The 134,867-nt window shown below is 42.1% G+C and overlaps 3 protein-coding genes and 1 long non-coding RNA gene across 4 annotated transcripts in view; 2 read left to right on the top strand and 2 right to left on the bottom strand.

The window, feature by feature from the left end:
• ptpmt1 (protein tyrosine phosphatase mitochondrial 1) overlaps positions 1 to 9,365 on the top strand; it is a 14,153-nt gene extending 4,788 nt beyond the window's left edge. The window contains exons 2-4 of the mRNA XM_031744963.2: positions 5,504 to 5,584; positions 5,784 to 5,975; positions 8,761 to 9,365. Of these exons, the coding sequence (XP_031600823.1) occupies positions 5,504 to 5,584; positions 5,784 to 5,975; positions 8,761 to 8,889 (402 nt within the window). The 3' untranslated portion in view covers positions 8,890 to 9,365. The remainder of the gene's footprint in view (positions 1 to 5,503; positions 5,585 to 5,783; positions 5,976 to 8,760) is intronic.
• A 4,172-nt stretch (positions 9,366 to 13,537) lies between these two features.
• Positions 13,538 to 20,551, top strand: ndufs3 (NADH:ubiquinone oxidoreductase core subunit S3). Its single transcript, XM_031744962.2, has 7 exons — positions 13,538 to 13,684; positions 13,906 to 13,971; positions 17,507 to 17,604; positions 17,827 to 17,976; positions 19,849 to 19,974; positions 20,057 to 20,176; positions 20,264 to 20,551. Exons 1-7 carry the CDS (start codon positions 13,630 to 13,632, stop codon positions 20,432 to 20,434), a joined length of 786 nt encoding a protein of 261 aa, XP_031600822.1. The 5' UTR covers positions 13,538 to 13,629; the 3' UTR covers positions 20,435 to 20,551.
• A 3,004-nt stretch (positions 20,552 to 23,555) lies between these two features.
• Positions 23,556 to 90,307, bottom strand: c1qtnf4 (C1q and TNF related 4). The gene is made up of 3 exons (XM_039615973.1): positions 90,196 to 90,307; positions 27,317 to 27,678; positions 23,556 to 26,254 (listed from the first exon to the last, which is right to left on the bottom strand). The coding sequence occupies exons 1-3, from the start codon at positions 90,263 to 90,265 to the stop codon at positions 25,448 to 25,450; spliced, it is 1,239 nt and encodes a 412-aa protein (XP_039471907.1). The 5' UTR covers positions 90,266 to 90,307; the 3' UTR covers positions 23,556 to 25,447.
• Positions 90,308 to 98,932: 8,625 nt separating this feature from the next.
• On the bottom strand, positions 98,933 to 99,345 carry LOC120432776. The gene is made up of 2 exons (XR_005611737.1): positions 99,236 to 99,345; positions 98,933 to 99,102 (listed from the first exon to the last, which is right to left on the bottom strand). It is a non-coding gene; the product is annotated as an uncharacterized LOC120432776 (long non-coding RNA).
• Positions 99,346 to 134,867: the final 35,522 nt, after the last annotated feature.

Genomic DNA, 134,867 nt, shown 5'->3' with positions numbered 1-134,867 from the left:
ATGTCTCAAGGCAGACAGTCCAACGCACACTGCTGGGTTCCACGGATGCAGACCAAGGAAAACGCCACTTCTCCAGATAAGGCACGCAAAAGCTCGTTTGGCCTTTGCAAATGCTCATCTGGACAAAGAAGAAGATTTCTGGTCTTCAGTGTTATGGTCAGATGAAACAAAAATTGAATTATTTGGTCACAATGATGTTGCCTTCATTTGGCATAAAAATGGAGAAGCCTTCAACCCACAGAACACCATCCCCTCTGTCAAACATGGTGGTGGGAACCTAATGCTTTGGGGGTGTTTTTCAGCCAATGGACCAGGGAACCTAATCACAGTAAACAGCACCATGAAAAAAGAGCAATACATGAAGATTCTCAACAACAACATCAGGCAGTCTGCAGAAAAACTTGGCCTTGGGAACCAGTGGACATTTCAGCATGACAATGACCCAAAACATACAGCAAACGTGGTGAAGAAATGGTTAGCAGACAACAACATTAACGCTTTTGCAGTGGCCTAGCCAGAGTCCTGACTTGAATCCAATTGAGAATCTGTGGAGGGAGCTAAAGATCAGGGTGATGGCAAGAAGACCCTCCAACCTGAAAGATTTGGAGCTCATTGCTAAAGATGAATGGGCAAAATGCCTGTGGAGACATGCAAAAGCTGGTCTGCAATTATAGGAAGCGTTTGATTGCTGTAATAGCCAATAAAGGCTTTTCTATTGATTATTGAGAAGGGTATGAATAATTCTGGACATGATACTTTTTGCTAAAATATAAATAAAACCTGAGAAATATTTTTTTCCACAATGATGCCTCTTGTACATCGTCTTATTATCTTTTGGGAGACACCTGTGTCATTTCTGCTCAAAAAAGAACTTGCTTGTTGAACAAAAGTAACTTTAAGTCAAAATTTGTCAGGGGTATGAATAATTATGGGCTTAACTGTATATATACACACACCGCCCGCCGGGGCGAGATGGGTGTTTTTTATATCTCTCTCTCTCTCTCTCTCTCTCTCTCTCTATATATATATATACACAAAAAACTTGAATTTTACACTGTTTATTTATCGGATAAAATAAGTTAAATGTCAGCGTTATTATTGTCCGGCCGGAAACAGCGGGGGTTTCCAAATTCAGAGGTTGTGTCCACCCGAGGACCCGGCCTTCGCGGTCTAAGTGGGCCGGGTCCTCCGAAAGCCGGGTAGACCGGAAGTGAGCAACTGTGAAATTGCACAGTTTAGCCTTCAGAATTACGTCACGAGCTGTCTCGGTGGAGTGAAACTCTTTTTTTTTTTTTTTTTTTTTTTTTTTTTTTTTAACCTGTCCCGCTTTGGTTCTTTTGCCATCAGAATTATTGTCTAAAAGGCGAAGAAAGATGCCCAACGGATTTACTTTACCAAATGGACCATCCCAGCCTTGCCGTAATGGTCCATTTGATTCACCTTTATTGTTTATTTTATTTTCACTTGCTGAATACGGGACAGACTTGACTGGTGGAAAGAAAGGGGAGAAAGAAAGAGGGAAAGAAAAACAGCTGAGAAGAGGGACGGGAAAAAGGGCAAAACCAAAACCAACAGAATAAGCAGACAAAAAATACATATATCAATCACCTGGATCACCTGTTGAGAAAGAAAAAAAGAAAGCAAGCAGAAGAAAACGAGAGTAATAAACAACATCACAATGATATATGGGAATATGACAGTAAATACTAAATATTAAACATTATTGTGCAGCACGTGAGATCGACAGCGCACAGTGTGCTTTGAGGTAGGAGCCAAAAAGGGTGTAGTTTGTGTGTGTGATCACCCGTGTGTGCACCTGTGAGCATGAACGCTTGTTTTTTAAAAAGGTTCCTTCATGTAATGATCTGCTAGAGGAGGGTGTGGGGGCCACTGCCCCGTCCTCCAGGGCATGAAGCAGGTATGGAGGAGATCAAAACTCCAGACATCCAGAGGCCCCAGAACACAAGAGACCAAGGAAGACCAACAGAGGGCAGCCGCGCCACTATCCCAGAAAGAGCTGAGGAGAGTCCCAGATGAGGGGTCACTCAGCAGCCACGGAGCAGAAGCCGGGGTTGCAGTGACGTGCCCGTGAGCTCCGCCGGCAGCCAGCTGTGCCTGAGTGACCGAGCCCGGGCCGAGAGGCCGAGGCACCCCATCCCCGGTGGCCCGAGCGAGCCCCAGGCTCCAGGCCCCGATAAGCAGCCGCCAAGGAGTGACCCGTGGGTACCTGGGCGCCCACCCCGACACAAAGAACCACCAACGCACCGATGTCTGAGGGCGCCTGCCACCGGCAGGGGAAGTGGTGGGGAGATGGGCCTCCAAACCTTGGAGGGCCTGAGATGTCCCCAGAGAGGTGGCGTCTGATACCCAACCTGACATATAGACACAGACAAACAGGCACACACAGATACAAACATCTATTCCCACCATCATGCTCTCATATACAATTACTCAACACTCACCCAACGTGGAGACGGACATAAAGAGACGCTGTACACACAATCACACTCACAATCACACTCCCCAAGCGTACTCTAAGCCCCGGGTCTAGGTACCCCTGCCCCTGGAGGGGGAAACTGCGCCCAGACCCAGGTGATGTTACCCTTTTCCCTGCGGTGGGGAGAAGCAGACTGCCCCGACTCCGCAGCAGCCGTCTGCTAATGTTAATGTTAATACTATGTTTAGCATTAATTCACACATCGCTGTTGCTATTGTTCTGCTCCTCTGTACCTCCGCCCCTTCCTCCCTTCACGATGCCCCATCAATGCATCCTGCCTACAGCCCCTGTGGCCACTCCAGCACCACTCACAGATGCACATTTGGCCACTTATTTGTGTGTTTGATTACTTTGCCCCAAAAAGAGCTTTTGAATGACCTTTTCTTGAGCCAAGGGTTTTTCTTTTATAAAAGTAATTCTGGCCCCAGCAAAGCAGCTTTTGGATAATTGTAGGACTGTGATTTTTTAAATGTGTTTGATTATTAAATGGTAGGCAAACATCCCTTCCTCAGTGTGAGGAATACAGCTTATTAACGTAAAGACCGTTACACACAGAACATGCTGCGTAAAAATGCCATGAAACACACACTGAACGTTGTGTTTTTGTCACATTACACATACTGGATATCACATGTTACATGATTAGAATTAGAATAAGGACCACAGGAATCTTTCTCCTTAGCTCAGGTAAGATGCCTGTTGTTTATGAGTGGCTGATATTAATGAAGTCAATGGCTGTAGCCCCTTTGCTGAACACACATGTACGTTGTGACACTGACACCACCGTCAGTCTGCTCCTTGGCAAACTCTCCAAAGTTTTTGAATCTGCTGTTTTTGACAGTCCTGTGCTCGTGTGTGTTGCTCGTGTACACTGTTCCCTTCTAGTCAACTTTCCATGAATATTTATTTGAGTATGCACACTGTGAACTGCCAGCTTTTGCAGCAGTGACTGTCAGTGGCTTCTGGTGGTTGTTGATTTTTGCCATCTGAACATTTGGTAAGTCAGCAGTCTTCCTCATGGCTGTGGACTCCAGATGAAATATTCTAATAATTTGAGATATCGGATTTCTAATTTTTGTGATCATCAAAATAAAAAAAGTCTTGGAAAAAATGAACTTGTTCACAATATTGCCATTTTCTGAGATGCACCAGTGCTTGTATGCAGAGGTGGAAAGAGTACTAAAATATTTTACTCAAGTAAAAGTACTATTACTTTGCTGAAATTTTACTCAAGTACAAGTAAAATTACCTGTCTAAAAATGTACTCAAGTAAAAGTAAAAAGTAGCTCATTTAAAATGTACCCAGAGTAAAAGTTACATAGTTACTTTTCTGTCAGCAGGAGGACAGCCGCTTCTGAGTAGTGCAAAAAAAGACAGTGAGATATAAATCTCAAAGTAGTTCTTTTTTAATGAAAAGAAAAACTTTACAAATTAAAGTGCAGCGGCCGTTAAACTTCAAGTCTATACATGAAAATGGATAATGGTCACCAAACCAATCAACCAAACTGTGAGGTATCACAGTGTTGTCAATACAAAACCATATCATTCTTTCACATGAGAATGTGTTCTAAACTGTCAAATAAGAGAACAAGTACTGAACGGCAGCTGCTTTAAAAATGTTTTTTAATTTTTTAAACTTGGCCCTGCCCTACTGTACCTCTAGATTAAAGTTCCTTTGTGTCCATCGTAGAGTGTTACTCTCTGAACTTCCTGTTAATTTTGAGGAGCAGTTGATTTTCAAAGTTAGTAGAGTTCATCCTTGCTCACTTTGCAGTGAACAGTAGTCCAGCACAGCTAAAGAGACGCTGGAAGGCAGCTGAGGCAGGCAGGCCAGTGTTAAGTTTGAGAGAAAGTTTTTTGACGTCCCTAATAAGACATCAATGCATTACATAGCTACCACTGGTAAATTATACCAATATACCTCGTGTTTTTTTTATTGGACAGTAACAGGCTAGTTAACGGGAGGTTGCAAGTGCTAATTAACAAGTAACAGAAGTCAGCTGTCTTTGACTAATCTAAGGTAAGTGAGCGCTCTGTTATTCTTTTGCCTGCAGTGTGAACATATGTGGGTTAAGTAAGAAAGTAGCCGCTTCTGTCTTTAATTTAACTATTTTTAAAAAAAAATTATTATTATTATTAACAAACAGGAAAAACGTAGGTAAACACATTTTCTTTTGGCAATTTACCAACCCAGTAAAAAAAATGTAAGTTGCGTGGACAACAACGTGCCCGATTACAGCAAGTTGCTAGTACCAACCAACGTTAGCTGTGTTCTTCACAGATGTCTCAACTTAATGTGATTAATTTGAACACAGCCTTTTTGCTACCATAACGGTACGAGTTGTATTTAACTTACCTCTACATGCTTGCGCAGGTTTGATGTGGAATTTTTAAAAGCTGCTAACTCGGTCTCTCTGGGCAAACACAGCTTACACTGCATAATAAAGCTGTTGCCTTTCTTGCACTTGAAGCCGAAATGGTCCCTTAAATACGCCAGGGGTTCACATCCGCTTTCTTCGAGTTCAGGGTCAGCAGAATTCGACGGGCTTTTTTTTCACTGGATCCATAACACCGATGTCAGACTCCATCTTTAACGTGACCTTAGCGCCAATTTGTTCTACTACCCATCATTCGCTGCAGTATTTCCGAAGCGCAATGGTTTTTTTTATTTTTAATTTACTCAGTAACGGGTGTGATTGAAAACGTAGCGAACTACAATACTTTTTAAAAAATATACTTAAGTAAAAGTAAAATTACAGACTTGAAAAATGACTTTAAAAAGTACAAATACACAAAAAAAAATACTCAATTACAGTAACGCAAGTAAATGTAATTTGTTACTTTCCACCTCTGCTTGTATGAAGAGCAGAGAATGAGACTGGAAATATATTTTGTCAAGACCTCATAAAAAAATGGAATAAAGGAGAGAAAGCGTACTTAGAGCGCTGCTCTCGTGGCAGTTGCAGTTTTCAACTCAGAGCTGATGACCTGTTTTTGCTGTTGCAGCTGGTGGAAACAGAAAATGTTCGAGGGGTGATCACCATGAACGAAGAGTATGAGACCAAATATTTCTGCAACTCAGCTCAGGTGAGTTCCCTTCGTTTGAGTTCCCATTATTAAGTTGAGGTGCAGTTGAATCGTCCTGCTCATATTTGAAATGACCCTGTGCTGTCATGTATATGCAAGATAAGTTAAATACTGATGTATGATAGAAGTTCAAACCCTAACAGTGCCAAAGAGCTGCCCCTCATACACTGTGTCATTTATTGTTGCGGCGCTGATGCAGGAGTGGCAGGCTGCTGGTGTGGAGCAGCTCAGGCTGAGCACTGTGGACCTGACTGGTGTCCCCAGCATGGAGAACCTCCACAGAGGCGTGGAGTTTGCACTGCAGCATAAAGAGCAGGGAACCAGTGTGTACGTGCACTGCAAGGCTGGACGTTCCCGGAGCGCCACATTAGCTGCCGCCTACCTCATACGGGTCAGTATGAAACTGTGAGGAGGTCGCGCTCAAACTGCCACCTGTTGTTTGCAATAGAGATGGCACGATACCACTTTTTTATGTCCGATAACGATATCATAAATTTGGATATCTGCTGATACCGATATGAATCCGATATAGTGTGTTTTTTAATCAATAAAACTTTTTTTAATATCTTGCTGCATTTTGTATAAGTTCATACTCAAGTTTAAATAAACAACAACACTAAAGCTATTCTGTTATACCTGTATGTAAAAAATACACTGCGCCCAAAATATTTCATAGTTCAGCAACACTGATCAATCTAATAAACTTAAACCTACTCCATCCTCCCTATTCTGGTATTTTAAAGAGTACTTTGCAGAAATATTAAGCAACCTAACTAATAGGGTTGCAAACTCCCAAAAAAAAAAAATAGGAACCACCCCCACCCTCCACCTCATGATGCTTAATCGATGTAATCAACTTTCATTTGATGCAGGGTGAAAAAAATGCACAGAAATAAATTATTTTTCAAGAATAATTAAATAGATTCAACATCTTTCTTCAACAGAATTGCAGACTGCACAGATGGTACCTTCCCAAAGGAAAAAGTACTATAGCTTACTAGGGTATATTAGACTTAGCAGTTACTATATACAGTAATGGACTTCTATACATTTTACATCAGATTAAAACTTTGGGTGTAAGATTCAGATAATTATTTATTAAAAGCTAGACATTTTAAATGAGAATAAGAAAGAAAAGTATGTCTTTGTGCCCCCTTTTCCCTGTTCATGCCCTATCGGCCCCCCTGGCTAAACTTTGCTAGATAGACAGAAAAGCCGATCATTGATCAGTTTCACGATTGAAGTAGCGGCAGGAAGGTGAGGGAGGGAGAGGCAGTCGCTCCATATATCGGTTGTTAAGCTTAACGCGGGAATGCTTTACAAACATTCAGAGATGAACTTACACACTTGCTTTACTTCTCTCTGGGATAACTTCCTCGGAGATGAAATGCTGGTTTGGTAGCGAGGCTACAAATACACACAGCCGCTCTATCACATGACGCACACTGCTCCGACGTGCTACGGTTGTGAGCCGAGTTATGCCGTGTTGCAAGTTTTGTGAGGTGCTTTTTTGATATTTAATGGATCGGATTACATTTTTTATTTCTCTCCGATATCCGATCCAGTAATTTAGGTCAGTATCAGACCGATACCGATACGTAATATCGGATCGGTCCATCTCTAGTTTGAACTGCAGACAGCAGTTTGCACAAAAACAGAAAGTGGAGAGAAGAACATCCCACTTTTCATGGTAACGCAAGATAAAGCATAAAGGGCAGATAAAAAATAAAGACATAATTAATAAATAGAATAATAAATTCACATTTGTTATGTTGGATAATTTTGAACAAGTAAGAATAAGGCGGCAACAAATCAGGTTTTTACAGGAAAAATAATTATACTGTCATAAAATCTGAGCAGCACATAAGCACTTTTAAGTACTGTGTAATTTCCTGGTATTTTAGCAGCAAAACAAACAACATTTCCCTGTATTTACGTCATAAATACGTGTTACTTTCTGTGGAGCAGGCAATATTACAGAGTGGACTAAACATGCCTAACCTGCATGTATTTTAGAGGAAAGGAGACACAATTAGTGTATTGAGTATTGCGTAACTTATTTTAAGTCAGGGCCTCAAATTCGCGGCCCGGGGGCCACTTGAAGAAATCTCATGCAGTGTGTCCTTGAAGTTCTTTAAAAAGCTAAAAATGATTGAACATGAAGGCAGCATGAGCAGAGAGCACAAACATGCTGAGGGATGGGCTGTTAGCTCGGTGACAGAGTCACACTTATGTCTGCAGTTTATTTTGTTAAACACAAACACAATGACGGCAGCAGTGCTGCCACGCGTGTGCACAGACCGAGAGGACCAGTGTGTTTGTTTGGTGGTTCGATAAAAATCTGCGTTCATGTTTGCAGTTTTGTCTCGTTATACAATATTTGAAATTAAAAAAACAAACAAAACGTTTTCAGAAATATTTGTGGTGTTTTCTTGTTTGTTTAGTTTTTTATTACTCCTTGAACACAAAGTGGTCCTCCAATGAGACGACATCATTTCAGTTTCAGAGCCTGTTTTAAGTAGTGTGTAATTAGCTGGTAATTTTGCAGAAAAACAATATTTTTGATGCAGTTTTCGTGTTGATGACTGTAAATGTGGAGTGACTTAACCATCCCTTTTTACATCCTTATTTTGTTACACTGTGTACATGATGGATTTTCAGTTATTCAGTTGTTCTTTTTAACTTACAGTGTACTTAAATTACTTACACTGTAAGCTGTGTCTCCTTTCCTCTAAAATACCCGAGTCAATCCATAACACGACTCTGCGTCTCCTCCTGTGTGTTTCTCCTTCCCTGTAAAATACCCAGAAACTGGCTGAGGTTAATCCGCTTCATAATATGCCCCGCTCCCTGAACAGTACAGCATACTGCTAAATTACAATGTAATATATTTCTTTGTTTCCTCAAAAAAACAGACTTTTTACCCTCTTATTCCAGCGTACTTACCTTTAAAGTAGTGGTATGTAAATATAAACACATGGTCATTTAAAAAAAAAAACCACATGCCACATTTCAGCTCAGTTTTTGACACGTTTACCTCCACATGCACTGAACCACAGAGTGTTTAAGTCAATTTTCCAGAGTGGTGATTGTATGAAACATGCTCATGGCTGATGAGTCGCTCGGGTACCAAGCGACAGGTTTGCTGTGTTGACCGTTTGCTTTCCTGCTGACAGTTACACTGCTGGACTCCAGAAGAGGCCTGTCAGAAGCTGGCATCTGTTCGACCGCACATCCTAGTACGCTCTGCTCAGCTGGAGATGCTGAGGAAGTACTACCAGCAGATGTGTGCACAGTCTAGCTGAGAGAGCGGGGCAGTGTGTTCCCGCTGGAGGTGGGAGACGGCGACTCAGAGCCTCCGTCAGAACAACCGTAACAGGAAATGCAACTGTTGCCTTTTCAGCAAGTCCTCTTTGGCATGTGTACAGCTACAGAACAGAAGATGTTATTTATCTGTTTTTTTTACTCTTTAATATAATTTTGTTGAAAGAAATTTTCCTTTTTATAATTTGATTTCCAGCCACGTTATTCTGTTTTAACTAACAAACTAAGACAAATCACTGCAGTGCGATCAACCTTTTTTCTTAAAAAAGAAAACACTCCCGTCAGAGCCGGCTGATGTCAGCTGGAGTTTAGCCAACAAGATGAGAACACTGTAGTGAATAATTCAGTAATGAAGGTGTTTCTGTGTAGACTGGAAAATATTTGCTTTATATTTTTCTGCAGTGCCTCATAATGTAGAAAAATGACCATAAATAAATATTTATGACATAAAGAGTAATGGTGCTTCTTTGTTTTCAGTACTTTGGTCTTATTGGCAAGCACATATTTAAATAAAGTTGGGATGTTCCAATGTGACAGTCATCAAGAAGGTTTAATATGAGGACGGAGTCCCCGAAGCAAACAGACATGAAACATGTTCAAGTGATAATACACTGTTAGATTCTATTTCATGCAAACAAATAGAAAAATTAAATTGAAGTAAAACAAAATAAAACCTAAATCTAACTGTAGCGTGGACAAACATTCGGTCAACTTTTACTCGTGAAGTGTCCAAACGTGTCATCCTAGTAGGGTAGCTGTTTATTGGAAGACCATTTAACTTTAGCATTTAATATTAGTTTCAACTGAAACGCCGTTGGCTAACAGCAGTGACCATTTTATGCCGGACGATCTTCCTGACACAACCTTCCCCTTTAATCCAGACTTGAAAGGCCACTAGGAGTAGTTTGACTTATTGACCGCCACTGCTGTGTCCTATCATGACGCATTGTTATATAAATCGTGGTATTTTAAGCATTTGCATAGTTTGGAGCTAAAAATTACACTTGAGTGCCAAACTCAATTAATTAAATACATCTGTAAATAACTAAATGTAGCACTGATTAATTAAAATTTGAAATAATTTATTCAATAATTACAATTTTAAATATTTAATTATATACCATTTTATTTAAAATATTTAATATTTTTTTAATTAATTCATTTGGCGCTCTCTTAAAATGTGACGTTTGAATATTTCCGTTTCAGTGTACTTTCCAGGGCACCGCGCAGTCATTGGCTGTGTCCCAATTCAGGGTCTGCACGCTTGAAGTACGCATTTCAAGTGCGATTACGTCACCGCCACGCGACGACGGCTGTCCCAATTCAAAGTGTACTTAAAATGCATACTCCAAATGCGCCGTCGATTTCCCCAAATATCAAGCGTGGTCCGGTGCACGCTTCGTGGCCCCATATATCCCACAATCCATAGCGCGGCGGTGGGTGTGGATAATTTTGCCGCAAAATACGGCAGAAGGGAGCGGCGGAAGAGTGAACTGTCAAAAGTAAGTACTGAATATTATGTCACTTATTTATGTGCGAATGTTTAAGAACATTAAAACATTACTGTTGGCCACATGTCGGCAAAGTTATGTGACATTAGCGATGTTTGTACTTTCAGCGGTAACTTGGTTTTAAAGCCTCTACTTCTAAATATATATATAGTCGACCTTAATCTTACAGAGAATGTGATGATTTTATGGATAATTAAAGTCAGTCATATATCCACAAACACAACAAGCTGAAAGTCAGTGATGCTGCTCGGTTTGCAGTCCTGAATATGACGGCACAAGCAGGATTCACTGCACTGTTAATGTTAGCTATGTTATATTGCTGCCTCTGTTCGGTGGTGTCGAGCCAAACGGACTTTAACGTGTGTTTGAACGAGCTGACGGTTCACTCGTTAAGCTGAAAGAAAGATGCTTTAATCACAGGAGTCACACATGTGTCCACTGGACCATCTGGGAACTCTTCTTGTTTAGCACTCGTAATAACACAAACACTAAATCCTCCTTCTCTTGTGCTGTTTTGTAGCAGTGTGTGCACCTGAGACTGTCACCTGTCTGTCTGTCCGTCCTGCACTCTCTCTCTGTTTCTTTCTCTCTGATTGTGGAATAAAAGTATGAACATGTATTTATAAGTTATACTTGTGTTTGAATCCTGCAGCTTATCACACATTTGATTTCCATGTGTGACGACTGCAAGTGTCCAGAGTGAGGACAGACTGAGGGACCCACTGCTGCACATCATCTGTGAGGCTTTGCACCCCTGATGATCCACCAGGACGAACTCAGCAGTGTGTGAGGAAGAGGAGGAGGAAGAGCCAGCAGCAGCTGACAGATGGAGAGAATAGACAGACTGTTCCCTGTTTGTGAAGGACTGCTAGGAAAGTTTAACATAACTAATTGTCTGTCCTGAATCAGTCTTATTAGGTAATGTTCAAATAATGTTATCATCCCAGTGTTTTCAGTGTGGGAGAAAGTACTCAGGGCCTTCAAGTTACACACTATGAAAGGCAGCAACAAGTTTAATATTCAGAAACCTAAAGTATGTATCAGCAGCAGAATGGAGCTAAAAATAAATGTTTGTTTCAGTTCTATGAAGCTTTGAGTATTTTGGATTAGTAGTACTGCTGTGTTTGTTGCATCATATTGCTGTAATTGTTTAGATGCTTTATATATTCTGAGGTAAGTTGATCTATAGTGTTACATCATATTCTATAAGGATGTTATGTGTTTGTTTACTTTCTGCCCAGTTTGACCCATTTAGTAGAAGTCAGCCTGTTTAAGGCTCTGATATCTACTCTGTATGACTTAAAGCAGTTATGACATGGTCTGCTTTTCTCACCCAATAAAGGAATATTTCATATATCAGTCTACTCTTCATCTTATCAGCAACAGTTATCACAGCTCGTACATTTGCTTTTTACACATATATGTAGGCATTGAGCCAAATTTAGTAATGGCAACATATTGAAAGAACAATGTTTGTCTCTTATATATAATACATCTGTATATACACTGTAACAGATACTTGGCTTTGAGTGAAGATTTAAGGTGATAGGAGATATAAATAACTGCAACTTGCATCTTTGACCCAGAGTTCAAGCTCATATATATATATATATATATATATATATATATATATATATATATATGTATCTGACAATACATATAATATTGTCCATATTATATTAACATTACCACAATGAGATGACTTTAGTCTCATGAACAACATTAGCTAATTATTATTTACTAACTAATCTTAAAGTGATTGTTCAGTACAGAAATGAAGCCCAACAATCATGTTTTACAGTCCTGTGATCTCAACTAATCAAAGTGATGTCATGACAAAAATGAAGGACCAACAAAACATTTTTTCTCCTTCATTTCTGTCACACAAAGCTGTATGAAACATTTCTCGCGGTTAGTATCATGGTTGCTAGGCAACCTGAACAGCGCGACGAAGGCTAGACCGTCCCATTTCACAAGCCTCTCACTTCCGCACTTCCCGTACTTGTAGTACGCACCGTACGTAGTATGCGTAGTGTGCGTACTTCAAGCGTGCATACCCTGAATAGAGGTTGACAGACCACGTGACTTTCGCGCATTGCATGCCGGGAGGTGGTGGAAAAACATTCAAAGTACCGCATTAAATGCAAGCATTTGCAGCACCGCAAAACGTTTATTCTCCGGTTCCAGTACCTTCTTGCTTTTTCTTTCCTCACCAAAAAAAGAACGTACAAAACGAAGGAGAACAATGCCGGTCCGTACAGAGACAGACTTGACGAAAAGGCAAAGAAAAGGTACGAGGAAAATATTAAAGGAGTGAAAGGGTCAGACCCTTATCAGCACACAGAGTGGACAAAAGACGTCAGCGTGCTGCCCAACTTTCACCACGCTCAGATTTATAATTATACGGTTCTTGGAGTGAGTGCATACACTCATGACGTTTTTAGTAACTTCAGGTCACTGCAACAAGCCCAGCTACAGTTTACCGACAGATGGGTACAGGACCTTGAAATGCACCGTGTAGAACACAAGACCATCGTACGAACAAAGGTAAGTTTACCAGTCTCACAAATCGTCTTCATAAACGTGGCAATTATTATATATAATATATTATATTATATGCCCAGTCTGGATCGCATTCCAGCATTTCGTAGGCTGGTTTGCCAACAAAATACAGCAAACATTACACACAGCAGCATAGCGCGATGATTTCTGTTCAGCGCCAATTAAGACGTATTAACTACCACAAAACACTTACCTTTGTGGAAATGCTTGGAGCAGACTAACATGTGAGGTGGAGTGTTTTCGAACGTTATATTAGGTCTTCTGATAGCGGCAATCCAGGCCATCCGTCGCCTCTTCGTGACTTCGGAGACATGGCTTGGACAATTTCTCTTCCACGCCGAACCGATAAAACCAATCGCATTTCCCGTCGACTTCACGCGGCTGTCGTTCGCCCGGCTTGTGCAGTTAATAATACAACAGCTTCTTGCCATTTTTTTGTTTCTTTTTATCGCTGTGTAACTGATTTCTATTGAAAGCCTGTGCCCGCTAGTACCTCTTGCCACTACTTACCAGAATCCTTTGCGGTTTTACCCCTGAATGACGTCACATTTTCAATCTCTGAGTGACATTTGTCTTCCCGTCCACGAGGGGGCGACTGGCCGCTAATAGTCAGCTCTCGAACCGAAGAGAAAACTTGAGAGAGCCAAGATGGCGGCGTCGTTGGTACGGTTTGTCCGCGGAGGTCTCGGAAGGAGCTTTAATAGTACGTTAACTATAAATTCATATACAGGCTGTAAATTGCAGTGATTCGTTTTAGCCTACGTCCGTTTGCATGCTACCAATACAGTGTCGTCTTCAGCTGTCAAATGCTCCGTGTTTGACCTTCGAGCTAGCTAATGCTACCTTTAGCCAGCTCTTGTGTAGCAGTGCGGATTCACTCGTCAGTACCTCTGTGATTGATCCTTTCTGTCTGTCCCTCCTCAGTTGCGAGGACGTCGTGTCTCCTGCAGCAGCAGACCAGACTGCAGGGCTCCAGCACCGAGACCAGACGTGAGTACACACTAACTCATCCTGCAGGGTAGTGTCGCTGAACCACCGAGCTGTTTGACTTTAGGACTAATAGCTGTCAAATGTTTGGGGACCCCAGACTTAGATAGGGATTAGGATTTGTTTTTACTCAACTAGTTAACAGGACGTTACTGTGGGAGTATGGAGCAGCAAATCATAGTTTGTACCTACGGACATGGTTGCAGTGACGGGTTGTTTTTGTCCCCGGGACTAAAATTACACAGCAACGTTTTACAGCTTAAAAAAATAAGATGCATTAAAAATATCCAGAGGATCCAAATATAGGTAACAGCACATGGAGTGGGGTCCATAACTAAAGCTGCTGTGTGATGTTATTTTGCTGATAACATTTGTCTGCTGACAGACACACAAAGCTCGACCTGTCAGATAAAGCACTACCTACATCAAATGAAAATTTAGTGTTTTCCCAACAGTAAAAGACTTTCATGACTTTTGTGCCCGTGTCAGATGAATGAGAAAAACCTCTCTGGTACACAAAGTTGGCAACAAAGAGGCGACCCTGTGTGTATGTAGCACAGCTGCTGGCTTAGTGTGCCGCTTCTTGAAGTCTGAGCTTTGGGCTGAAACATCTGTGTTGAATCCTCCTCAGGGAGGGGAGTCCCAGTAATGAAACTGAAACTAGACACCATGGTGACTAATGAAAAGTAGCATGAATCCATGAATCCAAGAGTCCAGACCTCAGAGGAAACTTGCAGGAACAAGTGCTGACCTACTGACATCAATTTTTTCAGTAACCTTGGGAGGCATCTACAGGTTGAGAAAGGCACACGCTCCTGACATCACAAGAAGCTCTATGGGTCATTGTCAGGTCGAACTGGGATAACAGGGTTTATGAAGATCGGCTGAACCGTTGGAGCTAGCTCGTGTGCTGCAGTCAGTAAGCAAAGAGACATTCTGAAATGAATGGACACGGTTCAGATGTTCAACTTTTCACTGAAAGGTTTTCGTTGATGAAATCTTTATTTTATATTCAAAATATTTTATTTGCTTGATTTTATTTAGTAAAGTTAGGAGCACCGTCATTGACCCTGAAGTTGCTGTTATATTAGCACTGATTCCCAAACTGTCCCTCACAGTGACTTTATTATTTCAACACTGGTATCGGATCAGCGATTGGTGTTGGCAGAAATTTAAACCCAGATATTGTAATTAGGGATGCTGACCTAAATTACTGGATCGGACATCGGCGAGAAATAAAAAATGTAATCCGATCCATTAAATATCAAAAAAACACCTCACAAAACTTGCGACACGGTGTAACTCGGCTCATAACCGTAGCAGGTCGGAGCAGTGTGCATCACGTGATAGAGCGGCTGTGTGTATTTGTAGCCTCGCTACCAAACCAGCATTTCATCTCCGAGGAAGTTATCCCAGAGAGAAGTAAAGCAAGGGTGTAAGTTCATCTCTGAATGTTTGTAAAGCATTCCTGCGTTAAGCTTAACCAATATATGGACCGACTGCCTCTCTCTCTCCCTCCCTCTGCTGCTACTTCAATCGTGAAACTGATCAATGATCAGCTGATCGGCTTTTCTGTCGCGAGTCCGTCTCTCTTCTTTGTTTTTGGCCCACTTTGCACCAGAAAGAGGAAACCAGCGGCTGAACAACAGCAGCACGTTTAAGCTTGATAAGCTGTTGTTAGAATTTATTTAATATTACTTTCTACACCAGGATCCTTTTCTATGTAGCTGACAGCTGGTAACTGTGCAGGGGCGGATCTAGCAAAGTTTAGCCAGGGGGGCCGATAGGGCATGAACAGGGAAAAGGGGGCACAAAGACATACTTTTCTTTCTTATTCTCATTTAAAATGTCTCGCTTTTAATAAATGATTATCTGAATCTTACACCCAAAGTTTTAATCTGATGTAAAATGTATAGAAGTCCATTACTGTATATAGTAACTGTTAAGTCTAATATACCCTAGTAAGCTATAGTACTTTTTCCTTTGGGAAGGTACCATCTGTGCAGTCTGCAATTCTGTTGAAGAAAGATGTTGAATCTATTTAATTATTCTTGAAAAATAATTGATTTCTGTGCATTTTTTTTTTTTACACACGCATTAAATTAAAGTTGATTACATCGATTAAGCATCATGAGGTGGAGGGTGGGGGGGTGGTTCCCTTTTTTTTTTTTTTTTGCTGGGAGTTTGCAACCCTATTAGTTAGGTTGCTTAATATTTCTGCTAAGTACTCTTTAAAATACCAGAATAGGGAGGATGGAGCAGGTTTAAGTTTATTAGATTGATCAGTGTTGCTGAACTATGAAATATTTTGGGTGCAGTGTATTTTTTACATACAGGTATAACAGAATAGCTTTAGTGTTGTTGTTTATTTAAACTTGAGTATGAACTTATACAAAATGCAGCAAGATATTAAAAAAACAGTTTTATTGATTAAAAAATTGTAATCAGATTGGAAAATCTGACTCAGTGTTTCCTTAACCCTTTAAAACCGGTCGGAGCGGGCACGCTCCGTTTTGCGTAACTATTTTTAAATCCCAGTAGCTCTGCAACCACGTAAGCTAGAGCAATAATTTTTTTGCATATGAAACCGGAGGAGTTGTACTTACATCTTATGTCATTAGCTTGTCCTAGGTCACGGTTTCCTTCCACATATAGCTTTGCAAAAACTGCATAAAAAGCACTTCCAGCAACAAAAACATAATATTCCAGAAACACGCTTTGCCGATCCGATCAGCTGTTCATAACACTTCCTACGTTGGAATAGACGTCAGCGTGAACTTTCCCATGTCCGCCATTACCTGCCCGAAACCGGAAGTGACGTCATTTTCGTGGAAATGTAGTTTTTTTACTATCAGAGCCTCAAAGCCTATACTGGTGTTTTTAAAAGTTATCTTTGACTTTATGACTTTCTGTGTCGTTTCTGGGATGCTTAGAACTCAAATTGCACTGCTGGAAATAGTTTATTTTGATGCATATGCTGCTTTTTTGCAAATTTGCATTATAATATTTATTTTCGTTTTTCCTGTAGCATATAAAAATTGGTGTATTTCAAAAATAAAACTATGAAGACACTCAAAATAAATTTCCTGTGGTGGGAAACTAGTTTGTGCAACTTTTTTGTATTTACAGTTTTGAGGGATAAGCCTCTTAAATTTCTCTAACTAGAAATATATGTTAAAAAAACAAAAACAATTTTCAATTTTTTTGTAGTTTATTGCACTTTTTTGCAATTTATGTAATTACTATGCACTTAATGCATACATATTATTAAAATTTGGGCTATAATGGTTGTATTGATGTATATCAACTTGAAATGCTCCCAAAATTGGCACTACAGCATATAAAAATATAATATAAGCTCTGGCGGACTTGGTTCTATGGTAGGTCTTAAAGGGTTAATGCTCAGGAGAGTCCTCAGAACATCAGCGAGACAATCGGTTTGGAAAACAAATGCATATTTGCGTCTGTGACTCTGGTCAAATGTTACACAGCCTGAAGCGTCTGTCGTGGTGAATTTTGTCTCCTCTGCTCTTTGTAGCCACTGTCAGGCCCAAGGATGCTGTTGCTCACAACCAGCTGGCAGCGTTTGGGGAGTATGTGGCAGAGATGATGCCCAAATATATTCAGCAGGTCCAGGTCAGTTCATATTCACATCACAGTGTGAGCACGTACACTCTTCTGTTGCAAATCCTGCTGCTGACCGAGACAGCACATTGATGGCTTTTCACAGTTATTGTGAAATCCAAACATAGACTGACTATGTTTGGATTTACTCTAAGGAAGAAGATGGATGGATGGATGTTTAGATTCAGAAACCTGCAGCAGAGCCTAAAAAACTGTTCATGTGTGTACGTGTAGGTGACCTGCTACAACGAGCTGGAGGTGATGATCCATCCTGATGGAGTCATCCCTGTGCTGACCTTCCTGAGGGACCACACCAATGCTCAGTTCAGGAACATGACTGACCTGACAGCTGTCGACATCCCGACACGGCAGAACCGTTTTGAGGTAGCGTCACACCACATGTATCATGATTGCCCCCCCCACACACACACATCTTTTGTTACCTTTTACTGTGTTTTAATTCAAGTAGAATCTTTCATTTTTTTAACTGAAAAAATGTGGAAAGAAAATATTTTTGAGGTGCAGCTTTGAAGATACATTTGTAACTCTGTGGCTTCCAAAGTGATGAAAATTAAATAGGCCAATGCTGACAAAATGGGAACCCAGTCAGACCCCGGGGCATCTTTTAATCACAATAAACTACATTTTTATTATTCCTTATTGATTTAACATCAATGTTTCTCTCTGGGCTGTGACTCTCAGATGAAGTAGAAGAAGTAAAGACTTAAACAGTCCCCATGTTTACGGCATTTTGACAATTAGCAAGTTGTGGACTAGTCAAAGTCTATAATTTTGGGGTTTATGAAAGTTTATTTCCTTAGAACATCAAAGTATTGATGTTTTCTTTGTACAGTGTAAATAAATAATTCAGTCCTGAGGGTGTGTGGGGGTGTGTGGGGGTGTGTGTGTGGGTGTGGGTGTGTGGGGGGGGCTGCTGCTGTTGCTGCTACAGAGATAAACTGGAACTGACTGAGCCGTGAGCTGCCTGAGGTTATTGCTAAGAGAGGCGAGGATTAAAGCAACATATCTGCAGGTGCATGCCTGTGTAGCCATGGTAACAAGAAAGTAGAACCCAGGGTTTACACATCTGCTCCTTAGCAGGTAACTATCAGTGCAGGTGAACAACAACACATAACATGTTAAACTGTGTCATTATTTGTTTAACAAAAATGTAGGCCAAGTCTACAATCAATGCTTTGATAGGAATTATGAGGGAAAGTAGAGCCTGGTGCTGGTAATCAATGCATTTGATTAATTGATCATCAGCATGGCCAGCCAAGGAGGAAGGATGAGCACTGATAAAGAAGCAATTATTTATGCTCATCAGTCCATTATTCGACAGTGAGAAAGAAAGAAGAATTATAAAAAAGTGGAAAGCAGAGACAAATAAGGTCAGAACGCTCCGGGAATCTGAAATAAACCCAAACGCTGCATCTCAACGTGTACAGGGCTCAGTTAGCATGCTCAATGATAAACCTGATGACAGCCTGGAAGCCTCTGTGAGAGGAACGTGGCAGCAGAGCTTCGGTGTGCACCGGTGTGTCTGAGCCAACCAGGAGATTTCTGCAGTGTTGCTCCTCATTTATCAACAGTGTGTCTGCACCAGTCTGTGCTTCCAGACGTTTCACAGCAATGTCTGTGATTTATCAACATTTGTTCCTGAATTAGTTTGTACTTCTTTAACAAATGCAGTAGTGCGTCTGACTGTGCATCCTAGAGCCTGGCTGCATTTGGACATTTTACCATGAGCCTTAAAAAATACTTCTACCACCACTTTCAATAATAATTATATTTATTATTGTTTTTTGGTCATTTTTAACAGTTTTCCAAAGCACCAAAAACCACATATAATAAACTTTTTCAGTTTAATATTAAATGTTCAGGCTCTAACCTTCATCCATCGAACCGTTTTCTTCCACTTATCTGGAGCCGGGTCGCAGGGGCGGCACCAGGAAGGCCTGTTTTGGAGCCACAGAACCTGGGCACCTTGAGTCATTTAGGGGCATCGCATGTATACTGAGGGCGTTCTAGAGTCAAATACGAGGCCATCTGTCTGAGAGCTAAAGTCTGGTTGACATTAGGTCATGTAACAGGATCACAGCACACCAACCACTTTGTAACAGAAGAGCTGAAAAGAATCCTTTCAAAGTCCAGACTCGGTCCAAGAGAAGGGCTGTGGTGGGACGTTAGGTAGTTTAATTTATGCATTGAGTGTGTACTGTAGTACTCTGGCTGACTGTGTGTGCTGGTTTACAGATTGTGTACAACCTGCTGTCGCTGCGCTACAACTCCCGTATCCGCGTCAAGACCTACACCGATGAGTTAACACCGATTGACTCCGCCGTCCCCGTCCACATGGCCGCCAACTGGTACGAGAGGGAGGTGAGTCGCCCGATGCACTTGTGAAACTCAGCAGCGGTTTATACTGACATTACAAACTGAGAGCAAAGCTGTATTACCACAGGTGTGGGACATGTTTGGAGTTTTCTTTGCCAACCATCCTGACCTGAGACGCATCCTGACAGACTATGGCTTCGAGGGTCACCCCTTCAGGAAGGACTTCCCTCTGTCGGGATACGTGGAGGTAAGTTCACTTTGAGTCCACTTTATTCAACTCCAGCAATGTGAGAGACGGGGAAGAATCTGACCCAAAGCATGCCTTCCTCTGCAGGTTCGTTATGACGATGAGTTGAAGCGTGTGGTGGCGGAGCCTGTGGAGCTGGCACAGGAGTTTCGGAAGTTTGATTTAAACACGCCCTGGGAGGTGTTCCCTGCCTACCGAGATCCCAAAGAGGATGCACCCAAGCTGGAGGCTGGCGAAAAGGCCCCTGAGAAGAAGTGACATCCTCTTCTTTAGCCTCCACATCTTCATCACCATGTTCTGTTTTTGTGTTATTCTGGGAGTCCAACCCCCCAACAATCCAGATATTTATGTAAATAAAGATACTAGTAAAACATCTGGAATATTGTGGCTTTTTTTTTCTTCCAGTTGATGCAAAAAGTACTTGAAAGGGTTTGACAGAGGGGTACAGACCTGTCGCTTCACCATAAACTGGGAAAATGTTTCAAAAAGTAAACCCAATGATGCACAAATTAAAAGCCTTATTTAGCTTAATTTTTCAAAATATGTGCTTAAAGAATTTACATTCATGTTGGAATCATGAGCAGAAGAATATCGACCTGGGGGGAACAAAAAGTAGGGGGAAAAAAACTAAGATGTTGGTGGCCAGTTGCTGACCTCAACTTTTGTGTTTTTTCACTGGTTTTGCATTCGATTGGACTCAGTGTCACTACAGGTCGCATGACAGGATAACTGGACCCTGCAGAGGTCGCACAGGCAGTCCAACTCCTACACCCAACGCTGCCTGGTTGCTCTTCAGACTGTTGAGGAGCTCAGCGATGCCCTGGCTCCGGTCTGGGAGGAATCACCCAGGACTCCATCGGTTGTCTCCTTAGGAGCATGTCCCAACATTGTCGGGCATGCATGCAAGCACATGGTGGGCCATACAAACTATTGACACTATTTGAGTTTCAGAATTGTTGTTTTGGCAACTAACCTGCTGTATTTCTTTCCCTTTGATTTTGAGAGTTTTCTTAAATGCCGCCCTGGGTAGGTAGAAAATGTTCACTTCTAACAAATGGCGCAGCATCCTTTTGTTTGTGACGTGTCCCTTACACGAGGGCATCCAGCATCAAATCTGTGCCGAATAAGGGGAAATAAAGGACCAGCCCGAAGTAACTAAACTGGGGGACGCTGTGTATTTCAGTTTTATGGGCCCCAAATAAACTGTGCCTACCGAGGCAGCAGCTTTACCAAGTTGATAAAAGAGAAAACTAACAAACTGTGAGTGAGTGAAAAATTCTGTCAGTTTGGTTAAAGTTGTGTTCAAATGTTTACCGAGGTTATGATGTTCATGTGACTGTGATTATAGTTTTAACCTTGCAGTGTCTGTTACGAACTTCATATAATACCCCCCCCCCCACCACCACCACCACTACATAGAACCGAAAAACTGAAACCAGACGTTTTAAACTATGACTAAAGTGAAAGCCAGTCATGAAACAAACTTTTAATCAGTGACCACTGAACTTTTCAAATGTCAAACGCTAAAATTAGCCTGCAGGTGGCGCTGCAGCACTGAATATAAAGCTGGAAATTCCTTCATCGCAGTCAGAATGACACTCAAACCTTTGTTTCTTTTTTATTTTGTCAAACATCTTCATTGAAGCATTCATTTTACAAATAAGAAATACTCGAAACACTTCAAAGAAAGAGTCAACGTGGGGCAGACTGCTACAGACAGGCTGTGGGTCAAACTGAGCTCTCTTTCCCCATAAGCAGGGTCACACTTTCAGTTTCAATCATACCGAGTTAAATGATGCTGTTCCAGAAAGTGAGCACATTTTGACCCATGTCTGTGCCACATATTTACTAATGCACAGTCTTCCATGGGGATTATCAGAAACAGAGAAGCACAGACCAGAAACATCCAACATATCGTCAGTTACTGTACAGATAAGTCACTAATCAAGAAAAGTACACAGCAGGCATCGACTGGGTCTGTGAAGCTGCTCAGCAATCGTGACAAAGTATCTTTTTCATGTATTTCACTTAAATGCATGCATCACATGAGTTTGGTGCAGGATTTCTGGACACCTTTGCAGACTGGTCATGGTTCTGAAAGCTGAACTGAGGCGTTCCACTTCTGTGCACTCCTCACTGAGGCTGAAACCACCAAGCGTTCGACTGTGACAGAATATATCTGCAATGAGCCATGCTCACAGTGTAATTTCATACTGTTTAAAAAAAGGCATATTATTCTGAATTTCTCAGAAGTGAGTGCGGCCCGTAAAGGACAGGAAATTGTGGATTAGTGAGGCTGTGAGTGTGGAGCCACCTGAAGCCGGAGACCAGCTGGTGCAAAATCATTTCTCCTGTGCCCAAAAGATGTGACAATGAAGCAAACACTTTTCTTTTTACTTTCCACTACTCTAACGCTGTCGGTTGGGAACATTTTCAGGTTTATCTCTTCAGGTTTTCATCATTTTAAAGCACAGCTTTCCACAGCTTGGTCCATTTGATGTGACTTCCTGCGGCTGCACACTCTCATTTCTGTCTCTTCCTTTGCCACGGAGTGTGTGGTTAGAAATTTCTGCACTTAATATTAGCCACTAATCACATTACTGCCAGATGAGGGATAGTCAGAATTCAGGGATACATGAAGGGTTGCATGCTTCTTATAATGCAGCTTGTATTTTTTTCTAATCAGTCCAAATGACTTTGCACCAGCCCACTGTTTATGTTTCTTTCCAATGAATCTTTCACCACTGCGGCGCTCCAAGGGCCGGTAAAACTGGCAGGACTGCAGCGAGTTAACGGGCATCTAGTTTATTAATAGCGTGCCTGTTTGGATTATTTTAGGAGTTACGTGTATTGGCTGCAACATTCACTGCCATTCAGCCTGCCAGCTGAAGCGTGGCTACCCACGCGATGATTACCCCTGCTGTGGTGCTTCAGTCTAAATGCATTACACTGGAGGAAGAGGAAGTGTTTATACACAAGAGTATGATACTGCTTTCCACTAGTTTCTTGAGCTAATTAATTTTTAATAGAGATTTTTCCGTGTGGCTCAGGATCGGCAGTTGTCCGAGATCTCTGATTCACTGGTTATGATGTGGACATCATAGATTGTCTTATTTAAATGTGAACTTCTCCACCCACAGCTTTACAAGCTTTACAAACTGTGTTGTGTTAAATGTCGTTTACTGTGAGAGTGAACTGTTCATTACCACCAAAATACTGATTAATGAAACTAATGTTGATTTGTTATTTTAGTCTTCAGGAAGCAAATTTGCATTTTTTTTAAAACACTGGTGTGTTTAGATCAGGGGTGTCCAACTCCAGGCCTCGAGGGCCACAACTGATTTAAATGGCTAAATGACCTCCTCAGCATGTCCTGAAGTTCTCCAGAGGCCTGGTAACAAACTAGTCATGTGATTCAGGTGTGCTGACCCAGGGTGAGATGTAAATCCTGCAGGACACCGGCCCTCGAGGCCTGGAGTTGGACACCACTGGTTTAGATCATTGGTTATATGAGAATCTCATTCCTGTGAATTTACAGCCAGTTAACTGTAATAAAAATGTAAATGTTCAGTAAAAGTGAAGTATGATTTCACATGTTGCCTTTCCAACACAGAAGGTGATTTCATAAAGTCAAGGTTCATCACAACTTGAACAGCATCATCGTTTCCCCTGTGGCGTGAAATTAAACAGACATGCATATTATAGCAGCCGGGAGAAGCAATTAAATTTTCCCCACAGTGGTTCTGAAGACATGAATTAAGCGCTGCTAGAATTAGAAATCAAATTAAGGTCCAGATCCCCTCAGGCTCAGAGGTGGCATGTGGTCAACAGTCGGATGGATATGGAGTCTGCACATTTCTACAGCTACGTCAGTTTGTTCCTGTCACGCTCTGCTCCTCCTGCGGCCGATATTTGGGCGAGAAACACCAAACTTTAAAAAAAAGACTCATTTTGACACAAAACACACAGATTTCATATCAATTTACATGCCTCTATAGACAAAGAAAGTAAAGACACTTTACAAGCAGAAACACCTTGGACGAGGGTAACAAATGCACTTGGAGGAATATTTTCCTCAAAAAAATGAAAAATTCAGTGATCATCTACCACAACTTTATGGCTCACTGCCTTGTCTACAGCTCAGACTGAAATGTGCATGCAGTCTGAATTTTCATTTTGCTCAATGTAATGGAATTAAGTACATCGCTTTGCAGTTTAATCCTTCCTTTATAATTCTGAAGTAGATTACACAGAACATTTACTGCACATTTATCAAAACATGCTTACAAGTTTCTCTTCAGAGCAAGAGCTTATGTTCAGAATGCTATCAAATATAAAGACTGTACAAGGACGATGTACTGTGGTACGCACTGGCCAACTGTCAACATTGAATAATCATTTTTATAACACTTTAACTAAAGTCGCCTCATTTAATCACTTAATTTTGCACTGTAGTTGGCAAGTAACATATGTGTTTATCTGTCAGCAACTTAAAATCATCAAGCAGCAACGAGCAGCAGCCTCAGCTAAAAAAAGAAGCTAACAAAGCCAAATCTATGAGCCACTTGGGCCTGACAACAGAAACAACTCAGTTTCAGTGCAGCAGAAATACGCAGGTGTAGAGTTGGGTTCAATTTTTTTCTTTGTCATTATAGCGAGTCTTTTGGGGCGTTTTCATTGCCTAAAAAATAACTTGCTGTGTTTATTGCACCGCCTTGGATTCAGTGTTTGTGAGTGACTTTCTAACAGTTGGCATTAATTATCAGGTATCTGTGACTGCACATGCAGCTCGCTAACCTATGTTTGCTGCCTAACTTGCAAGTTAGCTTGCTAGCATTCCACCTTAGCAGTCCACCGTCTTGTCCAAGTATCCATCCAATCATATAATAATTATTAACAGTATATCACAGAGCATTTCTGAATCTCACTCTGAGTGGGTTTGAGCTGTATAAAAGACATGGACGCTAACTGATGAGCTAACACAGGAGTGAGTGGGTGATAACCACTGAACTTTCATTAAAGAGTTAAATATTCGCATCGGCTAAAGTCATATCCTGGGAAGCCACTGGCTGAACATTGATTTTGTTGTAAGCGCTGCACTCAGTCCGAGTCCCTGTGACTTTGTGAAGGAATTCATATGAAGCAGAAAGACAGCCACAAACCAGCATTCATTTGGAGTACGGCTCCCCAGTACCTCCAGTGAAATCTGAGACTTTTCCATCTTGCATGAATTCCTCCAGAAATGTTCGGTGCCTATCCAAGGTGCTGCAGCTAGGGTTTCTTGTCTGCATATGATTGGCTGGTGGCAGTATTGGTGGTGGCGGCAGCAGGAAATTGTGGGTATACCAGGAAGCCGGTAAAAGTGATGTACTTAGCGTGGTTGCTGTAGGCGCCGAATCCATCTCTCTGGTGGGAGTAGAGCCAGACTGTGTCCCCTGGTTTCAGTGACAGCATCAAACTCTGGCTTTGCAGAGCTTTCTCACCTTGGCTATCGTCATAGATCATCGCTTGCACTTCCAGGCGGTTCTTCATCAGTTTGACGGACAGTGTCTTCTGTGGCATCTTGCCCACGTTGAAGGAGAAGTAGTACGCCCCGGGAATGCGGCAGGTGAACACTCCCTCCGTCACGTTGAAGTCTTCCCCTATGTTAACAAATGCAGTGTCGAAGCTCACCGGCTGGTGTTGCGGCATGCCCAGTTGGTTCACGCCCACAATGCTTTGGGTGCGCCCCACCGAGAAAGCAGATCTCTGGTCATCCTCTTCGTCCTCCTCCTCCTCTTCTTCCTCTTTCATTTGCAGCTCCTTCTCCCCATCCGTCATTCCAGGTCTGACATGATCCGTGGCCTGGTTGTCGCTCGGCAGTGGGATGTTGTCTTGCAGTGGCTGCTCGGAGTCGCCGTGCTGCTGGTGGTGAAGGTGGTGCGTTTGGTAGCCGTAGACATCAGGGTACACAAGGTAACCGTTGAAGGTGGTGTAGTGTCCGGTGTTGCTGTACAGCGCGTAGCGAGGGTCGCCATGGAGACGGAGCCAGACAGTGTCCCCAAACTCCAGCTGCAGCATAACACTCTGGCTCTGCACCTGAGGAATGACGCAGACTTTGTTATCCTGGTGTAGTCATACCGAGGCCTGTTTCACATCAACAACAAACACATGATCCTGTCACACAGCCTTTCATTGGACGGAATAATCCGCTCTGATCTGATCTCATTCCCATCCCCACACAAACACACCCTCTGTGAGTGCTCTGATGTGATAAAAGAGCGCTGTAAATATCTCCTTTGGGAGAAAAAATACATATCGAGAGAGATTGTTTCAATCAATAATAAGATGCCTCTATAAAGTACTAGAGCCTGGTTAAAGGTTATTGATGTTCCATATTTTGGGAAATATGTTAACTTGATTAGATTAGAAGCTTTTGCATTTTTTTAATGTGCATGAAATGCAATGATCTGCTGGAAAACCTCTGGGTCCTGACATTCATGTGCATGCCACTGGGATATACCAGAAGGTGTGCATGGCTTCACCCAGTAGGAGAGCGTGCCTTCAGGACATCTGAGGCACATGACACAGAGCTAGAGACCCTGATCCAGTCTTCTTGATTCTGACTGAGCACTAAAAAACACAACAGATTCATGCTGGGGGATCTTAGCCCAGGACACTTTCAGTACAATTCTCAGTGTCCGGAATTTCACTTCACAAAGCAAAGTCCCAGTGCCCGACAGATCAGGATACACTTGGAGCTCCTTTGACCGTGTCCTAGTGGGCCAGCTGTGTGTATAAGCACAATGTAAGGTAGATTATTTAATGTTGTGGCCAAAGTACTAACAATGGAGCTGGAGGTCACTTCCATAAAAACCTGAAGAAGGCTCCAAAGTTAAAAAAAACAGTCACTTTATTATAATAAGCAGAGGTGCATTAGGGCTTGGTGCATTTCTGCTCAGTCATTGACAAGAGAGAGATAAGGGAATAAAAGTTTAGGTCAGTCTCAGCCTCCAAGTGTAGTAATCCTAACCAGTAATTAGTGGACAGAAGTTGATGGACACCTGCTGAACATGTAAAGCAGTACTGGATGATAAGATTTGCCCGCTAGCAGCTTTCTGTACATAAAAACATAAATAAGATTGAAGCTCTGAAGCGTACCTTCCTCTCCTCCCCTGCATTTTCTTCATACACAATGGCCTGCACCTCATTCCTGTTTTTCATCAGCATCACAGACAGGTCCTTATGTGGAAACTTTCCCACGGTGAAGGAAAAGTAGTAGGCTCCGGGGATACGACAGCGGAACAGACCTGACTTGGCATCAAAGTCCCCACCGATGTTGACGTAAACAGAGTCAAAGGTCACCGTCATCTTCGGCCCACCTTCCATGCTGCTGGTGCGAGCGACTGAGAAAGCTGAGCGCAGCTCTACATCATCAAGCAGACGGGCAAAACCCCACGCACTGCCCACGCGATTCAGGCACAGCAGACCAATCAACAGGCCGGCTGGGAGCAGCATCTTATCTGTAGAAAGTAAGAAAGAAGGGACACGTTTACATCACGCACAGGTTTGTAAAGTTTCAGTCACACATCTCAGAGTTTCAGTCCTGGCTGCGGTTTTTGTAGCAGTCTCTCATAGAAAGGTTTCCATGGATGTATAATCAATACGTGACAGGGAAGTTAGGATATGGAATTTCCCTTGCTGCCTTGTCTTACTCCATGATTCTGAGTGGGATTTAATAAATAACCCTGTTGTGTTCAACCTGCTCGAACAGCACATCAGCTCCAGCTGCCTGAAGCCTTGCGTTCATTAATCTTGCTGCTTAGTGGCTGCAACGTTTGTAACGGTTGTTTCATTCATTTCCACAGCGTCGTATTCGTCCCCTTCACATGATTTGATACACCAACGCTCATCGTGAACTAGCACATGGAGATAAACCAGAACCCATTTCTGTGGAGAAGAGTTGGACAAGTTTTTTTTCTGTCGATGGTTTCTTAATCATCACCGTGGCAACACAGTAATGTGGTGGATAACGCCATTGCCTCACACCTGAAAGTGTTTGCCTCCTACCTGTGTGAGTTCTCTCTCCATCACTCATTTCAGAGACACGTAGTTGGTAGGGTTCAGATAATTGTTGATTCTAAACTGCCCAAAGATATGAACACACACACACACACGCACAGACACGCACGCGCGCACACACACACGCACACAGACAGACACACGCGCGCACCCCCCCCCCCTGTAAATGGACGGATGCTGCTTGCGTGCTGTCTCAGCCTTGCTGTGCTGCTGTCACTGCCCTTGAGACAGTCAATGACCTCCTGGATGTATCTGAGCTGCTCTCGCTGAGTCAGTGTTGTCGGCACACTTGAACCAGCAAAAACGTCCTGAAATTCAGCACCAACTCAAAACATCACCTGACAAAAATGTCCATTGTAGAGAATTATGGACAATAATAAATTACTGAGCTCCAACTATTAAGCAAAGGCCATTTACTGCATATGAAAGATAACATTGCTCCATCAAGCTGAGCTTTTTGTCCACTGCCATCTAGATTAGTTTTACGACCAAGCTGGCCTGTCTTGGCCTCTCATCCCTCCTTGGCTTAACTCTGCAGCAAGCGTCGACACCAAGTTGCCAGGTTCCCAGCCACTCATCCCTGCTTTGCAAAATTCTGCAGGAAACATCGGCACCGGGTTGCCAGGCTCTCAGCCACTCATCCCTCCTTCGCAAATTCTGCCGTTAACCTTGTCGCTACTCGATCCGTACCGGAAACCTGATCGGTACCCCGCATGCGCAAATCTTACGTCACTTCCTCTCTTTGCCAGCATTGCGACATTCAATATATTTGAATGGTACAGTTAGCGCCCAGTTAGCTCCTAGCATTTCTCAACAGCTCTGCCTCCTTTTCGACTACCGGGACATTTAAACAATGGATAATCCGTATACAAACAAATTCATGCTTTTCTCCTCAACAGACAGCGTCCCCCGATTGAACAAAAGCTCCGTAAAATAATAAGAATGGCGCCTAATTACAGACTTAATAATACAGACTTTGTAATAGGTCACGTGAAGATTCATCAGCCAGATTAAGTGTTTACTGACAATTGACAGTGATAGCGGACATCATCATCACTATTCCAATCAATCCTCTCCACACAGACAAGCATAAACACACTCGACTATCGCTAAATCAAATTTAACACGCATTTGAAATGACGCTAATTCAGTTTATAACAGGGTTCATTCGCTCCGTCAGCAGGTGGCGGTATCCTCGTACACTGGGGAGTAAACTGCTATTAAACGAACAGAAGAAGAAGAAAACATCTGCACATGCGCGGTACGGATCGGGTAGACCCGATTTGTACTGTCGCTACCCGATCCGTACCGGAAACCCGATCGGTACCCCGCATGCGCAAATCTTACGTCACTTCCTCTCTTTGCCAGCATTGCGGCATTCAATATATTTGAATGATACAGTTAGCGCCCAGTTAGCTCCTAGCATTTCTCAACAGCTCTGCCTCCTTTTCGACTACCGGGACATTTAAACAATGGATAATCCGTATACAAACAAATTCATGCTTTTCTCCTCAACAGACAGCGTCCCCCGATTGAACAAAAGCTCCGTAAAATAATAAGAATGGCGCCTAATTACAGACTTAATAATACAGACTTTGTAATATGTCACGTGAAGATTCATCAGCCAGATTAAGTGTTTACTGACAATTGACAGTGATAGCGGACATCATCATCACTATTCCAATCAATCCTCTCCACACAGACAAGCATAAACACACTTGACTATCGCTAAATCAAATTTAACACGCATTTGAAATGACGCTAATTCAGTTTATAACAGGGTTCATTCGCTCGGGTCAGCAGGTGGCGGTATCCTCGTACACTGGGGAGTAAACTGCCATTAAACGAACAGAAGAAGAAGAAAACATCTGCACATGCGCTGCACGGATCGGGTAGACCCGATTTGTACGGTCGGACTGTGCACATGCGCAGTAAGGATCGGGGAGTCCTGATCCGTAACTATCTTTTTATTTTCGTTTTTTTGTCTACATTGTACTGAAATGCTTCATTATTGCAAACATTTTAAGATATAGTTATTATTCTTAACATCTTAACAGATACTCTGACCCGTAACTATCGTGAAACGCTTCGACCGAAGTAGACACCTTTTGCACATGCGGGTACCGATCGGGTTTCCGTACAGATCGGGTAGTGACATGTACGGTCGGACTGTGCACATGCGCAGTAAGGATCGGGAGTCCTGATCCGTAACTATCTTTTTTTTTTTCGTTTTTGTCTACATTGTACTGAAATGCTTCATTATTGCAAACATTTGAAGATATACTTATTATTCTTAACATCTTAACAGATACTCTGACCCGTAACTATCGTAAAACGCTTCGACCGGAAGTAGACACCTTTCGCGCATGCGGGGTACCGATCGGGTTTCCGGTACAGATCGGGTAGTGACAAACCTCAGCACCGAGTTGCCAGGTCTCCAGCCTCTCATCCCTCCTCTGCTAAACTCTGCAGCAAGCGTCGGCACCAAGTTGACAGGTTTCAGCCACTCATCCCTCCTTCGCAAAATTCTGCAGCAAACATTGGCACCGGTGTTCTGGGAATCCATCCTACCCGACAAAACATCCTACCCAATGTTTCTGCGCAGACGCCGCGCATGCGCACAAAACCAACGCCGAATTAACTTCTTTTTCTCTCACCCATCCGGAATACTTCTTAAGGTTATGGTTATGGTTAGGGTTATGGTTAGGGGTTGGGTTAGGTTTAGTCGCATGTCACCGTCAAATTATAATACGGGTAGGACGTTTTGTCGGAGTAGGATGGTTTCTCAGAACACCGGGTTGCCAGGTTCTCAGCCACTCCTTACTCCTTGAAAAATTTTGCAGCAAACCTAGGCACCGAGTTGCCAGGTTCCTTTATCCCTCATTCGCAAAAGCAGCAGCAGCTTTTTACCATTGGGTTGGCAGTTCCCTGCATAGACAAAAAAAAAGAAAAAAGCACGAGTTGCCAGTTCTCCATCCCTCCGTAGCAACTGCAGCATGCTTCAGCACCGAGTTGCCAGGTTCCCAGCCTCTCATCCCTCTTCGGCTGAACTCTGCAGCAAACCTTGGCACTGGGTTGCCAGGTTCCTTTATCCCTCATTCGCAACATCAACAGCATCAGCAAGCTTTTTTGCCATAGGGTTGCCAGTTCCCAGTGTAGACAAATAAATGCAGCATCTAGCCTCCCTACTACTGTCCTGCCAGTTTCTTTGCATCCATCATGGCAAGAAGCAGCATGAATCCTTCTAGCTCCGATACCAAGTTGTCATTTCTCATTTGCAAAACGGCCAGTTTTTCTACATGGGGGGGGACAAAAAAAAAAAAAAGGCACTGGGTTGCCAGGTTTTTCCTTTATCCCGACAAGCAGTCGCAAGCCTTCTACCCACGCCTTGCCAGTTTCCCTTCCCTCTGTCCATCCTTCGCAAAATTTAGCAACATGCTTTCGTGGCACCAGGATGCTAGGTCCTTCCCCCATATCCATTCGCACCAGCAAGCTTTTCTACAAACGAGTCGCCAGTTTCTCTTTCCCGTTGTTCTGACAAACCATCCTACTTTGGCAAAACGTCCTACCGTAAGTAGTTTATGCACATTTCTGCTGTCACAGAGTAATTCCAGCACTAATTTAAGTAGGTATGACGGTTTGCCACGTAACTTTGCCCATCAGAGTATACTTGTAGCTCATATGCATACAGCCAGGATGGTTTGCCACTTCATTTTACCCGTTAAAGTATGCTTGTAGGTAACATTCACAAAGGTAGCATGGTTTACCACTTAATTTTACCCGTCAGAGTATGTTTGTAGCTCTTATTAACAAAGGTAGGATGATTTGCCACTGAATTTGAGCTGTTAAAGTATGCTTCTAGGTCATATTCACAAAGGTAGGATGGTTCGCCACTTAAATGTAGCTATTAAAGTATGCTTGTAGCTCAGATTAACAAAAGTAGGATGATTTGCCACTAAATTTTAGCAGTTTAAGTATGCTTGTAGGTGACATTCACAAAGGTAGGATGGTTTGGCAGCTAATTTTACCGGTCAGAGTATTTTTCTAGCTAATATTCACAAAGGTAGGACGGGTTGCCACTGAATTTCGTGTTGTGCGCATGCGCAGAAACAACGGGTAGGATGGTTTGCCAGGTAGGATGGATTCCCAGAACACCGTATCCCATATTGGCAAAATGCAGCAGCATGCTTTGGCACCGGGATGCTAGGTTCTCTTCCTCTATCACTCCTATGCTAATACAGTAGCAAGCTAGGTTCTACTAGGCTTCTCTTTCTCCATGCCCCTATGCAATACAGTAGCAAGTGTTGGCACCGGGATGCCAGCCTTTCTTTCTCTATCCCTCCTATGCAAATACAGTAGTGAGCCTTGGCACCGAGTTGCCTGGTTCTTCTTTATCCCTCATTCGCATACTCAGCAGCAAGCTTTCTAATATAGAGTTGCCAGTTTCTCTGAATTTATCACAGCAAAAGCAGCAGTGAATCCTTCTACCGCAGGGACGCCAGCTTCTCCGCATCTAGCCCTCATACGCTAAGCAGCAGATGTTCCTTTCAGCACCAAAACGCCAGGTTCTCTGTCTCTATTCCTTATTTGCAAATGCAGAAAACGTTCTTTGCACTGAGATGCCAGGTTCCGTTCCATAAGCAGCTTACCCTTCCATTACTGGATTGGCAATCAATCACTCGCAAAAAACCCAAAACATTACTTTCACCAGGATGCCAGTTTCTCCATTTCGTCCAGTCTTTCACAAGATGTAGCAGCAAACTGTTCCGGCACTGAGATGCCAGTTTCTCTGCCATCCTTCCTGCCTTCGCAAAGCACTGACATACCTTCGTGGCACTGGGATGCCAGATTCTGTCCTCTATCACTCCTTTTAAGACATCCAAACTGCACCATGTGCATAATTCTCCATGGCATCCATTCACTTCTCACGTGCTTTCACGAGCAATATCTAGCATCCACCCTCGACACAATCATTCGAGACCGCTCTCTGAGCCGACTTACGGTTCCGACTACGTCTAAACAGCTCATCATCTCCCACGAAGTTCAGTGGACTCGCCCTCTGCTCTCTGACGATTTTGGGGGGTTATTATTATAGAAGACGACTTTCCTCTAATCAGTCTTTCCATTTATCAACCCTTCCCAAGCTGCCACCGTCACTTCTGTTCATTGCAGATATAAGCACATTAGTTATCACTACCTTATCTGAAGTAATTAACCAGCTAAGCAGCCCTTCTCCATCTTCTACTCAAAGACAAGCTCACGCAAGCCTTACGAACCTTGAAGCCTCACCTCAAATCTCAAAATCCATCATACTTCTCTGTCAGCGCTTCAGTTCAAAGTCGAGCCATGTCACTACCCGATTGAGGGTTCCCCTCATTCACCTATTAAGAATTCAGTTGTTCTCAATTTCCTTTGACCTCTTCTCCTGCCATTCCTTCCTAATTGTCCGAGCTGATCCACTCCACTCCATGGACTCCTCGACTACCTTAACGAGAGCTGTTCAGCTTCGCTAGTCTGCCACCAGTCATTTGACATCATCGTAGGGTCTCGAGGCATCTGTCACCGTGGTTCGGTGCCATATAAATAAGTTGAATAGAAAATCAAATTATTCTCACTGAGGTCGTTGACCCCACCATTTTCAGGGGATGCCTTCTTTGGGGATCTGCCAGGCCCGGGAGCCGTCGCCAGTCCCCTTCGAGGCCTTCCCCAAACCGCAGCTCAATTCATGTCAAAGCATTCACTTTTTCCTACTAAAACGTTGTCAAAGATAAATGAAGACGTGGGTCCAGCTAGTGAAATACAAAATAAATATCATCTCGCCTTCAGTTACACTGTTACTGTAATAAGTGGACAAACCTGCAGAAGCCAAAGCATCACTTTCTTGTTGATTTCATTACAATCAGGTTTTCTTCTGCTGTCAGAGAAGCTGCCCTTTCCTGGTCATTACAGACCGTGCAGCCATTTCAGCCACATCTCTTTTCCACGGTCCACAGTGGAAGCACATATTTGTGTTAACATTAGAACCACAGTGGACAAACCCGACCTCCATACAGTGGAGCAACTATACATTTGCACATCAAAAATGACAACAAAAAAGCTTTTCAATGAAAGAATAACACGCAGTCCCAGAGCAGGGTTTGAATCACTCAAGCAGTTCACGCTCAGTAAAGAAGGTATTATGTTCTTTATTAGCAACGACAAGCGCTTTCATTGTCTCATTGTCCTCCCCCAGTGAACCAACAGGAAGTAGACACACACACACACACACAGGTGGAGCTGCAGGGCTCTGAAAGCTTGTCAGAACAAAAGGACAAGGTTTAACATGTAAGGAGTAGAGACTCGGGGGAGTGGTCTCCATGTTCAGCTGATGCTGCAGTTTTCATTTTAGATTTGATGTCATTTATGACAAACATGAGACACTATAGAGGCGCAGCTGCTCATTAGTCTTAAAACTAGAGCAGCTTGGCAGGTATGCACTAATGCACAGCGAATATATGTTCACCACCTTAGTTTTACATTTGGGCTTATATATAACAACCATCCACTTACAAGGTTCAAGGTTCTTTATTTGGTACATGCATAGTTATACAAGTATAACACACAAAAAAAAAGGGGTAGAGGAAGAGCATTATATATATATATACAGTGTTGGGAAGGTTACTTTTAAAATGTATTCCATTACAGAATACTGAATACATGCCCCAAAATGTATTCTGTAACGTATTCCGTTACGTTACTCAATGACAGTAACGTATTCTGAATACTTTGGATTACTTAATATATTATCGTGCTGTTTACAACTACGTGAATGTACTATTGCTGTGATTTATTACTGATACTGAAGGTCCGCGGCTCCGAAACGTAGTAAAGGGACCTCTGGCTAATACGGTGGGTTCCGTGTCGGGCTGGTAGCCGAAAACTAGCTTTACTTTGTTGTCTGGGTCAACTTTGCTTGCCAGAGACAGAGAGAGGCGTTGAAAGGCTGCTCCAACGGAACTTATTTATACGAACACAGTGTACAGTTCAGTCTTAATAGCTTACTTACAAATGGGCTCGTCAGGCACTCTTCTTGGCTGCAGTGGTTATTATTATATTTACATGCTTCCAGCTCCCGTTTTTGCTCCGTGACAGCTCGGACTTTTCCTTTCTCTCCCTCCCTCGCTCACAGACACATAACGTGTATGGTAGTCCATTCTCCTGCAGCACGGACTACACTGCCCATGAGGCTACATTCTTTAGGGCCATGCCTGTAGCATTCTGCCTTTTAGCTTACAACAACAACAACAACAACAAAAAGCGCTCTCTCACCCAGGAAACACGCAGAGAGAGCGCGTCACCCTGTAACCATGGCAACCATAACGCTGCCGCCTGGAACAACATTAAGTAGCTGTCAAACAAACCCAAACAGTCCTGACCCGCGACAATATGAAACAGGGAAGTACCGCCGTGTAATCCATTTATTTCAACAAAGTAACTGTATTCTGAATACCACCTTTTAAACGGTAACTGTAACGGAATACAGTTACTCATATTTTGTATTCTAAATACGTAACGGCGGTACATGTATTACGTTACTCCCCAACACTGTATATATATATATATATATATATATAGAGATGGCACGATACCACTTTTTTATGTCTGATACCGATACCGATATCATAAATTTGGATATCTGCCGATACCGATATGAATCCGATATAGTGTGTTTTTAATCAATAAAACTGTTTTTTAATATCTTGCTGCATTTTGTATAAGTTCATACTCAAGTTTAAATAAACAACAACACTAAAGCTATTCTCTTATACCTGTATGTAAAAATACACACTGCGCCCAAAATATTTCATAGTTCAGCAACACTGATCAATCTAATAAACTTAAACCTGCTCCATCCTCCCTATTCTGGTATTTTAAAGAGTACTTAGCAGAAATATTAAGCAACCTAACTAATAGGGTTGCAAATTCCCAACAAAAAAAAAAATAGGAACCACCCCCACCCCCACCCTCCACCTCATGATGCTTAATCAATGTAATCAACTTTAATTTGATGCAGGGTGAAAAAAAATGAACAAAAATAAATTATTTTTCAAGAATAATTAAATAGATTCAACATCTTTCTTCAACAGAATTGCAGACTGCACAGATGGTACCTTCCCAAAGGAAAAAGTACTATAGCTTACTAGGGTATATTAGACTTAACAGTTACTATATACAGTAATGGACTTCTATACATTTTACATCAGATTAAAACTTTGGGTGTAAGATTCAGATAATCATTTATTAAAAGCTAGACATTTTAAATGAGAATAAGAAAGAAAAGTATGTCTTTGTGCCCCCTTTTCCCTGTTCATGCCCTATCAGCCCCCCTGGCTAAACTTTGCTAGATCCGCCCCTGCACAGTTACCAGCCGTCAGCTACGTAGAAAAGGATCCTGGTGTAGAAAGTAATATTAAATAAATTCTAACAACAGCTTATCAAGCTTAAACGTGCTGCTGTTGTTCAGCCGCTGGTTTCCTCTTTCTGGTGCAAAGTGGGCCAAAAACAAAGAAGAGAGACGGACTCGCGACAGAAAAGCCGATCAGCTGATCATTGATCAGTTTCACGATTGAAGTAGCAGCAGAGGGAGGGAGAGAGAGAGGCAGTCCATATATCGGTTGTTAAGCTTAACGTGGGAACGCTTTACAAACACTCAGAGATGAACTTACACACTTGCTTTACTTCTCTCTGGGATAACTTCCTCGGAGATGAAATGCTGGATTGCTAGCGAGGCTACAAATACACACAGCCGCTTGTGAGCACATACTGCTCTGACGTGCTACGGTTATGAGCCGAGTTACGCCGTGTTGCAAGTTTTGTGAGGTGTTTTTTTTTATATTTAATGGATCGGATTACATTTTTTATTTCTCGCTGATATCCGATCCAGTAAATTAGGTCAGTATCGGACCGATACCGATACGTGATATCAGATCGGTCCATCTCTAATATATATATAGTATATATTATACATATATATATGTATAATATATACTATATATATACATTAGGTGAATGCAAAACAAATGATGCAGAACCTTAGAGAATATTAAGAAAATTACATGCAGTTATGTCAACAATATGCTTCAGTATTTCACACAATCAGAAGAATTTGAACTCTAATTCAAATTGTGAGCAGGTGGAGTTTGATGACAAGTGACAATGACATATCAAAAGGTTTATATATTCAGAGACCCTGTCACACACTCCCCCCCCAAAATCAATACTTGAGTCACCTGATGCTGTTACTGGCTCTCTGTGCTGTAGCTGTGAACAGTGATGGGAATAACAGCGTTACAAGTAACGGCGTTACTAATGGCGTTACTTTTTTCAGTAACGAGTAATCTAACTAATTACTATTTCTATCGTTACAACGCCGTTACCATTACTAACAAGAAAATGCGGTGCGGTCGCGTTACTATTTTTCAACAAACAGACGGTTGAAGCTGTGTTCAGCTTACCGCACAAAATTAATTTGGGTGCTACAGCTTTAAGCAGCTGCGCGCGCTCCCGCGGATGGCAGACGATCACTTTTTGGCACAACACCTGGAGCTAAGGGGGCAAAACAATCGCATGAGTGCTGCTGTTTGGCTGAGGAAGAATAAAGTAGTCGTGGTAAGCCAATCACTTGAGCACTTCAAGATGGCAAAGCAACAAGGTGATATATACCAGTTTTTAATTGTGTTGATAGGACACGTAAAACCAGAGTCATGATAAACAATATATACGCGTGTTTTTCCTCAGTAGTTTCATCACGTTTAACGTCTAAGGACAGCGCTAACAAGCACTCTCTGTTTATGACCAAAAAATAAAAAAACTAAACAAAAAACAGCCCGTTCGTGTTGGTGGAAAAATGCACCATGTCGACCAATCAAAAAATGATATGGCAACATGACATTTGGTTGTTTAGGAAGAGGGGGAAGTTTTAGGAGTGACGGCGAGAGAGAGAGCGAGTTTTGAGATGTGAGAGATTTGTGACGTTTAGCGTGTTTGGAGTGTGTAGTTAATGTGTTGTCTTGTGTAGTTAGTGTGTAGTGTTGTGGATAGTTTTGTGTTGTGTGTCAGAAACAATGAGGCAACTGCTGAATGAAAACAGAATGGACAGAAATATTTGGAGTGGCACAAATAATTTGTGTGGCATCTTATTGAATGCAGAACAGCTGATTGTCCTGTGAATATCCAAAAGTTGAATCTGTTCATCTGGACGTAGCGTTTTGTGGGAGAAACGTTTCGTCACTCATCCAAGTGACTTCTTCAGTCTCAGCTGACTGCAGGTTTCCCCAAACCTTATAAACAGTACATTTGCATAATGACTGAAACCAGAGTCAATGGTACTCATGGCCATTGATCAGTGTTCTTTGATCAGTGGGTTTTGGTCAGTGATTGTTGATCAATGGTCATGGGAATTTGCATAATTATGATTAAGGAACTGACCTCACAGCCCATTGTTCCTTCAGTGGGCTGGTTTCAGTCATTATGCAAATGTACTGTTTATAAGGTTTGGGGAAACCTGCAGTCAGCTGAGACTGAAGAAGTCACTTGATGAGTGACGAAACGTTTCTCCCACAAAACGCTACGTCCAGATGAACAGATTCAACTTTTGGAGATTTACTTACCTGGATGATTGAGAATGCATCAAGACGATGTCCTGTGAATAGTTTGAAATGGTTATAAAAAAGGGTAAAACGTAAATGGCTGTAAATAACTTTGTTGTTTGCAAAACTTGTGCATATGATTTTAAAATTGACAGTTTATATTTGCATTTAAAGTTATGAAATATGATTCAAAAAACATGTTTGTGGTCCTTACAGTAATAAATATAACTTTTTCTACTCGGATTTTATGTTTTTTGTCTGATTTTAGATCAATTGTGTTAATACTGTATGTGAAAATGAAAACATAACTTTACATTCAGACACGTGAGGTTATGCTGAAAAGGATGATACCAAACACGGCAAAGTAAATAATTTTTAAAGGTGAAATGTAGCAGAAAAATCAAAAGTAGTTAAAAATGGCCAATTATACCCTGGGCCCCAGAGGGTTAAATATTTTTTTTAAAGTAACGCAATAGTTACTTTTCAAGTAATTAATTACTTTTAGAATCTTGTAACTCAGTTACTAACTCAGTTACTTTTTTGAAGAAGTAACTAGTAACTATAATTAATTACTTTTTCAAAGTAACTTGCCCAACACTGGCTTTGAATGCTTTTATAGCGAAGGTGCTGCTTTACTCTTATGGTTCTGGTGTTGTACTCCCTCACAGGCCCTTACGTAGGTGCTATTCATTTATTTTAAACACTATAGCTGATAAAAAAAATAAAAATAAAACTGATTAAATTAAATGAAACATTTTGTTAAATCCACATTTTCTTACTGTAAAGATTCATGTACTGTACACATTTGAATTAGCAGTTCTGCAGCAGTAGTCCATTTCATGACTGACCAATTGTGACAGTCGGTTGGAGCTTGGACGTTGGGGAGATCTATATTACAGACAGCTTGTGTTTGTTGTACAGTTACGTATATCTTGTGTTAGCTTAGGCTAAACATGATGCTACAGGGCTTTCTACTCGCCAGGTCAGCTGGGCACAGAGAAGGGCAGAATGTTGCATCACAGACATGAGTCGTCGTCTTTGGTATTTAAAAACCTCACATGCCACAGGAAATGAGGTACCAGCCCCCAGTGTCCTCCCAGCTGTGGTTATTAAGTGAGTAAATGTCAGATCCAAAATAATAACGGCCACCAGGTTCACATTCATGTGATGCAGCCTGGTGTCCTTCCTGATGGTGTCATAGACGTGCTCCCTCATCATCATCATCATCATCATCATCGTTTATTTAAATAGCACTTTAAAAACACACCTGGTAGACCAAAGTGCGGTACAATAAAAATATAAACATAGGAATAAAATGGCAAAAACTAGACATAGCAATAAAATTAATAAAAATGTCAGTTACCCACAGAGTTAAAAGCTAGGGAATAAAAATAGGTTTTTAATCTGGACTTAAAAACACTGATGTAGCCTGTCTAATATGGAGAGGAAGGCTATTCCAAAGCATCGGAGCCGCAACAGAGAACGCTTGGTCTCCTCTAAGTTTCAGCCGTGACTTAGGGACAGAAAGCAACAGTTGCTCAGCTCACCGAAGCGCACGAATGGGGACATGGGGCTTCAACAAATCAGACAAATAAACAGGTGCCAGACCATTTGGAGATTTAAAAACCAATAAAAGAACTTTAAAACGGATCCTAAATTCAATTGGAAGCCAATGTAGAGAGGCCAAAACCGGAGTCATGTCGTCTAATTTCCTTCTGCCAGTTAAAAATCGTGCCGCGGCATTTTGCACTAGTTGCAAGCGTGACAAAGTGCCCTGCCCAACCCCTATTAAAAGAGAATTGCAATAATCCAAACGTGAAGTAATAAAGGCGTGAAAACACTTTCCAGGTCACGCTTGGAAAGAAACGTCTGAGGTGATAGAATGCTGATTTTACCGCCCCGTTTACATGGTCATCAAAGGTAAGTGCAGAATCAATTTTTACTCCAAGATTTGTGATCGAACTCTTTAAATGGGGAGTCAGAGCGGCAAGATCAACATCTGGAGCGTCAGAAAAACGATTTGGGCCAAATAAGATCGCTTCCGTCTTACAATCATTAAAATTTAAAAAGTTTTTTGTCATCCATGCTTTAACATCACTAAGGCAGTCAAGCAGAGGTCGACTTGGGAGACTATCAGAATGACTAAAAGGTAAATAAAGCTGGCAGTCATCTGCATATAGATGGAATGACACTTTATGTTTTCGAAATATCGCGCCAAGAGCCAGAAGGTACAGTGAAAACAATAATGGCCCAAGAATAGATCCCTGTGGCACACCCCAAAGCAGAGGGGCCACAGAGGATGAAGCCGACCCCAATTTAACACAAAAAGTCCTGTTTGAGAGATAGGATTTTAGCCACAAAAGTGCCAAACCAGAAATTCCCACACAGTGCTGTAAGCGGGAGATCAGCAAATCGTGATCCGTGTCGAATGCAGCAGTCATGTCCAACAAGACCAGCACTGTATATTTACCACGGTCTGTGGCTATCAGGATGTCATTCATAACTTTTACAAGGGCTGTCTCCGTACTGTGAAATGGCTTAAAGCCGGACTGAAAGATTTCCGACAATTGAGAGTCATTCAAATAGTCCATCAACTGAGTGTAAACAATCCTTTCCGGAATCTTACTAAGAAAGGGAAGCTTAGAGATGGGTCTAAAATTTGACATGACTGAACTGTCTAAGCCTGGTTTCTTAAGTAAAGGGTGTATGACTGCATGCTTAAACTCCTTAGGTACTTGACCAGACAAAAGACTAGTATTAATAATGTTCAGAAAGTGTCGTCCGATGGTAGGAAATACCTTTTTGAGAAAACGGGGAGGAACAACCTCATTTAAAGTCACACGGTTTAGCATTCAACACAAGTTTCTCTAAATCAGGTAAAACAATTGGTAGAAAAGCAGAGAACAAACTTGAGCAAGAACCATGCATGGCTGGGTCAGCAGTAGGTAGAGTCGGAGATCTCAAACTAGCAAAATTGTCCACAAAATAATTAAGAAACTTATTGCACATAACCGCAGAACAGTGCAAAAGAACATACCCTTCTGTATTAAGTACAGAATTTATAGTGTTATATAGAACACGAGGATTATGCGAGCTGGCAGCAATAAGTTGAGAAAAATAGGAGTGCTTGGCGCCCTTTACTGCTCTCTGATAGACTTTCCAGCTAGTCTTAAGTGCTTCCAGGGAGACATACAACCTATCCTTTTTCCACCATCTTTCACATCTTCTACATTCTTTTCTAGCAGCTCTGGTAAAATCAGTTTGCCAAGGACTAGCCTTGGGCTTGCATTGTCTGAATCTTAAAGGAGCAACAACGTCGAGGACAGATTTACAAGCAGAATCCAAAAAAGAAAATAATCCATCTGAGGTGGACAACTCAGGAGGATAAGAAATAAGTTGGTCAAACAATATGGAAAACCGCTCAGCAGTATCTGAGTCAAAAGCACGATAACATCGAGCAGGTACAGCCTGTTTAACAACAGGATTAAAAAGAACAATGTCACATAACATAGGCATATGGTCAGAGAACACCGCATCCTCGACGAATACGTTACAGACAGATAAACCATGTGATAAAACCAAGTCCAGTGTGTGACCACATTCTTGAGTGGAACCTTTAACAGACTGAACAAAATTAAAAGAGTTCACTAAATCCAGAAAGTCCTTGGCCAGGGGCTTTCCCGGGCAGCAGACATGTATATTAAAATCACCAAGTGGAAGGATCTGGTCATACCATGATGCACAGTCAGCAAGAAACTCTGAGAACTCGGATAAAAACTCCTTATTATATTTCGGGGGCCGATAAACAATCGCACATAACAGCGAAGACGAGTGGCCCAGTTTGCACAGAGTTCAAAAATGGTGTGGCTTGTCGATGGGGATAGCTGGTTAAAGTCAAGATGTGCCTTAAAAACAACAGCTAGCCCCCCTCCATGGCCAGAAACTCTTGGAACACTAAAGAAGGCACAGCCAGCCGGCAATAATTCAGAAAAGGCACTTAACTCACCGGATGGAATCCAAGTTTCAGTCAAACAAAGAAAATCCAGCGCATGGGAAGAGAAAAATTCCTTCAAAATGAAGGTCTTATTTGCCAGCAATCTGGCATTAATTAAACCTAACCTGAGAGGAATTGGGTCAGGAACTTCCGAGGCAGTAACAACCAGATCCACCGGTCGGATGTTTGTTCGGTCCACTCCACGCCAACGCAGATGTCGGAGCGAAGGGGATTTTGCAGAACCCTTCTCAAGAGATCCCACAACAGGAACCAAACAGGAGGGTACGTCCAGGTAAAGAAAGTGTTTCTAAAAGGTCCAAATTTCACAAACACACTGAAAATAATTTAAAATAATAATTTGATCGTTAAAGGCACAGTAGGTGTATTTTATTCAAACAGTGCTTTACTGTTAAGTTTAGTGTGTAATGACTTCACTCTCCCAGATGGGAAGGAGTGGTGAAAGGAAGATGACCCGTTTTCAAAGTTGAGGGGCTGCTCAGTGACATATGGTAACCTGGACGAGGTTCAGAGCTAAGTGGTTAATTCATACTGTCAGATTCATTTTTTGCACTGTGACATATCTCAGTTATTGTTTTATTTTGCAAACGTTGACAGATTATATACGTGCAGGATATGGAGCTGGTTAGTTTGCAACATTGTTGTAAAGTTTCCTCTAGATTTGGCTGTGGTTTCCATGGTAACTGTTAGGTTAGGTCAAGGTCAGTTTGAACTGGAGTGACTGACGGTCCTGCTCCATGAAGAAATTGAGTGCAGTGTATCTTACAAGACAAATTAAAAGTGAATAACAATTCCTGACCACACTGCAGGGTTCTCCCGTCTCACAGGTTATTTTTGCAGAGGGAAGAAGGCACTCTGATACTCTTATGACTTCTGGCTAGACTTGTAGTCAAGACCGCCTAATCCGAGACCAAGACAAGACCAAGACCAGAGGGTATCAAGACCAAGACAAGACCAAGTCGAGACGAGACCAAGACCAAGGCCGAGACAAAAAAGTCTTTAAACTGCAGCCAGATGCTGCTTCGTTTACGGGTGTCAGGCATATTTATGTGTTTTTGCTTTCGCACAGCCCTCCTCACAGCTGTCTACTGTCTCACTCACTTACTGAGAGGACAGACGGATGCTCCACTTGACTGTTGCGTCTCTCACCCTCTCTGTTTTTCACATAATGATATTATCCTATATCCTCGCATGTGATTGGCCACAATATGGAGGGATTGGAGCATAGCTGAGCCACTGTGTGAGAGCTGAGCAGCGAAAGGAAATTAAATGAGGGTAGAAATGACTGAAAGATTAATAGGCTCTGTTTTGAATTTTGTTCAAAAAAAAATGACTTCATATAGGAAAAAAATATATATCACTTATGCAGGACACCTTAAACTACTTTTTTAATTAAGCAGCAAGGCAGAACAAAGTCGGGCTGTATCAAAACACGAGGACTAAACCCCAATTCAACCAGACCCAGAACTGATCCAGAATTAAAACAGGACAGTTCAAAATCAGGACTACTTAGGACTTAACCAAGACAGAACCAGAATCAAAACTAGATGATAGTAGCACTAAAAATCATCATAGACCTGCACTACACTTATTTTTTAATTCTACCAAAGTACACTATTTAGATTCAGAAAAGTTTATATAATTATTTAGCCTTGTTGTTCAAACAAGCCTGCATAACTTAATAAATATAGAATTTGAAAAGTAACAAATAGTATCTAAAAAGTTACACTAGGCACTAGATACATCTTCTGATGAGTTTTGGCAAACAACCATTTGACTAACATGTGTGTCTCACCTGCTCTGGTTCCCTCTCTGCTCCTCTCTCTCCCTCTCTGTTCTGTCCTCATTCTCCCTCTCTCTCTCCCTCTCTCTCCCTCTCTGCTCCTCTCTCTCCCTCTCTGCTCCTCGCTCTCCCTCTCTGCTCCTCGCTCTCCCTCTCTGTTCCTCTCTCTCCCTCTCTGCTCCTCTCTCTCCCTCTCTGCTCCTCTCTCTCCCTCTCTGTTCCTCTCTCTCCCTCTCTGCTTCTTCCCCCTCGCTCACAGGCGTAAGTGCTGTGCTCAGTCACCCAGTGCCTGAGCTCGGACCATACCAAAATTAGGGGGAATTTACGACGGTGCGCTCTGTGCTTCGTGTGTTGTTTTTGTTTTATACAGTTGTCAGTCAGGCATCTAACTAACAAATTACACTCCAAAAGACCCCATGCTTCTGAAAAAATGACCCGGGCTTAAGCCCAGTAAGCCACCCCCCCGCTCCGCTGATGGTTGACTCCAAATCTCCCGAACACTACGTCGATTTGAGAACGCAAGACTGAGACCAAGACCGAGACCAAATGTCTACATATTTTTATATTCAATTCAATTTTATTTATATAGCGCCAAATCACAACAAAAGTCGCCTCAAGGCGCTTCATAGGTACAAAGAAAAGCCCAACAGTCATATGACCCCCTATGAGCAAGCACTTTGGCGACAGTGGGAAGGAAAAACTCCCTTTTAACAGGAAGAAACCTCCGGCAGAACCAGGCTCAGGGAGGGGCGGGGCCATCTGCTGCGACCGGTTGGGTGAGAGAAGGAAAACAGGATAAAGACATGCTGTGGAAGAGAGACAGAAGCTGTGTCCCAAAATGTCGGCTGCATCCTCCGGAGGCCGCATTTGAAGGCCGATTACGTCACAGCCAGGCGACGAAGGCTGTCCCAAGTCGTCGACTCCTTCAAATGCGGCCGACAAATGCGTCCTTCATTTCCCCGAATTTGAAGGATGGGTCGGGTGTGTCCTTCGTGGCCCACCATATCCCAGAATTCATAGCGCGGCCCAGCCAAATTTCAGCTGCCAACAATGGCGGCCGCTACTAAGTTTTAAAATTACTCTTATTAATCTTTCTGGGTCACAAAATAAACTTCTAACATATTTTCAAGCGAGAATGTAGCTGTGTAAATTACAAATATCTGCTTGGTTTATCAAGACATCGATATTTGCAAAAGTGCGCCCGACGCTTTTTCGGAGACGCCTGTTACCCACCTGCTCGATAGCAAGCCGGGGGGTTCAATGGTCACTCCAGCCGGCGAGAGCAGCGGACTCCCGGCTTCATCGTTTTCAGACCCCCGCTCTTTCGCTAGTCAGGTTAAACATGATATACAAGTCACTCGGATAACTTAAAAATGTAATTGTTTGGCTTTTTTCGGTGTTTTATTTGTTCTGGAGTAAATCGGGTTGGCTGAGATCAAAGTTATTAGATTATTAGATTAAATAAAACTTTATTAATCCATCGGGTGGGTTTCTCCGGGATTTTCACACAGCTGAATAAACGTCAAACAGAAAACTGATTAAACAGAAGTGTGAGACGGTCGAGAATTTACGCCAGTGTCCTGTTATATTTTAGATAGCAAGGAGCAAACAGCCGAGTTTATTAAACTCCACAGACACAGCGGTGACACAAATCTGAAGGCTAGACCGTCCCATTTCACAGCCTCGCACTTCCGGCCTTCTTGGTCTTCGAAGGACCCGGCCCACGTAGACCGCGAAGGCCGGGTCCTCCGAAGGATGCAGCCGACGTTTTGGGACACAGCTAGAGATTAATAACAGATATGATTCGATGCAGAGAGGTCTATTAACACATAGTGAGTGAGAAAGGTGACTGGAAAGGAAAAACTCAATGCATCATGGGAATCCCCGGCAGCCTACGTCTATTGCAGCATAACTAAGGGAGGATTCAGGGTCACCTGGTCCAGCCCTAACTATATGCTTTAGCAAAAAGGAAAGTTTGAAGCCTAATCTTTATCATACTTTATGGTGGATCTTTTAATGGTGACCTGACAAAGACATGGCTAATCCGCCTACCAACCCAGAGGACAGCATATGTTCACCATCACAACTGCAGAAAACTGGCATGCTGTGGAAAATACAAATAGAGAAAATATGCCATTTCAGTTGGAAAATAGGTGCTTTTGATTTTGTTGACAGCAACACATCTGAAGTTGGGCCATGTTTACGAACGTGTAGCATCCCTTCTTCTACTGACGACACTCCGTAACCATCTGGGAAAATCAGGGATACTGCTTTTGGTTGACTCGTTCTTTTCTGATTCTTGTCTGGATCTTCTTTGTCGTGTCTTTCATTTCATAATGCTCCAAATATTTTGTACTGGTGAACGGTCTGGGCTGCAGGCAGCTCAGTTACCCCGCCATGCTGTTGTAAAAATTGCAGTGTGCAGTTTTGGTCTTTGTCCTGCTGAAATAGACAAGGCTGAATGTATCTTTAGCATTGATGCTGCCTCTCCAGATCCAGTTCCACAGGCACTAACATACCCCATTATCATCACAGATGAAGGCTGCTGAACTGAGTGCTGATTCTAAGCGGTCCATCTCCTCTTCAGTCCAGATAACACAAAAGAATTTAAAAAAAAAATGTGTGACCACAGAACAGTTTTCCACTTTGCTTCAGTCAGCTTACAGTTTGGCACAGAGATGACAGCAGTGTTTCAGCAGTGTTCACACATGCATGATGCAGATTTGTGGGCAAACATAGACAGTGATTTCTAGAAGTGTTCCTGAGCCCATGCAGAGATTTCCATGACAGAATCCCTTTAGTACAGTTCCACCTGAGGGCCAGACTATCGTTCTTAGAGTCTCACACTCTTTTGGTAGGGGGGACAGGCATGTTATGGTTTAGGGCCCGGATGGCTTGGGGATAGAAGCTCCTCTTGAGTCTCTCTGTCCTTGCCCGGATGATGCGGAACCTTCTGCCAGATTGCAGAAGCTCGAACAGTTTGTTGACAGGATGGGACGGGTCCTTCAGTATCACTTCAGTATCTAGTCCGGCATCTCCTGGTGTAGATGTCCTGAAGCGGGGGGAGAGCAATCCTGCAGCAGTGTTCTGCTGTACGGATCACTCTCTGAAGAGCTTTTTGGGTCCTTCACACAGCTGTTTCCAAACCAGGATGTGATGTTCTGTGTGAGGATGCTCTCCACAGCGCCTGTATAAAAGTCCTGAGGATCACCAGAGAGACCCTGAACTTCCTCAGTTGATGAAGGTGGTACAGGCGCTGCCTAGCCTTTTTGGACTGGACCTGAATGTGGGCAGATCATGTCAGGTCTGAGGAGATGTGGACACCGAGATACTTGAAGGACTGCACCCTCTCCACTGGAGCTCCATTGATGATAATGGGCTTGTAGTCTCTGTGCTGACTCCTTCTGTAGTCCACCACCAGCTCCTTGGTCTTGCTGACGTTCAGCTGGAGATGGTTATCCTGGCACCGTGATGCTAGACTCTTCACTTCATTCATTCATCGTTGTTGGAGATGGCGCCCAACACCAGTGTCGTCAGCAAACTTCACAATGGTGTTGGAGCCGTGGGTGGCCACATAGTCTGAAGTGTAGAGGGAGTAGAGCAGTGGCGAGAGGACACACCCCTGTGGTGCTCCTGTGTTGATGGTGATGCTGTTAGAGACACATCTACCCACCCTCACCACCTGAGTTCTGCCAGTGAGGAAGTCCAACACCCACGCACACAGACGGCTGTTGAGTCCCAGATCCCTCAGCTTTGTGAACAGTCTGCTGGGCACTATTGTGTTAAATGCTGAACTGTAATCAACAAACAGCAGTCTCACATAGTTACCCTTGTGAGTGAAGTTATTTAAGTGTGTCAGGGTTGGCTGTGTGGCAGGCAGGCAGGAGTGGGGGACCCAAAATGCAGGACTCAACACGGAAGTCAAACTTAAAACGCAGCTTTATTGCTGGGAAAAACCTCTTACTTAACTAAACTCACCAAAAGACAAACAAAAACACTGGAACATAAATACTAAACTGGAGCAGGAGACTAAACACTGGAAACATGGAGGCGAAACATGAGGCAAAACACACAGCTTGTGAAGGGTACAACACGACAGAGAGCACAGGAAAACACAGGGTTATATACACAGGGAAGTAATCAGGGAATGAGAAACAGGAGGGAGACACAGCTGGGAGGGTTTGGGCTAACGAGACACGGGGAGCAAAGCTAGACACACTGACATGAGGCACAACCTTTCACAATAAAACAGGAAACAATTCACAAAGACGTAGACAAAGAAACACAGACTTTACGCGAGCAGAACTAAACCAGAATGAGCTAAAACCTGCTAAATAATCATCATCATCATCATACAATAGATCAAGAAAATACCCAAAAATACAAAATCAAACAAAAACGTGAGAACTGAAAATACTGGGTCAAACTGACCTAGAACCGTGACAAAGTGAGTTAGTGAAGACATGCGAAGTTATTCACTTCACATGTCGTGGTCATAATGTTATGGCTGATCGGTGTATATAACTTATATGAAGCAGGAAGTAGGTCCGTATATTTTGTTCTGTTGGGATTTTTACTGGCAGTTATTGATTAGAATTTGTTCAAACTGGCATTGTGGCGTCTTACCTCATCTAATGTGTAAAGTGTGGTATATTATTTTGTTCTTCCAGTTAAAGTGTATCTATCAGAATGAATCTACAGAATTCACCTGCTTGCTGCATACATGCTACTACTGGACATTCACCTAATGTATATATTGTGGAGGTATATAAAGATGACAGGAGAGGTCTCAGTGTCTCACTCCAACTTTATTAATGGATTCACCAGAACTCCACATACAAAAAGCACCAAAATCTCCACCCCAACACTTCCCTTAAACTCGAGTGTGAGTGGAGCTACCTGGTGGTCCACCACAATATTATATATAATGTTCTTTTCCCCCCCTCCCCCTTTTGCAAAAGTCGAGGAGCATGTCAGGGTACATTTCACTATGCGTTATACTTGTATAACTATGCATGTGACAAATAAAGAACCTTGAACCTTGAACCTTGAACTTGTAAACTTTGAAAGTTATTTACTGGTGAAACTAAATGTTCGTCTTGTATGGTTATACTAAATCGACCTCTGTAAATGGAAACTAATTATAGTGGTTAATTGTGCTTAGGGCACCGAGGCACAACTGATCGTTTCTGTGTGATTACTCGTCCTGTTGCAGCAGAGAGAGAAATCCTTTCTGAGAGAGCAAATAGTGCTCCAGTCGCAGCTTGCTGCAGATATCATAATTTTCCTTTATGAATCATAACGGTCTTAAAAAAGCAGATGATGCAGTAGTTAGTCTTGTTCACATAATGGCACCTTACATTAAAAAATGGTGTTTGTCTATGTAATGGCAGCAGTTTTAACTAGTCATGTAGATTCTCCACAGAGAGACGCTTCAGGTTCAAACAGTAATAAAAGAATAGATCAAACAAACTTCCTCCATAATGAGCACCCGTGGGAGTGAAGCACAGAGCAAAGCAACAGAACGGGATGGAGCTGAGTAAGTCCATTCAAGAATAAAGAGTACATGGTGATACGTTTTCAAAAAATGTAACTAATGAGCATCTTTCTAGTGTCCCGCATAGTTCTATAGTTAAAGTCAAGTGCATATTTCTCTTTGGCTGACGTTCTTAAGTTTAGTGTTAACTAAACTTCAGTTCTAAGGTCAACATTGAAGTTTACCAGAAGCCCCCACACACAGACCAGTACCTCCTCTTTGACTCCCACCACCCTCTGGAACACAAACTTGGAGTAATCAGGACCCTACACCACCGGGCAGAAAATGTTCCCTCTAAGCCTGAAGGGAAAAAGAAGGAACACACACACGTAAAGGAAGCACTTAAAACATGCGGTTATCCTAACTGGGCGTTTATCAAGTCAGCAAAGAGTCACAGAAAAGAAGATCAGACACCAGCGAGGGAGGATAAGAAAGACAGACGCAACAACATTGTCATCCAACATGTAGCCGGTGTATCAGAGAAACTCAGGAGAGTTTTCTCCAAGCACGACATCCCAGTTTACCTTAGACCCAGCAACGCACTCAGACACAAACTGGTTCATTCCAAAGACAAAACTCCAAAACACAGACTTAACAATGTGGTGTATGCTGTACATTGTAGTGAGGAATGCCCAGACCTCTACACTGGAGAGACCAAACAGCTGCCATGAAGAGTCCATGTAGCTGCCGTCATAGGCAACTCTCGCATTTAAGTTCATTTTATTGGATTTGATGTTGAAACAATTAGTAGTTGAAATATTAAGAAATAATAAATAAATAGTAATTCATGTTTGTTGATTAGATTTATATGTTTAAATGTGTTATTTGTGCTAACTGTGCAATTAGATAGGAACCTTTTCTATAGTTCCGTTTGTTGTTGCTAAGAGGGTATTTTTTGGCTGTCACACTCAGCAAGCTAATTAAGAGACGAGCCACGAGGTTTGCACGTCTACAGTAAGATAAATAAAAGAGTGCCTTTTTTGGACTACCCCACGATGTAAGGATTAAAGTTTTTATTCCCTTTGAGTGAGGCCAATGAGGTAAATGTTTTCTTTTGTTTATTATCGTTGTATGTAAATACGCTAGTATTGCGTGATATTCTAGTGCAATTACCGCAGTGTGAAGTGTAATGTGTATTTTATTGATCCTGTTGTTAGAATGTTTCGTCATATATAATGCTTAAGGACTTTATTAAGAATATTCATTTAAGTTTGTATTTCTTTTTAGTTCTGACGGCATTGTATCGGCTGTGGTTGGACATCATTACATGTTAAGGCATGTCGAAGAATACAGGTCCCATACAGAGACTGAGGGAAGCCATCAGACTAACATCAGCTCTGACAGATAAAATATGAAGAAATGTTAAAAAAACAAACAAAAAAAACAAACAAACAACCTTTATTTGTCACATACACAATTATACAGAGTACAACACGTAGTGAAATTCTTGTGTCCAAGCTACAGACATAGCTGCACCATTCCAGGTCTTGGTTTTAGTATGGGGGGGTCTAGCCAGGACCCTTACTGGACACCGGGTGGGAATCGAACTTGTGACTCCCACTCCAAAGTTGTGTAGTCTTACCACTATATCCACTTGCCAAATGTGTCAGCTAATGAATTTGACTACTGCCATGCATTGTATTTACTATTTCTTTTTACTAATTACTTATCTCTAAATGTCTGTTCATATATCGATTTCTCTGTTTAACTGGGCTGAAGCTACAATTCCCTTTTTGAACAGCTTACGAGTCCAGCAGCTTCTTCTGAGGGGAATACTGAGTAGTCCGAGCAGACTGGGAGATCCCATTATGGTCCCAGTGAGTCCTGGATATGTTCCTTTTAACAAAGGAAGTCTGTTCTTCCACGTGCCAGAGGATTTACCATGAACTGGAGTAAAACATCTCTCTCCTATCCTCGTTCCCCTTAAATACTGTTTGTGTTTTCTGGCTTTTTGTCTCAGGGTAACAACAGAAGTAGGCCAGAGCTGTGTTTCCATGCACTGTAGAATCAGGTGGAACTGAATGTATGAAAAACAAATTACAATAAGCAAACAAACATATGAATGCTGCCATCAAACGGCCTCTTTTGTCTTGCCTTCTGACTGCTTGGTAGTTTATCTGTAGTTGTCCAGATATTCAGTGAGTTCTTAAACTCCATGGTATGCAAATATCCATGTCAGTACTAGCTGTTTCAAAGTGCCAGGAAACATGTTCTGGGAAAATCCACGGGGGACTGATTCATTACTCAGTTCGCCAACCAACCGGATGTACGAGTTGGCGCTGCCGTGCTACACCTAATCCACCGTGCCTACATCCATCTGGGCAGGACAGGAGGGGCTGTCCAAATGATGCTCTTTGATTTCTCCAGTGCCTTCAGCAATTTCACAATGTCCTGAATGACTGTCCTGCACACTGATGCACCTCTTAATCCTTTCAGAGTGTTGTTTTGAAGACCTCCAGAATAGTTTTCTTATATGTATCAAAATAAAACCAGAAACTTGGATTATTAATAGAGATGCAGAACATGAAACACTTATAGCTGAGATATTTCATCACTGGTCAGAACAGAAAACGGGGATTACTGTACGCTAGCAAATTCACATTTAAAACTGTGTGTCAGACACACAAGTTTGGAGTGCCACGAGAAGGAACTATGTCTTATTTCCTTTTCGCTCTTTCCCTTGCACACTTAGGCAGTGGCGGTCTTACCCAAAGTCTTATATTCAGAACTTCTTGACAGGATCTGCAGCTACCGCATACTTCGACGGATGAGCTTTCAGAATACCAGAGAGTGGCAGACTAGTGTGTGTTCAACTATTTGCAACTGAACATCAACACACCAAATGTGCTGGAGGTACAGGATTACCTCTCCTCTTCTTTCCGTTACGGTAAACACAATACAGATGGTACAGGAAGGGTCAAAGTTCATTTTGCAGCTGTGGAGGCTCCAGCTGTATTTTGTACAGTGTACGACAAAAGACTCTATAAACGTAATAAGAAGATTTTTTGAAACGTCTTTTCCTAATGAATGTTTTCCTTCTAATTGGCATTTGGTTAACTACAAAAGCAAGTTGTGTAATTAATGTTTTTGCCATAAAATACACGGAGTATGAATCATGAGCTTTTCCACCTTTGCACTCTTGTCTTCTGCCAGTTTAACTCTATGCCCTTCACCTTGCTGGAAATTCAACATTATCACATAAGATGAAAGGTTGCATGCCTCAGTGACAGTCGCAGCAATCTTATCAAAAGACCTCTGATCCTAGAGGGGATCAATCACTGTCTGTACGGGACTCCCCACCGCTCAGCTGAGCGATGCTTGAAGCAGCAGCAGCACAGAGCTAGTTCTGTGTCTGTTCACTGTATACACCGCATGAGTGTTAGAGAGCTGCTGTATATTCTGATGGCTAAAACATGAAACACAAGGCAGCCTGCAATTGAAGAGGCATCCTTCCTCTCAAGAGATTCAGAGATTTGTGCATTAGCCAAGAAAACCACAGATAAAAGAAGGTTTTTTTACCTTTATCTGCAGTAATTTGTTTTTGCCAATATGTGCATACATGGAGCGAGAGGTGGAGAAGAAAAACCCCAAGATCCCCAAACTGATAGTAGGCATCAGTGAAAACTGATAAAATCAAGTCAGTTTAAGTCGTCAAAGAAGGAGATGGGTTAAGGTGGGTTGCAAAGCGGCTTGTTGGTGTAAGCAACTATAGGCAGAGCATTTAGAAAAAGAATGAGCTGAGCTTGATTTCATGGCCCTTCCTGAACAAATTGTTTCCCCAAATCTAAGTAGCTTTACTCAAAAAGTCTTTTTGGATAAATATCTGAATTTGCTGTTGCCTTGCACATTAATCCAAACTGACGTGTTACAGAATTTGAAAAGTCACAGATGTGATGGACTCAAAGGGGTTTTAAAGAGGTAAAGGGGTTTTGTAGAGGTAAAGCCATAAGGTATCATACTCAGCTGAATAGCAGGTTTTTCACCATGTGATTTCTAATATCTACACTCACTGTGATCCACAGATTAAGCAGAGACACTGAGGAACACAGCCCAATATCTGTGTGTTTTTCAGACAGCAGAAACATGTGAGCCAAACTCCTCTTTGTCTCCAAAGGTCAGCCTGTGGGGGATTTCAAAACCAGCCTTATTCTTAGATTGACCTTCATGCATTTTTGAGTTTGTAGAGATCCTTTTAAAAGAGTCTCATAGAGATTTTCTCTTGTAGAAGTTAGTTAAAATACTACAAATGTATATCAGTGTCGTGTCACAGACTGCACCCCAGTGAACCAAATATCATCAGAGACAGCCTATCGCTGGCAGGTTCATTGCTTTACAAGCTTGGTCTTTATTCTTTTCTAATATCAGATTAAGCACCACATTGCATTGTCAGTAGAGTCGGTGCTTCTAGTCCATCTTTCTCTCGTGTTGTGGTTCTCCCCGAGATACGTCCTGCGTCTAAAAATAGAGGGAGGAGAATGGCCGATTTCTCCTCCCTGGAGACAGATCAATAACCGACGATTGAGATGGGAAAGAAAAGGAGGACATGAGGAGGGAGAGTAAATGGAGGAAAGGTGGAGAAAGAGAAGAACGATGAACAAATCTGGCAGAATTTCTTGGAGCGGATCGAGCTGTTGAGTGGTTACTGGGGATTTAAAATACAGTAATAGTGTGTGTGTTTGTGCGTGCATGCTCATGTGGCCTATATAACTTTGTCATGTGGGTGGTGGTGTGCGTTTTTGTGTAGTCTCTGCTGCGTGGGTTGCTGGTGGTGTGTATCAGAAGAAATGTGTGACTGCGAGTGTGAATTTATGTGTGTGTGCTGATTAAAGTTATATTTTTGTGCACATGTGGGTTCACACATCTGAATCATGCTTGTTTCTGCCCTATAATGTGGTTAAGGTTGTATGAACAGTGGGGAACTAATCCTTTCCTGCCCTGAATAGTAAGTTTGCTCACTTACAAGGAAGAGAACAGCCTGTAATCTTTATGGTTGTTTGATTTTAATGGAGAGAGGCAGAATATCAACCACAAGGCCCAGGAAAAATTACTGTATTTTCTGCACTATAAGGCACACCTAAAATCCTTGAACTCTCTCAAAAATTGTCAGGGCGCCTTATAATCCAGTGCGCCTTAATTGTGAATTCTGGTTGTGCTTACTGACCTCGAACCAATTTTATGTGGTACACGGCGCTCAAAAATCTATCAAAAAACATTTTAGTACGACTTTGCTAAGCTACGAAGCCGCACCACTTGATGGATTGTTGGAGCATTACAGCTACCGTAGTCAGGAATCTGGGTCCTAAACTCCATCTGCTTCAGGTCCCAAAGTCAAACGAACACTGCGGCATCACTGAGAGTTACAAACTGTCTAAAGTCTTTCATCTGTAATAAAATGATCAGCGTTGCTGCTTTACCAGGTGTAACAATTAAGTTTAACATCCAGGCATCCATGAAAACAGGATTTATTACATTTAACAGAGTTAGAAGTTCAATAAAAGCGGTTCGTGCTGAAGAACCCTGCGTGTTATTGCCTCCTATCATGACACGGTGTCAGAACTGAGGACTTCACGCCGAGTTACACGAAGAAATGGCTAAATTTGAGCAGCGGGCATAGTGGCCAAAATGGCGGCAGAGATTCTCCCGTTTTTGAGTGGCGTCCAAGCTAGGGGTGGAGAGCGGCGAAGTGCAGGTGAACTCGCTTCTTTACTCCATGGGGAGAGATGCTCAACCAATATATGGTTCATTTGTGTTTCCTGCTGCTACGGAGGCCAGACCAAGTCTGCAGTTTGAGTATAATCTGGTTATACAAAAGTTTGATGAGCACTTTGTCCCAAAGAGAAACGTTATCCACGATCGCGCCTGTTTTCACAAATGGAGCCAGAGGGCCGGGGAGACGGTCGAGGCTTTCTTGCGGAGCCTGTACGAGCTCGCACAGCACTGCGGTGGCAGTAAAGACGAGTAGATCCGGGACCGTATCGTCATTGGATTAATTGACAAAGATGTCTCACAAAAACTCAAGCTCGAGGCGGACTTAACTCTAGATAGAGCCATTCAACTAGCACTCCAGAGTGAACAAGTCAAACAGCAAAGTGCAGAGCGATTGGAAAGCACTGTGAATGAGGTGAAACAGATGCATTATAACAGCACAATAAGGAGTTACTACCAACCTCGTCAGGTACGTGAGCAACAACATGGTGAGAGTAACCCAAAATGCCAAAGTTGCAACAGGGTGCATGACAAAAGAGAAAACTGCCCAGCCCGCAATAAAAGATGCAGAAAGTGCAATAAGTTGGGACACTCTGAAGTTGTATGCAAAACCAAAATGCTAAAAGAGGTCAGGGCTGAGTCTGTAGAGGATTCAGATGAGGATTCATTCTTCATAGGGGAGCTTTTCCTGGGAGCAGTAACTGAGCCAAAAACAGCAGTGATTGAGGAGTCAGGCTCAGATGCCAACTGGGACATTGAGCTACTGGTGAATGGCAGTCCAGTTGATTTCAAAATTGATACAGGCGCAGACACCTCTGTAATGACAGAAATGACCTTGAATAAGCTGCAGCAGAGACCCAAACTTATCCAGTGTAAGCCAACTGTGTACAGCCCTGGTGGAAAAGTCAGGTGCATGGGTAAATTCCTTGCTACTACAGCGTACAAAGGCCAAAAGTACCAGTACTGGATTACAGTTATAAAAGGGCAATATGTAAGTAACCTACTGGGGAAGACAGTGGCAAAGCGCATGGGACTAGTCGCTAGAGTTAACGAAATCAGTAGTGACTTAACAGTACAGTGTAACCACCCCACTCCGGGTGCCTTTTCCTCTCCTCCCAAAGGTTGAAAAGGAAATAAAGCACATGCTCAAACTTGGCATCATTGAGGAAGTCACCGAGCCAACAGACTGGTGTGCACCAATGGTGCCTGCTTTAAAGCGCAACAAGGATGAGGTCAGAGTGTGTGTGGACTTAAAACGTCTGAATAAGGGTGTAAAGCACGAACGGTACATGTCAAGAGAATATTGTATAATATGATCAGCTATATGAAATGTATCTTTTTATCTTATTATTAAGGACATGTCTAAGTGACTTTTCACCTAGTAACTTGTGTGCAGCTACTAACTGCTTCCTGTCTTCAGAGAACAGAGAAGTGAAACCTCAGCTCTTTTAGAAGAACATGCAAATGTAGTGAAGGGGAAAAACCCGCGGCTCTAAATGACGTTGTTACCTTTGTACACATTCACACACACACACACACACACACACACACACACAAAACATCTTGTATAAATAAAGGACGCGGACAGTCGTGGGGCGCAGTTCGTGCGTTCCATGACTGCCCCTCGCGAGTGAAAAACTTCTGCAGTGTTGTGTTTTCTGACTCAGCCGTCTCAGCTGAAGAACGGCAGGGTGATTTAAAGAAATCCCCTGTCATTTAAATTGGTCCTTCGAGCCTAGAGATGGAAACAGCAGACTCGTTTCTGTGACTCCAATAAGGTCTGACTTCTGCATCCTGACGCGTGGGTAAACCAGCACCAAGTCTGTCGACAGCCCTCTCCAGGTAGAGGTGAAAGACCTGGGACGTAAGACAAATTCGGGTCCAGGCCGGTGTAATAGTACTGGTCCACGACGTTGGGATCCAGCCAGATGACCTGACAACCAGCAAAGGACAGCTGAGGGTGAGAAAACACTTTTTGGTTTTAAACCGCCGGAAGGGTTTAAAAGAGAAGCGCATAGGTCTTATCCGCCGCAAGGATTAATAGCGCATTAGGCTGACCCACTGCACGGGTGCACAAAAGAGAAGCGCATAGGTCTAACCCGCCGCAAGGGTTTGAAGAAAGAAGCACGTGAAATAGGTTGAGTTCGCCGGAAGGAACTAAGTTTAGATTGGTTCTAGAGGTAGCCGTCAAATACCTCGTGACAAATAAGGTTTAAGTTCGCCACAAGGAACTGTGTTTAGACAGGTTTCAGAAGTAGCCGGAATTACTTCGTGACAAATTAGCGCGCAAATGTCTATCTGTGTGTATGTATATGTGTTTTGTGTATGTGTTTTGGAAGTAAGTTGATTTTACAGCACAATACGCTGCTGAACTACTTCCATTGTTTGTTTTTATTGTTTTCTTTGTGTATCCCGCAAAAGCTCAAGTACTGGTGATAAAGGGGAAAGGTAGAAGGGCGTGTCAGCAACCACCCCCGAGTCTAGTACCAGAGAAAGCTTTGCAGTTCTGTGATAATGGGGAATCAGCCCACAAAACTCACTGCTGACGAGCAGTGGCTAGAAAAGAAATGTCCAGGCGCCGGACAAATCAGTGCTTGTAGATGAAGAATTCCTAAGACAACAAAATGTCCCACTATACATTCACCCATATCAGGAGGAACATAATAATCCCTCATCAAGTGTAAAATTAGAGATCAAAGTAGAAGTTTAAAAAGAGTTGGATACAGACTCAACTGAATATATATATAAATACTCTTAGGAATAAAGTGGAATAAAGAAAAGGTTAAATCAAATTAGAGCTTATCTCTACTATATTCAAACTAATAATAGGAAGCATAGCAACCTGTAAATTGGTATTAACAATGAAACAAAATTGGGAAGACAACCAAGCTGAATGAATAGAATGCGTGAAACCAGATAATTCACACGAAAATATATCAAATAAAAAAGAGAGATGCATAAGGTATATTAAGGCTGTGTCATTGGTCAGCCAAGGAAAAGCAAATGTTTCCAGCTTGGGAAGGTGTGAAGCTGCAGATTCGCACAGACCCGTGATGGATACATAATAAGATATAAACTAATATACTATTGTATATTAGTAGTAAAGTAGTAAAGTAGTGTATTGTAATATACTATTGCTGTTATAATAAAGGAAAAACAATACAATGATAACATTAATAATGACATAATATTAATAATAAGAGGCACCTCAGTCAGTTATGATGCGAGGTGGATAGTTGTTAAAAGTAGTCTGATTCAAGCTTAAGGTTTGCTCAAACTCAGTACAATGATATATGAGATGAAGAAAATAAGGAAAATACCAAATCTAATCAAGTGCATAGAGACACTTGACCTATTTGTAAACCTGTTAGCCTAGATGAGACTCTCTTGAGATGAAGAGCAATCCTATACTAACAACTAATAAGTCAAGCCCTGAATACAACAGCTAAAGCTACAGGTTTGAGACAACACAACAGTGCACTGGCTGCTGATTCTATTTTTAGACGGTGTGTGTGTGAGAATGCAAATGAGGAGCGGTGACGCGCATGCAGAGTGTTGCTTTCGGCGTAGAGTCTTATTGAGCTTTATAACTATTGTTTGCAAATATTGCTAAATGCCTGTGACTGAGATGCTGGTTTTGCTCACTACAATAGTATAAATAGAGTGTGAATTCATTACTGTGGATGTATAGTAATTGACTGAATTTTGATAGATGTATATATCTTGAGCCATAAATGCTGGTGTGTTTTATTTTTTCAGTTATGTATGTGTGGTGAGAAGCTGTGAGAATGATGAGAGGTTTCAGTTTCTTTTTCTTCTGACTTGCTCTTTCTGATATGGAAGGCATGTCCAAAATACGCATAGGAAAGTGTATTTTGAGTGATTTTAACTGTGTGAATGCTGTCAGTATTTGATTTGAGTGACTCTGCGTGATTTGTCTGAGTGAGAGAAAAGGCAGGGTGTGTGAGATGATTCATGGCGTCTGAAAGAGGTTAGAACATTTAAAAAGTGTGTATGAAATAAAGGAGTGTGAAATATATTTCTTTTGTGATGTAAAATAGGATGTTTAAAGTTTGAAAGTGCTTTTAATTCAAGAAATCCATGAGTGATGTTATGAGAGGTTGAGTTTATTTTTCTGATTGAAAACACATAAGTGTATACGCTACAAACTGACCTAAAGAATGGAGATGTGTGGGAAGAAGTGTTAGTTGTCCTGATGTGTGAAAGAGCTCTATTCAAAAGTGCGTGAGTGAAATGAAGGTGTATTGTTTTTAAATCAAGATTTAGGAGAATTACTGATTGTTTAGGGATGTCCACCACATCACAACAAAGAGGTAAACACAAAATGAAAACACACATACACAAATTGTTACATGTGAGATTATTATTGAAATGAATTAGAAGTGAGATAGTTTGAATTTAGAACTCAGTGATAAGATGCATGAATTAAACCTTATTGAAACAAACACTTGCAATGAAGAAAGCAGCTTACACTCAGTTAATATGAACATAAAAGCCTTGGTGCCATAGGCAATTTGTTTTTGTTTTTGTTTGTTTGTTTTGTAAGTTTGGAAAACAAATTTGTGATCATACTTGTGGATCACAGTGACATATAATGATTAGGCACATGATTTAACAATGACGAGTTTTAGAGCTGTGAGTTATGAGCTGTAAGCAATGCAAAGTTTTTCCTAACTTAAAAGTTTGAAATATGTAAGATGTATGAATTCTTTGAGAAATAGGAATTGCCTAAAATGCCCTAAGTCAAAATGTAGTGTTGCATCTACAAAGAAGAAAGCAGAAGAAGCATTCAGTAACTTGAAACTGGCATTACAGACAAATACAGTTTTGGCTTTGCCTGATTATGATAAGCCTTTCTACTTACATGTAGATGGACGTGCAGGCCTGTGCAGCCGCAGCAGAAGCAGTAAGAAAGTCAGCTGACATTGCTTTAGGGCACAATTTAATCATCAGAATACCCAAAATAATATGATTTGATGACTTGTGAAGGTAAACCGATACTCCCCAAGTCCCTGTGCAGAACAGCAGCATTAGTGACACATGGGGTGACCCATGTGTCCTCAGGGGGGGGGATAGTCCAGGTCCTTAATACACACTTTTATGCTCTAGTGATTATAGACGTATTCTCAAAATGGCTAGAGATTTATCCAGTGGAAAAAGCAGGTGCAATCTCAGTTGCAAAATGTTTATGCAATCATTCTGGCCTGAATGGCCTGAGTGCATAGGCCTAGTAAAAATGTGGATGAAATTAATACAAGGCTCTCAAAAACTGACATTATTTGAGGTTGTTCATGGGAGACCTTTTCCACTCCCAGTGACAAGTGAACCTTTAGAAAACTCCGTCAGAGAAACAACCCTGGCAGAATGGATGGCAAAACTACTAGAAAATAAGGATATTGTTTTGAACAATAAACTGCCGTAAGACTCTCCAGTCTCTTGCAGGTTGAAACCAAGTGTTATTGACAACACCCACAGCCTGTAAAATTGCAGAGAGACCATCTTGGATACATCAGAGCCACTGCAAAGGTTGAGGTCCCGGGAAGCCCTGACACCGAGGAGGAAGCGCCACGCTTGGTTGTTTCGGGGTGAGGGTGGTAAGTGCGTTCTTGGGGCCCCGTGGGGTAAGCCCGCACTCCAATCTCTATCCGATCAACTTTAGGCAGCCAGGTGTAGGTGTGAAGGGAACCCTGATGGTTACCTTGACTACAAAGCTCACCCTTACAGGACCCCAGCCGATGCCAACAGCAGCTGAGCCACGAGGCAGACAGAGAAGATGGACGATACGACAACTTACACCTAATGGACATGACACAAGATCACATCCACCCTTGGATGAAAAAATGCCTGATACAGATATGTGTTTAACAAGACCACAGAGAAAGACTGTTATGTCTGCTCGCACATGCCGAGCATATTAACACAACCATATATGGGAAACACCCTGGGACAGGTGCACTAATTCTGATTTCCGACCACCTTCAGAGTGACTTTTGTAAAGTGCACAACAACAACAACAACATCGTCATCCTGATCCAGGAAGAAGCGCTCAACTTTAACAAGTTTAAAGAGATTGTTGATCGTCATTGAATTTTTCTTGATTTTATTTTGCTTCTCTTTACTTATTTTATTCTTTGTTTAAAGCTGTAATTTCACAGATGATTAGTTTGTCATTCACAGCATACGCAGATGTACCAAAACCGATGAAGACTTCTTTTCCTATTTGTCAGATGAAGATGAAGTGCTAATGATGTAGTAACTAAGAATGTGAAAGACAAGTAGTTACTCACTGATGAATTGTACATTTCATTTCGTGATCAACAGGAGGGAATGTCAAGAGAATATTGTATAATATGATCAGCTATATGAAATGTATCTTTTTATCTTATTATTAAGGACATGTCTAAGTGACTTTTCACCTAGTAACTTGTGTGCAGCTACTAACTGCTTCCTGTCTTCAGAGAACAGAGAAGTGAAACCTCAGCTCTTTTAGAAGAACATGCAAATGTAGTGAAGGGGAAAAACCCGCGGCTCTAAATGACGTTGTTACCTTTGTACACATTCACACACACACACACACACACACACACACACACACACACACACAAAACATCTTGTATAAATAAAGGACGCGGACAGTCGTGGGGCGCAGTTCGTGCGTTCCATGACTGCCCCTCGCGAGTGAAAAACTTCTGCAGTGTTGTGTTTTCTGACTCAGCCGTCTCAGCTGAAGAACGGCAGGGTGATTTAAAGAAATCCCCTGTCAGTACATCTTGCCCACATTGGATGACATAACTCCCAAGTTAGCAGGGGCTAAAGTTTTCTCCACTTTGGATGCCTCCAGTGGGTTCTGGCAAATACCACTGGACCCCAGCTGCCAAAAACTGACCATGTTTATAACTCCCATGGGCAGGTTTTGCTTAAGGCGCCTGCCATTTTGTCACGGACTGCCGGGGCAGACCGTGTGGGGAGTGTGTGGAGGACTCAGGTGCGGACACAGGCGAGGACAAGAAACTGAGTTCGAACGAAAAGCGAGCCTTTATTGTGGCTGGTGACAAGGAGTGAAAACAAGGCAGAAGCGCAGTGACAAAACTAAACTATAACTAAACTGGGAAAGTGATACTAGGATAAACTAGGAAGACACAGGAAACCATAACTATGAATACAAAGGCTGGCTGAGACAACATGGAGGGTGGGAACACAGACGACGCGACACAGACTGCATGAAACACAGAGACTAAATACACATGAGGGATGATCAGGGGAAGTGGCCACACATGGGAGCACAGCTGACACACATGAACCTAACGACAGGACAGGAGAAGTGAAACTAAATACACTGACATTGAAAATAGACTTTCAAAGTAAAACAGGAAACATGGAGATTAGACATTGAGATAAAACATGACATGAACTTAACATAACTGCGACAAGAAACGTAGACGCAGAAACCAGGGAGACTGAGTGCAGGGGGGAGATGACATAAGGGAACAAGACTAAATTGCAATCTAGAAATAAACAAGGTGAACTAAGCTAAGGCACAAAAGAATACAAAAGATACATAAACTCAAACACTGGGTCGCTCGACCCAGGACCATGACACATTTGGCATAACTTCAGCACCCAAGATCTTCCAGCGGCTCATGAGCACCTTTGAGTCCCACCTTTGAGTGATGGACGACATACTGGTTTTCGGGGCTAACAAAGAGGAGCATGACCAACGCTTAGATGCAGTATTACGGACAATCAAAGCATCAGGCCTTAAGCTCAACAGGTCCAAGTGCCACTTCGGAAAGAATGAGCTACAGCTCATAGTAGTGACAAGCAAACCTATCAAGTCACATAAGTTGGAGGAAATTCGTAGAGCTACACAGAGGGACCCAGAGCTTCAAAAAGCAATCATCTTCATCAGACAAGGGTGGCCTCGGAGAATGGCAAAGAGCTCACCACTGCAAGGCTTTTATCCAGCCAGAAGCCACCTTTCAGAATCAGATGGTCTAGTGCTCTACCACGATCACATTGTAATTCCCACAGCACTCAGACCCGCTGTCCTTGACCAATTACATTAATGCCACCAAGGACTAACTAAATGTAGAGAGCGCGCAAGATCAACAGTGTGGTGGCCCAACATTGGACTTCAAATAACACACAAGGTGAGGTCATGCAACTTTTGCAAAGAGCACAAGCCTACACAGCGATGGGAACCCCTCGTGACTACTCCTCTGCCCAATGGCCCCTGGCAAAAGATTGCAGCTGATCTGTGCGAGTTGGAGTGTAAGAACTTTCTTGTCATTGTTGATTATTTTTCAAGAGACATTGACATTGCTTCCCTCACTACAACAACCAGCAGACAGGTCATTAACAAGCTTAAACATATGTTCATTAGATGGGTCAGTGATAATGGGACGCAGTTCACATCATCAGAGTTCCAAGACTTCAAACTGAGTTATGGCTTCACCCACACTATGTCGAGCCCTCATTACCCCCAGTCAAATGGAGCTGCTGAAAGAGCCGTCCAAACGGCCAAGTACATTCTCAAACAGCCTGACCCCTGCTTAGCCTTAATGAGTTACCGCTCTACACCTTTTGCAGCAACCGGTGCAAGCCCAGCTCAACTTATGACAGGACGTCAAATCCGCACCACCATCCCAGTACTCAAAAAGACATTGCTGCCCAGTCCAGTCAATAGGGACACGCTGTGCCAAAGGGATGCTGTAGCTAAGGACTCTTACAGATTCTTCTACAACTGCAGACATTCAGCTCGTCCACTTCCTGAGCTTCTCCCAGGCCAGGATGTTGTAGTGAAGCTTGACGGAGAAAAGGGGTGGACGACTCCAGCCAAGGTCATCAGTAAGTCTAAGGAGCCGAGATTAAAGTACGTCTCAGATTCAGAGATCTCCTTTCTATGTTCTAAGGGCAGAATAACCCCATATCAGGACTGAGGGTAGTCTACCCCTGTGATGTCCTGCGTTCTGACAACACTGTTGTGTGTTTAAAGTACTTTTATTAAAGGGGGAAATGTTGTGAGATCTGTTTATGTTGTCCTAGTAAAGCTACCATGGGGGCGGCCACTAGAGGTCGCTAGAACACTGTACGTGTATATAATCAAAGGAGTTTGCAAAGAAAAGCGTCTGGACTTCTTTGAGTTGCTTGAAGACGTTTCACCTCTCATCCGAGAAGCTTCTTCAGTTCTAAGGTCAAATGGCCGAGAGTCCCAGATTTAAACCCAGTGGGAGTATCCCCCCAAAGAGGGACAAAGGACCCCCTGGTGATCCCCTAATCACATGCGCCAAGGTGTGAAAGCGGGTGTGGTACCTAATCAGCCAGGGTTTCGGGTGAGCTCATTGTGAAACCTGGCCGCACCTTGTCATGTGAATTCCTGAGGTCAGATGGCCCAGGATGTGAGTGGGCGTTAAGGCGTCTGGGGAGGGAACTGGGGAGGGTTTAAATCTGGGACTCTCGGCCATTTGACCTTAGAACTGAAGAAGCTTCTCGGATGAGAGGTGAAACGTCTTCAAGCAACTCAAAGAAGTCCAGACGCTTTTCTTTGCAAACTCCTTTGACTACGATGACCTGGATGACTGAGAACCTTCACAGACATGTACGTGTATATGTTTTTCAGAAAATTGATGTAGTCACGTACACTGCTGCCACAGTTCAATAAAAGCGGTTCGTGCTGATGAAGCCTGCGTCTTATTCCCTCCTATCATGACATGGAGGAAGCAAGAAGAATGAATTGAGTAAAGTTTGAGTTATCTGACTGTTTTGTTTCGCTTAATGCGCCTTATGGTCCGAAAAATATGCTACACTGATTTGCATGTCATTGAATGAAAAAAGTGCTTGATCCCCAAAACCTAGCCAGAATGTGGGCTCCCACAGACTGGCTTTGTGCCCAGAGCTGCACAAGGCTGGAATGGGCTATAAGATCATCAGCACGAGGCTTACTGAGAAGGTAACAAATCTTGGTGTGAAACAGAAGAAATTTGCAATGCTAATATAAAATGGCATCAACTTGACGTGCTGTGTTTGGAGGAAAGGAAATGCTGAGTATGACCCAAAGACTCAAGCATGAAGGTGGAAGCATTATTTCTGCTAAGGGTCCAGGATGACTTCATTGCATTGCGGGGCCAGTTGATGGTACTAGGTACCACAAAATCTTGCACAGGAAGCTCTTTCCCTCAGACCGAACACTGAGGATTGTCGTGTATGGGTCTTTCAGCGTAACAGTAACCCAAAAAATACCACCAAGCCAACAAAGGAGTGGCTTTGAAGAAGAAGCACGTTAAGGTCTTGGAGTGGCCAAACCAGTCTACAGACTGTAGAATTTCTGTGGGATCTGAATGTCGAATTGTCAAGTGGCAGCCAAGAAACCTTAAAGGATTTAGAGTTTCTCTAAAGAGGACAGGGCAAACATCCCTCCTGTGATATGTGCAAACCTGGTGACCAGCTACAGGAAGAAACATCTTACTGCTGTTCTTGCTAACACGGGTTTCTCCATCAAGTATTACGTCATGTTGGCTTTGGGAAACTCTTGATTTCTTTATAAGTAGAAAAACACACAAATTCAAATTGTCTTTTTTTCTTTCTCAAACATAAATAATCTGGTCAAACACTAAATACACTATATACATAGGTTATACAGCATGTGTCAGGATACTTTGGCACTAGTTGGAGCTTGCTGAAAAACAAATATGTTGAAGATCACACACCAAGTTTTTGTTTGCAGTACGACTTTGTCACCTCGGCATGTGCATGGTTTAATTTACAGAGGAATGAATTCCAAAACGACAATATGTTAAACTGCTTATATAGACTAGCTTAAATATGACCTTTTTCCCTCCATTAGAATATTTTTGTGGCTGTTTTTTATGCAAATTCCCAGCAAACCTTTAAATCATTTTCGTTACCCTCTTGTCACTTTTACTTGTTCAAAAATGAATAAATGTCAGTAGTGGACAGGATATTTGATTTCTGGGGGAAATTTTTTCATGTTTAGTTTTGCGCTGCCGTGCATGTGCAGGACAAACATGCTGAGTGTTTTTGTGGATGTGCACAGAAGAGTTGGTTTCTTTGTGTGTGTGTGTGAATCTCTCTCTTCCATGCTGAGCCATCTGCTCGAGGTGATAACAGACACATTAGCCTGCAGACTGAAGCAAAACAGCCACTCTCCAGCTTTCTCCAGCTGGCTCAGGATGACTGGTTCATATTACCTTTAAGAGAACCTGTTAATATGTTTTCATTTTTCCTGCTGCTGCGGTCCACAAACTGCAGCACCATCATCTCCCATTTAACCCACAGCTAAGCTTTCCTTAGCTAATATAAGGACGATGATTGAAGCTGAGAAACTGTGCTATGGGTGAGGTGTTCTGTTTATAGGTAAATTACAGGTAAAGAAGCATCGTATGTTAATGCCAGGCCTTACCTGGAACGTGTAGGACAGGAACAAGAAAAGAACAAATTTTGTGCTCAACAGTTCAGCATTTTATTTCTCATGGTGTTTAATAATGGAACCAAACCAACGCTGCATCTGAGACATTTCACATCATGTTGACAGAAGGACTGGCACGTTAAAATCCTCTTGAGTCATCATGGTTCTGTCTCTTCTGTGTGAACTGACCAATATAAGCACAAAGACTTTTTTCCTCCATGGCTCAGTTTTTAACAACTGTAAACAAGACAAAGCCAAAAAGGACTGACATTAATGTGTATTTGCAGTTTACATTTGTGGACACATTTTTGGTCATTTGCCTCTGTACTGCAGCCGCTTTCAGTCCCAGTGTGTTTGTTCATGGCTCTCTCTGCCTTCAGTTTTATCTCCAGCACCTGACTGATCTGGCTGTTGAAGAACATCCAGTTTCTTTGCAGTATTCCTTGAGCTACTATCCATTTGGACTGTGAAGTGCTGTTCGATTAATTTTGCAGTGTTTGGCCAAATCTGAGCAGATTCAAACTGATCCTGCTGCTTTTATCAGCACTCACATCATCAGTAAACACTAGTGACACAGTTTCACTGCATGCCCATCCCATAACACTGGTATGGTATGTTTTACCTCATGAGCTGTTTCTCTTCTTCTCTGGACTTTTCTTTTCCCATCATTCTAGGCAACTAGGAAGTGTGTTCTGGACTCTATTTCAACACTCAATTGACAGTCACAGCGTCCCCCAGCTGTGGAAAAACTCCACAGTCATCCCCATCCCCAAAAGAAACAACCCAAAGTCTCTGAATGATCTTCGTCCTGTGGCCCTCACCTCCCTGGTGATGAAGACCATGGAGAAGTCATAAAACAGCACATCGTAAGAGCAACTGACCTCCTGATGGACCCACTCCAGTTTGCTTACCGTGCACACAGAGGTGTCGATGATGCAAAAATCTTCATCTTGGACTCCATCCACAAAGATCTGGAGCTCCCAGACTCCTGTTTGCTGATTTCTCATCAGCGTTCATCACTCTGCAGCCTCATATCCTGGCCACTAAACTTTCCTCCCGATTTCACCTGGATGATCAGCTAATCCTGTGGATATTGGACTTTTTGACCAACAGGACTCAGAAAGTTCGGGTCAAAAACTCTCTTTCCGGTCTCCGCCTCACCTCCACTGGCTCCCCCCAGGGCTGTGTGCTCCTCCCCCTGCTCTTCATCCTCTACACTGATGACTGCAGATCCACCCAACTGTCACCTGGTGAAATATGCTGATGACACAGTTCTCCTGTCACTGCTGTCAGGCCCCTCACAACACCACGGGCCGCTCTGCAGGAGTTTGTAGTGGTGTGACAGCTCCAAACTTGAACTGAATGTGAGCAAAACCAAAGAGATGGTGGTGACCTTCTCCAGCAGGCAGAGGGATCTGGCTGCTTCAGTCACCACCACCATCCACGGGAAGCCAGTGGAGGTAGTTGAGGAGTACAGAACCATCTTTGACAACCTCCTGAAATTCTCTGCCAACACAGAGGAGATTCTCAGGAGGTGCCACCAACGGCTATATCTCCTTAGGAAACTCAACGCCTTTGGAGTCAGCACACCCATCATGATGACTTTTTACTTTGCCTTCCTGGAAAGCATCATGACCTTCTCCATCACCTGCTGGTTCCACTCCTTCAGCCTTCATGACAGGAACAGACTGCAGCACACTGCATCAGTGTGCTCTAAAATCATTGGCCTGCCTGTCAGAACTCTGGCACAGGTTTTCAGCCAACAGATCCTTAGACAGGCAGCCAAAATCATCAATGACCCCTCTCACATTCTTCACCCCGCATTTCAATGGCTCCCCTCTGGGCGGCGCCTCCGCTGCATTTCCTGCAGGACTGAGAGGAGGAGCGCCACCTTTGCCCCCAAAGCCACTCTGCTTTTTAACTCCAGCAGATAAGACCATTCCCCACACCCAGAAACACGAACTATTCTGCACTCTTTTTATACTGCCGACACTTTACTCACTTACAGTTATTTATTCAACTTTCAGTCACTTTAATTTTAAAACTGTGTAATTTTAAAATTGTGTATATAATGTATATTCTGTGTATTTATTATCTCACTCTTACTGTCTGTTTATGCCCTGTCCTTATCTTCAAAGCCATGCTGCTCTGTTGTATGTTAATTGCCTCTTGGGGATAAATAAATGCTTTCTGATTCTGATTCTGGTTAATCTAAGTTCATTTTACTTCCATCTGTCCAAAGAACTTTATTCCAGACCCGTGTGGCCTTTTTTGTTTTCATGGCATTCCCGTTCGTCAGTGTAACCAGTGCTTTGCACCCCTGCAAACCCTTTTTATTTTCATTTACTGTATGAACGTGTCTCTTCATTGTAGATTTGACAGTTTGTTAGATGGTGCATTCCTCATTTTTTTTTTAGAAATCTACCTGGACAATGTTTTTCCTATTGCTCTGATAGGTTTTGTTTTTTTCAGTCTTCCTCGTTTGCATCAATGTCTCTTTGACAGTCAAACTGAGAGTTCCAGTGAAGAGAGACCAAATAAAATGCAACTCTTGGAATCAACTCAAGTCTTCATTTCTGCTGAATTTTTCATAGACTAATGAGGAGACTGACCTGACCATAAAACAGCTTTATCAGTTACTCTTGAGCCCATAAAAATGACTGTGAAACAGTTAATGCAAAACTCTTGTTGAGCACCTCAAATTAAAGCTTAAAGTCTGTTCTTCAGTCACAGATGTACTGTTGGATTTCAAGTTAACTGTGTCATTGTCTAAGATCATTTGGACTTAGATGTAGATCATATATATCATAAAATCAGATATCTTAATTTTCTAAAATTTTCTTGCTAGCACCTCATTTCTGATGACACTGCTTAGTAAATGTGAAGGACTGCATGCATGATTGATGTCTGCAATATTTAGTCTGCTAAGCCTTACAAGGAAAGGCAAGACTTCTTTACTCTATAACCTGTAACCTGGCACAAACAGACAAACGTACTGTGTAGCTCTGAATAAACTGACTTCAGGGATTCTTTAAAAGGACCTTACAGATTTTACCCAGATATGTGTAGCCTTTTAGCCTTTTTTAGCTCAGTGTTTTGGTTTAATGGCACCTTATTGTACGGCTTAGACCAAGTACTTTTATCAGCCCCATTTCCAACACCAACAGGCAGCAAACAAGCTCTTATCAAACCCTTGTCCTCCATCAGATTGCATCATTTGCAGAAATAATCTGTAGTGCTTTGGACACATGTATAAATTACATGTACACACACAGACCATGCACATGCTTTCTAACACGAACATAAGCTTTATAAAGGACAGTGGAACTACAACCATGTCTCGTTGTTATATTTCATGTTTATGAACACCTATCTACAGCTCTTTCTTTTACCTGTAATTATCGACTCTTCTTCTGTGATTTGAGGTGATTTTTTAAGTCTGTTTTTTCCCTGCAGCAGCGTCCTGTACCCTGAACTTAAAGGATCGATCGCCTCCATCACATTTGTTGTTCCTTAGTAGCTTTTCTTCTGTTTTGAACAACAAAAGCACATTTCACCCACTTCTGTGACTCTCACAGTTTCACAGTCTGTAAAATTGCTCATCTACTTTGATATTGTGTTATTAAAAAATTATTGTCAAATAACTTGTGGAGCAAACAGTGATTCTGTATGCAAATGATGAAAAATGAGACGGTCTGCTTCCATTCGCTGCAAAAGATGATAGCAGAAATGCACTTTTACTAGTTCACAGTAACAGCGTGTACGCATGGCTGTATAAAACTTATGAAAGCGTGTATGTACTTGTATGTCCTTGTGTTTATGCACAGGGTTAGCTGGTTGCCTGCATGCGTCCCTAGGTGTGGACAAATGCAAACCTGTATTTTAATATTTCATAACATAATGCAGACATAGTCTTTACTCCTAAATGAATTTTCATTTGCCTTTTCATGTTAGTAATACCTATCACTGAGGCCAGCTGCTCCCTTCGACCAATAGCTTTTACACCAATGTGCAGTGATGGTAGAAACCTTCATTTTCATCACGTTTACTAGCCAGTGATCTGATGTGAATGTGATGTTAGTAACTGTAACTGCTCTAATAATAGCCGTGCTATCACTCTTTAAAACAGCATGGTTCAATTTCTATGGCAAGACCTTTGGTTCAGCAAAAAGAAGATATAAGCAGCTGATTCAGTGTCATTGTGTAACCCAGCTCTCGCTTTCCTCTGAACAATAGTGCTCTCTCTCTAATACACCCACCCCCAACACACACACACACACACACACACACACACACACACACACACACACACAACTTCTTCATTAGATCAAAGCCACACAGCGAACTATTGTTGTATTGTATAAGCCGGTACAACTGCTTTTGCTCTGTGAAAGCAAGAGAAAAAACAAAAACCCTAACACAAAAGTAGTTCTCATCGCACATGTGTGCACACACACAAACTCTGGGAGGCCAATATTTGACTTAAAGTGTTCCATTTTTTTTTACCAACGTATGCTTTGACTGCATTTTCAGTGTGTTTGGGATCAACGACAAACTGAAAAATGAAGCTGTTGCCAGTCAGATGCTTTCCAGATGTTGTTGAGTTATGGTCAAAATGTGACACTGATAATTCCAACAGCTTTCAGAAGACCCCCAACGCCACAGTCCCAAACCATCAGTGTTGGGGAGTAATGGAGTACATGTACCGGCGTTACGTATTTAAAATACAAAATATGAGTAACTGTATTCCGTTACAGTTACCGTTTAAAAAGGTGGTATTCAGAATACAGTTACTTTGTTGAAATAAATGGATTACTTTTCCTGTTTCATATGTTAGGCTATGCCCTCTCTATTTTGGTAATTCCACGCCGGTGGAAACCCAAACAAAACACGCATTAAGAGGCTCTAATGTCTGTGTCTCAATCTCACAGCCCATGTCACCCCTACTTGCAGCCCACATAATAATTCTTTAAAAATTATTGTTCAAAAATTATTTAATATGAAGCCAATAGGCAGAGTGTTACAGGCATAGCCCTAAAGAATGCAGCCTCATGGGCAGTGTAGTCCGTGCTGCAGGGAGAATGGACTGCCACACCCGTTATGTGTCTGTGAGCGACGGAGGGAGAAAAAGTTGAAAAGTACGAGTTGTCATCGAGCAGAAACGGGAGCTGGAAGCATGTAATAATAATAACCACTGTAGCCTGACGAGCCCAGCTGTAAGTAAGCTATTAAGACTCAACTGTACACTGTGTTCGTGTTTTCCTCCGAAACAATAAGTTCTGTTGGAGCAGCCTTTCAACGCCTCTCTCTGTCTCTCGCTAGCAAAGTTGACCCAGACAACAAAGTAAAGCTAGTTTTCGGCTACGAGCCCGACACGAACCCGACGTATTAGCCAGAGGTCCCTTTACTACGGTTCGGAGCCGCGGACCTGTTTTATATACACATGGAATAGTTTTCTATACGAGATCGCTGCAAAAAGTGCAGCCTTACCTAATGTCCACCTACTGTTACTCATTTATATTAAGATTTAAAAATCTAGTTGGTATTGGTATGGCGAGTAACCTTCAGTAATAGTCGTAAATCACACAGCAATAGTACATTCATGTAGTTGTATAAAGCATGATAATATATTAAGTAACCCAAAGTATTCAGAATACATTACTCTCATTGAGTAACGTAACGGAATATGTTACAAAATACATTTTGGGGCATGTAATCTGTAATCTGTAGTGGAATACATTTTAACCCTCTCAAGGCAGGCGTTGCAGATTTGCAACAGTTAAAACACTAACAACCTGATGACCCCACATACATATTTTATGAGTGGGGTTTTTTTTTGATAATTTTCCCCAAATATCAGATTTTTCCTGTAACTAAAACTTAATTTGAGCCTGAGAGGGTTAAAAGTAACCTTCCCAACACTGCAAACCATGAGAGAGGCTCCACTGTGTTTTAATGGCTGTAAGCCCCTACTGTTGTACCGCATTCTGCATGTAATCATGATGATTCGAATAAAAAAATTATATTCAAATTTATATTATAATACCTGTTGAAGAATTCATAACACTGCTTGTTTGCATTAACAGGCTTTACAGATTTTCTGGTGGTGGGCAGTAAATTACAGTTATGGGCACTTTACTACTAGATTTTGTCAGCTACTACTACTCCTAGCAGTAGAGGGACTGTTGGTATAAGTGATGCGTCTCTGCATGAAGTCATGTCTCCTTGGCTCATTAGCTTTGGCTACGTTCTGAGGGAGCTGATGACGCATATTTATTCTGAGGTATGACATTAAGCACATACACTGCAAAATATTGTTAACATCACGTAGGTAACAAATACAAAAAACCCCTAAAGTGACAGTTTTACATATTAGCATATGTTAAATGTCCTGTGAACCACACAGGCTTAGAAATCGTCTGGAAACTTATGATTGCAATGGAAAAATAGTCACTTGGGGAATGGTTGTTGGAGGTTGCTGGAGGTTGTTGACGACGATGATGCTACATCAAAAATGTCCTTGTGTCTGCTTTGGTCGCCAGCAGATCATCACTTGTAGTTTGCATGGAACCAACCAAGCAACCAAAGCAATTTCATGTTCTCGGTGCAGCACCGCATGTCTCTTTGCAACCAGTTTCACATCAGCGACAGCTATCAACCTTCAGCAAACACTCACCAATTTGTCGTGGAATACACACCTTTCCCCAGCAATCGATGGTTACTGGGGCCTTACTGGTCTCTAATTCTGGGGCTTTAGTAACTGATTTCACAGCAACTTCCAGCAAATACTCACTGGTGGTGGGCAGTAAATTACAGTTATGGGCACTTTACTACTAGATAATAATAATAATAATGATGATGGATTGCATTTATATAGCGCTTTTCGAGACCCTCAAAGCGCTTTACAATTGCACTATTCATTCACTCTCACATTCACTCACTGGTGGAGGCAGCTACAGTTGTAGCCACAGCTGCCCTGGGGCAGACTGACAGAAGCGAGGCTGCCATATCGCGCCATCGGCCCCTCTGGCCAACACCAGTAGGTGGTAGGTGAAGTGTCTTGCCCAAGGACACAACGACTGAGACTGTCCAAGCCGGGGATCGAACTGGCAACCTTCAGATTACAAGACGAACTGCCAACTCTTGAGCCACAATCGCTCCAGTGATCGCGGCTCAAGTGCTACTAATATGGAGAATACACATTTTCCCTGGGAGCAGAGGTTGCCTGATGGTTGCAGTCTGTAGGCTGTGTAATGACTAAAGTAATCAGGATCAGGCTTTTGAAACAAAGCTGGTTGATGCTTATGACCGTTTCCTATCCAAAGTAAATTAAAAACTAAAAATGTGACACATGGTTTATCTCACAAATGCTTCAGCAAAAAACCCCATCCATATAGTAAGCTGCCATGTTTAAATGGGACTCTCCAGCCTGAAAAACGGGAACCAAAGGCATGATTCGCCATTTGCGGACATGTTTATCCATTCTTAACAGATGAAACATGTTTTGCTTTATGAGCTGGAGCAAACATGAAGTACCAGCTCAAGACCGGCTTCCTTCTCCCGTCCTCTAAACACACATGGGTGTAGCGATGGAGGCTGCTGATTCCTCCTCTCCCACTGGCATCTGAGCGAAAAAGCTCCTTTGAAAATGACTTTCACTGGAACTGCAGCATGCAACCTTGAAAGCAACACAGACAGAATCAGCGAGAGCAGATCCAAATCCAACGGCTGCTGAGCGGAAAGCAGCATGATGCACGACACTTTGTGTTTGGTGGTACGGATGCTCATCGGACGCCGTAAATGAGCAGGAATATAAGATGCTGCGGGACAATAGGAACGGGCATCGTGCTTATTTCTGGTAACAGTCTATCAGCTTATTTCAGGTGTGATCTCATCGACTGCCCTTACTGCAGATTAAAGCAATATCACTGTCATCACTGTTTCAGGGAGTCATTTTTATGAACATAGCACATTAAGAGCGATGATTTCATTATGTTTCAAAGGACATAGTACAATCAAAATGAAGCCTTTCATCTTTAAGAGCACCAGAGGTGCTTTCTTTCAATAACACACTGGAAACTGTGAAGTGTTGAATCTGCAGCTTCCTTCCACCTTGCAGAATTTTAGTGCACTGTTTTCAGCTGTCCATCCCACAGTTTTAGTGTTTTGGTTAAATCTTCCTGCCCTCACTGCGTTTCAGCTGCACTATAGGCATTTTCACCAAAAAAGCTCTCTGTAAAACACTCTGAACAACCTAGAACAAGCATCCAGGGCTGGACTACAGTCAGAGGCAAAAAGTTACTAACTTATAAATAAGTCTCATAATTTGTATTGAGGGGACCATTGGATGTTTGTTTGTGGCTATGATGGGATAACCAGCGCTACCACTGGAAATCCAATGACATCTGCCTGTATGGATGCAGGAATGGGATGGATTTGTGCAGCGAGTAGTCTCCATGGCATCAGCAGGAAGGACTGCTTGGAAGTAGCATTGAGATGCTTCAAACCTTCCGGTCCACCCGTTTAAAATAATCATATATGTCTGCAATCCATGAAGCAGGACTGGTACAGACCGAGGTGGCCACGGGTCCATAGCACTGTCTCTGCCATTAATCAAATATTTAAGGAATCAGTGTTTTCAATTCAATTTTATTTATATAGCGCCAAATCACAACAGCAGTCGCCTCAAGGTGCTTTATATTGTACAGTAGATCGCACAATAATAAATACAGAGAAAAACCCAACAATCATATGACCCCCTTTGAGCAAGCACTTTGGCGACAGTGGGAAGGAAAAACTCCCTTTTAACAGGAAGAAACCTCCGACAGAACCAGGCTCAGGGAGGGGCGGGGCCATCTGCTGCGACCGGTTGGAGTGAGAGAATAAACTTAATAATCAATAATCTTAAAAGTAGAGAAAGTTATGTGCTCTGCAACAAAATGTAGCTTTCTGCTGATGATTGACGTATTTGGATAATTACCAAGAGTGACTGGTGAGTTCAAAACAAAAAGTGCTAAAAGCTCAGCGTAAATTAAAAACATATTTCCTTCTAAAATGTTTCAAAGAGCATTAAGTTGTCAGAAATCCAAGTTGGATGTTTCTGACATGTTTTAAATAGTCTCCTCTACACATTTAGATCACACACGGTGAGTGCGGTCCATGCTATGTTTGGGACAAGGTTTCAAGTTGCTCACAGCGAACCACCAGGCTCTCATGAAACTGGTGAAAACTGTGAAAATGAACGAGATGAAAAAGAAGGCACCGGTGGTTTGTAAGCCTACAAAGGGAAAGATGCCAGTGTACGGACCACTGTTGGTGGTTCAAGCTTGTGTCTACCCCAAGATTTCCATTGATGATTATAATGTGATAAGTTGCATATAACAGGTTCGGGTTGTACCAAAACAAATGTGCAGTTGTTTACCAAGTATAAAAAAGACAGTTTGTACACGGTTCATGAAGTTGAATCTAAACTTAAAGCTGGCATAACCACATGCTCCATATTCATCATTTAGAATAAAGAGCGCACAACACAATGTTCCTCTCCCCAGTCACCTTTCTCTACACAGGTTTGTGATTATGTACTTTCCCAGAATGCATTTCAGCAGTTACTCGTCTGACCTTGATCTGTATTACGCAGTTAAACTGAAACAACTGTAGCGGTAACAGCAGAGTGAGGTTACTGCTACGGCTGAAAAAGAAAACCCAACGCTGGCACAAAATGCTGCTCATGTTTTAATTACTGCATTGTTTCTATTTCCAACTGGACATTACAGTTTGAGCCAAAAAGCAACACATCACATTTTAAATCGGGACAAACAGAACTGATGCATTCTGCTTTTTTATTTGCGTTTTACACAGAAATGTGCTGTAGTTTATCCACAGTACCTGTAATCATCAGATTTTACCACAGGTTGATATGAAGGTTGATAGAGTTCACCAGAGTGCAGGACGTACATGTACCAGTATCATCACTGCTCTGAAAAAGCATAAAAACCAGTATACATGTTACCTGGTTCTTTTTTTTGTTCCACCAAAGAACTCACAATGAACATCTTACCCTGTATGTCCTCCAGTTAGCTTGATGATAATAATTTTGCACATCCGTGGCCGTGCTCGCCCTTATACTCAGTGAAAAGCACATAAAGGACTCCATAATGATCAATACTGCCTGTTCTGTTTCCCATGAAGGCAGCAGGCTGTGACTGATGTTGTGAAGCCGCCTCCATCGGCTCCTACCTGCTGGGAGGGCAAAATCAAAGCACAGGCTTCTGAGGGAGGGTGGATATGAAAGTTCACACCTCTGACTAGAAGTCAATATCAAAATGTGGACTGGGACTGAGGATGGACATCAAAGTGTTCAGTCTAGTGTTATGATTATGTCCATTATCAGGAGGAGCAGCCCCCCAGGAGAAGAAATAAGAGTCACGGGTGATCCTGAATGATTATGCCCTTTGGGACTGGATCAAAGATTTCTATTGTAGAAGATTGTTTTTAGTATCCCCACTGATGTCTGCATTACACAGGTCGTATAACCACAAGTGTGCAGACAAAATCCCAGATGAGTCTGAAGCTCCTGGACAGGAGAGCTGACAGTCTGAGCTAAAAAATCATCTGTTGCCCTCAAAGTCACCTTTATAGATTTGTAATGCTTCTAATTAACTCTGTGTTGGTCTCCTCAGTCGGGCTTAGAAGTCGGACTTTTTAAGTAAAACAGTTATTGCAACAGCTTATTTGTAAAATGGAGGATTTACATATATCTCTGATTTTCATTGTCTTTAAACACATTCGGAGAAGATGACTGATGTTATTTAGCATAAGTGTAAGGTTTTGTATTGGTCCCTTCATCAGCTAAGAGAAGGAGATGGACTTTAATAAGACGTGTCGCTTCCTTGGTCATGTGCCACAGTGTAGGTGTGAGCTCTCCTTGTATTTCTAACAGCAGTGAAAGACTGAGGCTGCACCTGTGCAGCGTTATCTGCATTCAAACACTGAAAGCTACCAGCTCCATTCAGCTAACATGTCGTAATTTTCTAGTAGCAGATTATAAAATAGTTTACATGACTTGAGCAATTTCTGTTGCTCCAAGATTCTCTTAAGATATACATTTTAATCAAATGTGAATCCAAGCATGAGCACAATAGATGATAATGTTATCTGGAGCTTTCTTGTAACAAACAAACATCACGTCCACCATCAGTGCATACAAATCTAAATAAGGGAGTGTACTGGGACTGGGTAATTTATTGTTAATATTTTGACATACAAAATTAATTTATTACCAGTTAGGAAAAGTCCCGTTGATTAAATCTATATCACTGCAGCTTAACCTCTGGGTGATGTGTGCACATCTTTATTTTAATGTAATGTTTTATCTGTGGAGCTACGGCAGATTATCTAAGAATGACTCACAGCTTAACATTATCTGCTGCTCTACCAAACATGTGGCACAGTTCACTGTCATGTTACGTTTTTGTGTTTGTGTAGATTTGAATTCAGTTTAAATGAGGTAGTTGATATTATTCAGTGGTGCTACAGTAAATGTGTTCAATTTTAAATACAGTATGCTGCCAAAGGGCAGGACACACACAGCAGTCCTGATCATGTGGGGCAGTACGATGTCAGAGGGTCGGGTTCATTGGGATTTATGTGTGCCTCGTTTTCACATCGTTATCTACAGCAGGTTTATGGAAATCCATGCAAAGTTTATATGAAAGTGAAAAGCCGGAGGGCTGGATTAGGTTCTTTGCTATTTACATAAAAAATAATGCCTATTGGTGGATTTTGTTTTCTGCAGGAATATGCAAAGTGCTTCATCACAAGGTCTGTTTGTTTCAACAGTTCCTTTCATTATTCCTCCCATCTGAAAACTGCCCTGTGCATACAGCTCACCTTTGGACCTGTGAGTGGAGGAGCATAAATCCTGGAGCAGTAACAACATATGCTTAAATGAAAGCTTTGAAAAAAAGAATGAATGTGAATGTATTTATAGACTGAATAGAAAAGATGGATGTAGCCAGAATGACAACACTCATTAATATGATTAGTACTTATCAATCAGAAGATAACCACACTCCAAATCACTCAGTTTAGAGTTTAATTTATTATAAATGGGGAAAAATAAAAAAAAAATGAACATCATGTCTTATTAAATGAGACTTGAAAATAAGAACAGAGACCACAAACTCACAATTAAAATTGTGACTGAAGTCATAGATAAGTTAGTTTCCCCCTCTTTGCAACAAGAGGATTGGGATGAGGAGCTGCCCCTGCTGGTCACTGGAAGGACTGCAGGATTAAGGTATTAATTCTTCAATAGGTTCCTAAAGATTAAGATTAAGGTACCTAAATCTTAGAACCAGAAGTTACATCCATGATTTATACATGTTTATGCATCACTTCCCACCTTGTCTGACATGATTACTCTAGTCCTATCATCTTCCTTCTACCCTCTTTGAGCCAATGAGCCTCCTGTTGCGTGGTTTAAGTCTCCATTATTGTCCCTTTCAGACTCTCGTCCGCTCCCCCCATCTCGAACTCACAGATACCTCAGTCATAGCTCCATCTAAGCCCCAGTCTTCATCACCACCACCATTAGCATAGACTCCGGGGAGGTGTCCTAAAGCCTATCATTGCTGGGATTCAGTTCTGCCATGATGGGTCATCGGAGTCTAATTGCCAAATATACATATATATGTAACAATTATATATATATATATATATATATATATATATATATATATATATATATATATATATATATATATATATATATATATATATATATGTATATAGCTGTGTGTCTGTATCGGTTGTGTTAATGTTCTCTAACAGCTTCCAGTTTTGATTTAGCAGTCATGTTGTTTAGACATTTCCCATGTTGTATTTGCCAACCTCTCACTGTTGAGACATCATGCAGTTCGTCATGTATTTATCAACACAGCAGGGGGAACGTGCTTTGGGTGGATAACCAGTTTCTTTCCTCTTTTCCTTTCCCAAAGGTAGTTTTTTTCAGTTCTACTTTTGGCTTTTTATTCGTTGGAGGTTTGGCACCACCCTACCCTGGTTCTTCTTCTCCTCCCTTTAAAAATGAACAAAGAAAATAAAGGAAGCAATGTGGCTAATAAGCGCCCAAGGCTTCCTCAAAAATACAAACTGATGGAGCAGCCTGATGGAGCAACTTGGCGACCTGGGACTCATATCAAAGAGAGTAGGGGGGCTGTTATCTGGAGGTGCAGTGACAGACCTCTGCTGCTTCTGCCCATCTCATTAATCCCTCTCCCTCCCTCCCTCCCTCCCTTCACTGCTTTTCCTCCTCCCATCCTCAGCACTTGTCACCAAGCTGTCAGCTGCCTGCTGAACTGTAGACACATGGACCAGCCTGGGGACGCGATGCATGGCAGGGATGGAAAGAAAGACAGAAAGACAAAGAGAGAGAACTGACAGACCCAATATGAAAGAGAAAAAAAGAGTTGGAGGTGTAAGCCAAGCTTGTCAGCCCAAGCAAACAACAGAAGAGATCAATTTCTATGAACTCTAATCCATCCTGTAAATGTCTTCTTTTTCCTGCCAGAGTCTGAGTACAAAGAAAACCCGGAGCAGAAACACTGCTCTCTCAATCCTGTCAATTCACCTGCTAAAGAAACAGGAAGAGAAAGGGAATAGAGAGAGACAGAAAAGAGAATATCAGCTGTGGCAGCAGAGTAGTTTCTTGCCAGAAAGGTTCGATCCATCAGTGGCACGAGTGAGGCAGCAGCCGGAGTGAGCTGACTGCTGCCTCGGCGCATTATATGTGCGATTACTAGACTTGTAGTCAAGACCGCCTAATCCGAGACCAAGACAAGACCAAGACCAGAGGGTATCGAGACCAAGACAAGACCAAGACCAGAGGGTATCGAGACCAAGACAAGACCAAGACCAAGTTGAGACGAGACCAAGACCAAAACCAAGACCGAGACAAAAAAGTCTTTAAACTGCAGCCAGATGCTGCTTCGTTTACGGGTGTCAGGCATATTTATGTGTTTTTGCTTTCGCACAGCCCTCCTCACCGCTGTCTACTGTCTCACTCACTTACTGAGAGGACAGACGCACGCTCCACTTGACTGTTGTGTCTCTCACCCTCTCTGTTTTTCACATAATGATATTATCCTATATCCTCGCATGTGATTGGCCACAATATGGAGGGATTGGAGCATAGCTGAGCCACTGTGTGAGAGCTGAGCAGCGAAAGGAAATTAAGTGAGGGTAGAAATGACTGAAAGATTAATAGGCTCTGTTTTGAATTTTGTTCAAAAAAAAATGACTTCATATAGGAAAAAAAATAAATATCACATATGTAGGACACCTTAAACTAGTTTTTTAATTAAGCAGCAAGGCAGAACAAAGTCGGGCTGTATCGAGACACAGGGACTAAACCCCAATTCAACCAGACCCAGAACTGATCCAGAATTAAAACAGGACTACAACAGTAACCAAGACAGAACCAGAATCAGAACTAGAAGATAGTAGCACTGAAAATCATCATAGACCTGCACTACACTTATTTTTTAATTCTACCAAAGTACAGTATTTAGATTCTGAAAAGTTTATATAATTATTTAGCCTTGTTGTTCAAACAAGCCTGCATAACTTAATAAATATAGAATTTGAAAAGTAACAAATGGTATCTAAAAAGAAACAGGTACTAGATACATGTTCTGATGAGTTTTGGCAAACAACCATTTGACTAACATGTGTCTCACCTGCTCTGGTTCCATCTCTGTTCTGTCCTCATTCTCCATCTCCCTCTCTGTTCCTCTCTCTCCCTCTCTGCTCCTCTCTCTCCCTCTCTGTTCCTCTCTCTCCCTCTCTGTTCCTCTCTCTCCCGCTCTGTTCCTCTCTCTCCCTCTCTCTCCCTCTCTGCTCCTCGCTCTCCCTCTCTGCTCCTCTCTCTCCCTCTTTGTGCTAACAATCAAGCCAAACACCAACATCATCAAATATACAGTTGAAACCAGATATTTACACACTCTTCAGATAAAAACACAAACACTTTTTTAATTGTAACATCAAATCAGACTAAATGTTTATTTTTTTTAGATTGATAAATATAAAAACATATTTGTTAACTTTAAGAGTAAAGAGAGAAACTATCTGTATTTCTTCATTGTAAATGGCACCAAATTGTATTCAAAACTGAGCCACACTTATGGAGCTCCACAATTCTTTTCCTGGTGTTTTGGTTGATATCTCTTGATTTTCACATGTCACAGAAACAGGCTCTGTGTTTTGCCTTATATACATCCACAGGTGTGCCACCAATTTACTCACATGGACTCTACTAACCTATCAGAAGCTTCTTAAGCTCAGAATGGAATGTCTGGAGTTTTCTTATTAATTAACACTAAACTTAGTGTATATGTACTCCAAAATTTGATGAAAGTGATTAAAATAGACAGCTCCCTCTTTTTATTCTGACATTTAACTAATTCAAAAGATATTTCAACATTTATTTATCTAAAACAAAAGTTTACTCTAAATTCATGTTTAACAGTAAAAAATAGTTTTTATGTTTTCTACCTAAAGTGTTTGTAAATATCTGGTTTCATCTGTGAATATACTGCTGTGTATTGAAATTCCTCTTGTTTTGCATAGAAATATACTGAACAACATACAAAGCATAATATATAAAATAACATCTACCTGAGTTTTTTCTTTGAAAGAAGCTCCTTATGTCCATTGTTCTGTTCATCAGTACACAATTGAAACCGATTTAGAGAGTTTGAAATGTAAGCTAAGACTCTCTAAAAAATCAGCATTGTTGTTTGGCTTTTTATTTATCCATTCATTCATTTATCCTCTTCACTCGAAGAGTAAGTAACGCAACCAACTGATCAGTTTGATATCAATCTTTTGTGATACACCGTCATATTTACATTATTAGTTCAGTACGAATGATTTGCTTTGGTACCTGGTCAAACTTAAGCTGTCCTCTGTCTGCAGCAAACTCGCAGGCAGCAGTTTCTCCCCCCTCGCTCACATGCGTGTTGTGCTCAGTCGCCTAGTGCCTGAGCTCGGATCATACCAAAATTAGGGGGAATTTACGACGGTGCCCCATGCTTCTGAAAAAATGACTCGGGCTTAAGCCCAGTAAGCCACCCCCCCGCTCCGCTGATGGTTGACTCCAAATCTCCCGAACACTATGTCGATTTGAGAACGGAAGACCGAAACAGCGAGACCAAGACCGAGACCAAGACAAAAGTCCGTCGAGACCAAGACAAGACCAAGACAAAAGTCCGTCGAGACCAAGACGAGACCAAGACCGCGTAAAAGTGGTCTCGAGACGGGTCTCGAGACCAAGACCGGTCTCGAGACATCCAACTCTAGCGACACAGATGTCAGTCAGGTAAGGAGCTGGGTTAGATTTCAGTAAGATTTAAACACCAACAAACTTCCCTTTGCGAACTATCCTGCAATTCGTGGTCAGCTGTTACAGTCTTGTGAGGAAGGTGAATAATTAGGACAGGAGGCTATTTCCAGCTCACCAGGGCGCGTTTAATGATCTAAGACTAGCAGGACACATCTGCAGAATCAAAGAACTTCTTCTAAGCATACAGTTAGAAATCTCCACCCAGGGAGGAACAGAGCAACATTCATCCACTTATTTTTGGTCCCTCTATTTAATGCTTAAGAAATATCCATCTTTGTCATTTCTGCTTATTTGATTCTGATCCAGTTCCCTTTCTCTCATAAACGGATATGTGTAATCCATGGCATCTTAAATAGCGAGTGTATCAAACATCCATGGTGCTGACTGAATCACATCCTCTCTACAAACTGAAAATGCATCTGTGTACTGAAGGACAATGAAGGCAGCAGAGGAGTCCAGAGACTTGCTAGCGGCTTAGTGAGCTTGCAGTGGTCGCAGCAGATGGCCCCGCCCCTCCCTGAGCCTGGTTCTGCCGGAGGTTTCTTCCTGTTAAAAGGGAGTTTTTCCTTCCCACTGCCGCCAAAATGCTTGCTCATAGGGGGTCATATGATTGTTGGGTTTTTCTCTGTATCTATTATTGTAGGGTCTACCTTACAATATAAAGCACCTTGAGGCGACTGTTGTTGTGATTTGGTGCTGTATAAATAAAACCGAATTGAATTGAATTGCTTAAGCCAAGCATTTCTTGAACTAAATGCCAAACATGCTGACAGCGATGAACCTGTTGATTCTGAGTAGTGTTTGTCCAGTCAGTTTGGTGTCCACATCATGTTTAGCTGCCACTTTGGTTATATCCCACAACACGGGTCAATAAAGTGATCACACTTCATTCTGCTGTGTAAACTTTGTGATACTCAAATTCAGCCTCGTGGATGAAGAATCCAAAGTCACTAGTATTAATCATCTGGGCTTACTATATTTAGCACCAGCCCATGCTCTCACCTATTTGTACCTTAAGTTGGATTAGTGACTCAGTTTTTTTCACTCATCTCTTGGCAGCCTGCACACAGATGAGTTGTTCTGCTTGTAAAAACAACTCTGAACTATTTTCACCCCTGACTTTATTCTTCCTGGTATTTCTGAATTGCGATAATAAAAGTCTCCTTAAGATTTTTTGAATTTTGAACAAAGATATTTCAATCTGCTAAAAGAGGTGCACCAGCTGACAGAGCAGCTGTGCTGTCCCTAAAGAGCCACTGTAAAAACCAGCAGTGGCTGCTAGTTTGTTTTTATCCTGTAGTAAGTGGTGCTAAATTTGGTCTGTGAACTTGTGCTTGACAAAGTTTGTAGATGGGCATCAATCTTCTTTTCATACCACAGTTCGGGGGTGGCTGTGGGTCACAGCAGGTCATCTGCTAATTGGGCTGTTGGTATTTTGATCCCTGGCTGCTTCAGTCTGCATGCTTCACCAAAACACTGAACCCTGAGTTGCCCCTGATGCATTCACTGGAGGGTGAGTGTTAGACAGAAAGCACTTAGATGTTGGAAAAAAGTGCTCGTATGAATGTGAATAAGACAAGTTGAATGAAGCACTTTGAGTGCTTAACCAGAGTAGAAAAGTGCTGTTTAAGAACCAGTCCCATTTACAGCTTCTGTCTTTGCTGTTTATTTGTTTTACCCTATGACTCTACACCTGCACCAGCACCTGTGTCTCATTCCAAGGTCACCCAGTCTTCCCTCCCATCATTCCCATCTCACCCATTTACTGTTCAGATCACACTATATATCTGCATGATTGTATGTTGGTAGCTCGCTGTGTAATGCTTGCTGGTCATAAACAAACACAATGCACTGAGTCATGTTTACTTGTGCTGACTGTTGAATTTCTGGAAACTGGCCTGAAAGTCGTTCTACAGAGAGCTTGTATTTGACAGCATGCACACTGTTCTGTGATCCTGAGCAAACCCAAACCCCTAATACCTTCAGGGAAAACTTATTTCAGTTTTACATAGTTCTGGGAAAGTGAGGAAACATAAGCATCGCAATATTATGAACCTGTATAATCACAACAGAAGAATCCACAGATGGATTGTTTTCCATTCGGGGTGGGGGCTGTGCTTTGGGGAAAGTATGAAAGGGTTCAGGCTGGAGTGAACTGTGTGTGTGTGTGTGTGTGATGTCTTCAGGATGTTGCTGGAGACAGATTAGTGCAGCAACAGAGGGATTATCAGATGATGACGGTGTACAACTCAAAGACATCCTCTGTTGCAGTAATGTGACATTCCTCTTCTTGGGGCTTATTTTGGGACTTGTTTGTAACTCGCACTGATCCAAAGCTCGAGGTGTGAGGTTTAAAATAATCAGAGTGCATCTCTCTTTTTCCTTGTGTGCTTCTCGCATCATGCTTTGCATTCACACTTGCCGTGCTCACTGTTCCACAACACGCTCACCTGCTGTTGGTCAAAATCTTGTGTAATTGGCTTAGAAGTTTTTTCTTTTTCTTGCATGGGATCCATGTTGTGCTTTCAAGATTGGCAAGCTCTGAACAAACAGACCTCCACCTGCTTTGAGTATTCTGGTTGGTGCTTACAGATGGGTACTCAACAGTGACTGAAGTGGCTCTTACAAATATTCCACATTCAGTTTTATTTGGAAGTTGCTGGCAGCCTTAATGTCACACTATAGCCTGGTTAGCCTCAATAACACAGGGGACCGGTGACTCCTTGGTAACCTCTGGTAACTAGGGAAAAATGTGTATTTCCTGATCGCTTGGTGAGTGGTCGATGGAAGCTGTGGTTGTGGTCAGTCAAGGAGAAAATACTGCACCTAAAAACCAGAACACTCTATCATAACTTTGGTTGCTAGCAGATTGCTGTGGTTGCCTGTATTTTGTATAGAAGAAGACAAGTTGTCTGCAAACAGTTGCCAAATAACCACAGACATGTAGTGAAAGTGTAATCAGGAATGGAGAACGTTCACCTTCCAAATCAAATGTGTGCCTTTCTGTTGAAACCACCACTTTTTAAAGGTATTTTCTTTACAGGTGGTTGGTCTCTGTTTCCCATTTCACAGCTGCTTACCGAATAGTTAACAAGTGTTTGCAGACAAGTTGGCAACTCTCTCACAGATTACATGTGACCATGCTAATCTGCTAACAACCAAAGCAATCACAATGGGGTTTTCAGTGCAGTGCCAAATACTTCTTTGTGACTGATTTCACCTAGCGACACCAAGCAACCTCCCTCATTCTTCCCTGTGACAAGCTGACAGCAGGTTGCCAGCTGGTCTCAACGCTTACTGTTCAGTAATTGTGTGATTAATATTAAATTATATGTGATTATGAGATTTTAAACTATGATTAAAGGACAACAAAAAAAGTATAATTTATGTTGGCTTTGATAAATACAGTATTTTTCTACAAATGATTGACTTCAATTCCATTTTATTAATCTAATGCTAAATCACAACAACGGTTTTCTCAAGGTGTAAAGTAAAGCCTCCACAGTAATACAAAGAAAACAGAGAAAGGAAACTCTGTAGCTCTCTAGCACGAGTACAAGTGGACTGCATTTGTGCTGTTTTCTTTTTAAAGTGAGTGCACTGGTGGTCACACCTCAGTAACATCGTGATGGATCTGGATCTGTAGTGATCAGCTCTTTATGCCTTCAATGCTTTTTTACACTGAATGTCTGAACTATGTGTAGATCTGGCCAATGAAAAGATAGACCGCTGTTTTTCTTTCCTATACCCTTCATGTGTCAGGAGAAATCCAGAAAAAATTGATGCACTGATATAGATTTTTCCCATCAGAAGGCGTTCCTTTGGGAAAAGCTGCACCTGTCACACTTGGGGGGGGGGGGGTTCACAAATATAAAACCGCACTTTATTTGCTGTTGGAGGTGTCCTGTTAACAGCACTACAGGCATTTCTTTCTTAATGATGATTTGTGGAGAAGAGTCTTGTTGAATGTTGAGTCACAGTGAGATTTTACAGCTTCAGCAACTTGAATGACCACTGAGGAGACCTGGCACCTCAGTGGTGACCAAATAACCACTCTAATGGCCATTTGAGGCTGCCTCCAAAGGCATTAAAGAGCTTGTAAAAAGTCTGGTATAAAATACTGTACTGTTTGGTGAATGGAATTCCAGTAATATACAAGTTTGATTAATTAGGACTAATTAGTAGAGATCTGTGTCTGTGCCTTCCACCTATAAACTTCATGTAACACGATGATAACCAAGCTTGAATTGCTCTACATCATACGTTCAGATAAAGCAGTAGCCAAAAAGCAAAAAGTCCACAAACCAGTGCGTAGTGTCATGTGGCTACATCTATCGTGTGCATAGAGTGTATGGTGTCAAAAGGATGGTCAACTAAATACAGTATTTCAATTTTATTTTATTTATACAGCACCAAATCACAACAACAGTCACCTCAAGGCGCTTTATATTGTACAGTAGATCATACAATAGTACATACAGAGAAAAACCCAACAATCATATGACCCCCCTATGAGCAAGCACTTTGGCGACAGTGGGAAGGAAAAACTCCCTTTTAACAGGAAGAAACCTCCGACAGAACCAGGCTCAGGGAGGGGCGGGGCCATCTGCTGCGACCGGTTGGGGTGAGAGAATAAACTTAATAATGAATAATCTTAAAAGTAGAGATAGTGTCTGGCTATGTCCACACTAGCCCGGATAGATTTGAAAACGGCGTTTTCATCTGAAAATGCTCCGCGTCCACACTAGCGTTTTCAGTTGTTTTCAGAGTTGTGCGTCCACATTGAAACGGCCGAAAACGCTTACGTTCCAGTACTGCGCACGCGCAAAAGTGAGTGAGGATTAAAGAATTTGAAGAAAAGCTGTCTGGAGCATGTACAAACTGATATTCATCTTTTTTAGGGCTGTCAAAATTGAGAGCAATCAAAACAACCGCTGTATAACGCCCTCCGCTATCTTTGTTTATTTGGTCACATGACTGCATCACATGACTAAAATACATCATTGTTTTAGAAAGTCTGCGTTTTCGTGTGTCCACACTGCGACGGGACAGCTGCGTTTTGAAATGTATGCGTTTTTTTCAAAACGCTGCGTTTTTCCTTGAGGAAAGCACCGTCTCAGTGTGGACGGGAGGCCAAAACGGAGAGAAAACGATGTGTTTTCAAACGAAAACGCATTAGTGTGGACGTAGCCTCTGTCTCCTGAATCCAAACTGGAAGCTGGTTCCAGAGAAGGGGGGCCTGAAAACTGAAGGCTCTGCCTGTAAACCGTACAACAGGTAAAATGAAACCATTTACAGCTGTAATCTACTGAAAAGCAACAAGCTTGAAACTTTCCTCAACTGCTTGATGCCCCCTCCCCCCGGGCTGTGTTTGGTTGAGGCAATTCTTTACTTGTCAATTTATTGCGCTGGCATTGTGTATATTTTTATATCTCATAACTCCAGGTTTCTTTATTTGCTCTCACATCAAGAGCTCCTCAATAAAAGAAGGCAGAAGTAGCTGGATGCAGACACACACACACACACACACACACAGATGCTGTAAATAACACCAGCATATGTCCCTGACAAATGTGTAATCTGTACACACACTGAGCACGAGGATCAATCTGTAGCCCCCAGCAGCCGTATGTTACACTGATGCGGATTAAGATATTGTATCTGCAGACAAAAGGAGTCAACCGCCTTTGTGCAGAAAACCCATCTCAGGATAAGAGAGATCTCATCTCAGCCATATTCACAGCCTCCTTCTTCTCTCCTGCATCTCCGCCGCAGATAATGGCAGATAAATAAACCATAGGATATCCATGCATGCTGTCTTTGCCACACTGCAACCCACCATTGCAAGATGTTACAAACAGACAAAGCAACTGTAGCTCAGCTAAACATATGCAAGCTGCAGGTTGTCCCTCTGCTCGCCCTCCCACAGTGCATTATATCAGCCCAGTTGCCACATGTGACATTATATAGGCAGTATAGGCATTACACCCTCTGCTTCTGTGAGGTGTCACTGTTTCTGGAGATCAGTGCAGATAAATAATGCATGCTGCTCAGACGCGGCATGACTGCTGAATGCGCACTGAAGGCAGTATAGCTCATTTCTCCCAGCACTTACACAGCAAGCAACACTTAAAGCATCCATTAACATCACACCAACACTTACGCTGCCCCTTGCTTTTGAGCTCAGAGTTCATCTGGAAAATTACTTATCAGAAAAATCAAAGCACATTCTGGACTGGTTGCCTTGTTTGCACTGTCTGTCAGGACATCTGCTGAACCCCGAGTGATGCGCTCGATGCATGCCAGCACACTCCTAACTTAGGCTGCGCCCCGACCACCAAGTTCCTAGTATTCTCTATCTCACCTGAATGTCTGCATTACATTTCAGCATGCACAAAGGCTACAAGCCATGCTTCAGAGGAGAAAAAGAAGTGAGCTGTCTCACCTGTATGTATGCGCAAGGTCTCTTCTGTCCTGGCCGTGTGCGACGCGCAGAGCTGAAACTTCTGTCTCATCAGCGCTGCTGGATAAACCTCCCCTCCCTCTCTCTCTCTCTCTCTCTCGCAGTCTGCTCTCCCACCCTCCCAGCTTTCCCTTCTTGCTCTTTTTTCCCCCTCACTCACTGTGTTTTCTCCATCTGCCTCTTCCTCCCTACTTCAGTGCCTTCCCTCGACCTGCTGCTGCTCATGTTGTCTTTGAAGCTGCCCCTATCACCACCCCTACACACACACCAACAGATATATCCATATGGATATATTGTATGCCTATATTGTTATTGGAGGCTATAATCTGATAAAGAGCTTTTAGATGAGGTGCAATGCGTACCACTGCAGTGCTGGAGAGATGCACTCGGATATGATGCTCTGTTAACCTAGATCCTAGTCTGTGTGTGTGTCTGGTGTGTGTGTGTAAGTGTGTATGTGTTCCCACCTGTGTTTTCTGGTGTGTGCGTGTTTGTGTGTACGGTCACAGATAATGGGAGGGGAGGAGCCTCCGTGCCATAACAACCATTGGGCTTCGCTATGTGGCGACAGCGCTGCCAACTTCCTCCCTCCTGCTTCTTTGTTGGGAGTTATTTTCTCACCTCTGGGAGGCTGGTGGGTAAGGCGCGGGAGTAGTGGGATGAAGAGACACACAGAGAATACGTGTAATGCTCTCAAATTGAAATTCATTCTACCCGTCTCCCTTTATAATCTCATTCAAATTCCACAGTCTGTTGCTCACTCATATTTAAATGAGCACTTGACTAAATCCCTCCTGTGCTTTCGCTTTTCTCGGTCAGCCTTTGGCAGGCTGCTGCGTTCTGTTGCTCTCCATCTTCCTGGATGCTTCTCGGCAAACTGGCACACTCTTTGTGTTTTGGCCAATACGCGTATATAGAATTAAAAGAGTGGGCAGTGAGGCCAAATAGATCTAATGTCAGACAGGAAACATGCAACCCACTTTGAAGGTAAATGAGTATGAATGGACCAAAGCTCAGGATGACACTGACAGAGTGTTTCTGATATTCTTGTAACTTTTCACACATAACTGAAGAAAAAACTAGAAAGACTGTGCTGTTAGCAAACAACTGAATAAATAAGCTTTTCAAGAACTGGTGTCATTGTGTTCATTGAGTCTTTGGGGTTTTTTGAGGTCTTGAGCTGTTTGAAAAAGTCTTCTTTTTCATCTTGTCTGACTGTTTGAAACATTAGAGAGGCCTGTGTTACTGAGACAGCCTCTAATGTCTCCAACCACTCTTCTAAAACCATAAGCAATTAATACTGTAACTATGATGTCTATGGCAACCCACTGCTTCCAAGCTCAGGATCCTTGACTGGACTCAGATACTCAGACAACATGAGCTGTGCTTGTGGTCAGACAGAAGCTAAAATTAGAAGAAGGGTAACAGCCTTTTGCCTTCAAGGCAGCTGACCTTGTGAGTAAGCTTAGAGGGACATTGTGACAAGCTAGTTGCTTTAGTGTGAAGTAATGTAACAAGCCCATGGGCCCAATCCAGGTTTCTACACTGAGTTAAGTTTGCAGGACAAATTTACTGCATTTACTTCTTCAGATCAAGCTTGATTTTTTTCTGACAAATAAAGAAGCCAGAATGTCATTTTCTTCCTTTTCATGTTTAGAAACATCAGGATGAGCTCATCACTGCAGCATCACTGAGAGTTAAAAACTGTCTAAATTCTTTCATCTTTAATAAAATGATCAGCGTTGCTGCTTTACCAGGTATAACTATTAAGTTTAACATAACATAAACACAGTGAAGCTGGAGGATGAACGCTAACTTTTTTCCACTCGATAAAAGTTAACGTGAGGGTTCCCAATGGTTAGGGACAAATGCAATCGTATGGCAGGATGCTGTAAATGGACCAAACTTCAGTCAGGAGAACAGCTGAGATAATCCATCCACAATACGAGGTTAGTCATTAATATACTTTAACAACATGGGAATAGAGCAGCTGCCAGAGAATTCAGCATTAATGAATCAATGGTACAGAAGTGGAGGAAGCAAGAAGAATGAGTTGAGTAAAGTTTGACTTATCTGACTAATTTGTTTCACATAAGGTGCATTATGGTCTGAAAAATATGATACATGTTTTTGTCTGCTCTTCTTTTTGTCAGTGCAGAGTTTACCCTGACTGTAAATTTTGAAGAGTCGCAGCTGTCACATTTTGTAACATTTTAGAAAAATAATTAAATCTCATTCTTATTCTTTTATATTATTATTTTATTTTTATATAGCATTAAATTGCAAGAATAATCACCTCAAGGTGCTTTATATTGAAGGTAAATACCCTACAGTAATACAGAGAAATCTCAAAAACCAGACAACTATGAGCAAGCAGTTGGCAACATTAGGAAGGAAAAACTCCCTTTTAACAGGAAGAAACCTCTGGCAGAAACTGGGTCAGGGAGGGGGAGCTTTCCTCCGTGACAGGTTGTGGGTGTGACACCATGGAGCTTTGTATCAAAAACTGTTGAGACTGCTATTTGAAGCATGTTTCTCATGTTATCTCTATAAACTTTTTTGCATGTTGACCATGGTCAAAGGACTAGTGCGGGCTGTTCATTGGTACACTTGAGGGTCAGTTGGAGGGTCTGTTTGGTGGGGTTAAGGGAGAAAACTATGACGTGTGTGTGATTGTACTTTACAATGAGTCGGCTTGTTGATGTGAAACCTTCCCATTGAAAGTGTCTGTTTGCACCATGTGCAAACATTCTTCGAATGGTAATTTTTCTAACATCAAGGAAGCCTTTTCAAACTCTACAATGGACACAGAGAGAGTAAAATTACCATGACCCAGAGAGCCACAGCAGCCACATTAATGGGAAACAGACACTGGAATGATCCTTTTAAGCACTCACTCCTAAGCTTTACAAAAAATCCCAAAACAAAACAAAAACAAAAATGTTTGAGAGAGGTCATGTCTAATGGTTTCTGGAAGACGCAGTAAATGCTAATGTTGTCAGTTGCAACTACATATTAGACTTAATGCAAGTAAATACAGTCATTTATGTGTGTGCTGAATGCATTGCACATGCACTCCTTTCTTAGGCTGTTGAGTTGTTGAGTAAGCTATCTTATATAGTTACAAAGAAAAGGTTTCATTTATAAAATAGTCTTTATTGAATGATGTTTTAACACAAAGTAAGAACTTTAATGCTTAAAGCTTTGGTGTAATGAGTTTACAAAAAGAAAAAACTAATGAGAGCTTTGACACCTTCACTCCATCACGTTCTCCTGTATTTGTTGAGCCTAAATTAGAGCAGCTTGCACTCTTCATCTTTTGTGATTTAATGCTTTTAGCTGCCTGCCTCAGTCTAACCCACTCTTCTATTCAATTCAATTCAATTTTATTTATATATCTCCAAATCACAACAAAAGTCGCCTCAAGGTGCTTCATAGGTACAGAGAAAAACTCAACAATCATATGACCCCCTATGAGCAAGCACTTTGGCGACAGTGGGAAGGAAAAACTCCCTTTTAACAGGAAGAAACCTCCGGCAGAACCAGGCTCAGGGAGGGGCGGGGCCATCTGCTGCGACCGGTTGGGGCGAGAGAAGGAAGACAGGATAAAGACATGCTGTGGAAGAGAGACAGAGATTAATAACAGATATGATTCAGTGCAGAGAGGTCTATTAACACATAGTGAGTGAGAAAGGTGACTGGAAAGGAAAAACTCAATGCATCATGGGAATCCCCGGCAGCTCACGTCTATTGCAGCATAACTAAGGGAGGATTCAGGGTCACCTGGTCCAGCCCTAACTATATGCTTTAGCAAAAGGAAAGTTTGAAGCCTAATCTTGAAAGTAGAGATAGTGTCTGTCTCCTGAATCCAAACTGGAAGCTGGTTCCACAGAAGAGGGGCCTGAAAACTGAAGGCTCTGCCTCCCATTCTACTTTTAAATACTCTAGGAACAACAAGTAGGCCTGCAGTGTGAGGCGAAGTGCTCTAATAGGGTGATATGGTACTACAAGGTCATTAAGATAAGATGGGGCCTGATTATTTAAGACCTTGTATGTGAGGAGCAGGATTTTGAATTCAATTCTGGATTTAACAGGAAGCCAATGAAGGGAAGCCAAAACAGGAGAAATCTGCTCTCTCTTTCTAGTCCCTGTCAGGACTCTTGCTGCAGCATTTTGGATCAGCTGAAGGCTTTTCAGGGAGTTTTTAGGACATCCTGATAATAATGAATTACAGTAGTCCAGCCTGGAAGTAATGAATGCATGAACTAGTTTTTCAGCGTCACTCTGAGACAGGATATTTCTAATTTTAGAGATGTTGCACAAATGGAAGAAAGCAGTCTTACATATTTGTTTAATATGTGCGTTGAAGGACATGTCCTGGTCAAAAATGACTCCAAGGTTCCTCACAGCATTACTGGAGGCCAAGGTAATGCCATCCAGAGTAAGAAACTGCTTAGATACCATATTTCTAAGATTTTCAGGGCCAAGTACAATAACCTCAGTTTGATCTGAATTAAGAAGCAGAAAGTTAGCGGCCATCCAGGTCTTTATGTCTTTAAGACATTCCTGCAGTTTAACTAATTGGTGTGTGTTACCTGGCTTCATGGATAGATAGAGCTGCGTGTCATCTGCATAGCAGTGAAAATGTATGGTATGTCTTCTAATGAGACTCTTCATAACAATCTTGGATCTCTTAACAAAGCTAACTTCAAAACCTTTATGTTGCATCACATTTTACTTTTGGGGAGGGGAAGGGATAAAAATGAGACAATCATGGTGAAAATTACAACAATCTTATGAAATAAAAATGTCAAGCAGCTGACATTTTTATTTCAAAGCAATTTTAAAGAAGGATGCCAAAATGTACATTATTGCCATTGTTCCTACCACAGAAAGCTAGTGGTTTATAGAGACGTTTATATGCATTTTCTTTTGCAGCTAATTTTGCAACAACTTGAGCCACATCTTAAATGCAAGCCTTTCCATTAAAAATGAAAAGAAATAAATCCGTCCTTTAGTTTTCTACACATAAACCAACAACAGGAAATGGAGCAGGAGCTGAATCATGTGAACCAGTCCCCTCCTGACTGTGTCTATTTCAGGGCTCTTTGTATCTGCCATCTGCCACCTTCAGCAGGTGTTCCTCATTCTGCACCATGAAGCCAGCATATAGGACAGGCCCAGCTAATGACCCACCCCCAGCTATCAGGTAATGATGGGAAAAGATGCTAAATTTGTCTCAGTGTCCCCCAATTTTCTCTTTCCCCCAACTGCCATACTCTGCATTGGTGTCGGTCTGTTACTCAGTCCCTCTCTGCCTCTTCATGGTCATCAGTCACTGCATCCACCTGGGATCAGCCAATTAACCTACAGCATAGCTGTTGTACATGAGCAATGCAGAGAGATGGCCTCTCTGACTGTCAGCGTGGGAAAGAGGAAGCTTGTGTTTCTGTTGGCTCGGTGCGTGAATGTCAGAGTCGGCTTCACTGGTGTTAATTTGAGAACAGCTTCCCAAAAACCTTTGAAATGTCAACTCTTTAAAGTGCAGAATTTAAAAGTAGAGGATGTTGTGGATATGGGGATACAACTCCGTCCCCCAATGTTAAAATTAAGACTTGTCTTCTGATTGGAGGTGACACGGCGCGTGGGCAGCTCTAGGCAACCTTGTTTAATAACAACGCTCTGTTTCATCTGTGGAAATAGAGATACAACGATAAGCCCGCCATGACATCTTCATCCTCCCTAACATTATGCTTTATTACTGCTGTGCAGCGCCCAGAAAGGCAGACAGAATGAAGAGATGGATAGATGCATATATAAGAGGGAGGTGAGATATAAGAGGGAGTGTGTGAGGAATCAATAAGATATGAGAAAACAAAGGGAAGATGTCTGGAAAGGAAAACTATTGCCAAGTGAAAGCAAACTCTATTCTGTCTGTGTTATGTTTTAAAAGACATTTCTAATATAGGTTGAGTGCAGAAAAGTCAATAAGTGAAAGCTGAACTGAATATGAATCCTCTTTACTGTTTGTGTAAGAAAATTGAAGCTATATTGCAATGACTTTATAGTAAAGTAAGTAAAGTAAAATTTTATTTGTATAGCACCTTTCAAGACAAAATCACAAAGTGCTTCACAGAAAAACTAAAACATAAAAACAGAAATCAACCAAAAGCAAGTGAGTGTCACATATAACCTCAACATTTGTAAGAATCTATTCCTAGTTTTCATCATATCCACACACCATTTTATAACAAAGGTACGGGTATGATGATAGATAGGAATGACTTTGGTAACATATCCCAGATTTCATAGCGCCGTGGTGTGGATATTTAACATTAACAGTTTACTTTTTTATTCTCTTAAACAGAGCAAAGTTAAGTGACATTAGCGATGTTTGTACTAACTTGGTTTTAAAGCCTTTACTTCAAAATATATATGCCGTTCAATAGTTGACTTTAATCTTACAGAGAATATGCTTACATCATAGTGTGACAACACCTATGGGATTGCGCTGGAGATGGTTTTAATGAGGTTTTTCTGTGACTACATGTAGACCAAAGGTTGGTATACTAAGCTAATGCGAGCAAAGCTGTATGCACAAATGGTATGGGCTGGTGTGGCGTACCAGATATCTGCTAACTAGCTAATTTGCAGCACACTAAGTAAAGACTGGAATTTCTCTCACCACTGACGCTCAAACATTAGAGCACACTGTGACATATCATTTGTCAGACAGTTCCATTAAAATGTTTTCAAAAGATACTAATAACACAAAGATGACCAAGATGGCCAGTTCAGTGAACAGAATTAGAGGAGATGAAACTTTAAACAGTGGCCGGGCTTTAACACTATGGATGGAGAGGTTATTAAAAACAACTGTGATGAAAGGGAAAAACAAAACTAAAACTGTTTTATACACACTGTAAACACAATATTTGCCTTTCAGATTATGGAAACACAACCTGCTGCTTTGAGCAGATGTGGCGACACAGAGATCCATGCATGAGCCAACATTAGAACAAAGGTTGTTTTTTACTGCATAAACCCATCCATCCATCCATCCGTCCATCCATCCATTTTCTGCCAGTTGTCCAGGTTACTGGGGCAGCAGTCTAAGCAAAAATGACCAGGACTTCCAGTTCTTCTGGAGGAACACCAAGGTGTTCAAACAGTAAGTCAGCTGAGATGTGTTATCACTCCAACATGTCGCAGGTGCCCCAGGAGCCTCTCCCTGAAACTTCTCCTGGGTCTCCCTGAAACACCTCACCTCGGAGGCACCCAGGGAAATATCCTTTTCAGATGCCTGAACCACCTGATTGTTAAGTACCTGGGTCTGGTGACCCAGTGATTTTGATTTTGTCTTTAGTCGGTAACATAGTGTTTCTATTATTTCATTTTGTATTTCTAGCTCTAGTCCGTTTTCAGTGATTTCTAGTTTTTAGGTTTTGTTTATGGGTTCCTTTTGTTCAGCATCAAGTCTGTGCCTCTGTGCCTGTCGTGTGTTTCCTCTTTTATTTTGATAGTCCCTGTCCTGTGTGCAGTGTGTCCGGTTTTGCTTCCCTTATCTCGTTAGGTCTGATTTTTCCCAGCTGTGTTTCCCTCCTGTCTCCCATACCCTGATTCAATTCAATTCAATTCAATTTTATTTATATAGCGCCAAATCACAACAAAAGTCGCCTCAAGGCGCTTTATATTGTACAGTAGATCGCACAATAATAAATACAGAGAAAAACCCAACAATCATATGACCCCCTATAAGCAAGCACTTTGGCGACAGTGGGAAGGAAAAACTCCCTTTTAACAGGAAGAAACCTCCGGCAGAACCAGGCTCAGGGAGGGGCGGGGCCATCTGCTGCGACCGGTTGGAGTGAGAGAAGGAAGACAGGATAAAGACATGCTGTGGAAGAGAGACAGAGATTAATAACAGATATGATTCAATGCAGAGAGGTCTATTAACACATAGTGAGTGAGAAAGGAGACTGGAAAGGAAAAACTCAATGCATCATGGGAATCCCCGACAGCCTACGTCTATTGCAGCACAACTAAGGGAGGATTCAGGGTCACCTGGTCCAGCCCTAACTATATGCTTTAGCAAAAAGGAAAGTTTGAAGCCTAATCTTGAAAGTAGAGATAGTGTCTGTCTCCTGAATCCAAACTGGAAGCTGGTTCCACAGAAGAGGGGCCTGAAAACTGAAGGCTCTGCCTCCCATTCTACTTTTAAATACTCTAGGAACAACAAGTAGGCCTGCAGTGTGAGAGTGAAGTGCTCTAATAGGGTGATATGGTACTACAAGGTCATTAAGATAAGATGGGGCCTGATTATTTAAGACCTTGTATGTGAGGAGCAGGATTTTGAATTCAATTCTGGATTTAACAGGAAGCCAATGAAGGAAGCCAAAACAGGAGAAATCTGCTCTCTTTTCTAGTCCCTGTCAGGACTCTTGCTGCAGCATTTTGGATTAACTGAAGGCTTTTCAGCGAGTTTTTAGGACATCCTGATAATAAAGAATTACAGTAGTCCAGCCTGGAAGTAATAAATGCATGAACTAGTTTTTCAGCATCACTCTGAGACAGGATATTTCTAACTTTAGAGATGTTGCACAAATGGAAGAAAGCAGTCTTACATATTTGTTTAATATGTGCGTTGAAGGACATGTCCTTGTCACGGTCTGCCACGCAGACCGCGGGGATGAGGAAAGTAGGACCCAAAACGCAGGACTCTGCAATGCCACAGTGCACTTTATTTACAGTGGAAATAGACAGGCAAGTCCAACGATTCACTCCACAGTGCAATCTGCCAACAGTGCTCGTCCCCTTGCTCCCCGTGCGTCCCGTGCAGAAGCTCCCTTAGTGTGTGTGCTCCCCAACTCGCTTCTTCGCTCGACTCTCCTGGAGGAAGAAGGACAATCCACAATTAGCCACACACGCTAGCCAAATACGAAGCTCACACGTCTAGCACGGACTATACCAGTCAGGAGTAATAATCCCAAGTCGACTGTCGCCGCGAGTCCAGGTTAAATACCTCTTTCTAGCCGGGAGGGATGATTACCAACAGCTGGTCAGATAATCAGCTGCAGGTGGGCCGGCACAGCGAAGAGGGACTCCCAATGACGACAGTCGCCAGGACACGCCTCTCCCGGCGCGCACTTCCATAAACAGCCCGAGGACCGGGGAGAGAGAGAGGGAGAAGCAAACACACACGCACACATACACTCCACATACAACTGGACAGAACAGTAGACGACACAGCCCCCACATAATAATAATAATAATGATAATAATAATAATAATAACAATAATAATAATAATAACAACAGTCATAGTCCCCACTGCTCACGGACCCCGAGTCCCCAGAGCCGGGTCCGTGACAGTCCTGGTCAAAAATGACTCCAAGGTTCCTCACAGTATTACTGGAGGCCAAGGTAATGCCATCCAGAGTAAGAATCTGCTTAGATACCATATTTCTAAGATTTTCAGGGCCGAGTACAATAACCTCAGTTTGATCTGAATTAAGAAGCAGAAAGTTAGCGGCCATCCAGGTCTTTATGTCTTTAAGACATTCCTGCAGTTTAACTAATTGGTGTGTGTTACCTGGCTTCATGGATAGATAGAGCTGCGTGTCATCTGCATAGCAGTGAAAATTTATGCTATGTCTTCTAATGATGCTGCCTAAAGGAAGCATGTATAATGTAAACAGAATTGGTCCTAGCACTGAACCCTGTGGAACTCCATAATTGACCTTAGTGTGTGAAGAGGACTCTCCATTTACATGTACAAATTGGAGTCTATTAGATAGATATGATACAAACCACTGCAGTGCAGTACCTGTAATACCTACAGCATGTTCTAATCGCTCTAATAGGATATTATGGTCAACAGTATCAAACGCTGCACTGAGGTCTAGCAGCACAAGCACAGAGATGAGTCCACTGTCAGAGGCCATAAGAAGATCATTTGTAACCTTCACTAAAGCTGTTTCTGTGCTGTGATGAGCTCTGAAACCTGACTGAAACTCTTCAAATAAGCCATTCCTCTGCAGATGATCTGTTAGCTGTTTGACAACTACTCTTTCAAGGATGTTTGATATGAAAGGAAGGTTGGAGATTGGCCTATAATTAGCTAAGACAGCTGGGTCTAGAGATGCTTTTTAAGTAAAGGTTTAACTACAGCCAGCTTGAAGGCCTGTGGTACATAGCCGATTATTAGAGATAGGTTGATCAGATTTAAGATTGAAGCATTAATTAATGGCAGGACTTCTTTGAGCAGTTTTGTAGGAATGGGGTCTAAAAGACACGTTGTTGGTTTGGAGGAAGTAATTATTGAAGTTAACTCAGAAAGATCAATTGGAGAAAAAGAGTTTAACTTAACATCGATGGTACTAAAAGTAGCTGTAGATAATATTACATCTGTGGGATGATTATTGGTAATTTTTTCTCTAATGATAATTTTATTTGTGAAGAAGTTCATGAAGTCATTACTAGTTAACGTTAAAGGGATTGTTGGCTCAGTAGAGCTCTGACTGTTTGTCAGCCTGGCTACAGTGCTGAAGAGAAACCTGGGGTTGTTCTTATTTTCTTCAATCAGTGACGAATAGTAAGATGTTCTGGCTTTATGGAGGGCTTTCTTATAAAGCAGCAAACTATTTCTCCAGGCTAAATGATGATCCTCTAAATTTGTGACACGCCATTTCCTCTCCAGCTTACGAGTTATCTGCTTTAGGCTACGTGTTTGAGAATTATACCACGGAGTCAGGGACTTCTGATTTGAGGCCTTAGTTTTCACAGGAGCTACAGTATCCAGAGTCGTGCACGTGAGTGAGGAGGTAAAATTATTAACAAGATAATCGACCTCTGTTGGCGTAGCGTTCAGATAGCTGCTCTGCTCTATGTTGGTACAGGGCATTGAAGATGATAACAGTGGGTGGATTATATTCTTAAACTTAGTTACAGCACTTTCAGAAAGACATCTACTGTGATAAAGTCTACTCTCCACTGCTGTGTAATCAATTATTGTAAATGTAAATGTTATCAGGTAATGATCAGACAGCAGAGGGTTTTCAGGAAACACTGTTAAATGTTCAGTTTCTATGCCATATGTTAAAACAAGATCTAGAGTGTGATTAAAGTGGTGGGTGGGTTCTTTTACATTTTGAGAGAAGCCAATTGAGTCTAATAACAGATTAAATGCCATGTTGAGGCTGTCATTGTTAGCATCTACATGGATGTTAAAATCACCCACAATAATTATTTTATCTGAGCTGAGCACTAAATCAGATAAAACGTCTGAGAAATCAGAGAGAAACTCTGTGTAAGGCCCAGGTGGACGATGGAGATGATAACAAGTAAGACTGGTTTCTGAGTTTTACAGCTGGGGTGGACGAGGCTAAGCATCAGGCTTTCAAATGAATTAAAAGTCTGTCTTGGTCTTTTGTTAATTAATAGACTGGTGTGAAAAATTGCTGCCACACCGCCCCCTCGGCCTGTGCTTGAGGTTTCTGGTAGTTAGAATGACTCGGGGTGTTGATTCATTTAAACTAACATACTCATCCTGCTGCAACCAGGTTTCTGTAAGGCAGAGTAAATCGATTTGTTGATCAATTATTAAGTCATGTACTAACAGAGACTTGGAGGAGAGAGACCTAATATTTAATAATCCACATTTCACTGTTTTACTCTTTGGTTCAGATGTGGATACTGTATTGTTCTTTCTTTGTGATTTTTTATGTTTAAGTTGTTTATTGCTGGTTTTAGTTTGTTTTTTGTCTGTTTGGGAGCTGACACAGTCTCAATGGAGATGGGTTTTGGGGGGTAGCAGGAGGAGAGAAGCTGCAGAGAGGCGTGTAAGACTGCAACTCTGCTTCCTGGTCCCAACTCTGGATAGTCATATTTTGGGGGTTTAATAAATTGGTCCATATTTCTAGAAATGAGAGCTGCTCCATCCAAAGTGGGATGGATGCCGTCTCTCCCAACGAGACCAGGTTTCCCTCCAGAAGGTTTGCCAATTATCTATGAAGCCCACATCGTTTCTGGGACACCACTCAGACAGCCAGCAATTTAAGGAGAACATGCGGCTAAACATGTCACTCCTGGTCTGATTGGGGAGGGACCAGAGAAAACTAGAGTCCCACATTGTTTTGGCAAAGTTACACACCGATTCAATATTGATTTTAGTGACCTCCGATTGGCGTAACCGGGTGTCATTACTGCCGACGCGTGAATTATGATCTTACTGTATTTACGTTTACCCTTAGCCAGCAGTTTTAAATTTCCTTCAATGTCGCCTGCTCTGGCCCCTGGAAGACAATTGACTATGGTTGCCGGTGTCTCTAGCTTCACATGTCTGAGAACAGAATCACCAATTACCAGAGTTTGACCCCGGCAGGTGTGTCGCCGAGTGGGGAAAAACAGTTGAGACACATGAACAGGTTGGTGGTGTACCTGGGGCTTCTGTTTAAGACTATGCTTCCTCCTCACCGTCACCCAGCCGCCCTCTTTCCCCAGCTGCTTGGGGTCTGCCGGGGAACAGCTAGCAGGGCCTATGCTATCTTCGGCTGCACCAGCTACAGGGGCCTGGCTAGCTACGGGTGAATGAAGGGTGCGCGGCCGAGTCTCCAATTCAGTAATCCTGGCCTCCAGAGCTGCAAATATGCTACATTTGTTACAGGTATCATTACTGCTAAAGGAGGCCGAGGAGTAGCTAAACATCTGACACAATGAGCAGGAAAGTGCAGGAGGGACAGGTGAAGTAGCCATGGTGCTAACGAGTCGGCTACGAGCTAAGCTAAGCTAGCGAAACAGTACAGAGACAGTGAGTGAATACTTTGGCTATAAATTAGGTAGTGAGTACACAGAAAGTGTGCTTCAGATGAAGCACGTGAAGATTATACTATGAAAAAGGGATGTATCAAAAGATTTTAATTAAATTGCTAAGCAGAAAAGCTAATCAGAAACACCACTGTGTTTGAGCAGGAACAGGAAGTGATACTCTGAAACAAAGCGAGCGAACACCAAGTGACAGCGCCACCAAGAGTCAGGGTGATGTTCAGGGTCACCCTGACTATTCTGAACCCTCTTCCCCTGCAGACTCCTCCCCAGTGTTTCTGTACTCATTGCTCCCACTGTTTTCCTTGGTCTGTGTTGCAATCGCCCCCATCCCACACTGTGTCCTGTCTGCCTGTCTGTTTAGTTTAATTGTCTTTTCTGGTTAGTTGTTTTTTTCGTGTTCAGTAATAAAGCTGTTGAGAGTGCACTTTTCGCCTGCTGGAGTCTGCACTTTGGGTCCTGTGCCCAGTGTTGCCAACTCCTCAGTAAGGAAAATCGCTATTGGTTGTCCTAAAAGTCGCTAGAAGTCGCTAAATGACGTCATCACCTAATTTGCATAATTGGTCATGCTAATGTAATTGTAACCTATGTTGTTGGAGAGAGAAATAACATCGTGGAAGAGACATAAAGTGAGTAAAAACGTCCTAAATGCATTTAGAGTTTATTTAGAACTACAAATTAAATTTCTTTTAGCAATTATTGTTTTTTTAATGTCACAATTCCAACCCTGCTCCTTTATCCGGGCTTGGACCGCAAAAGTGACCGAAATAGGCACTCTGGTGGAGTTACTTTGTGTGTGTGTGTGTTTATAAGTAGTTTTAAATCTTGTGATCCACAAAACAGCATAAGAGTAAAAGAGTAAAGAGAAGAACTGACTGTGTTACAGCACCGCTGCTTGTTCAGAGTAAAAGCGATACGCGCTTTCACGTCTTTTTTAGCGACTTTTTAAAGAAAAAAAGTCGCTAGGGGGTCTGAAAACTCGCTAAATATAGCGACAAAGTCGCTAAGTTGGCAACACTGCCTGTGCCTGCCACACACAGTACATGACACTCATGCACTGGCTTCTTCTGATGTGGAGGAGGAGCTGCTCTACTCTGAGTCCCTCCCAAGTAGCTGAGCTCCTCACCATATCTCTAATGCTGGGCATACACTGTGCGATTTTTTCAGTCGCGTTATTCAGCTTCTGCTCAAACTGCACGATTGACTCGCAGGGGTTATAAGTTCGTAGGTCACGATGCAGGGTCTCACACTATACGACCCGAAGCTCTGATGCGACCTGAGTGCTCACACTGTGCGTCCATAAAATGAAGGTTATAACAGAAAATCTGTCGCTCGCTCTCTCTCTCTGTCTTTCACTCACACAGACACGCACACCACCATCATCAACTTTGCTAAATTGCTAATGAAAAGCATTGATCAGGCAGCTGGGATTGAGCAGCGGTGTAAATCCAACTATTTTCACGGTTGTTGTGGTCGTGATAATTTTGTGAAGCCACATCGAAAAGGCTTGGATGAGCTTTCCAAAGTTCTACAAGTGCCTCCATCGCTTGTGTCCAGATCACACGCTGCACTGCTGTGCTACTCCGTCTTTTTCACCGACGTTTATGTGTTTGCACGTGCGCAGTGTGAGCGGCTGCGGTGACACCCTCACGACGACCAAGCGATTGATGATCGGGAGCTGGTCGTGAGGTGTTAATCGCTTCTCGTTACCCCATGTATACTACACGATGCACGATGCACGACGCACGATGAAGGCCAAACTTGGGCCGATCACCAAAACGGTCGCACGACTCAAAAATCGGCTCAAAATGGGCCAAAAATTGCACAGTGTAGGCCCAGCATTAGGGAGAGCTGAGATACCATTTGGAGGAAGCTCATTTCCACTGCTTGTATCCTAATCAAAATTGTTTTGCTTCCTACCTACTACTTGTGACCATTGGTGAGGGTAGGAACAACCTGGAAATTGGTAGGTTTGCTTTCACGCTCAGCTTGCACCAACTCATCTGTCAATCTTTCACTTCACTCTCTCCTCACTAATGAAACATTTATATTCCTCAAGCTCAAGTAAGTGTCTGTGTCAGGAGAGCTGAATACAGTGTGGCCTGTTAGCCACTCTGAACAAGCGGCCACATTGCAACTGTTACCAAATATAATTCTCCATAGACGACTATCAGAGAAAAGACATAATTAAAACGTTTGACAGTGTACCTGAAACTGATCTTCTATTCATCCTATTAGTTATGAAATCTTAATCCATTGAGGTTTATCGAAGTCTGTGTTCAATCAGAAGGTAGTTAGCCTGGTCTGCTAGCATCAGCACCAATTCCCATAAGATTCCCTGCTTTTTCTATCTGTTAACGTCTGGAGTCATCACAGAGGAGATGGTCTAGTGTTTCTTATGGATCTACTGTTTTCTCTCCATTTTTATATTTTGTAACGACTGAGTATTTATATTCAGTTTCAGTTCTTCTTCACTTCTGTCACATAAAGCAGACTGTGACTGTATCACTAGGCTACCGACTGCAGTGTTGGATAGCAGTCTTATGATCAGTGCAGTGTGTGTGCGTATGCATGCCTACAGTATAATTCCTCACCCTGGATCTTATGCCTCTGTGGAAATATGTGCAAGTGTGAATAGAGGCTGACGCGTAAATGACCGAGTATTCCTCCGTGGCAGTGATGTAACAGTCTGGTTTCATTAAAGAGATCCCAATTTCCCTCTGCTTAATTTTTCATCACAGCAATCCACGAGCACTCTCAGCCTTCACACTCAGCAGGAGGATGTCTTTTACTTTGCTGAATACCAGAAATATGTAAATATGCTAAAGTTGCATTGAACTGCCTTTGATTTGCTCTGGTGATTTGTTACATTTAACGTTTGATTATCTATATCTGGAACATTTTTAATTAATTTGCTTTAAAACAAAATCTTGTATCTATATCTTGTATTTTCCTTCCTCAATGTGAAAACACAGATGGCAGCCAGGTGTGCGTCATCCCACATCCGAACCTTTGTTGCTGTGTTTGCATATTAACCAGTGGCCTCTCTGCAGTGCTATTTCATCATCCTGCTCACATGTGTATCTTAGAAACTCATTCAAGGAAAGATCTTTAGATTAAACTGCTGTTTGCAAACATGCTGTGGAAAAGAACAGATTCACAGACGTGCCTTTCACAGCAGAAAAAGCTGGTACATAAATGAAGTGCGCAGGTTCTCTGGGTTGTTATTATTAACATCAAGGGTTTCTGAGAGCATTGCTTCAGGTTGCAAGGGGCTCTGCCACTGTGGGCTGCCCTAGTTTCATCATTAGGTCTGTTTTTATGGAGCAAGCTGGCAAACTAAATATAGCTGCACAGTGGGCTCAGGCTCACAGCGGAAAGAACAAAACATCTCTTGTTGTTGTTGCTGATGATAAATACAGATGACGCTGTGATGTGGATGAGTCAGAATGAGAAACGATTCTTTCCTCGACTTTCCTCCACTTGCTTCGAAAGAATTGGTCTCAGATGCATTGTTGAGCTCTGCGAGTAGACGATGAAACATCAGGGGGACGAGCAGACACATGAGACACGTTTAGGAGAAGGACAGATTTCTTTTCTCTGGTTGTAATTCTGGACAGATAACCTTTTGATTTGTTTTGGTAAACAGGTTGATGGTGTGGTGGATATTTCCAGAGCTTTGAAATAATAACCGAACCTCTTGGAAATCCACTGCTGCCAACCAAACTATGCTCAGATTTTCTGCTAGAAAATAAAAGTGAGAGAAATTTAAAGTCTGTCAGATCTCCGGAAAACCACACACGTGCTAAAAGACTTAAATGCTTTAACTGTGCTCTGACTTTTAGCTTAATTTCTGATGTGATAAAATCCCAGAAAAACAAAAAGTGAGGGACAGATTGTCTCTAATAATGTGGCAGAATGAATATTCAGTCACTGTGCAGGTCCCACGTTCTTTTCATGGGACCTGTGTCGTACACTGGGGCATCCAACAGGCAGAGCTATAAAGCCCAGTTAATTACAGATATCCTAATGCTGGTTATCAGTTTTGAAGGATGACCAGGTGGTAAAATTCTGTAAATAATTCATATCTAACATTTGCTGCTGTTGGAAAAATAAACCGTTGAAATAATTATAAATAAAATGATGAAAAAGATTCTGATGCTGCAGAAAACGATTAATCTGGTGAGTTGAAGATTATCACGAGAACATCGAGGCAAAACAGAAGAATCTTCTCTCATGAAGTTGATTTATCTCTTTTACCATGCCACGCGCTCCCTTTGCTGCTGTTCATTTGGATTGGGGGGGCTGTATATTACATTTTCCTTTTTTTGAAGATGGATGTGATTGTAATTGAGTGGGTTAGCTAACTAGCTAACTAATCTCATGAGCTTGTTTACCCGGAGTTACATAGGACACTGATTTTGGCTACAAAAACAGGCTTAAATTAAAATATAGTTTCCAAAAGACGTGAACAGCTGACTCCTCAGAGCAACGTTTAGTGTGAAACACCGAATGACACCCACCTGTAAAACACGCACTGTATAAAAATGAATGTAAACACTAAACACTGACACCCATTAATTTTAGATTTAAAGAAGTGTTTTAAGAGCCAAGAGTGACCATATTTGGATGACAGGAACCTGTGCAGACGCACGTATCTGCTAATTAATGTTCAGCAGAATCACGACCAGAAACACAAACTTCAGATTCAGTCAGGATATTATTCCAAACTGATATTTTTTGACATTAAACACACAATAGGAAGCTGAAGAATAATATAGTACAATAGGAGGCACAACACAGAAAACCCTCACTTACAGATAATTGTTAGGCATGCCTGAGATCGTGTCAGTGGGAGCTACTGAACATCAAACTGACTTTGTTTTAGGGAGCTGGATCAGGTTAAAGGTGTAAATAATCATCCTGTACATACTATAATTTTTAATCCTACAACTGTTTATAACTTACATAGTTCACATTTCTGTATAACTGTATATCTCAGATTTCTGTATAGTTTTTATTTCATATTTATATCCTGTTCATAGCCTGTACATAGCTTGTACTCACTACAGCCTGTACATACTTATAGTTATAGAATATTCATAACATACTTCACACTGTGTACATTATAACATACCATAATAGACCCATTTCTGTAATATACTTACACATCTATATTATTGCTAATATATATTGTAATATATCTATATCACGACTAAAGCACTTTCTGGATGGATGCAAACTGCTTTTCGTTGCCCTGTACCTGTGACATGTGCAATGACAATAAAGTTGAATTCTATTCTATTGTAAAGCCCATTTAATCTGATCCAGCTGTGCTGGACGTGTGCAGCTCTGTCAGGTTACTTCTAGAAAAAGTCAGAGCCTCAGTGCATGTGAGAAATGTCACGGTCCTGGGTCGGTTCGACCCAGCATTTTGAGTTCCTTAGGTTTTGGTTTATCTTTGCATTATGGATTAGTTCTTATTCTCGGGTGATGCTGTTTTGATTGTAATTATATCCTGATTCTTTAGCCGTCCGATGATGATGATGATGATGATGATGATTATTTCTGGTTTAGGTTTTGTTATCTTGTCCTCATGTTTAGTCTCCTCTGTCCGTATGTCCCTCTGTCTGTCCATGATGTCATTATGCTTGCTTATAAGTCTGCGTCTGTGTCTCTGTCTGTCGTGTGCTTCCTGTTTTATTTTGTAGGTCCGTGTCCTATGTCAGTGCGTTCAGCTTTGTGCTCTCCCTGTCTCGTCAGTGTAACCAGCGTCAGCCGTGTCTCCCAGCTGTTTCCTCTTCGTTCTGTTCACCTCTTGTATTTAGTGTCTGTGTCTTCCCCTACTCGGGGTCGCGTCGTTAACGTCTGTTCGCCCTCGCTTCCTCTGTGTGTTCCGTTTGCCAGCCTGCCAACCTGTCTAGTTATTCTGTTCTCCCAGTTTAGTTAGTGTTTTTCTGTTCTGCTTCATCCCAGCAATAAAGCTGTGTATTTTGAGTTTATTCCGCCTCCTTGAGTCCTGCATTTTGGGTCTGCCTTTCTTGCCTGCCTTCACACAGCCCAAACGTGACAAGAAAACCCCTTAGCTACTTGTACTAAGTTTATGGGCGGCTGTGAGCACTTACAGTAGCTAGCTAAGGTGTGAAAGAGTCACAAGTGGCAGTTCCACGGTTGTGTGTTAATCACAGCAGCATAAAAGATGGATGAGCTTCATTTTTGATTCACAATGAACCGAGATGGGCCCATAAAAAAAAAAGTCCTGGCAGCACAGTCGGAAAGCTGTTCTAAAAAAGACAGGACCAGAAGTCTTTTTGCAGCAACAGCACCGTCAGAGGTCTGAACTACAAGGGAGGACGTTTTACCCAGGTAACGTCAGGAGTAACCCTGGGCTCTCTGTACCATGAAGGTGGTTCACTTCGTATCAGGCTATATCGTCATAGTAATTTATGATGTGAACTTGTGATCCAGAGCAGGTTAGGTTCCAGAGTAGAAATCAGCATGTGAGAAATCATTGCCTACTGACCAGTTTTCCAAAATAGCATGACAATTCCTCAAAGATCGCGCAGACTTGACAGGTCGAGTAGGAGACTCTAACGTTTTTAGTCTTTAATAGCGTGCAGTGTTTTCTTTCCCTGATGAGCATCAGTCATAAATATAAAATCTTAGCTTTGTTCCTTGTTTGCCAGGTTTGCTGTGTCTGCCAGCACAGAGCATGAAGGAGATTTCAGGACATTTACTCTGGGAGAGCAGGACAGGGCTGCAGACGGTCTATCAGCAGGACCTGTATCTGCTCCTTTGTGCAGTGAGGAACAGGATGAGCACTGCTCGAGTTGTGAAAGTCTGTGATCAAACAATCACAAACAGACTTCATGAGGGTGGCCTGAGGACCCTCTGGCAGGGCTGGCACTGCCTGGCAATTCAATTTAATTAAAATTTTTATCTGTGCATTAAATCACCAGATTAATTGTTTTCTGCAGCATTAATCAGGTGTCATTTTTGCAACAGTTTTTTCATTTTAACTGTTATATTTTTCATGGTCTTTAGAGATTTTTAAATGACTGTTTTATCATCACCTGATCATGTCGCTGATTGGAGAAGTTGGCACTTAGTCATAGGATGCATGAAAGGCCCTTATGGATTGGTCAGATGTTGCTGAAACCACCCAGTTCATGTGAACGCTCAGTGGGAATCCTGGGTTAGCTTAGTGAGTTGAGCTTCATGTGAGTGCTTATCCTGATTGCCAATGTTGGGACGTCTCGATAACAAAGTGTGTGTTGAACTCATTTCGCAGCACAGAGTTTCTGTAGAATACTGGTTTAAGGCACTGGTTTCATTTGTCTGACCTGGAAGCTGTGTTACATGACCTGTGGTGTCATTAACAGGAACACAGTGGAAAGTAAAAATGACACTGGGTAGTCTAAATGATTGGTAGGAACTACTTCCTGTCACTGTGACATGTGAAACACAGCTGTATAAATGCGTCACGGCTCACGTGTGCTCACTCACTCAGTTGACAACAGCGGTTAACTGTAAGTGAAGTCATGTGTGGAGCTATTTCAGCGACTTAGGTCTAGGCTTAGGTTTTTGTTTTGTTTAAACAACAGGAATTCCCCCGCATCCTTTAAACAAATTTGTTCAAATCATTAAATATTGTTATAAAATAATAAATGACATAAATATATGCTACAATAAATCGCTGTATGAGTTAAGCTTGGAGTAATATGTGCATCCCTGCGATCACCTCATAGCAGTTCATTTAGATTTAGTCAGGTCAAGATGTAGAGCATTTAAACTGGATTATATGGGATCATCATTAAAACTTATGGTGTACTTGCAGTAAAGCAGCCACTGTAGTCTTTATAAAAATACGACTCAAAAATATTTCATACATAATAACATGCATTTATTAAATGTTTGAATATTTAAAATGTGTTATTTCTTCTATGATAATTCTGCATAATTTTATACTTTGAAAGCTATAATTTGAAAAACACAATAATTTGAAAAACACTACTTTTGATTTTGATTTTCTTCCCCGGTGTTAGATCAGATGTATCGCACGTCACTAATGCAGTCTGCTGATGACACATCACAGATGCTGCCCCCCCCCTCCCAATTCTTCTTCAGTTTCATGCTTGCTGGTACATAATTTAAGATTATTGGGTTGATGCTGCTTTTAACATTTCCACTGCACTTAACGAAGGTCATGAAGGTGAGAGAGAGGACGTCCCTGTGAGCCGTGAATGACAGCAGAACACAGTCCAATATGAAAAACGTTCACGTGTAAATTAAAAGCTGATCACGTGTGCTCGCCCGGGTAGACGCATTTTCTCCTTCATGCTGATGACTAATGTGACACATGCTGAGCATGACTTTTCAGATTTCCTCAGTGTGACTGCTTTTTTAAAGTTTCCTCAAACCAGAGCTGAGTTCTCTTGCACCAGCATCCCTGCTGCGTAATCCTGTTAGTGGATGATGATGACTTTTTAGCAGACAATCTCATATACCTGTCCTTGACTCCTTTTTATTCCAGAGTGTCTTCCTGGTCTCCTGTTACTATCATAGGTGTGTGTGTGCATGCTCATTCACCCTGATGATAGGCGGCGTTGCTGTCACAGTGCGTGCACAAACATTCTTGTGCGACATTTTATGATTGTGACGGCAGGCAATCATCTTATCGCGCACACACACAGGTGGCAGTAATCTCTCCGTGCTGACATGACCGTCTCAATCTGTCGCTCTGCCCCGAGGCCTCCACTGCTGACTTGATTCAATTTGCCTCCATCAAAATGCAATTTCTCTGCTTCGCTATCACCGCTCACCTCTTCTCCTCCTCCTCCCTCTCCTACCTTCTGTTTCCTCCTTGGACCTCCCTTTTCTTTCTCTTATCTCACACCTTCAGTCTTTCTCTCTCGATGCTATTTACATTCTGTCACTCGCTTCATCTCACCTTTCTCTGCCTCTCTCCATTTTCATCTTTCAGGTTGTGTCCTGATATTTCCCCGGGGTTTTCCTGCTTGTGGTGTTTCTCTCTGGATGCTCAGGCTTTGACGGGAGAGGCAGGAGGCAATAAAAACTTCTTCCTCCTCCCATGCCAGCAGAGGTTAGGGTTGGTGTGTCAAAGGTATAAAGGTTATATGGTTTGGAGTTTGGAGCTTCTCTTTGAGTTTGCTAGAAGGAAAGTCTTTGCTGGTGTGGGATTAAAGAAATCATTTTACTGCTACAATATAATCTACAGTATTAACATTGCATTAACAATATAATCTACAGCATTGATATTGCATTAAGATGGTTATTAAACATGCTGGATAATCCAGAAACAGGCCTGAGCAAAGGTCTGAATGTATTCAGCAACATGTTGCACTCGAGTTTGCCTAGTAACAGGTGACAGGAGAAGAGGACAAGTCCATGGGGACCTCAAAGGCCTGAGATCATCACCATATTTGGAAGAAGATGCTAGAGAGGGGAACTTCCATGTCTGCACTTATCTCTTAAAATTGCTCATGTCTGTAAAAAATACAAATAATGTTCTTAAGATGCAAATGATATTTTTGTAAACGCATGAGGGGGCGTTAATCCTGATGAATCAAAAGCAATCTGAAGTGTCTTTTTGGGCGGAGATCCATGCTGATTGTGTTCAGTAATTATCTCCCCGCGCGTGTGTTCGAATAAAATCATTGTTTGACCCAACCCTTTTGGACTTGTATTGTTTTGTACTCTTCCTCAATATTTGAACCCATAACACTGGTCTGCAGGTTTCTAACAAATGATGTACGTATATAAAGAAGCTGAGAATACAACAGGGCTATTGGGTGTTTATTCGGGATGGTGTGGGTGTAGCTTCCTTCAGGCATTTTCCAAAAGCATTAAAATTATATTATAAATAAGAGGTCAAGAGACTGAAGAGTACCCACTCATACTAAGAGCATCTTAAGAAGCTCCAGAATCTGTTGAATTCATTTTTAAGTCTTTTCTTGTGGATTAAGAACACAGATGAGCACTGTTAGGAGCTATGTGGAGAAAATGTGTATGAATTAGGACGATAAGAAAATAAATACAAATGAATTTGACAATGTATCTTTGTGTTGATCGTCCAACTGTATGAATGACACCACGGTACATTTTTAACTCATCTCAGAAACTGGAACTGAGTCATTATGTTAAATAAACCTTTTGACAGATTTCCATTTCATTGCACTCGTAGCACTTTTTTGATATAGATATAAATGGATAAAAGGCACTACATTTGTCTTTTATTTACTGCCTTTTGAATCCTTGTTGAGCTCGTACCAAGCATGCTTACTAACGCCAACTAGAACTGTTTGACAAAAGTTCACATCTGGATGAATTCCTCCTTAACGAGTAAACAGGCAAGCAGAAAGTTAACAGCTTATAGCTTTCTTACTGTATGACACCCTGAACAACAAGCTTCTCTCAAGAGAGCTTAAAAAGGCAGCGGTATGACAAGACAGAAGGAAATGATGAGCTATTAATACCCGCTGTTAGCAGTTAGCCACCTACGTGCTCCACACTGCAGCGTTTTGATAAAACACCTCGACTGCATGGGGGGGGGTTAAGAACTCTAACCTTGAGTGGAAATGCATCACAAGCTAAAAGTCACCTGCTTTGACACTAAGTGCAGCATTGTCACGCTGCATTAAACTGTAAGTACTTAATAAATTCATATTAATTAAGGACAGAGTACTGCTGCTTAAATCTGAAGTGACAGAACATCAATTTATCAAATATCAATTAGTAAAAACATTTCAGAGTAGGTTGTGTACACACAAATCAGGGTATGCAGTCACTGCTAATGTATACAGGCATTAACTCAATAAGCTGCGTTGCCCCTTGTAACAATCAGACGCCCCCAAATACTGTGTGAATGACAGGCTGAATAATTACCACTAGCTGTGAGTGGTAATGAACATCCACAAATGGGACACACAACTGTCTCTCATATTGTTAAAAGGTACATGCCAAAGAGCACAGATGAATCCACTGATTCGAGCAGAACACACCTCATCATGTCGCTTTAATTTGCGGACAATAAGCCTATTCGTATAATCGTTAAATGTACTATTGAGCTTTCCAGACTAATGAGATTTATTTCCTTAGTATCAGTTGGTCTTTGATTAAGCCCCGCATTAAACTTCCCAGTGTGGCTGCAGGAACAGTGGAGCAAATCTGTCACACTTACTGCTACTTTGAACAGAGTGAAGTCCCCGTCTGATGATCACCAACATGGTACAAGCTGACCTGCTGGTAGGACTACAGGTAAACTTTTGAATTCACAGCTGAAAATATTGTGCCACTCTGATATCTCTGTTGTATTCCTATATCATCGTAATAACACTGATCCTGGATCAACATTGCAATGATTTTGTCTGAGCATTAGCTGAGATATTAGCTAAGGAGTTAGCTAATGCTATCAAACTCATTAGCAAACAACGCGAGTCACCTAAATGTGTCACACAGCAAACCGAACTTGATAATATACGAGGTTATAACTAAAGGAAAAAATAAATCTAGATGTGAAAAAAACATTTAGTTAGTTATCAGAGATGCTTTGGTTTTCCCAAATCTTACCTCTGACATTGTCACGGTTCTGGGTCATTTTGACCCAGCTTTTTCTGTTTCTTATATTTTGGTGTTTTTCTAGATTATGTTCATTATATTTATGTTCTGATTCTTGAGTTGTGCTGGTCTGATTTTGTATTACAGGTTATATTTTCTGTCAGTCTGTGTCTCTCTGTCAAAACTCATCTGTTCAAATCTGCATATTCACTGTGAATCCAGTTTGTTAATTTTAGCTTGTGCTTTTGTTTTATTGTTCTTATTCTGCCATTGTTTTACTATGTGTCTTCCTATTGTAAAGTGTCCTTGGGTGACTTGAAAGGCGCTCATAAATAAAATGTATTATTATTATTATTATTATTATTATTATTATTATTGTTAAAATAAATTTATTCTCCTCAGATAATTTTTTTCCAAAGATTCTTTCTTTTGTTATCAATAGTTCTCATCATGCTGATTGATGTCCAAGGGGTCTCCGTTCCCATAAGTTTGATTCTAATTCCTATGTCTAATTCGATGTTAAATTGGGGTGAAACGTCATCATAACAGCTTTGACTGACAGCTGCAGTCACGGAGAAACTTATCTCTGTATCTCTGTTCGGGAATAGCAGATAGAGCGTAGGCTCTGAGAGGAAGGCCAGCGTTTACGTTATGAAAACACGACCGAGTGTTTTAACCTGACAGCCTGAGGTGCTCTTCAGTAAACTGGACTACCCGACAGAAGGACCCGAGGCTCCGCTGCACTTTTTCGGTAAGTTAAACGTGTTTGTAAGCTAATCCGTAACTACCGTCCTTAGCTAGCTCCTGAGACCTAGCTAGCTAAAATGAGCACTCGGCTGTCAGAGTTCGTTTAGCTAACCTGTGCAGGTGAATGAACTTACTAAAGAAATCAAGAGAAACGCCCCGGGCTGCTCAGTCACTAATTACCGTTACTGTACTTTTATTACAAGTATTATACTGTAAAAGCAACAGGCTGCACCCTGCTGCAGCTCCTGTGCAGAGCTGAATATTAAATATGTGCAAACAACAGCATGTTTTCAGTCTCTTGCCAGATCTGTAAAGACAGTAACATCTTTTTTAAAAGCTTGTACTTCAGTAACTCCTCATTAATCAGGAACTATGGATTAAAGTACTGTAGTGTACTGTAATACTGAAAAAATGTAAGAGAAGAACTTCAGATCCTGAGTGTGTGAGGACAGAAGAATCAGCTTCATTTCAATTTTGAGGGATAAAATTTATATCTGAGTTTGATGGTTCTGTTGTCTTTGTGATTACAGGGGCTGCCCTCAGATTCAGACCTCAGCACCACCCAGTGACAGCAGACAGATCATCCAACATGTTCACATGTTAACTGCAAAATGAACTGATGAAAACAGTGCAAAGGTTAAAGTACCACATGTGCTGTCAGTGGAAGCTGCAGCTTTATTGATAAAGTTAAAGACAAAAAAACAAAAGGATTAATCACTCATGTAACTGTGTCACTATATATCAGCATTAACAGGACCTCAGTTTGGTATTCCACAAAGCTGCTGATCTCAGACCTGCACAGCTTCTGTTTTAAACACTTGATGTACTCAGCTGCATGAAGAGCATATGAGATTTTCTCACAATTAAATAAAACCTGATGAAGGTCAAAGGTCATCACTTGTATGTTGAACTACAAACTTGTCATCTGGAATTCTTTCACAGTTTTTTGCAGATAATGTGTTATTTACCATAAAGTGATGCAGAGTTGTTCATACCAGAGTAACCAGAGAGGATCATATATTTTTAAATATATAACTTTCCACAGGACTGAATATAATATCTTTATGTAAAAGTCCGGAGCCTCTGGGGAGTATCTGAGTATTTATAACATTAGACAAACCAGAGGTCTCCATCACAGTGTTCATGAAATGCTGGGTTTATCCATCTCCTGGATCGGGCCTACGGAGGAGTGCTGAAGATTTCCCTGTGAGGGAGCTGCTGGTGAAGATCAAGAGTCCTGCTTGATCAATGCGATGAGCTTCAGTCTTCCTGGTGTTTCTTAAATGATGCCTCTCTCAGTGGGTCAACAGAACATCTGGCACAGGACAGCTGTGATGAAAGAAAGGGAAGAAGTTTCTCCAAACCTCTGGACCCAGGAAACCCAGCTTGGTCCTGATGGTCTCCCTCACTAGTTTCTCTCCAGGGTGAATGTAGCTGTTGATATAATATGGACTCTATTATTAAATGAAAAGAACAAATTAGACTACACTACTGAAACGTTCTGCTGATGTTTTTAAAGTCTCCATGTTACCAGGCTGTAGAGGGCTCTGAAGATTTAAACAGTTTTAGATCCATGACACTCACAGTCTTATGTTAAAATCTCAAAGGACAGCATTATATTTTTGATATTAACAGTAACTCTGGGCCTCTGTAGCGTGTGCAGATGATCTCATTGCTGTCTAAAAATGGATAACAAACATAAGAAGTGCTGAATCCTTCAATAACACAGACTATTAGAGTAGCAGGTGTGTAGCATCGCTAACTAGCTAGCAACAAGCCTCCAACACAGTGCGTATGCTAGCGGCTAATCTAGCTAACGAATTAACAACAGAGTGATTTTAGAACTATAAGATGATAAGCTGTGCGTCTTTTTTTATAACAGTGACATGGTTGTAGTTACCTTAATTAAAGGAGTCGTCAGTCGCGGTAAACCAGCAAAAAACTTGAGCAGCCGGGCTACGTAAAAAGTGTAGGGGGGCGTGTTTGTGGTCACGTCCAGTGGGTGTGTGGGCGGGAGCGTTACACAGTCGCTCCACCTCAAGTCACTACTGTGCAGACTCTGGCTCCAAAAATGCAAGATGGTAACCTCCACAAGCGGGGTATTTTGGCTTCATTTTTGCACAATGGGAGGAGGCGGAGTCGCGTTGTCCATGTTTTCTACAGTCATTGGTTCAGTCTCCTGCTGCTCAGCCGACCTCAGCCATTTCTTTTGTTAAGTTCAGTCCATCGCTCAGCAGCCACTAGCTCAGTCTCCAGTGTCCCCGCTACCTGTAGCTCAGTCTTCAATTTTGTCAGCCACTCAGCCATCCATCATCTCTATGCAGGGAGAAAATCTCATTCCCACCCTGGGTGTTTCTCATAACTTAGCTGCTTTAGGTACAGTTATTTACTCCAGGGCCTCCCCAGAGGCTAGGTCTCAGTCCCCTGCTGATTCTGGACCCCTGAAGATTAAGCAACCCCTGAGAACTGCACCATGTCAGCGCTGCCGGAACAAAGCCACTGTCCTGCGCTGCTCCAACCAGCTTCTGTGCCTGCTGGTCCTGTCTCATCTCTGCCGGAGGTCTCCATGCCTGCTGGTTCTGTCTCATCTCCGCCAGCGGTCCCTGTACCTGCTGGTTCTGTTCTGTACCCGCCAGAGGTCTCTGTGCCTGCTGGCCCTGAGCCTGTCCCCGTTGGAGGGTCCGAGAGGCCGCTTCAGCCGTCTCCTGTCCCCGCTGGAGGGTGCGAGGGGCCGCTTCAGCCGTCTCCTGTCTCCGCTGGAGGGCCCGAGGAGCCGCTTCAACCATCCGTCACCGCTGAGGGGCCAGAGGAGCTGCTTCAGCCATCCGTCATTGATGAAGGGTCGTAGGAATCGCTTCAGCACCTCCTGCGTCGCCTGCAGTGCCTTTATTAGTCCCACGTGTGGGACTAATAAAGGTTATCTTATCAGGGGCTTCGACGCCATCGCCTGCAGCGCCACCACCCGCGGCTGCCACGCCGCCGTCTGGTCCAGCTCGGCCTGAACCACCTCATCTCTGCCAGCCACTTTCCAGGCCTCTAGCTGGATGTCATCGCCGTCGAGGGCGGCCCCCTGAACGAGGTCGCCGCCGCTGCCTTCCGCGCGGTCGGCCTCCAGACCCGTTTTCTCTCACTGGCCTCCGGGTTGGCCACCTGAACTGCTCGGACTCCTGTGCTGTCAGCCCCCGGGTAAGCCTCCTGAACAGTCTCAGTGGACTTTGTTTTGGTGTTTTTCATGTTCATTATATTTATGTTCTGATTCTTGAGTTGTGCTGGTCTGATTTTGTATTACAGGTTATATTTTCTGTCAGTCTGTGTCTCTCTGTCAAGTCCGTGTCTTAGTAAATTGTTTCTTGTTTCCTGTTTTACTTTGAAGGATCATGTTCATGTCTGATGTCAGTGTGTTCAGTTTTACTTCTCCCCTGTCTTGTTAGCTTAATTTCTCCCTCCTGTTTCCCATTCCCTGATTACTCCCCTGTGTATATAAGCCCTGTGTTTGCCTTTGCTCTCTGTTGCGTCGTGCCCTCAACATGCTGTGTGTTTTGTGTCATGCTCCTGTTTAGTTTTTCTCTTCCAGTGTTTCAGTCCTTAGTTCCTCTGTCCAGAGTTTTGTTTTGTTTTTTGGTCAGTTTAATTTATTAAGAGGTTTTTCCCAGCAATAAAGCTGCGCTTTGAGTTTTACCTCCGTGTTTGAGAGTCCTGCATTTTGGGTCCTTTTTCCTGCCTGCCTGCCACACAGCCCACCATGACAGACATACAATAATGTTTGAAGGCCAACTCCCAAACCTGCTCTGGAAACTAAACCAAATCAGAACAAAAAGTGAGAATATCATAAAAACGAATTGTAAAACTAAATCAGTTTTAAAAACTGATTGTTTGTTTTGTTTTTCCCACACCAACAACACGACTGGTCATTTTTAATGCTGATCCCAGACCAGCGTTCTTGTGATGATGCAGAAAAACACCAATATGGGGACATCAGATACCCCACTTCTTCTGCCAGTGAGTGTGTGTTCAGTACTGCTTTACCTTGACCTGCGAGACATCTACACATTAGAGCTGTCACTTTAAATGTGACACAGCTACACAGTGCATTCAGGTTTGACATGGTCGTAAACACTAATGAAGGAGATGTGGAAATCGCTACATGTGTAACATTGTCTGCAACACATTTTCTAATTGCTATTTCATTCAGTGCAGTTTCAACTGTATAAATCGGATTTTCCAGCTAATAAAGACCAAGCATAAAAACACATTTCCACATTTTCTGCAACTGAACACGTGGAAACTCCCATGATAACAATACATACAGACTGAGCTGCGGTGACTTTAATGCACTGCCTCTTCCACTGGAATAAAGCAATGACATGGGCCTTCATTTAAAGTTCAGACAATTTTAAAGTGAAACGCAGGACCAGGCTGTGTTGGTATAGGTTTTCAGAGTAATTTAGACGGTAAAAGGAGTCACCTTTGTGACATTGAAAACCTTGTTTTGCCTGAAATCTTGCAAATCCATTAATCCCACTTTGTAGTAATTGGTTCCTGTGCAGTGTGCAAACACCACCCTAAGCTAAGGTACATTCTCATTTTACTATGTGCCAAGCTGCCTCGGTCTTTGTTTGGGATTTATAAATGTTATTACCAGTGTGACAAATGTATCACATGCCTAATTTCACTTTTTCTGTAATTTTTACCCACATCCAAAATAGACTTGCATGGAGTTATGTCAGGGCCCTCCAGCTATTTCAAAAGAAAGCAAATCAAGCTTTTACTCTGCAGAGAATCTGATAGATGCAGGCAGATGAGGGTGAAGAGGAAAGATATTCTCAAGGTCAGAGTGTGCACATCTCTGCTGTTACCGAGCAAAGGCAGAGCTCCCACACTGCTCTGCAGGGGTTCTCTGATAGGCTCCCTCAATGTCAGTACATTACCATGTAAATTACAAGCAACAGAGACAGATTGCCTCAATATGGACCAGCACAGTACGGAGCTACTCAGGGCTGCTTTACCTTTGCAGAATGTGGATTAGACACACACGGCTGTTGATGTAGAATAATCAGGTACACAGCAGCTAACAGACACCAAAAGAAAGGCACAGTAGTAGCACACCATTTACTCGCTTACATACTTTGTATTGCAATAAATAAAAAACGTATTATTTATTATATTTTATTATCAGGTAATAATAAAAGAAAACCAATAAATTCTATCATTTCATATATGGTGCAACAGGCTCAAGGGGCAGTGCCACTGAGGCTGGCAGGGAAGCTGAAACCCATTTTGTAATCATGCTCTCACTTCTTCAGTGACGTTGGTACTGCAGAGAGGAGGGTGGAGACACCTGGAAAGCTGGCAGGTCGTGGACTGAAAATGTCAGATCTGAAACCAAATAAAAGGGAATCACAAGCAGTGTTTTGGAGGAAGGTTCAGAGGAGGTTGGAGATTGTTATCATCATGGCTCATCCGGTCAGGATGAGAATGAACAGTCAGCAATCACTTGTAATAGTGATCTAATGCGTATAAAGGAAAGACACATGGACTGCTAACTCTCAGCTGCCACCCCATGTGGGAGTGAAGAAAGCGTGAGCTGTAGGTGAGTGCAGTACTTACATAACAGGTGACAGGTGAGTGCAATTAAGGGCAAGCATCACACCCAATCAAAGGTGAAGAAAAGAAACAAGGTGTATCTGGTGAAGTGAGTGTGCTGAAAGGTGAGCCTTTACAACAGCCGCCCCCATATTTCTAGTGAGAAATATGTTAAAAGGATTAGAGTCGTTCTTTTTCAGGAAGTGGGGGCAGAGGAATCAGACATGCTACAGGTCTGATATAGGTTCTATTCTGCAATAGGATTTCTACAGTTCTGATGTGGTCATTTGGGCTCTTTAGTAGGCGTGTCACTTTCCCTACAGGCAAAACAGTTCAGGGAGTTGACCATGGAGCCAGCAATGTCGGCGAAGCAGGTCCGGAGGCCGACTGCATGGGATGCGGCCGCAGGCACATGACTGCAGACTGTTGGGCAGTTTTGCAGGCAGTTGGCACAATGTACGGGGCTTGGCAGAGACAGGACCAGGTGAGGCAGGACCAGGCGGTGCACTGACCTCTGGCGGAATGGCAGCCACAGGCGGGGAAACTGGTGATGGCGGCACTGCAGGTGATGACGTAGAAACTGCTGATGGTAGAGTAGGAGGTAGCTGAACGGATTTAGAGCCATCAGTGGACACAAGGATGTGCTGGAGTAGTTCTCCTGAACCTGAACTGGAAACAAACACTGGGCATGCGCGGAACTGCTCTGGGGTTGGAAGTCTGTGATTGGACCTTGGAGTGTCCATCCTAAGTGGGTTTTGACTGCTGCAGGAGATCCAAATGGTCCATGTCTAACTGGTGCAATAGGCTTAATAAGGTGGGTATGATCAGAGCCTATGAGCAGTAGTGGAGCATCTTTGTTAACAGCTGGTAATGGGATACCTTGAAGATGTTTGTATTTCCTTTGGAGAGAGAATATGGGGTAGGTGTGGTCTGAAAGTGCTAAGTGACTTGTAGCGAAGGCATTATTGATGGTGAAAGTTTTCTCTGGATGTGCAATGGGAGAGATCTTAAAACTTACAGAAGAACCTTGAATGGTTTCAACTTCTTGGCGGACAGTTCTGAGTGATAAATTTTCAGTTTTCCCAGTTAGGTGGAGATGCTGAGCTGCAGATGTCAGAAGCATGGTACGTAGGGAGCCGTCATCAAGTACTGCATATGTTTCCAGGGTTCTTTTGCCATTACACAGGAGCACTTTCACAACTTTTAACAGTACAGTAGGACAATCACTCGCTCTATCAAAGTACAATGTCCTCACTACAGGACTAACTTCAGTTCTAGGTCTCTGATTTACCTCACACAGGATCTGTAGATGTCATCCCATGCGGGTGGCACATGCTTTCCTCAGATCACACTTTGCAGCCTGATGAGTCCTAGCACAACGCCAACATTGTTTGTTTCTCTTTATCCAGTTTATTTTCTCATCCTTTGTCTTGCGAATAAACTCCGGACACTTACTAATGTGGTGTTCAGGTGAGCAGCAATATGCACATCTGGCCTTAGTCATTAGGATGGGTTGTGCTGGCTGTACAGGATCATCAGATGCATTTGCCCCATGTAATATTGTTGTGAGTGGAAAGGTGTACTTACAGGCAGGTCGTGGCTGGTTGAAGGATGAGACAGGACTGTCCTTTCTTGGTTGACACTTGCAGTCCATTTGCAACCAGGATGAGAACAAAGGTAAGTTATAGGTCATTTCTCCTTGTTCCCTATAAACATGCCGTTTAAAGTGACTAGAATGCTCTGCAGGCAACTTATCAAGCGGGCGATCAACATGGGAGCCACAATGTAGTTCTGTCCATCCTTGATCACCCATGGTGCTAAGCAAACCAACTAGAGCTTGTACATGAAGAGTGAAGTTATCCAGAGTCCGACCATCACCTGCTCTGATATGAGGAAGCTCCAGTATATTCCGTAGCTCTTTTAAGGCTAATTGTCTGGGTTGCCCAAAACGCTCATCAAGGGCTTTGATGGCTTGAGTGTATGGGTCAGGAGCATAGGAAAAGGCAAGAGCTAATGGTTTGGCTTGGTCTACTTTCAGGTGATCAAGAAGGACATGATATTTGAAGTGCCTGTCTCATGAGGGTCAAGAAGGTTGGTAAAAGCCATTCGTAACATCCTTTATTGGATTTCATGTTCTCTTGTAAGGTCTGGGAAAGAAGGACCTTCTAGTGATAACAGGGTGACTAGAACTAGCAGTAATAGGTACCAAAGGTTTCTGTTCATGCAAACCATCAGATGTAGCTGGTTGCTGCTTTAAAGGAGGGTGCTGCTTGTGGTCAGATATGCAAATGAGAGGTTGAATGGGGTCTTCAACTAGAGGAACAGCAGGTTGAACACATGAGACCTGGTGGGGATCCTGCAGTGATAAGGCCAGGAAATCAAAAGGAGTCTCATCTTGTGTAGCAAGGACTGGTCTAGGCAAACCACTTGAAGGGACTGCAGCATCTAATATTGATAAATTTGGTGAAGAAGGGCTGGCAGCAGGAACTGTACCAGAATGATGGCTAACCTGTGGGGGCTGAGAGGGTGATTGACAGATTGCTGGATCAATCAATGTTTGAGGACTGGCTCGTAAACTGCATACAGAGGATTTGATTCCATTAGATGAGACAGTGCGAACTGAAGATCTGGAGGAGCTGCGAGAATGGGAAGGAGATGACTCAATCATAAATTGCCTAATCTCCCTCATCATCGTCAGGAGTTCCCTCATAACCTCATCTTGGTTGGTGGGTAAAGAAGCAGGGCGTGTCTCTGGTCTGCTTTCTCCTCCTTGGTCAGGATCCTGCAGCCCATGTGTGTCGGTGTCAATATGTTGCCATTCTGTTTGACGCTGTCTCACACCTAGCATTTCTAGCTCCAGGATACTGAACCTCATACTGTTGTAGGTAGGCAGGAGGTCAACTGTCATGACCGAAATGTCTCAAATCTTCTGTTGATGGCTGTGAAACCATGACAACAACACTTATCCTTCTCGAAGGACCAAGTTTTGGAGGAAGGTTCAGAGGAGGTGTATAAAGGAAAGACACATGGACTGCTAACTCTCAGCTGCTGCCCCATGTGGGAGTGAAGAAAGCGTGAGCTGTAGGTGAGTGCAGTCCTTATATAACAGGTGACAGGTGAGTGCAATTAAGGGCAAGCACAACACCCAATCAAAGGTGAAGAAAAGAAACAAGGTGTATCTGAAAGGTGAGCCTTTACTACAGGCAGAGTGTTGTGATTTGTGACCGTGGTTCACAGTGGTGATGAAACCCAGCTAATCATGCTGAACTGGTTGCCCGTGCAGCCGGTCCAGTTGCTCGCTCAGATGCTCGCAGAGATGGTAGTGATGCATCAGCAGAAGGCAGCATGTGGACAGACTCTGGAACCAGACCAGACTGAAGTACTGGACAGACTGGGGCGACTGCGCTGCTGCCCCTCCTAGCGTTGTCAGTGATGATGCTTTGGATGGGAGCAGATGGCAACCCCGAGGTGTTCCTGGAGTGATTCCAGGCCACAGCGGAGGTGTGTTAGTGGCCTGTGGTGGAGTGGGCACTGTGGCGGCCTTTCCCCTGTCTGCAGAGTCCAAGGAAAACATCTTCCTCCACTCTGTACAGTTTGTTTGTTCCTCACACTTCTGTTCAGCTTGTTCGGAGCCCCTGCCACTTTGCAGCACGTCATGGTCTGAGTGCTCCGTCCGGATGGTGCATATGCTGCCACCCACCTGGATGATGTCATCATCCACAGTGATACCTGGGTGGAGCATGTGGCCGTGGTCCTGGAGTCCCTGAGGCAACCGGGGCACATGGCCAACGCGAAGAAGTGTGCAAGGAGGTAGAGTACCTGGGGTACCACATGGGAGGCGGGCAGCTGCACCCGCAGGTGGAAAAAACGTCCCAAGACCAGGCTGGTTACTACCGCCTCTTTTTGTTTGGAGATTATGTATCGGAATTTCAGGAGCGGGACCACGCCACCAACCGGTCGCAGCAGATGGCCGCCCCTCCCTGAGCCTGGTTCTGCCGGAGGTTTCTTCCTGTTAAAAGGGAGTTTTTCCTTCCCACTGTCGCCAAAGTGCTTGCTCATAGGGGGTCATATGATATGATTGTTGGGGTTTTCTCTGTATTTATTATTGTGCGATCTATTGTACAATATAAAGCGCCTTGAGGCGACTTTTGTTGTGATTTGGCGCTATATAAATAAAATTGAATTGAATTGAATTGAAACACGCTCCTTCCAGTTGTCATCCATATAGGTCCCCCCAGTTCTGCAAACTGTTCATTTACTGTTTACATGCCCCACCCTCCCTCCCTCCTTGTTCTCAGTTCTTTAACTTCTTCACTCCTATTTAGTACATGGGGATCTGCCAGGCCTGGGAGCCGTCGCCAGTCCCCTTCAAGGCCTTCCCCAAACTGCAGCTCAATTCATGTCCAAGCATTCACCTTTACCTACTAAAATGCTGTCAAACCTAAAATGAGGACGTGGGCCCAGCTAGTGATTTGATAAAATAATAAGTTGTACAAATTTTATTAATATCATTATTTCGTAATGATGGGAAACATGCACAGGTTGGAGAACTTGTCACCTGGCTGTCAGCAGTGAAGGAATTTTGAGATATACTGCGGCTCCAAACAAAGATCAAACCTGTGGTCTAGCAGAACTGGAAAAATACAATTGGGAATTGATACCATGTGCAAAATTTAAAACTAAATATAAAATTATAAAGTAGAAATCAGCAAAGAGCTGTCCTGCATACAGGCACTCTACGGGGTATAAAGGGCAGCTGGTGGGACGAACCTGGGGTCTGTCTGTGCACGTGCCTGATCAGGTAGGATCATTAGGTGTGTTCTGTTTATTCAGTTTTATTTATATAGCAGCTGTTTACAATATATCACCTCAAAGCATAATATTGTAAACAAACAAACAAACAAACAAACAAACAAACAGATCCGATGAGAGAAACCAAAGATCAGAGAGCTGAGGACAAACACGTAGTGCATTACATTCTCGGTTTATGGTTAAGTGTAATCACATCGAACCAAACTTATTGACATCAGTTGTGGACATTTATAAAGACTCTCTTATGTTCCTGACCTGTGTCATGTCATGGTATGATGGTGTTATGCACCATTCAGTTAAAGTATGTTTTTAACTACTATGGTAAAACACTGTCTGAGCACAGTATTGCAATAAAGTTGTCAGAAAATCACCCAAACTTCAGATGCAATGGTTTCTAAGCAGATGTAGACGACAGACTTGCCAAAAGAGACGTTTTCCTTGTGCTGCAGCAACCTTTGTGGTGTAATACTGTGCTGTTTGCCTGTGTTCTGCTCCATCACACTGATTAGACCTGACAGAAACATCTAAGGCTGCTGAGCCCTGGCTCCTGGACTAGCAGCTATCGACTGGCTGGTCATCAGGACACTCAGAAATGAATCTTCAGGCACAAATGCGCAAACGCAGAACCCACAATAAACAGTAAATCAGCTCTAAATTGGGCATAAGAAAAGAAACGTTGTTGGCCTACTTGTCTAGCCATGCCGCAATGAGGAATGTGAGAAGTGCCTTTCAGCTAGCTTTAATGAAAGATATATTGTTTCTAGGAAACTTGATGACGGTCATGATCAGTCTATGATGAGTTAACACCAGTCTAAATAACTGGAATTCAAAGGACCTTAGTTAAACCTGTTGTTCTCAACCAACCAACTTTGGTGGTGTCTTCTTTCAGGACTTCAAGACTTCTAACGTCACAGTGTGGTTGAAGCAGACTGTGTGGACCCAAATGCAGATGAAACACAGCGTGGAAACAGACTTGATACTAACTGAAAGCGAGCCGTTTATTGTAGGCTGGTAAACAATACAAAAGCAAAGGCGAAACTAACAATAACCTAAAGCAGACAAAGCAGACGATCGGACGAGGGATGAGTGGAAACACACAGACTAAACACCGGAAGGGAAACTAAACAAAATGGGACACCAGACCTCCATAAAGGCCAACTTTGTGCAGTGCACGATTAATAGTTGTCCTATGGACAGATTCCCCCACCTGAGCTGTAGATCTCTGCAGCTCGTCCAGAGTCACCATGGGCCTCTTGGCTGCATTTCTGATCAGCGCTCTCCTTGTTCGGCCTGTCAGTTTAGGTGGACGGCCTTGTCTTGGTAGGTTTACAGTTGTGCCATACTCCTTGAACAGTGCTCCGTGGGATGTTCAAGGCTTGGGAAATCTTTTTGTAGCCTAAGCCTGCTTTAAATTTCTCAATAACTTTATCCCTGACCTGTCTGGTGTGTTCGTTGGACTTCATGGTGTTGTTGCTCCCAATATTCTCTTAGACAACCTCTGAGGCCGTCACAGAGCAGCTGTATTTGTACTGACATTAGATTACACACAGGTGCACTCTATTTAGTCATTAGCACTCATCAGGCAATGTCTATGGGCAACTGACTGCACTCAGACCAAAGGGGCTGAATAATTACGCACACCCCACTTTGCAGTTATTTATTGGTAAAAAATGTTTGGAATCATGTATGATTTTGGTTCCACTTCTCACGTGTACACCACTTTGTATTGGTCTTTCACCTGGAATTCCAATAAAATTGATTCATGTTTGTGGCTGTAATGTGACAAAATGTGGGAAAGTTCAAGGGGGCCAAATACTTTTGCAAGCCACTGTACCTCATCAGGTAAGACCCCAGGAGCAGGCTGTGCAGAGATACCCTGAGACAATCCAGCACATAACAGCAGGGTGCAACGTGCATGGCATACGTGGAAGAAAGGGAAATTAGCTTCATCTCTCTCTGACATCTCCTGTTTACAGTGAAGACCATGTGAAGCTGTCAACACCTAATAAGAATAAGGTCCTTTATGAAAAGATTCAGTATGTTTTAGATCACACATTTTTCACTGCAATTTTATTTAGATTACAGGGTAGGCAGTATTTGTCTCATAATAATTACATATGAACCTTTTAAGTTTATCTTAATTTATGTGATGTGGAAGAAGCATACTCCTGCCCCTGGTCTGGACTCTGTTACACTATGTTTGAAGCTTTGGCCAATCACGTGCAAGAATAATGGTAAGGTAAGCCTTCAGCCCCCAACAGCTCAAGTTTGTAAAGAGCTTTGTAGAAGGAGAAGCACTTCTCTCATTAGCTCCTCTGAGACGCTGCTAATGACAGCTCCACAACCAGCACAGCTCAGCCACATAATGAGCTCCAATGATTTTCTGCTCTCTTCTGTGGGAACACTTTTCATCCCATAACAAAGTGTGAATACTGAGCACAGCCATTCAACCACACACACACACACACACACACAAACCTTTGCCATTAATATGCCAACAAATTAATGGGCAAAACAACCATGACTTGAATTTCAAGTGAAACGTGTTGGAGAGTAAGCTGCTCAGCCATTAAACACCTGGTGTGTTTGTTGTGCACTCTGAGCTGCAACATATGAATCCACTCAAATGTGGGCATCACATCAAATGAAGTAAGCAAGCATAATATATCAGGTGCGTCCAACAGGGCAGAAAATTAAAGCTTTATGTATTTATTTGGTTATCAGAATTAAACACCGAGTGTGTAATTCACTGTGAGAATGAGTGCTCTTCACTTTTTAGAATAATGTTTTTGTTAACGTGAGTTGGTGAAAATGTTTTCGCGCTCGTACATCTCATCTTCATTTGTGACTATGAATGTGCTGATAAAGGATGTGGGTGGATTCGTATGCAGTGAGGCAGGAAACTGACCCCCAACTGTTTCATAAAGGAAATTTAACAGATATTTTTATTTGGACTTAAACATTTAAAAAAAGGGAATGTCAGAATGCCAATAACAAGCTGAACTCAGCATTCATTGCGCTATTGCTGACAGTTTTTACTTAAGAAACCACTTTGTTGTGATTTAGCAATAGATTAATAAAATAAAACTGAATCAAATTAAACTATTGCTGAATAACTGTTACATATGTTCAGTGATGGGAATAACGGCATTACAAGTAGTGGTGTTACTAACGGCGTTACTTTTTTCAGTAACAAGTAATCTAACTAATTACTATTTCTATCGTTACAACGTCGTTACCATTACTAACAAGAAAATACGGTGCGGTCACGTTACTATTTTTCAACAAACTAACGGTTGAAGCTTACCGCATCTTATATCAGTTGCACGGAAGTAGCAGTAAGTAATCTGGGTGCTACAGCTTTAAGCAGCTGCGCGCGCTCCCGCGGGCGGCAATCACTTTCTAGCACACGATCACTTTTTGGCACAACACATCACGAGTGCTGCTGCTTGACTGAGGAAGAATAAAGTAGTCGTGGTAAGCCAATCACATGACCATTTTAAGATGGCAAAGCAACAAGGTGATATATACCAGTTTTTCAATTGTGTTGATAGGACACGTAAAACCAGAGTCATGATAAACAATATATACACGTGTTTTTCCTCAGTAGTTTTGTCACGCTTACCGTCTAAGGACAGCGCTAGCAAGCACTCTCTGCTTATGAGCAAAAAATAAAAAAACTACACAAAAAACAGCCCGTTCGTGTTGGTGGAAAAATGCACCATGTCGACCAATCAAAAAATTATATGGCAACATGACATTTGGTTGTTTACGAAGAGGGGTAAGTTTTAGGAGTGACGGCGAGAGAGAGAGCGAGTTTTGAGATGTGAGAGATTTGTGACGTTTAGCGTGTTTGGAGTGTGTAGTTAATGTGTTGTCTTGTGTAGTTAGTGTGTAGTGTTGTGGATAGTTTTGTGTTGTGTGTCAGAAACAATGAGGCAACTGCTGAATGAAAACAGGAGCAGTGATACACCTGCTGCTGTCAGACCTGCAGGTATCAGGCTGTGATGTTCTCCTTTATAGTGGACAGAAATATTTGGAGTGGCACAAATAATTTGTGTGGCATCTTATTGAATGCAGAACAGCTGATTATTATGTAAATAGTTTGAAATGGTTATAAATAAAAGGGGTAAAAGGTAAATGGCTGCAAATAACTTTGTTTGCAAAACTTGTGCATATGATTTTAAAATTGACAGTTTATATTTGCATTTAAAGTTATGAAATATGATTCAATAAACATGTTTGTGGTTATTACAGTAAAAAATGTAACTTTTTCTACTCGGATTTCATGTTTTTTTCTCTGATTTTGGATCAATTGTGTTAATACAGTATGTCAAAATGAAAACATAACTGTAAATTCAGACACGTGAGGTTGTGCTGAAAAGAATGATACCAAACAAGGCAAAGTAAATAGTTTTTAAAGGTGAAATGTAGCGGGAAAATCAAAAGTAGTTAAAAATGGCCAATTATACCCTGGACCCCAGAGGGTTAGACTTTTTTTTTTTAAGTAGCGCAATAGTTACTTTTCAAGTAATTAATTACTTTTAGAATCTTGTAACTCAGTTACTAACTCAGTTGCTTTTTTGAAGAAGTAACTAGTAACTATAATTAATTACTCTTTCAAAGTAACTTGCCCAACACTGGTTGTTCTACACAGCACTCGCTCCAGTGTGGAGCTTGCTCATAAACAATTTCCCTCACAAAGGCAAAGTGCTTTCTGACTGAACCTGAACCTGCTCTCATACAGATGACTTTCTGCAGAGCGCAAAGGCTGCCATTAATCTTGCTGTAAAAATCTGTTTTCTTCCACTCAGCCAGTGCAGAGAGCAAAACATATAAATCAGGTTCCAGATTCAGGGACAGCGGGAAGCGGTAAACAGAAGCGTGCAAACACCATCGCTGACAATTAGGCTACGTCCACACGTACCCGGGTATTTTTGAAAACGCAGATTTTTCTATGCGTTTGCACCTTTCGTCCACACGTAAACGGCGTTTTTTGTCACTGAAAACGGAGATTTCTAAAAACGCCTGCCAGGGTGGAGATTTTCGAAAACTCCATTTTTGCATTTACATGTGGACGAGGAAAACGGAGAAAATGCAGCGTCAAAGGTGTGCGCCTTTTTTGATGTCACACTGTGCGCCATGTTATTGTTTCGGTGAAATGAATTTCTACAATACTGTTACTGTTAATTGTACTCTCTGCAGTGTTTAAATGCTTACATATACACACACAGTTACTGTCCCTCCACACATACCACTCGGTTCTGCTTCTATGCCCCATCTTTGTTTACTATTTCCTACCGAGGCTTCTAGACTTCTGATTGGCCAACATTTCTACACTGTTAGGAATATATCGCCACCTGTTGCTTTGGCATGTTCCTAGCAGCGTTTCCCTTCATGTCTGCGTTTACGTGTGGACGGGATTATTTTTTAAAACGAAAACGGAAAATCTCCGTTTTCAAAAATACCCGTGTACGTGTGGACGTAGCCTTGGTCTCATTTTTGTGTCTGTAAAATGCTGCACTGCACTTTGGGCTTGTTAGCAGAGTTTTTATATAATGACCAGAGATTCTTTTAATCAAAACTTAGCATAAATCACCCTAAACGATGTCATCTCATCATAAAGTTCAGACCAAAAAAACATTTAAATGCGAGTCATTAAGCGCGCTTTGTTACATAAGTTGGAGCATTTTTGCATGGAGTTTGGTAGAGTTGTGTAAGTGGAAGAGAATCAAACTGCCGCAGCGAGAGTGAGGAATTTTTCTGCCGCCGCTCACATCATTAAATAAATTCAGTCTTTCTAATTACACACATGCAGGAACGTGTAACACCAAGAACAACAATGCAGCACTACAAGCGTGCCTCATTAAACCTCAACCAATCGTCCATGCTGTGTATGTGTCTGCCCATGAGTTTTTGTGGCTGCGTATATGAAACTGTGTGTGGGTGTTAGAGAAGAGGAGGTTGGTGCCGGCTGGATCTGGGGCTCCTTGTGCAACACAGCCTGTCTGCTCGCACAACACACACTTTATAATTGGACTCAGAGGAGCGAGGAGATCTGCCCGCAGGCTCCGGATTATGCTGATATATGGCATATATTGTCACCGTAGCATTCCTATCACATATCTGGCTCTATTGTAGGCTCAGCCTTAGTACATCGGCAAAGTAAAAAGTAGAATGGAGGTCTGAGAAAGCATCACGGCCGACTGTCATGTTAGAGGCAATCAGAGCTGTCTTGAAAAGAAACAGCTTCTAGGCTGTTTAAACGTCTCAATGTCAAACAATAGCTCGTTCCCCCTGGATGTAATGCACACAAACACACACAGAGACACACACCCTCAAAGGGCTTCATTTACAGCACCGACAGTCGGTGGATTTAGGTTTTCCTTGGTCTTAACTGAGAACCAAAGGTGCAACAATGCTTCAAAGAACTTGTTCATAAACAAGTGTGTGGTGTGTCGAGGGATACAGAAAATAGCTGCTCAATTTATGCTGTTGATCAGATTGTTTTATTTCCAGACAGATGAACTTTTATCTTGAAAATGGTGTGAAACTGTTTAAAGATTAAAAACGCCCATTGTACCAGGGCAGAGTAGGTTTTTCCACAGCACAAACCTCGCTTCAAAAACCCAATGCTGTGGATGTTTTTCACCTTCCTTTGGTATTAGTTTCACACCTAAGTTGTATTTTCTTTTAAATGGTAACTTCCACTGTACATGGCTGCTGTACTGGGGTTTGTCTTTGGTGCAACGGTGGCTGTTCCAACGCTTCCTTGTGTTGCTTTGTCAGCTTCAGAGAAACTTTTTTTAACTCTCAAGATTGTATTAGGAGCAGCCACTTTAATGATAACACTGTCATTTCTGAGTTTTCTTCCCTCTTTAGTTTTTCATCTTCCTTGCTATTATGGGTCGGGCACTCATTGTTCTGTCATCTCTCACTCATCCTGATAATCTAATTTATGGCCTTTAGTGTTCTTGTTGAAAACCAGAGTGATGTGGAAGACCACAGCTTCATAAAGAACCTCTTCACTAAAAACCTTGAAGCTATTTACCTTCATGTAAATTTTGTCTCCTTATTTGTCTGAACTGTCTCAACCATCACCGTTGATGTCAACATTATAAACGTGAAGCAATCAGGTGAGTGTGTCATCTATTATTAAATGAGAAACTTGAATTTGAATCTGAGAGTTTGAGTCACCTCGTATGTATGTATACTAAGTTGTTTACACATTTGGAAAACATATGCAGTGAAGGGCAAGTTACATTGAAAAAGTAATTAATTATAGTTACTAGTTACTTCTTCAAAAAAGCAACTGAGTTAGTAACTGAGTTACAAGATTCTAAAAGTAATTAATTACTTGAAAAGTAACTATTGCGCTACTTAAAAAAAAAAAGTCTAACCCTCTGGGGTCCAGGGTATAATTGGCCATTTTTAACTACTTTTGATTTTCCCGCTACATTTCACCTTTAAAAACTATTTACTTTGCCTTGTTTGGTATCATTCTTTTCAGCACAACCTCACGTGTCTGAATTTACAGTTATGTTTTCATTTGACATACTGTATTAACACAATTGATCCAAAATCAGAGAAAAAACATGAAATCCGAGTAGAAAAAGTTACATTTTTTACTGTAATAACCACAAACATGTTTATTGAATCATATTTCATAACTTTAAATGCAAATATAAACTGTCAATTTTAAAATCATATGCACAAGTTTTGCAAACAAAGTTATTTGCAGCCATTTACCTTTTACCCCTTTTATTTATAACCATTTCAAACTATTTACATAATAATCAGCTGTTCTGCATTCAATAAGATGCCACACAAATTATTTGTGCCACTCCAAATATTTCTGTCCACTATAAAGGAGAACATCACAGCCTGATACCTGCAGGTCTGACAGCAGCAGGTGTATCACTGCTCCTGTTTTCATTCAGCAGTTGCCTCATTGTTTCTGACACACAACACAAAACTATCCACAACACTACACACTAACTACACAAGACAACACATTAACTACACACTCCAAACACGCTAAATGTCACAAATCTCTCACATCTCAAAACTCGCTCTCTCTCTTGCCGTCACTCCTAAAACTTACCCCTCTTCGTAAACAACCAAATGTCATGTTGCCATATAATTTTTTGATTGGTCGACATGGTGCGTTTTTCCACCAACACGAACGGGCTGTTTTTTGTGTAGTTTTTTTATTTTTTTGCTCATAAGCAGAGAGTGCTTGCTAGCGCTGTCCTTAGACGGTAAGCGTGACAAAACTACTGAGGAAAAACACGCGTGTATATATTGTTTATCATGACTCTGGTTTTACGTGTCCTATCAACACAATTGAAAAACTGGTATATATCACCTTGTTGCTTTGCCATCTTAAAATGGTCATGTGATTGGCTTACCACGACTACTTTATTCTTCCTCAGTCAAGCAGCAGCACTCGTGATGTGTTGTGCCAAAAAGTGATCGTGTGCTAGAAAGTGATTGCCGCCAGCGAGCGCCACAAGCAGCTGCTTAAAAGCTGTAGCACCCAGATTACTTACTGCTACTTCCGAGCAACTGATATAAGATGCGGTAAGCTTCAACCGTTAGTTTGTTGAAAAATAGTAACGTGACCGCACCGTATTTTCTTGTTAGTAATGGTAACGACGTTGTAACGATAGAAATAGTAATTAGTTAGATTACTTGTTACTGAAAAAAGTAACGCCGTTAGTAACACCACTACTTGTAATGCCGTTATTCCCATCACTGAACATATGTAACAGTTATTCAGCAATAGTTTAATTTGATTCAGTTTTATTTTATTAATCTATTGCTAAATCACAACAAAGTGGTTTCTTAAGTAAAAACTGTCAGCAATAGCGCAATGAATGCTGAGTTCAGCTTGTTATTGGCATTCTGACATTCCCTTTTTTTAAATGTTTAAGTCCAAATAAAAAGTAGTACAGTAGTAACAGTAACAGCGTTGTAACAACAGAAATAGTAATTAGTTAGATTACTTGTTACTGAAAAAAGTAACGCTGTTAGTAACGCCATTACTTGTAACGCCGTTATTTTCATCACTGGGAACAACCCTGAGCAACTGTGAAGAAAATATTTTTTCAT

This window comes from Oreochromis aureus, linkage group 1 (genome assembly GCF_013358895.1).
Source record: "Oreochromis aureus strain Israel breed Guangdong linkage group 1, ZZ_aureus, whole genome shotgun sequence".
NCBI classification, from domain to species: domain Eukaryota; kingdom Metazoa; phylum Chordata; class Actinopteri; order Cichliformes; family Cichlidae; genus Oreochromis; species Oreochromis aureus.
The sequence above is the reverse complement of the archived record's forward strand: the minus strand, read 5'-3'. Positions and strand labels throughout refer to the sequence as shown.

Coding starts and splice junctions, on each gene's coding strand:
- ndufs3 (XM_031744962.2), top strand. CDS start 13,630: ATGGCGGCGTCGTTGGTACGGTTTGTCCGCGGAGGTCTCGGAAGGAGC. Junction 13,685..13,905: donor TCTCGGAAGGAGCTTTAATA/GTACGTTAACTA, acceptor GTCCCTCCTCAG/TTGCGAGGACGTCGTGTCTC. Junction 13,972..17,506: donor CTCCAGCACCGAGACCAGAC/GTGAGTACACAC, acceptor TGCTCTTTGTAG/CCACTGTCAGGCCCAAGGAT.
- c1qtnf4 (XM_039615973.1), bottom strand. CDS start 90,265: ATGAGACAGAAGTTTCAGCTCTGCGCGTCGCACACGGCCAGGACAGAA. Junction 27,679..90,195: donor GACCTTGCGCATACATACAG/GTGAGACAGCTC, acceptor TACTTTCTACAG/ATAAGATGCTGCTCCCAGCC. Junction 26,255..27,316: donor ATGCAGGGGAGGAGAGGAAG/GTACGCTTCAGA, acceptor GTCATTCCTCAG/GTGCAGAGCCAGAGTGTTAT.